General features: G+C 53.0%; 1 protein-coding gene and 1 long non-coding RNA gene across 5 annotated transcripts; one reads left to right on the top strand and one right to left on the bottom strand.

The window, feature by feature from the left end:
• Positions 1–3832: 3832 nt before the first annotated feature.
• Positions 3833–100640, top strand: FBLN1 (fibulin 1). Of its 4 annotated transcripts, XM_030815376.1 has the most exons (17): positions 3833–4058; positions 19653–19758; positions 27237–27372; positions 29487–29649; positions 32903–32962; positions 34642–34743; positions 35341–35478; positions 36776–36913; positions 42850–42993; positions 43779–43907; positions 45024–45149; positions 48692–48811; positions 50207–50338; positions 52063–52186; positions 74575–74717; positions 77019–77150; positions 99798–100640. In XM_030815376.1, exons 1-17 carry the CDS (start codon positions 3980–3982, stop codon positions 99935–99937), a joined length of 2112 nt encoding a protein of 703 aa, XP_030671236.1. In that variant the 5' UTR covers positions 3833–3979; the 3' UTR covers positions 99938–100640. The 4 variants fall into 4 exon arrangements, with proteins under 4 accessions (XP_030671236.1, XP_030671238.1, XP_030671237.1 ...); XM_030815378.1 differs by lacking the exons at positions 74575–74717; positions 77019–77150; positions 99798–100640 and adding an exon at positions 66389–67212; XM_030815377.1 differs by lacking the exons at positions 74575–74717; positions 77019–77150; positions 99798–100640 and adding an exon at positions 64417–64867.
• A 3280-nt stretch (positions 100641–103920) lies between these two features.
• Positions 103921–105160, bottom strand: LOC100607587. Its single transcript, XR_123250.2, has 2 exons — positions 104914–105160; positions 103921–104247 (listed from the first exon to the last, which is right to left on the bottom strand). It is a non-coding gene; the product is annotated as an uncharacterized LOC100607587 (long non-coding RNA).
• Between the last annotated feature and the right edge of the window lie 5905 nt (positions 105161–111065).

Here is a 111065-nt window from a genome sequence, read left to right as displayed (position 1 = left end):
AGGGCACATCACTGTCACCACCAGCACAGCAGCTGACAGTGATTAAATTACAGAGTTTTCTCTGTGGGGCTCATGTGATGAGAGTCAGCCTCTCCTTCAATTCTCACGAACGTGCAAAGTCCTAATCCTTGCCCCACGTGACAGATGAAGAAACAAGGTACCGAGAAGTGAAATGCTCAATGCCACAGAGCCAGAGAGTAGCGAGCTTGGATTGGAACCCAGGTGGTCTGGCCTCAGAGCCTGTCCCAGGCTGTCAGGACCTCTAGCTGGTCCTGGAGGATAGGGGTCCATGGTGGTGCCTACTTTCCTGACACCCAGTGCCTGACTTTCCACGTCACCAGCCACAGGGACAAGAGGATGTGGAGAGGCCGTGGAGGACAGGCCTGGGATGAGGACCAGAGTGAGTGCCTAGAAAGGGGGCGCCTTGGCTGGGCGCCATGGCTCACGCCTATAATTCTAGCACTTTGGGAGGCTGAGGCAGGCGGATCACAAGGTCAGCAGTTCGAGACCAGTTTGACCAACATAGTGAAACCCCGTCTCTACTAAAAATACAAAAAATTAGCTGGGTGTGATGGTGTGTGCCTGTAATCCCAGCTACTCCCGAGCCTGAGGCAGGACAATTGCGTGAACCCGGCAGGCAGAGGTTGCAGTGAGCCGAGATCGCGCCATTGCACTCCAACCTGGGTGACAGTGTGAGACTCGCCTCAAAAAAAAAAAAAAAAATGGTGGGGGGTGCGCCTTAGAACAGGAGTAAGCTCTTGAAGCTTCGGGAAAGGCTGGGAGAGGACAGGTTTCCATGTCCTCTCTCCTGGCTCCGGCCTCCCTCCCCAGCTGTTGCAGGCTTAGCTCAGCCCTCCTTCTCCCAGCAGTCCCTCTGCCTGCCTAGGGCAGTGTCAGTGCCTAGCTGAATGAAGGAGGGTCACCTCCTCCTACTGTCCCTGTTTCCTCATCCCCACCCCCTTCTCAGCCACCCACAACACAGCCACTCCCTCCCCATCCCCAGAAAGGGCCCCCGTCACATCACCAGCGGCCACCTGCTCCAACCCCATTGGGACTTCTCAGTCCTGGCTTCACTGAGCACTGGGCCACACTGGGCAGTCCCAGCCAGAATCACTTTTTTTTCTGTCACCCAGGCTGGAGTGCAGTGGTACAATCTTGGCTCACTGCAACCTCTGCCTTCAGGGTTCAAGCAACTCTCCTGCCTCAGTCTCCCAAGTAGCTGGGACTACAGGCATGCATCACCATGCCCAGCTAATTTTTGTATTTTTAGTGGAGATGGGGTGTCATCATATTGGCCAGACTGGTCTCGAACTCCTGACCTCAAGTGATCCACCCACCTCGTCCTCCCACAGTGTTGGGATTATAGGCATGAGCCACCACGACCTGCCCAGAATCACTTTTTGATTCCTTCTTGGATATTGCCTTCTCCTGGTTTCCTCCTACCTCTCTGCCTGTTTCTACCAGTCTTCTTTCTGGATCCCCCAGGTCCCCTGGTTCCCCCTTCCCCCTCCACCACCTTCTCTTAGTCATCTAGACTCCTCCAGGGCACCCCATTCTCCGATGGCTTAAACGAATTAAGTTAATACCAAAGTAGTAATGAGTTCCCAACCTGTTCCAACTCAGAAATGCCTCCCTCGGGCCATCTGCTGATGTGCTGTGTTTTCGCACCCCACCCCATCCAAAGTCAAAACGGACCAGGATCTCTGGTGCCTCCAAACCTTTGCAGAGACATCAGGAAAGCTGGCACCACCAAGGAAACCCTTCCCACCTCTGCTCACCTTTCACTGGCCAGTCGCATGTCACCTCTTCCTGGGGGACCTCCTTAACCTCAGAGGCGTGAGCATGCTGGTCCCCTTGGTAAGCTTTCCTGGGCTCTCTGCAAACTTCAAATTATAAGACACCCTGTGGGGAGATGAGTTCTTGTCCTTTTGTTTTTCATTTTAAAATTTAACATGTGGCCAGGCACAGTGACTCACGCCTGTAATCTCAGCACTTTGGGAGGACGAGATGGGTGGATCACCTGAGGTCGGGAGTTCAAGACCAGCCTGACCAACATGGAGAAACCCCGTCTCTACTAAAAATACAAAATTTGCCAGGCGTGGTGGCATACGCCTGTAGTCCCAGCTACTCGGGAGGCTGAGGCAGGAGAATCGCTTGAACCAGGGAGGTGGAGGTTGTGGTGGGCTGAGATTGCACCACTGCACTCCAGCCTGGGCAACAAAAGCAAAACACCATCTCAAAAAAAAAAAAAAGAAACAGCACGTGTTCAGAAAAGGGCACGTACCATAAATGAACAGCTCAATAAATTCTCACAAACTGAGCCCAACCTTGTAACCAATACCCAGAGTAAGAAAGCTGAACCCAACCATCCCCTGAAAGCCCAGCACGCTCCCACTCCAGGAACACCACTCTCCTGACCTCTGAACTGTTCTTGCCTTTTTTTTTTTTTTTTTTTTTGAGATGGAGTCTCACTCCGCCACCCAGGCTGGAGTGCAGTGGTGAGATCTTGGCTCACTGAAACCTCCGTCTCTTGGGTTCAAGCGATTCTCCTGCCTCAGCCTCCCGAGTAGCTGGACTACAGGTGTGCACCACCATGCCTGGCTAATTTTTTTTAATTTTTATTTTTAGTAGAGACAGGGTTTCACCATGTTGACCACGCTGGTTTCGAACTCCTGACCTCAGGCAATCCGCCCACTTCATCCTCCCAAAGTGCTGGGATTACAGGTGTGAGCCACCGCCACCGGCCTGTTCTTGCCTTTTATGTAAATGGAATCATGCAGCGAGTGTTCCTTTGTGGCTGACTCTATTACTCTGACTTATGTCTGTGAGATTTACCCGTTATGTGAGGTGCGGATTCATTCCTGTTCAGTTTGTCGTGCTCCTAAGCCCGAATACTCCACGATATTCATCTGCCTTGATGACGTTGGGCTTCCCAGTTGGAAGAATTATGAATGTGCGGCTACGGGCGTTCTCCTACATGTCTTTCTGTCTTTTGGGGCACATGTTGTATGCGTTTCTGCTGAGTGTAAGGCTGGGAGGGGCGTTGGTGGCTCAAGGGGTCCATCGTGAACTCACAGGAACACCGCTTTGAGCTGCTCAGTGGCGTTCCTATGCGTCTCATCCAGTTCCTCCGCATCTTCACCTGCCCCATTTTATTTTTCTTCTTTGGAAAATAAATCTACTGTGGTTCCAAAGACTGATTCATCCTCAGTGACCCCGGTAGCCATGAATTCCTATACAAGAAGAGGCTCCCGCAGGCCCAGCGCCAAAGCTGCCTCCCCTGCAGCCTCGGTGACTTCCCGGGTCTCTCCCTCGGGCCCTGGTGTCCCGGGTGAGCCCAGCACACGTTGGGATTTTGGTTGGTTGTTGGCCTGGCCCGACTGTCCCTGTCTCTGAGGGCAGAGTCGGGTCCCATCCCGGGACACGCCTGGGGTCAGCCACCGACCTGCAGCCTCTGGGCCGAGGGTGCGGGGTTGGCGGTAAGGCCTGCCCCCGTCCCCCCAGCAGCCGGGCCTCCGACTCCAGGCCCGGGTCCCCGCTCCTCCGCGCGGAGCCGGGCGGGGATAACTTTAGATCCTGAGCCCGCCCCTCGAGAGGGGGTGGGGGGAGGAGGGGATCTGGTTTCACTGAGAGTTGGGGGATAGGACTGGGGGCATCCGGCCCGAAGGCGCCCCCTCTGTGCCCCCTCCGGGGAAGTCTGGGGTCCAGGCCCTCGCCCCCCATCCGTGGGCGCGCGTCCCTCGCAGCCGGGGTGCGGGGAGGGAGGGTCCCGGAGGGCCGCGGCAGGGGGCGCCGGGGAGGGAAGACCAAGCGACCCGCGGCCCCGCCTCCGCCGCGCCCTCCTCCCGGGCGGGATAATTGAACGGCGCGGCCCTGGCCCAGCGTTGGCTGCCGAGGCTCGGCCGGAGCGTGGAGCCCGCGCCGCTGCCCCAGGACCGCGCCCGCGCCTTTGTCCGCCGCCGCCCGCCGCCCGACGCCCATGGAGCGCGCCGCGCCGTCGCGCCGGGTCCCGCTTCCGCTGCTGCTGCTCGGCGGCCTTGCGCTGCTGGCGGCCGGAGGTAGGGGCGTCCCGGGTCCGCCGCCCCCGCTTAGGGTCCCGACCCCCTCGGCCTCGCGCTCCCTGCGAGTTTCGGAACCATGGGCACTCGGAGTCCGTGCGCTGCCCTGCGCGGCGCCCCCGGACTGTCACCGCCGAGGCCCCGGCGACGCCCCCCCTCCCCCACGGCCAGCTCTGGTCCTCATCTCCTCCGCGGCCTGGGGACTTGTTTCAAAACAGGATTCCCCCACCTCTCAAACACACCCTCCTACCCCAGTCCTAGCAAATCCAGCCGGCTCCGGGGGCCCTACCCCGGGCCCTGGGGGTTCAGGGGCGCTGGCTGGGTTGGGGGACGCTGGCTGGGGGTTACCGAGCCCAGGGCGCCTTGCACTTGACGCTGGAAGCGCCCTCGGCTCTTTCCTCACCGCTTCCCGCCTCCACCCCCAGGTAGGGGCTGTTGTACCCAGCTTGCGGATGTGAAAATTGAGCCTGGAGGGTGGGAAGCAGTCATTTCCCCAGGAGACACTAGCGGTGCTGGGATAGGGGCTGGAGAGGGAGAAATGAGAAAGCCAGGGAGCAGCCTGGAGGTTTCTGGGGCCGTAGCTGGGAGGATGGAGGGGATTCAGACTTGGCCACCTCCTCCCTGCCTCCCTCCTGGGACAGAGGACCCAAGGCAGTGGTTCTGCCGGGCTCGGTGCTCAGCGGGGACTGGGGACTGGTCACTTCCACCAGTGGCAAGGGGGATGGAGTTTTCCAATAGCAGATCTGATCGATGGCCCAGACCTTAGGCCCCAACTCTGGGACTGACAGCTCCGGTACCCACCCAGCCTGCGCTTTTCTCCCCACTAACCCTCAAGGCCTGGTCCCTGGGGGGACCACCACGAGGTCCTCTGATCAGAGCAGCTGCTGGGCGGCAGAGCTATGACCTGTGACCTCTCTGCTGACCCATGGCTTCTCAGAGCCACTATCCAGGCCCGGCACTCCTGGCGTCTTTGTTTCTCCAGTGGCCCAGGTCCAGGGGAGTGCCCTAAGACCACCCTCGGAATCGAGTCTTAATCCTTGGTTTAGTTGAGTTCTTTTTAACCTCTGGTGACCGCCTTTGTTAGTCAAAAGGTCACTTGTCCCAACTAATGCTTACTGGGGGATTCCAGGAAGGGGGTTCGGGGGGCTGGAGGGGGAGGGGAGGCCGGGAGCTGAGCTCTACAGAGCGTTCGTGACTGGCTCCCTGCAGCAGGGCCCTGTGGAGCTCTGATTGTTCAGGCGGTGCTGGGCACGGCCTGGGCACCTCCTGGGGTTGGAGACGGTGTGGGGAGGCGCAGAGCTCAGTGTTGGCACCAGGAGCCTTCGCAGCCCCTGGGGGCTCCCTGGAGGCTCTTTAGAAGAGATGGAGCTTGATGTAAGGGGAGCGCGGGAAGAGGGCATTCCAGCAAGCAGCAGGCGGCTGGGTGACTGCCAGCTGGAGGGAAAACCCAGAGGGGCCCTGGGTGGTGGGTGGGTGAGACATCCGAGACTCCTATTAGAAAAGGAAGGAGGCTCAGAGACCCCAATTGTATAGATGAGGAAGCTGAGGGCCTGAGAGAAGGCGTGGTAGAACTCTCCCCGGCCCGGGAGTCTGCGTTCCCTCTCACTGTTCTTTTCTGTCTACGGTTTGCGAACAATTTCTCCCTGTGCGCGTGTGACTGAATGAACACCCCAGGACTTGCTGGCCCGGAGTGGCTCACTGCGCCGTTGACCCTTCTCCACAGAGAAGTTTGTAAGTGGAAGGGTTTAAAAAAGCCTCCTAATTGCACACTTCGATAAAAGCAGCTGGATGTCCTGTGGGCCTTTTGTTTGTTTTCGGGAGAAGTCTGTTTGAGTTTCAACAGGTTTAATTTGGTACGGTTTGGGAAGGGGCTTTTGAAGACTGCCTGGCCCCTATCTGCAGCTGTGAGGCCCCGAAGCCCTGTATGTAAGGCCACAAGTGGCACCGCCCCTGCTCCCGGAGAGCTGTGGGGCCGCAGATGGTGAGCCTGTTAGCTGATCTGCAGAAACTCCTTTGGCGACGGCCACTTAAATGGAGAAGGGCGCTGATCTTTCTTGCCAAAGGGCCGAGAGGAGCCGCCTGACTGTCCTGTGTCTGTCCGTCCCGTTGGGCTTTACTGAGAGCTGGGTGGGAGGGAGTGGAGAGGAGGAGGTGTTAGGAAAAGACGATTGTGTTTTCTCCAAGGCTTTCTTGGCCTCTGGCTGCAGCCGGGCAGTGTTTCCGACCGATTAAAAGAGAGTTGGGAGGGAGAACAAAGGCCAGGGAGGACTTGGCTTGAAAACATGTGGTCTGTGCCACCACTCCTGGAAGTTTCCCAGTCAGGAGGTGGGGGCCAGGGCACTGAATGCATGAAGATGAGACTCTGTGCCATGGGGGTCAGCGCTGGGGCCTCTCCTGTAGCACCCACAGCTCTGGCTCACGCCCCGCTCCTGGGCCCCCCAACTTAGGGCTGCATTTGCCACCCCTGTTCGGTGTGTGGGGCAGGAGTGGGGGCACGCAGCTGACTCATCTTTAGGTCCTGGGGGGCTCCACGGGCCTTGTGAGACCAGAAATCAGTTTCCATCAGAAAAAGCCATGAGATGGTTTGTTGGTTTTCTCATTTATAAAATGAAGGGAACAAAAACCTACTTAGGTTGTCTTGAGGATTAAGAGAGAGAACATAGGATAGTGTCTACCACGGCAGCTATATTATTATTATTATTATTTTATTTTATTTTTGAGACGGAGTTTCACTCTTGTCGCCCAGGCTGGAGTGCAATGGCATGATCTCGACTCACTGCAACCTCCGCCTCCCGAGTTCAAGCGATTCTCCTGCCTCAGCCTCCCCAGCAGCTGGGATTACAGGCGCCCACCACGCCCAGCTAATTTTTGTATTTTAGTAGAGATGGGGTTTCACCATCTTGGCCAGGCTGTTCTTGAACTCCTGACCTCAGGTGATCCACCTACTTCGGCCTCCCAAAGTGCTGGGATTACAGGTGTGAGCCACCACGCCGGCCGGCAGCTCTATTATTAGTATTAGCTATTATTTCTGTTGTCCCCTTCCCTAGGAAGTGTTGGCACCAGGAGCCTTCTCAGCCCTTGGGGGCTCCCTGGAGGCTCCTTGGAGGAGATGGGGCTTGATGTGAGGGGAGCACGGGAAGAGCGCGATTCTGCCAACACCCCAGAATCATTTTCCCCAAGATGCCTCTGAACGTTCTACTACTACTGAATTTCCCAGCCAGGCGCTGAGAGGAAGCCCCATGGGGCTATAGGACTGGTAGTCGTCAGTGCCAAACCCGTGTCAGGAAAGGTGGTATTCTTAGCCGTTCAGTCAGTCTTTCACTAAGGGACAGCTCAGTGCCAGACACTGCTCTATGTCTTGTGGACGTGGCAGGAAAGGAGAGAGACCTGGTTTTCCCCCCCCATGCAATTAGGACATCCAGAAAAATGAACTGAGCCCTACTGGCAGAGTCAGGGAAGACTTCCCGGAGGAAGCGGCATGCAAACTGGGAACCTAAGAAGGAAAAGGCAGTGGCTAAGTCTGTGGGTAGGGCTGGGAGGATGGGGGAAAGGGTGTTCCTGGCAGGGGAAATGGCAGGGCCAAATACCTGGAAGGAAGAGAAAACACGAGACTTCCAGGGAACCCCCTCCTCCTACCCCCTTCCAGTTCCTTCCAGTTCCACCAGTTCCTTCCATCTCCTTCCAGTTCCACCGCCTCCTCACCACTGGGGAAGACTGTGCTGTCTAGAGATTTCTCCAGCAGCTTCCCCAACCTGGTGAGACTTTAAGGCTGGGCGCTGAGCACTGGGCACCTGGGCAGGGCCGCCTTCCAGGTGAAGTTTATTAGAACAGTTCTAAGCGGGCATATAGTTATTTTGCCAGCATATTTTATACAATAAGATTTTCCTTTTGCAGAATAGCAAATCATAACAATTTGATGAATGAATCCTTTTGTAGGCCCCATATGGTTCCAGTTTCCTTGTAATGATCTCACATGTGGCCCCATAACTAAACAGGGTGGGAGGGGGGAACCACTGTGTCAACTTCCCTGGGATCGGAGACCCCCTCAGGCTGAAGGGGAGCTCAGGGCTGGCTAAGTCATCTTCCACAAGTCACCCAGCGAGGAGTGGGGCTGGGGCTGGGCATAGAGCTGGGCTGGGCCCCACCTCCTTTAACCCCACAGTGGTCCTAACTAGAGGCTGGGGTGGGAGGGAGCGGGGCGCCTGTCGCCCTAGCTGCCTACAGGTTATTCGCGGGTTACTACACTGGGCGGAGCCAACATTAGAAGGGGGTTAGGAAGCTGTGTGTTGGTCCCAATTCTGAAAGTGCCCAGAGAGATCTTGATGACACCCACAAACTCTCTGCCTCTGTTTCCTTCACTATAAGGTGTGAGGGTCCTCTGGGTAATTATTATAGGTGAAATGCTTTACATTTAGTAACGAATGTCATCTTCTCAGCAGCCCTACGAAATAGGTGATCCAGTGTTGTTTTGAACCTATTTTTATTTTTTTATTATTATTTTTGAGACGGGGTCTCACTCTGCCGGCCAGGCTGGAGGGCACTGGTGCGATCTCGGCTCACTGCAACCTCCACCTCCTGGATTCAAACCATTCTCCTGCCTCAGTCTCCTGAGTAGCTGGGACTACAGGCATGCGCCACCACACCCGGCTAATTTTTGTATTTTTAGTAGAGATGGAGTTTCACCATGTTGGCCAGACTGGTCTCGAACTCCTGACCTCAAGTGATCCACCCGTCTTGGCCTCCCAAAGTGTTGGGATTACAGGCATGAGCCACCGCACCTGGCCCTGTTTTTCCATTTGGATCCTGTTACCCACTGGAGTGAAAAGGTCCTGTGAGTTTTGCTACCTAGGTATGAAGCCTGGCTTCTTTTTTGGCCTACAGCTCCTCTGTGGACCTGCACGGTGCCATTTCTGAGAGTCACTGATGCGTGTGGTGGGTTGAGGATGGAAACCCAACGCCTGTGGACCCAGCGTGGTCTCCCCACAGCATGGGGACTCGAGTACTTTCCTGCCCCACCCCTGCCCCAGTTCACCTGTGTTACCTAGATATACCCTCACCCTAGCCCTGCAAAGGACATGCTGTCATTGTCCCCCTCAACAATGAGGGGACATGGAGGCCCAGAGAGTCCAGGTAGCAAGCCCGTGGGTGCGCAGCTGCTAAGTGGCAGCAGCAGGACTCGAGCTTGGGCAGCTTGGCCCTGACGTCATACCCCTCACCAGCACACTGGACAGCCTCATGTATCTTTTTTTTTTTCTGAGATGGAGTCTCGCACTGTCACGGGCGCGATCTTGGCCCACTGCAACCTCTGCCTCCCAGATTCAAGCAATCCTCCTGCCTCAGCCTCCCGAGTAGCTGGGATTACAGGCGCCCGCCACCACACCCGGCTAATTTTTTGTATTTTTAGTAGAGACGGGGTTTCACTATGCTGGCCAGGGTGGTCTCTAACTCCTGACCTCTTGATCTGCTCACCTTGGCCTCCCAAAGTGCTGGCATTACAGGCGTGAGCCACCGCGCCCAGCCAGCCTCACGTACCTTTAGAAGACTTGAATCTTTAAGTGTAGTTCAGCGGGGGAAGCCTGTTACCTTTGGAGTGTGATGGTCGGGTGTGTATGGGCTTTGGAGTCAGAGCTGGATCTGAAGCCTGCCTCTGCAGAGGCTGCATGGCCTCGGGCAACTTGGTGATTCTCTCTTTGCCCCCGTTTCATAGAAGAGCTAGGATCATGTGAGATCATTTGTGTGTTCATTCATTCACGGACATTTATTGAATGACTGCTCAGGGCAGGCATGGGGGCAGGAGGCAGAATGAGACAGTGTCTGGCTCAGCCTCGTGGCACTAAGTACAGAGTTAATTATTTGTGCTAAGTGCTGGGAAGCTCAGGGTACAAAGAGACCATGCAAGAAAGAAAACATATTTGTCCCATGTGCATGCGTGTGTATGTGCATATGTGTGTGCATTGGTGGTAGTTAGGGAGGACTTCCTGGAGGAAGGGACCTTTGAGCTGGTGTGGCATGAACAAGCTGGCCTAAGGAGAGCAAGCGTCCTGGGACCCTCCAGCCTGTGAAGCTCCAGGTTCCAAATGCCAGGTGCAGAGGATGCATGACAGGTGGCCAGAGGAGCGACAGGAACACGGGGAGATGCGTCCTGGAAGCCCAGGAGGCCCTTGGAGCAGGGAGGATGTTGCAGAAGGATGAGGATGCCCCTGTGTGCACTGGGCTGATGTAGGAAGTTGCTGCCTGGGCCAGAGCTGCCTGGAGGGAGCTGTGGGCAGAATGCTTCTCACCTTCCCAGAGAGGTGCCTTCTGCTCCTTCTCTCTTGCTGCCTCCTCCCGGCTGGTTCACCATCCAAGACCCCTGTCATCTCTGTGACAGATGCAGGGAACAGGCTCAGCAGTGGACGCAGGCGGGTCTTGTGTTGGGGATGGGGCCAGGAGCCCTAAGAGCAGGCTCAAGTTTGCCCTGCTTCCTCCTGTCCTCATCCTGGACCTGTAAGGGATGTAGGGACATAGGCCAATCTGGCTAGACCCCTGCTGGCTTCCCAGACAACATAGTGAAACTCCGTCTCTAAAAAATACAAAAAATACAAAAAATTAGCTGGGCGTGGTGGTGGGTGCCTGTAATCCCAGCTACTCGGGAGGGGCAGGGCACAGGTGGGGGTTGGGTGCAGTCGCCCAGTCCTGTTTGGTTGGAACTTTCCATCAGGGTCTCTGTGGTTGACATCTCGTTGCATTTTAGGCTTTTCGGTTCCTTGGTTCTGGACACCACGGAGGCCACTCCAACTCTTTGCTGTAGCTTTAGACAATGCTGTGGGGCAGGTGGGGCGGGGGTATGATCCTTTTGGGTGGTGAGTCCAGGAGGCACACGGGACAAAGCCTCAAGCTCCCATTCACTTTTCAGAACTCCTGACGCCCTCAGCGGCCTCTGAGTTTTTGAGCTTGAGCAAAGGAAATCAAGGAAATTGAGGCTGGCTTCTGATCACATGCCTTTACTTCATCCCCAGCTATTCACGGAGCTTTGCCAACTTAAAATATCCTTGTTTGCCCGATGAGGATATTAAAATAAAAAACAGACACTCAATCAACCACCATCTCATATGGTCACTACTTCACAGAGGTAGGGGACATTTTAATGCCCCAGATTTTGGAAGGACACGGCCTCACAATAAAAGACAGCATTGTAGATGGAATTGGGCTGCCTTTGTAGAGGTCCCTGGGTCCTGCTTTGCTTTCACCCTATTTTGTTGCAACCCAGTGGAAATTTTGCCAAAGCAATGTCCGTACACGGGGTGGGATTTGGAAAGCCTGCTCTTAACTGCAGGCCAAATCCTCCATTCAGTTTATAAATGAAAAAACTGAGGCCCAGACTTGCTCCAGGTGGGAAAACTCTCAACCATGAGATCAGAAGCAGACTCCAGGCCTCCGGGTTCCCAGCCCCCAGTCTCCCCTCTGTGACAGTCTCTGCTTGATCAGCAACCTGGGAATTAAGATCCTCGTGGCTCACAGGCTGCCGGGAATCAGGCATTGCCCAAAGCTTCTGTGATGTTTACAGTTAGCAGGCTGACATTCTGGAAGCTTCCACCCAAGGAGTGGTGTAGAATCTCTGCCCATCTGTAGTCTTAGAAAGAGCACGTGGCCATATCCTTCCCAGGTGTCCAGGGCATGGTCCCCGTAGGCCATGTGACCTGTGTTTCTCTGCATGCCTTGGAACACGGGGCATGCCGCTGATCTACACCATAATCTTTATGGAGGTTTAACTCACCTGGAAAAAATTTAGTTTTAGCAGCTGTCCCAGGCAACAAATGGTATCTGAGGCCTGTGAACTGAGCCAGCTCTATCCATCTGCACAGTTACTCTGGCAGGCATGTCTCTCTCCTGAAGAGAGGTGGTGGACGTGGTGGCGTGTTGGCCATCGGGCACCGTGTCAGCCTGGAGGAGTGTGTGGTTCCTTTGAAAAAGAATGTTCTCCCAATCCTGGTGTGATAACTTTTCCTTTTGTGTAATTTTGAAGCTTCTGTTTTTTCCTGTGGTCAGTGTGCTGATGTAAGCACTTTTCCTGGATTATCTCATCAATCTTCCCCCATGGTTTTTTTTTTTGAGATGGAGTTTCGCTCTTGTTGCCCAGGCTGGAGTGCAATGGCACGATCTCAGCTCACTGCAACCTCTGCCTCCCGGGTTCAAGTGATTCTCCTGCCTCAACCTCCCGAGTAGCTGGGATTACAGGCATATATCACACGCCTGGCTAATTTTGTATTTTTAGTACAGACAGGGTTTCTCCATGTTGGTCGGGCTGGTCTCAAACTCCCAACTTCAGGTGATCCACACACCTCGGCTTCTCAAAGTGCTGGGATTACAGGCATGAGCCACCATGCCTGGCTTTTTTTTTTTTTTTTTGAGACAGTCTCACTCTGTCAGCGAGGATGGAGTGCAGTGGCACAATCTTGGCTCACTGCAACCTCTGCCTCTCGGGTTCAAGTGATTCTCTCACCTCAGCCTCCTGAGTAGCTGGGATTTCAGGCACTCGCCACCATGCCCAGCTAATTTTTGTATTTTTAGCGGAGACTGGATTTCACCATGTGGCCAGGCTGGTCTCGAACTCCTGGCCTGAAGTGATGTCTGCTCACTTCAGCCTCCCAAAGTGCTGGGATTACACACGTGAGCCACAGCCTCTTCCCCCATTTTTACAGATGAAGGACGTGAGGCTCCCTGAGTAAGGGAGGGAGCCGGATTCAAGGCTGAGCAGTTTTAACCCGCAGTGTTGCCTTCCCTGGGAACATTCGAGTTGAAGGTTAACAAGATTTTGCGAGAGTTTGCTATTGGCTTATATCTAATATTATGCTTTGGATCTAACTCACATGGTCAGATGCAGGGGTCAGATTGAGACTGGTTGATTGAAACTCCTCCGAAACAACAGGAAATGGTCTGGGAGAGAAGATTCCAGGTCCCCTGAGGCCCTGCTTCTCTCTTGATCCCCCACAGCCCAGTGACGGGGTGTCGAGTTACCAGCGAGTGCCTGTTCTGCTTGGGTGGGTGTCCAGTGTGGGACTGGTCAGAGGTAATTTTTGGATCTCAGAGCCGCTCACAACTGTTGGTGGTCTGGGATGGAAGAAGCAGGCGTGGCTTCGGTTGGCCCGCGTTACCCTCCTGACTCATAGTGTTCCAGGGCTGCTCAGCTGCCCTAGGGCTTGTGTACAAATGGCCTTGATTTGACACCCTTCTGAAGCTGGGGGGTCTGACTGATCAGGCAGTTGGTTGGATGCTGTCGACCCCCGCAGAACTCTTGGTACCCGTGAGGCGTGGAGTTGGCATGGGGGATCTATTAGCCCCCGTCCCCTTTTTGCCCCCACCCCAGCCTGGCCGAGGTCCTGGGAAGGCACTGAGAAGTCACCACATGGGGTGGGACTTGATGAGCAGGTGGGTAGGAGAGTGAGGTGGGAGGTGCCTCTGTGGGCCTCAGATGGTCCCCAGCCTGTGTGATGGGCAGTGAAGCTCAGGACACCCGGTGTTTGGATATCCACAGGTGACCCGATCCCCAGGCAAATGAGCAACTGGAAGTGCCTGCAGGGATGCGGGAGGCACCGCCAGGGTGGGGCTGGACCCCAGGCCCTTCCCCACCCCCATCGCCCCACCTCACAGGACACACGGGGGAGCTGTGATCCTCAGGGTGTTCTTTTGTTTTTAGTTTTTTGTTTGTTTTGAGACAGGGTCTTCCCCTGTCCCCCAGGCTGGAGTGCAGTGGTGCAGTAATGGCCCACTGCAACCTTGAACTCCTGGGCTCAAGCGATCCTCCCACCTCTGCCTTCCAAAGTGCTGGGATCATAGGCTTGAGCCACCATGCCTGGCCTTTTTGTTGTTGTTCTTTTAAAGTTGTTAAGTCATCTTTATTTTGGTTGCAAAGTTGCAATCTATTTTTTACTGAACATTTTAAGTCTCATTTGAAGTTTCATAGCTTGCCATGTAAACCATTGCATACACTGTCAAACTGCTGTACAGAACATTCTGAAATACAATCTACTAAATTAATTCGCTTGACACTGTTCAGATTACTGCATGAAAACAACATTGATTGAAGAAGGCAAGTAAGTCAACGGGCAAAACATCAATTGCTTTCCTAATGCAGGATGTTATGACCAACAAACACTAAATTATTTTGCTTAAAAAATGTACTTTTTATTGTGGTAAAATATGCATCACATAGGATTTGCCATTTTAACCATTTCCTTTTTTTTTTTTTTTTTTTGAGATGTAGTCTCACTCTGTCGCCCAGGCTAGAATGCAGTGGTACAATCCCTGCTCACTGCAACCTTTACCTCTCAGGTTCTAGTGATTCTCCTGCCTCTCAGCCTCCTGAGTAGCTGGGATTGCAAGCTCACCCCACCAAACCCGGCTAATTGTAGCTGGGATTACAGGCGTGAGCCACCGCACCCGGCCCATTTTAACCATTTCTAAGTGTACGGTCCAATGGTATTAAATACAGTCACATTATTGTACAATCATCACCACCCTCCATCTCCAGAACTTTTCATATTCCCAAACTGTTAAATACTAACTCCCCGTCCCCTCTCCCCCAGCCTGTGGCACCCATCCTTTTACTTCCTGTCTCTGACAAATTCCCTACAAAGGTAACTCCTCTAGGGACCTCACAGGTCCTCTCGTCCTGGGCCACCGTACCTGCCTTACTGGCCTTTCTTGATTTTCGTAACCAGAATAAAGCTTGTTTATTTTATTTTGAGACGGAGTCTTGCTCTGTCGCCCAGGCTGGAGTGCAGTGGCATGATCTTGGCTCACTGCAACCTCTGCCTCACAGGTTCAAGCGATTCTTCTGCCTCAGCCTCCTAAGTAGCTGGGATTACAGGTGTGCGCCACCACGCCTGGCTAATTTTTGTATTTTTAGTAGAGTCGGGGTTTCACCATGTTGGTTAGGCTGGTCTCGAACTCCTGACCTCATGATCCGCCCGCCTCGACCTGCTGGGATTACAGGCGTGAGCCACCGCACCTGGCCGAGCTTGTTTATTTAAAAGGGCTGACAGAGACAACTTTTTTTCTTGTCTAATTAGAATGTGTCTTGGAAAGGATATGTCTGAGGGGTGGGAGCGGAGTTGGTTTTGTGCTTCAGGGAGCCTGTTCCTGCCCTGTCCCAAGGAGAGCTTGTAAAGAGGTCGGTGCCCTTGTTTTGGAACCCAAGTTAATGACACACCTTTTCTTGTGTGGGCTACACACATCTTTAACCTGCTGCAGATAGTACTTTTGTTGGCATCTGGAGCCATGATGCCAGGCCCCTCTTCTCCCTGAAGCTCAGTTTTCCTCTAATGGGTGGGAGGTGACCAGTGCTGAGTCCATCAGGGAAATCGAGGCACATCTCCAAGGCTAAGAAACTGGCAGTTCTGTAGCCTCAGCCACTCCCCCACCCCTAGCTCATCCCTGGCTCTTGCGGAAATTCTAACCAGCCCCGTATTTTGTGTGGGTGGGCTCCAGCCCCTCGGGATTTTCCTGGGGGTCACTGCCTTCACCTCCTGGGATGATGGAGGAAGAGGAGGCTTGTTTGTGGGGGCAGAGGATCTTGCCCCAGCAGCCTTTGCATGTCAAGAGTGGTCCTGCAGATCGGGCCCCTTGCCCTGGCTCTGTTTAACTGGTGCTTACTGAGCCGTGACGTTTGTGCTAGGCGTGGGCAGGTGCGACATGGACAGTGAGAGGAGGAAGACACCATCCCTGGCCCTGAAGGAGGTTTTAATTCAGGATGAGCAAGAAAGAACAGTGTTGGAGGCTGCCAGGACTGAGCCTGATGCCAGAACCCAGGGCCCAGGAGCCGTGGGTGAGAATAGTGGGCAGGAGGGCGTGGGGGCCTCCAGTGTCCACTGAGCCCTGTGAGGAGCTGGTCGCACACTAGTTTGCTGTGGGAGCAGCACAGCCTGGGTGGGAACAGGGACACCTTAACGTGTATGTTCATGTCACTGGTGACTTGATGCTTTTCACCTTCCTCTGTTCTTAATTCCATTTGGAGCCCAGGCAGGATGATAGCAGAATGAATGGAAGGGGTTGAGGGGTGAGAGCTGGTGTATGAGAGGGACCTTGTCTGCAGGCCCTTGTGGGTCAGGGCCTGGCAATTGATTGGTGAGTGTTACAGTGAGGATGATCGTCCCATTTCTTGGGTCCCCTTCCCATGCCTCTGCCTCGTCGCCATCCAGCCTGGCCGTGGTCCCTGCTCGGCTCTTCGTGGACTCCCTGATGGGGCTGTGCAGGAGCTCTCCCTTGGCTAATGATGGGGTGAGCTCAGCTCCCCTCGGGCACGGCCCCCAGACAGCCCTGCTTTGCAGAGTTCAGCTCTGGGGCTGCTCAGAACATGGGAGCTGCCTTCTGAGTTTCTGGAAGACCGAAGGACTTCACGTTTGTCCTGCTGAGAGTGAGGTTCACAGTACCCAGACTCCCCAGCAAGAAGCATTTCCAAACCGTTTCTGCAGCTCTGGGTGCAAAATTCCCAGGGCCATGGGAGCCTGCCCTGCCCTGTGTTTTCCTTTCTCAGAGTCCGAAGGAGGCTCTGGGGCCACAGCTCACCTGCGGGGGATTCCGCACACCAGCACCAGGCTGTCTCCCCTGTCTCCCCCATTTCTTCTTCCTTTGATGGTTTAATCCTCCTGCCACTGTTTACAGAGAACTTTCTGTGTGCTTGGGACTTTATAAAGTGCATCCCTCTTCTCAGCAACCCTGGGAAGATAGTGCAAGCCCCGTTTTCCCACTGGGGAAGCTGTGGTTCAGAGAGGCGACGCTGCCTGCCCAGGGTTAGAGAGCAAGAAAGTGCTGGAGCTGGGATTGGAACCAAAGGCTGTTTGGCTCCAAAGCTTACACTGTTTCTACTCAACTCTGTAGCTGCCACATACTGGCATGGATGCCGGGGGTATACAAGGACAGGAGACAGAGCCTGCCCTCAAGACATTTGTGGCTATGAGGGTAAGGCAGGCAGGCAGGGCTCTGGAGGATGGGGAGACATGCGCCAGGCACGGGGTGATATGGGAGCAGAGGGGCACCCGAGCCATGCAGGGTGGGCAGGCAGGCAGCCAGGAGAGGGTGACAGGGCACGGAAGGTGGGCTAGGATAGGAGACGGGCTGCGGAAGACACGAGGGTGAAACTGCAGGTAGGGGCTGAGTGGGCCTGGCCAGAGAAGGGGTGAAGGGAGTGTGGGGACAGACATGGGAACCGGGGTTGGCTGCAGAAGGGGTGAAGGGGGTCTGGGGACAGATGGGAACCGGGCTTGGCTGCACAGGGGAGAGCAGCCTCGCTGTCAGGCCACATGGCTGGATCACATTGTGTTCATCCAGGAGTGCACCACAGCCTGTCTCGTCTGTAACAGATAAGGTCCTTGGCTTAGTGAGTGCTTTTGCTTTTCTTAATGAATTAGAGCAAGAATGAATGAATGAATGAATGGGAACATTCAAGGTTATCCCCATGATAATGTGGCTGTCACTCCTGATGACTTTTCCTTTGGTGCTGGGAGGCCTGCAACTCCAGACAATTTGACGTTAGCTCTGGCTCCTGGTGAATCTCACGTTCACCGAACAGCATCGTTAGAGAGGGGACACCTGAGGTGGGAGAGGGGCTGAGTGGTCAGGCTGCTGGAAACTGTTGGGCTTTGCTGTGGGACGAACCTTCACCCTTACCCACGGCACTGCAGGACTCCTCCTGCCAGCCTGGGGGAGCCGGGTGAGAGTCAGAAGGGTGGGTCTACCTTGCACTGCAGAAAGCAGCTCTGAGTTTCCTGGAAGCCCTGGGGAAAAGGGAAAGCCCAGAAGTTCTCACTGGGGGACATGGTTCTAGGTGAGACCCCCTCCTCCTGGCCTTGTGGAATGGCCTGGCTGAGCCCTAGCTCATTTGTGCACTGACCTTATCCATTCTGGAATGTTTCTGGAAGTTTCTCCTCCTCCCCTGCTGAGAACGGGATGGAGCATCTGAAGGCCGCATAGTCTAGAAGTGCTTACGGTGGCTGATGACCGATAGGGGGATTTAGCAAGGCACTGCCTCACCCAGCAGACAGCAGCCTCCTTCTGGGCCACCCCGAGGGTCCAGCCTGGAATAAGAATGCATTCAGGCAGAGCATCCACAGTTGTGTGTGCGGAAACGCTGCCAAGCCCAGTGGGACTTACCGTCTAGGGGCTGGAAAGACATTAGGAAGGAAAAGTGATGCTTCTTAAAGCCCAGTTTTGTAGCATTCTGCCAAGAGGTGACCTTCTGCCCAGCAGCTGGGGCTGTCGTGCTAATGCTTTCTGGCATCTGAGTCCTTTAGAATGAGGGCCAAGTATGTGGGCACCTGGCACCCGGCCGCTCCTCCCTCGGGGCACAATGGGGTCGTCTCCCTTCCATGAGCTGAAGGGCTGGGAGGGTGCCCACTGGGGCTGTAGCCTGGGCTGCGGCATGGGGCACAAGGGCCTGTGTGCCCAGCTCATTTGGGCTGTGGCCTGGCTCTGAGGGCGTGGGCCGGCTGCTTGGAGCGTGACCCTTTCATCTGCCCTTTTTGCAAGTGGGAGATAAGATGGCCAGGCTGCTGTTACTCCTGAACCTGTGCTCTCTGCTTTGCCAGTCCTGTCCTCACCAGACTTCTCACAGGTCCCCGTTTCTGTAGAAGAGGTGGTCTTGTGGTAAGTCAAGGGCAGAAACCATCACCAGCCTCGGTTTCCTCATCTGTAGCTTGAGGCTTATGTCCCCCCTCCTACCCCTTTGCTCCCAAGATTAAAGGAGAAAACATGGATGTGGGTCACAGAAGCTGGTCTAGAAGTGGTGGTTTTTAGGCTGGGTGCGGTGGCTCATGCCTGTAATCCCAGCACTTTGGGCGGCCATGGCCAGCCGATCACACAAGGTCAGGAGTTCCAGACCAGCCTGACCAACATGGTGAAACCCCATCTCTACTAAAAATACAAAAAATTAGCCAGGCGTGGTGGTGAGCGCCTGTAATCCCAGCTACTCAGGAGGCTGAGGCAGGAGAATCACTTGAACCTGGGAGGTGGAGGTTGCAGTGATCTGAGATCACGCCACTGCACTCCAGCCTGGGCGACAGAGATTCTGTCTCAGAAAAAAAAAAAAGAAATATTTTTTTTTCCTTCTTACTTGACTCAGCTCGTTGCATTTTGAACCCCCTCCCTCTTTGCAGTCTCTCCTCTGGAAAGAGTCATGTCGGCTGTTCCCTGACCTGCTGGGCTGGGCTGGCCGGCAGCGTGGCCGTGCCTCTGTCATCAGGGGCTGTCTTTCTTGCCCACTGGACTGTGAAGGCAGGGACCGTGTCTGGACAGGGACCGTATCAGCATCTCCAGCGTGTGGCAGGAGCAGGGATCCATGTGTGCTTGGATCTCAGGCGCTGAGCCGCAGCCCTGTCCTAGTTGGATTCAGATGGGGGAGGATTCAGGTCTTTCTTCTAGGAAGGAGTGGGGTGTGGACTCCCAGCTGGGGCCTGGTGGGGTTTTCAGTACTGGTTTGCAGAGTGACTAAGGGATGTGCCCTCAGCCTGATGCTGTAGTCAAGATAGAAGGACATGCATGTCCTGGTGGTGCGTCTGGGAGGGCCCTCCACCCGTTGAGTGGTGAGCCACCTCTCAGCTTGTTCTCTTCCCTGCGCAGTGGACGCGGATGTCCTCCTGGAGGCCTGCTGTGCGGATGGACACCGGATGGCCACTCATCAGAAGGACTGCTCACTGCCATATGCTACGGAATCCAAAGAATGCAGGTACGTTTGCCAGTGGCCACTGTTTCACTGGAACAATGTTCCTTTAGAGAAAAGTGGGGGAGGAAGGGACAGTGTGTGCCAGACCTCTTGGGAGAGGCTGGACACCCAGGCCCGGATCCGTCCAGCCTGTGGGTGCTGCAGTGGGTGACTCCTGCCTCCTTCCTGGCACCTGCCTGACACCGGGCCTTGGCTCACCCTTCCTGTGCCACTCTGTGATTATTGGGGTATCTGTCTCTTTCACTTGGCTGGCAGCAAGAAGATCTGGGCTTGCAGCTGCTCTGCCACAGCTGGGCAGCTGTGGGCAAGTCAGTTTTCTCTTTTAAAAAAAGGGGGGACAGTTGTGGGGGAGCAGAGGAGATGATGTGACTAAAGAGCCTTGCGAACAGAAACACGGACCACCTACAGACCCCAAAAATGCCGATGAGCCGGTGTAGAGTGAAGCGTTTTACCAGCCGGTTTTTCACCTTCTGCAGTAGCCAACATCTGGATCGACTGTTTTTATTCTTCTCTCCCTACATTGACTCCAGCTCTCTGAAAATTCTGAGACTGTGTAAGCTTAGAATAAATGATGAGAAGCCGGGCGCGGTGGCTCACGCCTGTAATCCCAGCACTTTGGGAGGCTGAGGTGGGTGGATCACCTGAGATCAGGAGTCCGAGACCAGCCTGGCCAACACGGTGAAACCCCGTCTCTACTAAAAATACAAAAAAAATTAGTCGGGCATGGTGGCACGTGCCTGTAATCCCTGCTACTTGGGAGGCTGAGGCCAGAGAATTGCTTGAACCTGGGAGGCGGAGGTTGCAGTGAGCTGAGATCGCTCCACTGCACTTCAGTCTGGGCAAGAAGAACCAAACTCTAACTCAAAAAAAAAAAAAAAAAAAAAGAATAAATGATGAGATTACATCATGGTGATCATCATCATAAAAATAATAGTGAAGACCCCAGAATGCCCGTGTGGAGCGCCTACTTTATGTGGAGCCTTTGATGTGCATTATCTCATTGAACCTTGTTATGAACCCATTTGATAGAGCAGGAGACCAGGTTTTCCCCAGGTGCCCAGCTGGTAAGCAATGACATGAGGATCTGAACTCGGTACGTGTCTGGGAGGCGAGGATGTGGAAGCAGCCAGCATTTGCCATCCGTTTGTTCTCTCTGCCTCAAGTCCGAGTCTAAGCGGCCATGACGCTTGGAGCCAGGGGTGCGGGGTGGAGAGCTGTCATGGAAAGAATGTACAGGGATGGCTCACCCGCTGCATCCCAGAGATTTGTGGTTGTGCTGGGGTGTGCATGGGCTGCTGCCTTCCAGCAGTGATGAAGAACATAGATCCCGATGGAGGAAATTCTTGAAAAGTCAAAAGCATTATAGACCAAACAAAGGAAAACAGGAGACTCTCATGGTTTGTATTGACTGGGAGAGCATGCAGTCAGGATTTATGGGGCATCTGATGAGTGGGAGCCGTGATCCTGGCTTGCAGAGGGTGCAGGAAGTGCTGGAAGTGTCAGAGGGGCCACTGGCCTTTCTGCAATGAGGCTGGGTGATCAGTGCCAAGCATTCTGTGTACCGTCTGCATGAACAGCAGCCAGCCTGGCCCCAGGAAGGACAAGGACTGGGGAGGTGGACCAACCTGGTTGGGTTTCTGGCTGGGTGGCCTGAGCCAGCTCAAAGGCACCATGATACCTCCTTTTCGGGGTTGTTATAATGATCAGAGATCACCCGGGCACGCTGGCTCACCCCTGTAATCCCAGCACTTTGGGAGACCAAGGCGGGTGGATCACTTGATGTCAGGAGTTCCAGACCAGCCTGACCAACATGGTGAAACCCCGTCTCTACTAAAAATATAAAAATTAGCTGGTTGAGGTGGCGGGAGTCTGTGATCCCAGCTACTCGGGAGGCTGAGACAGGAGAATCGCTTGAACCTGGGAAGCGGAGGTTGCAGTGAGCTGAGACCGTTCATTGTACTCCAGCCTAGGCGACAGAGTGAGACTCCATGCCCCCACTGTCAAAAGAAAAAAATCAGAGATCACCTATGAAACCAGCACTACCAAGCCAGACCGTGGCAACGTATTGGTTTTCTAGGACTGCCAGAGCAGAGTATAAGGGGCAGGGCGGCTCAACCCCCGGCTCCTCATAGTTCCGGAGGCCAGAAGTCTGAGACCGAGGTGTCGGCAGGGTGGGCTCCTTCTGAGGCCCCTCTCCTGGGCCTGTAGATGCCCTCTTCTCCCTGTGTCCTCACACGGCCTTCCCTCTGTGTGTGTCTGTGTCCTGCTCACCGCTTCCTTGAAGGACACCAGTCCTATTGGATTAGAGCCTGCCCTATTGACCTGATTTAACCGTATCACTTTTTAAAGTGATTTAAAGTTGCTGTCTCCAAATAGAGTCACATTTTGAGATACTGGGGGTTAGGACTTCACCAGATGGATTTTGGGAAGACACAATTTAGCCCATAATAGGGAGCCACTACTATTAATACTTACTGAAATAAAAGAAAGTGAGGCATCAGCCCATGTAACTCCTCACCGTGCAGGCAGAGGAACTGAGGCCGCAGATTCAGCAGCTCTCTGGGCCTTGCTTGTGAATGGGGATTTTAGTCACTATCAAATGTATTACTGACTTCTACTCACTAATGTCTTTGATAAATTTTGGAGTTACCTTTTTTCTTTATTTTTTGAAACAGAGTCTTGCTCTGTTGCCCAGGCTGGAGTGCAGTATGTTGATCTTGGCTCTCTGCAACCTCCGCCTCCTAGATTCAAGCGATTCTCCTGCCTCAGCCTCTCGAGTACAGGCACGCACTACCACACCAGGCTAATTTTTGTATTTTTAGTAGAGACAGAGTTTCACCGTGTTGGCCAGGCTGGTCTCAAACTCCTGACCTCAGGTGATCCTCCTGCCTCGGCTTCCTAAAGTGCTGGGATTATGGGCATGAGCCACTGCGCCTGGCCAATTTTGGGGTTATCCTAATCTCCATTGAGTCCCAGAGGACAAACACATTGCCCTCTTAGAAATTTCAGACATACATTAGATTTCCTGAAATGTAAGAAATACCATCAGAATGGCTGAGAGGGCATTCCTTCTCTCTTTAAGTGCGGGTGCAAGTCCAGACTCCTGGGTATCGTGAGTTTCCATAAGACAGTGTCCCTGAAACATGTGGCTCAATGCCCAGGACACCACTCCAGGGTCACCAGATGCAAGCGACTGGCCCATTGTGTCACTTAGGCCCCAGGAGGCCCATTGACTCATCCCAGTGGACACACAGGCCAGGGGCCACATACCTGTCCCAGGCTGCCTCTCAAGTGAGCTACTGAGCTGTCCGGCTCTGCCTGCGTCACTGCCCTGTGGCCCCAGGTGCTGTCCGCTGCCCTCCAGCCCTTCCTGCGTGCTTCCCCTTTACCCTGTTCTCATTGGGGTCCAAACCCCACGCAGCCTGTGCCAATCAGAGGCTAAGCGTGGGCTCCAGCTCACAGTGAGACGGAGCCCACATAAGGGTTCGGGAGGCAGGCACTGGTGCGGCTGTGGGGATCCTCGGGTGAGCAGGACCCCGCCCCAGCCTCCCCAACCTGGGGAGGTCAGAGCTCCTGTCTGGGTGAGGCAAGGGCTGTGGGTGTGGGGCGTGGCCAGCAGTTCAGTGATGCTAATGAAGGGATTTTCTAATGAGTTTTATACAGATTTTCATTTTTAATGGAGGCAGGGAAGGGATACGGCAGATCAGAAATCAAATCTGATTTACAAGAATCCTGTTAATTTAAAAGATACAAGAACCAGGGATCACTGACCACCTGGTTTGTCTGTTGTGTTAGCCAGTTCTTTTTTTTTTCTTTTTTTTTTTGAGACAGAGTCTCTTTCTGTCGCCCAGGCTGGAGTGCAATGGCGCAATCTCGGCTTGCTGCAACCTCCGCTTCCTGGGTTCAAGTGATTCTCCTGCCTCAGCTTCCTGAGTAGCTACGATTACAGGTGCCTGCCACCATGCCTGGCTAATTTTGGTATTTTTAGTAGAAATGGGGGTTTCACCATGTTGGCCAGGCTGGTCTTGAACTCCTGGCCTCAAGTAATCCGACGCCTCAGCCTCCCAACATGCTGAGATTACAGGCATGAGCCACTGCGCCCAGCCAAATTCTCTTCTTTTGAAGTGGCTTTCTGTGAGGCTCACCAGCTGAAGTAAAATCAGTTTTTGTTCATTCAACAAATCTTTATTGGTTCTTGATGCTCAGGAAGAGACAGGATGAAAGCCATGGGCAGGCAGGCAAGCCCAGGCCAGCCCTCCTGGCAGGAGTGGAGGGTGTGAGGCCCTGAGGGTCCACAGGGCCCAAAGGAGGGGATGTCAGCTCCCTGAGTGGGTGAGAGGCTCAGAGAGGACTGCAGGGAGAGGCCAACCTCTCCGTAACCAGGGGCTCTAGCCAAGCAGGGGTTAAGCAGCCTGCAGCTTCAACAAGGACATGTTTGGGGTGGTCAGAAGATGGCAGCTTTGATGTTTTCCCATCATGTATCATGTTGACTCTAGGTCTCCACCAAGGCCCGACATTCTTTGGGATCCAGATCTAAATCCACCTAAAACCTTGGATTAGATTAAACCCACATGTCCTTCAGCGTCTTTTGGAGGAATTTGGACACATCCAGTGAAACCTAAAGCAGGTCCCAAGCTGACATTTTCCAGCCCAGCATTTCTCTAACCCCGTCTTTATTTTGCAAATCTCACTGAGGGCCTGCTAGGTGCCAGGCTCCCTTCTGGTGAGTGGGGATAAATCGGTGAACGAAATATGCAAAGTCCCCTGGCCTCGTGGAGGTGGCATTCCACAGGGGATGCAGAATGCAAAGGAAGTAATAAGTCCGTCTGATGGTTTGTAGGAAGGCAGGATGTGCCGTGGGGGAAAGAGGGAGGCATAGGGGCTTCTGCTCATGGCGGGTTGATAATTTTAGAGCTGTGGGGTTGGCCTCACTGTGCCAGGACCTGAATGAGGCGTGGGCAGTGTGGAAAGTGGGAAGAGCATCCCAGGCCGAGGGAACAGCCAGCACAAGAGCCCAGAGGAGGGGGTGTGTACAGCAAGGCGGCCAGGGTGGCTGGAGTGGAGCCAGTCCCAGGGAGGAAGCATCAGATACAAGGGTAACCAGGTGGCTGAGGGGGCCGTGAGATAGAGGCTGGGGTGTTGGGGGTGAGCCTGAGGCAGCTGGACACCCTGAGGTGCCTGGGACACTTGATTGCTTCCACCTTTTGGGTATTGTAAATAATATTGCTGTGAGGCCGGGCGCAGTGGCTCACGCCTATAATCCCACCACTTTGGGAGGCTGAGGAGGGCAGATCACTTGAGGTCAGACGTTTGAGACCATCCTGGCCAACATGGCAAGATCTCATCTCTACTAAAAATATAAAAAATTAGCTGGGCATGGTGGGGGATGCCTGTAATCCCAGCTACTCATGAGGCTGAGGCAGGAGAATCACTTGAACCCAGGAAGCGGAGGTTGCAGTGAGCCCAGATCGCAACATTGCACTCCAGCCTGGGCGACAGAGCAAGACTCCATCTCAAAAACAAAACAAAACAAAATGAAAAACAACAACAAACTGCTGTGAACATGGGTGTGCAAGTATCTGTTTGAAACCCTGCTTCAGCTCTTTGGATATATACCCAGAAGTGGAATTGCTGGGTCCCATGATTATTCTGTTTTTAATTTTGTGAGGAACTGTGCTCCACGGCAGCTGCACCCTTTTCCATTCCCACCAGCAATGCACACGGGTTCCAACGTCTCTACATCCTCACCAACACTTGTGATTTTCTGGCCAGCCAATAGTTTTTGAATGGATGCACGCATGTCTGGTGGCTCGCTCTGGCAGTTTAGTGAAACGCCTGTTATTTGCAAATCCACTGAAAGCATGAGTGAAATGTGTGCTAGCTCAGCTCAGTAATTCCATCCCAGAGCCTGAAGGCAGTTTTGGAGACACATGGGCAGCCGGGTTCAGACTTCCAGTCCCCCAGGGAAGGTTGGGGGAAGGTGCACTGGCGGCTGCCATTTTTGTGCAGAGGTGGCCTGGCTGGCAGTGCAGGGAAGCTGGGGAGGCCCCCCCCCCTCTCCTGGAGGCACAGGTTGGGTGGCCCTTCCTGCCTTTGCTGGCTTTGGCCGGAGCTGGGGTTATTTTGGGTCTGGTCAGGGGCCACCCGTGACACACTCCTCTTCTGCTCATTGCCTTTGGAGCCCGCCCACGCCAGCCTCTAGCTGTCACAGCCTCATGGTTGTGTTGGAGGAGCTGATTTTGGCAGGTCGAGGACCTCTCCCCAGAGCCGGCAGGGCTGGGAGGCGTCGGCTGTGCAGCTAGGTGCCATTGCAGCCACCATCCCTCCCTCTGGGGCTTTGGGTAGGCTACCCAACAGGACTCTCAGAAGCTGTTTGCTCTGAGCCTGGAAGATGGACCAAGCACTGAGAAGAGCTCGACCTGTTAAAGGGGTGGAAGGTTGGGCCCAGAGTCAGCCCCCTGCCGCTTTTTGGTTTTCAAATCAGCAGGAACATTCTGTGGGTGAAGCCTAGTGCTCAGAGGAGTGACGCGACCACTCTGGTGACAAAACTGGGCCTCCTGACTCTGACTCCAGACACCATGCTGCATTCTGTCTTTCTTTTTTTAAAAAAAGAGACCAGGCGCGGTGGCTCACGCCTGTAATCCCAACACTTTGGGAGGCTGAGGCGGGGGGGATCACCTGAGGTCAGGAGTTCCAGACCAGCCTGGCCAACACAGTGAAACCCCATCTCTACAAAAATACAAAAATTAGCCAGGTGTGGTGGCACATGCCTGTAGTCCCAGCTACTGGGGAGGCTAAGGCAGGAGAATCGCTTGAACCCGAGAGGTAGAGGCTTCAGTGAGCTGAGATCACACTACTGCACTCCAGCCTGACTTCATCTCAAAGAAAGAAAGAAAGAGAGAGAGAGAAAAAGAGAGAGAGAAAGGGAGAAAGAGAGAGAGAAAGGGAGAGAGAGAGAAAGAGAGACAGGGAGAGAGAAAGAAAAAGAGAAAGAGAGAAAGGGAGAAAGAGAGAGAGAGAGAAAGAGAGACAGAGAGAGAGAAAAAGAAAGAGGGAGAAAGAGAGAGGGAGAGAGAAAGAAAGACAGAGAGAAAGAAAAAGAGAAAGAGAAAAAGGGAGAAAGAGAAAGAAAGAAAAGAAAGAAAGAAGAAAGAAAGAAAAGAAAAGAAAAGAGAAAGAAAGAGGGTCTTACCATGTTGCCCAGACTGGTCTCGAACTCTTGGGCTCAATTGGTCTTCCCACCTCGTCCTCTCAATGTGCTGGCATTACAGGTGTGAACCACTGTGCCCGGCCAAGCCTTTCTAACTAAATGCTAATTGAGCTCCTTCTGTATGCCACTGGGGCGCTGTGTGTTTCTCTCTCTGTGTCTGTGGGAGCAGGGAAGGGGAGGCTGAAAGGTGAGAGCACCCCTACCCCCAGGGATCTTGTGCCCCGGGCCCCCTGCCCACAGAGCCTTGACCCAGCCCACCCCTTGCCCACAGGATGGTGCAGGAGCAGTGCTGCCACAGCCAGCTGGAGGAGCTGCACTGTGCCACGGGCATCAGCCTGGCCAACGAGCAGGACCACTGTGCCACTCCCCATGGTGACAACGCCAGCTTGGAGGCCACATTTGTGAAGGTGAGAGCCAAAGACCGTGTGGGCCACTGCCTGTCCCCGCTAGTCGGCAGACCCAGGCCCTCCCAGCCAAGTGGCACTGTCTGTCAGCGCTCCCTGCCTCAGGCCACCTTTCTTTGTGAGCAGCTGGAGGTTCCTGGGCCAGGAGGGAGGTGGAAAACCCCAGTGTTTCTCCCCCTCCTTTGTAGCAGTAAACCCCGGAGGACACCTGGGGCCAAGTCTCCCATGAGGCCAGGGGGTGAAGTGAGCTGGCCTTGCCCTGAGAACCGCCTGTCTCCAGGCTTTGGGCAGATGCAGAAGTCAAAGCAGGGCTCCTCCTGGGCTTCCAGAATCTTCTTCTCAGTTCAGGGTCGGCACCCTCACCCTACCCAGGAGGCTTTCAGGCTTCTCTACCCACAGACTAGTCAGGGTCCAGAGGTAAAAATGGGCGCTCACTAAGACCTCTGATAAGATCTGACCTCTATAACCACCCTAGAAGAGGAAACTGAGGTTCAGAGAGGCCCACCCTCCAAAATGGCCTCTCTGCCGTCCTGTCAGGGACCCAGATGGGATCCTGCCCTGAAGGTAAGCTGTGAATAAATGGCATAGTCCTCTTCCCTGAGTGCTCCTAGGACCCTACGTGCTAGCAGGTCACTCAGGACCGCTATGGCCGTGGAAGGGCTGTGTCTTTGCAAGACATGGAAAGGTGCCTGACGGCATTGCCTACGGGCAGTAAACCCAAGGTGTCCAGGCCATCCCTCCCTTACCACCCAGCCAGCAAGGAAAACAAGCCCGGCCAGGAGGAACTTGGGCCTGGAGGAGCTCGGGTTTGGAAGCTGGGCTTCTGTTGGAGGTGCCAGATGACGAAAATGCATTCCCTGGAAGAAGCTTCCCTTTCCTAGTTAGGAAGGTGATGGAATAATTTTAAGAAGCAAGAATCTGAATGAAGTCTGGATACCAGGAGAGGGTGGGGGAGCTCCTTTGTGGGGATTCTCCGCATAGGTTGGGCTGTGGAGGGACTCCGTGTGGAGGAGTTGGGGGTCCCGATCCCCCTGCCCACCTTGGCCTATGTGGGCTTTCACAGGGCAGGGCTCTGGCCCAGGAGAGAGCTGGGTGGGATGAGGGTGGGGGTGCCTGGGAACCAGGACTTTGGGCGTTTCATGACTGTCCCCGTGCCCAACACCTAACACCCAATGCAGGGCTGGGCCTTGCAGATGCCGTCGGTCCGGCACACAGCTGTGCCCATGTCCCCAGACTTGAGAGGTGTGGAAAAAGCACAGAACATTCTAGCGGGAGTGGGAACAGATCGCTTTGGCAGATGAGTGACTTGTGTTTCTGGGAAGGATTACTCACACCCCAAAAGATGGACAAGGTGACTGATGCTCCCTATGCTTCCTGGCAGCGGAGGGCGTAGAATAAGCAGCCTGGAAGACCCATCAGCGCCACATAACTGAGGCAAAGCCACACCTCCCGGCTCCTGCTGGGGACTGTTTAGAAAGTTCTGTGCTCCTCTTAGGATAACCACTTAATAAAGACTGAAGCAGGGCTTTTCATGTGTCAGGGCAAATGTTGCTTCTGGGACTCAGGTGTGAGGCCACAGGGACTTGGAAGTAACTATTGGGACCTGGGTCCAGGTGGCAGACAGCCACCCTGTCCTTTGACCTTGCTTGATGACTCATCTTGAAGTTCCTGTGCTTTCAAATGCACGGTGCAATTCCTGCTGCCTGAACCCCTCTAACTCAAAAACGGAGAGGCAAGATGCATGCGTGTCATTTTTCCGGGCATGGTAGAGAAATCTCAGACCATGGTGCTATAAGAAGCTCCCTCTTCCTGGAGGTGTGTGAGCAGAGTAGGGTGGTCGCTGGGCAGGGCAGGGATGTTGAGGGGTGCAATCGCATGTCGGGGTGGGGAGGGGAAGTGGAGGCCAGGCCCTTTAAGGTTCCTTTCAAAACTGGGACCTAGATGATTTGGGGTAGGGGGATGGCCTTGCTTTGCTATTTATTGCTGACATTTAGAAGTGTATCTAAGCCAGGTTATGTGGACAAGGGGCTCAGAGAGGCATCCCCTGAGGCCTCTCGTGGACCCCGCTGGGCTGTCTGCCCCACTCCTCCATCTGGGATCTCCACCTGTGTTTGCAGAGGTGCTGCCATTGCTGTCTGCTGGGGAGGGCGGCCCAGGCCCAGGGCCAGAGTTGCGAGTACAGCCTCATGGTCGGCTACCAGTGTGGACAGGTCTTCCGGGCGTGCTGTGTCAAGAGCCAGGAGACCGGAGATTTGGATGTCGGGGGCCTCCAAGAAACGGGTAATTTTCCCCCTTCCTTCCCTAATGGGCAGTGTATTAAGGTTCTCCAGGATGTGTATATAGAGCGAGAGTGGAGAGAGATTTTAAGGACTTGGCTCACGTGATCGTGGGGGCTGGCAAGTCCAAAATCTGCAGGGCAGGCCGTCAGGCTGGAGCCCCAGGGAAGGAGGGGCATTGCAGCTGGAGTTCAAAGGCAGTGTGCTGGCAGAATGCTGCCTTCCCCGGGAAGGCCAGTCTTTTTTCTCTGAAGGCCTTCTGCTGATGAAAATGATCTGCTTTTCTCAGCATCAACAGACTTACATATTAATCTCTCTTTTTTTTTTTTTTTTTTTTTTTTTTGGAGACAGAGTCTCGCTCTGTCACCCAGGCTGGAGTGCAGTGCAGTGGTGTGATCTCGGCTCACGGCAACCTCTGCCTCCCAGGTTCAAGTGATTCTTGTGCCTCAGCCTCCCGAGTAGCTGGGATTATAGGTGTGCACCACCACACCTGGCTAATTTTTGTATTTTTAGTAGGGGTGGGGTTTCACCATGTTGGCCAGGCTAATCTGGAACTCCTGACCTCAGGTGATCCACCTGCCTCGGCCTCCCAAAGTGCTAGGATTACAGGTGTGAGCCATTGTGCCTGGCCAATATTAATCTGTAAAATATAGCTTCACAGCAACATCCAGGCTAGTGTTTGACTAAATATTTGAGTACCATACCCCAGCCAAATTGACACTTAAAAGGAACCATTACAGGTAACATGTGCATCCGTGTCACCATTGCCTTAACTCAGCATGGACTGACTCCGGTTGTCGGAGCCATTTATATTTGTGACCTTATCTGAAAGCCGCTGTCCTGGAGTGACGCTGAGTGCTTGGAGTCTGGGATCGGACAAATCCGTGCTCCCATCCGGGTCCTAATGTGTACCTAGGTCCCTCATCTGGGAAGTGGGGATAGTTGCAGTCCTACTTCATCAGGTGCTGGGAGGATGGAGTGTGAGATTGGGTGTCAAGGGTTGGGTACAGCACCTGGCCCCGTAAGTGTCTGCCCTCACCATCTCCCCTTGTCCCTTCAGCTGCCCGGGGCAGCATGGGTGGCTGGCCTTGCTCTCACTTCTTGGGTGAGGGTCTGATGCTCAAGATTGCACGGCCGACACGTGGAGGAGGGAGACCCTGGCCTTCCACCTCCTGGCCAGAGTGCCCTCTCCATCTGGAGCTGATGATGTATGGGCGAGCAGCTAGGGGCCATCGCTGGCTAATAGCTGGCTATGCTCTGTCAAATCATAGACACTTACTCAGCAAAGGGGCATGTGACCCCAAGAGCAGCTTCAAGAGCACTCTCAGCTGTGTGCCCCCCAGTTCTGTGTCCTTGCCCTGCATTTCTGTGTGGTTCAGTTACAGGGTTCAGGAGACTTCGTGGCTGTCCAGTAGTCTCTTACACTTAGGCCATGGTTTCTTGTGCTGTAACAGAATTAATCTGGAAGAAGGCAGGACTCCGCCTGGGCCAAGCTTGCTGTGTGGTTTTTGGCCTGTTCCCTCCTCTCTCTGAGCTTTGTTCCCACTCTCTTAAAAAATAAAGGGACGTGAGCCAGGAATGGTGGCTCACGCCTGTAATCCCAGCACTTTGGGAGGCTGAGGCAGGCGGATCACCTGGGGTCAGGAGTTCGAGACTAGCCTGGCCAACATGGGGAAACCCTGTCTCTACTAAAAATACAAACATTAGCTGGGCGTGGTGGCAGGCGCTTGTAATCCTAGCTACTTGGGAGGCTTAGGCAGGGAGAATCACTTGAACCCAGGAGGCAGAGGTTTAGCAGTGAGCCGAGATGGCGCCATTGCATTCCAGCCTGGGTGACAGAACGAGACTCAGTCTCAAAAAAAAATAATAATAAAATAAATAAAGAGGTGGGGAGGTGCCGGAAGGGGCCGAAGGGAAGAACCCTCAGACCTGTAGTCTGTAAGTCAAGCTGATGGCTGTAGGGTCCCGGGTGACACAGGGAACCTTTCACTTCTTGTTCTTAGTTTTTCAAGTCCAGGCTGTAGGGTCCCGGGTCACAGCGGACCCGGGTCACCCGGGACTCATCTTTCACTTCTTGTTCTTAGTTTTTCAAGTCCAGGGTCCCATGGATGCCACTGAGATGATTTCAGATGTCTCAGTCATCAAGAGGGATTGGGGCCACATTCTGCCTCATTCCTTGGCTTTTGAAATCAGAGATGACATTTTCACTTTAAACAAACCTAAACTATTCGTGCTGGTGGAGGATTTCTCCTGCGTCTCGGGGGTGGATTTTCACTGATTTATGTCTGCAGCGTGAGCAGTCTCTGGGCTTTTCTGCAGCTCCAGCTGCTAGATGTTTTATCTCTCTGTCTTTTATCTGCTTCAGTCCTTGCCCCAGACTTTCCTCGCATGCTCCCTCCTCTGGGAGGGCTTCTTGTCTTCACAGCCGCATCTTCCTCCCACTGCTACCTGTGCCATGGACCCACTGTGTGCCTCCTGGGGGCCATGCAGAAGGTCCCCAGACCAGTGCTGGCCTGCGACAAATAAGTACAGAAATGGAGAGTAACCCTTTTCAAACATGTAATAGCATTTAATAGAATCAATCAGGAGACTCAAGTTTTTACTGCGTGTATTGCTTTAGACTTGGAGGGCGTGTGTTGGTTGTTAGCAAGGCTGTGACTGCATTTGCTGAGATGGTCAAGTAATTTGGACTATGGGAATATCACCCAGCATGAAGTCAATGATTACAGGCCTTTGTGTCTGTGGTCTTTCTGTTATAATTGATCCTTTTTTTGACACGGAGTCTCGCTGTTGTTGCCCAGGCTGGAGTGCGATGGTGTGATCTTGACTCACTGCAGCCTCCGACTCCTGAGTTCAAGCGATTCTTCTGCCTCAACCTCCTGAGTACCTGAGATTACAGACGCATGCCACCACACCCAGCTAATTTTTGTATTTTTAGTAGAGACAGCATTTCACCGTATTGGCCAGGATGGTCTTGAACTCCTGACCTCAGGTGATCCACCCGCCTCGGCCTCCCAAAGTGCTGGGATTACAGGTGCCCGCCACCACGCCTGGTCTATAATTGATCAGAGATCAATTATACATTTACAAGTGTAATTCTATCTTAAAGAGGATAAAGTTAATACTTAGCTGTTTATATAAGATGTTCAAATGGGCATTACTGCCTGATAGTGACAAGAAGAGAGAATGCTGGGAGTTTCTTTTAAGATAAGATGGGTGTTCGGATAAATGTCTGACTTGGTCTTTTTCCCCCTTAGATAAGATCATTGAGGTTGAGGAGGAACAAGAGGACCCATATCTGAATGACCGCTGCCGAGGTGAGACTTGGGCGTCTCCCATGGGTTGGTATTTAAACCGCAAGGGGCCAGCAAGGTGGCTCAGGCCTGTAATCCTAGTACTTTGGGAAGCCAAGGCAGGAGGATTCCTTGAGCCCAGGAGGTTGAGGCTGCAGTGAGCTATGACCGCGCCCCTTTGCTCTCTAGCCTGGGCGACAGAGCTGGACCCTGTCTCAAAAAAAAAAAAAAAAAACCAAAACAAAACCAAGGAGTCTCAGTGCTGATCTCATTGGAAGTTGGAATCCAGGTTTTGCTTTGGTTTACCCTGCAAAGTACCCTTTGGCTGGGAGCCAGTCATGAGCCACTTCCGCCCTGAGAAGTCCTGGACTCCCAGCTCCTCCTTCTCTTCCCCCTTCCAGATCTAGGGCTGGCTGGGGGAGGGGAAGGGGGGGCTTACCAAGGAGGGGCCCTGGTGAGGGCTGGTGTGGAAAGCCTGCACATTACCGAGCCCCCAGGCCTTGTGAAGGTGACAGAGGCCTCCCTCAGGCTCTCAGGGGAGAGGACAGGGCTAAGTGTTCCTTGCCTTTGTGCCCCTGGACCCCCAGCCACGGTTCTATATATTCATTTGCCTCACAAGGAGATGTTTGCACATTTAAGTAAAGGCCTCGCAGGTTTGTTTTTCATATGATAAAACTGTTTTTCTTTCATGGAACACTCTGGCATGTCTAGACCTGCAGATCTGCCTCACAAGCTCTTTCAGTGGTTCGCCCTGTGGTTAGGGTGTTAATTAGGGGCCAGTTTAATCCCCAAATGATGCAGTCAGTGTACAGTGACAGTTGGTCCAGGGGTGCGGTCCAGGGGCCTGGTGGAGGGAGGAAGGGAGTGACCCCAGCAAGCCTCAGGACTATGGGGGGAGCTTTCTGGGGGGAGGGGAGCTGGTCTGCAAGGAGGAGGCAGGACTAGCTGGGAAAATAACCCTGAAATGGTCCTCAGGGAGACCTGAAGCCATGTAAAGGGCACAGACCCACTGTAGCGGGGTATTGGGAGGCAGTGGGCCGGGGAAGGAGGTGGGGTTAGAGGGCCAGAGGGAGGGGACCGAGAAACAGGCAGGCTGGCAGCAGTTAGAAGTGTATCTTGTAGAATCTTTCCCTGGTCGAGGCTTATCCTGATGAGATTTGCACTCTGAGCATCACTCTGGCTGCCCCGTAGGAAGAACAGGTTGTGGGGTGCTGCTGGGCTATGCAGAAAGACCAGGTAGGAGGCTGTGGCCACAGCCAGGTGGGCAGCTGCAGGAGCTGAGGCCATGGTAGTGGGCTTGGAGCAGCGGGACAGCTCGAGAGTTTCGTGAGGAGCAGGTACATGAGGCCTAGTTGGAGCCTGGCCTTCCACGTGGAGCCCACACCCCCATGTCCGTGACAGGCGGTGAGCTCTTCTCTGCCTCGCCCCTTCCAGGTACACCCCAGCCTACAAAGGGCACCCTGCACACCACCTGATTTTCCAGACGGGGAGGTTGGGACCTGAAGCAGCAGCCCCTGGGGGGTGTCCAGAGCCAGAGCTTGGGGGTCTCCCAGGAGGGCAGCAGGTGGGCTCCAGCCAGGTCAGCCTGCCTTCCTGGGTTCATCTGCCCAGAGGGCGTTTTCTATGACCCAGCCTGAACAGAGCTAGAAACCACGCGGTGCCTGGGTGCGTCCAGCCCTGGCTCACGCACGCTGTGCTTCCAGGAGGCGGGCCCTGCAAGCAGCAGTGCCGAGACACGGGTGACGAGGTGGTCTGCTCCTGCTTCGTGGGCTACCAGCTGCTGTCTGATGGTGTCTCCTGTGAAGGTAATGTCTCTGTCCCAGGTGCCAGCAGGACTGGCAGGTCACTGTGCTTGGGAGCTCTGTGCTGGAGGACTGAGCAGGGCCTGCCTTGTACAACCCAGACCCCATTCAGGGGTGGAGAGCAGCCCGGGACTCGCTTTCTTGTGCTCCCTGGAGTTTGCAGCACAGAGGCCCCTGCCAAGACTTCCCTCCAAGACAATATAAGCACTGGGGCTGGGAAAGAGGATGGATTTGGGGTCTAACCAGGTTCCGGATCCAGGATCTGCTGAGTGGCCTTGGGCACAATCCTTCAGCCTCTCCTGGCCCCCGCGTCTGTGAGATGGGGGAGATGGAGAAGATGCTGCCCCCCGATGGGGTTCTTGAGGACCACATAACTCCAGTCTCAGAAAAAGCAGTAGATACGAACGTTAGCAGGGGAGAGAAATCACTGCTTTCGACTCCATGCAGTCCACAGCCTGGAGGTGCACATGGTGGGCCTCAGCTCAGTTTGCGAGGGTGCAGGGAACCACTTCCACCGTGGCTTTGGCACATTCCTTCTGAGGATGTATTAGGATGGGTCGTTCTTGCTGGTCACCCCCGCACTGCCTCGGTCTCTCCTAGATGTCAATGAATGCATCACGGGCAGCCACAGCTGCCGGCTTGGAGAATCCTGCATCAACACAGTGGGCTCGTTCCGCTGCCAGCGGGACAGCAGCTGCGGGACTGGCTATGAGCTCACAGAGGACAATAGCTGCAAAGGTACAGCATGCGCTCTGAGTCTGCAAACCTGGTCTCCCAGCGTAGATACGGCGCGGTGGGAAGGGCAGCTCTGGGGTCTGGGCTCCCGCAGTCCTGCGCCCTCTGTGGCTGCCTGGGTGACTGCCTGCTCATCCGCAGGAGGGAGGTGGTTATACCCACCAGGGTGTCTGGACAGGTGGGATGGAAAATGAAAGTGCTTGCCAATAATGTTCAGAACGTTGAAAAAGTTGACAGTAGTGCACCGGTACCAGCTAGTTCTGCTGTTAGGAAAGATTTACGTTCTTACGGTGCAGAGTAAATGATGGCAGATTTGGGTTTCTAAAAAGGCTCAGTGCATGATTATTTAAAATCAAGACCAGGGATGAATTTCAGGTTCTCACATGTACTTTCTCCAAAAAAAAAAAAAAGCAAAAAACAAAAACAAAAAAAAAACCCCACAATTGTTTTTGCAAAACAGCTGCCTTCCATCCAAATCCAGGCTTCCTTGAAGTTCAAAGCATATCCCCTTCCACTGCATAAACACATGGCATTTCTGGCTGCCAGCCTTTCCCCGCCAAGCCTTAGGTGTTATTTGGCAGATGGGGAGGCTCTGATGAGGATCGTTTAGAACACAGTTTTGCAGAGCGTTTCAAGCCTTTCAGAAGGACAAATCCACTTGTGTAAAAATGTCACTCACTGTATCATTAGAGTGACTTCAAAGCATGGCACACCCCTTCTGACATCTGAGGGCCACAGAGCAAATTCTGTCCTCCCCACCCCCGCACACCAGCTGGGTGGTTTGGACCTCAAGAGTCCAGTGGCCAAGCCAGCTGAGTATACACATTTGACCATTTGACAGCCATGAACTTCAAGGGAAGGGCAGCCCGTCACATCCTATCATGACTGTAACCCTTGTTAATATTTGGATTATCGTGAAGGCTTCAGAATGAATATGTTTATAGAGACTGTGTTTGTTGCCACTAAGATAATTGCTTTATGATCTAAACTAAACATACACTTAGCCTGAATGAATACTAATATATATATACCTGCCAGGAAAATGCCAGGGTGATTTATTATAACAGACAGTTTGCCTCATAAGAGCCTTGGGAAAAAAGTCAGCTTTATAAGTCTTTAGCAACTGGAGCACGATTTGGCTCAGTGAAGTCCTTTTTGTGTATGATTTCTCTATTAGAATGTTTTGGGTTATAGTCTGAGTAATGCGCATTAGAAAAAAGCTTTCTTGTGATTTTAAAGTGTTGTAAGATGCTTCTGGCAGGACTCTTGCTAACAATTTCCTTTTTTTATGATGTACCAGATATTGACGAGTGTGAGAGTGGTATTCATAACTGCCTCCCCGATTTTATCTGTCAGAATACTCTGGGATCCTTCCGCTGCCGACCCAAGCTACAGTGCAAGAGTGGCTTTATACAAGATGCTCTAGGCAACTGTATTGGTAAGACGTGTGCTGCCAGGATTAGTGGGTTATTCCAGGAGGGGCCAGCGATCTGGCCTTGGGGCAGGCCTCTGGAATCTGCGGGGCCGCGTGGTGTACAGAACAGGGGTTGGCAAACTTTTTGTGTAAAGGGCTGGACAGCAAATAGAGCAAATACTTTAGCCGTTGTGGGCCATATGGTCTCTGTCGTAATAGTCAACTCTGCTGTTACAGTCTAAAGCGGCCAAGGGTCATCTGTAAACAAATGGGTGCGGCTGTGTTCCAATAAAACTTTATTTACAAAAATAGGCAGCAGGCTGGATTTGGCCCAAGGGCCACACTTTGCTGATCTGGGTTTAGATTAAAGAGCTTGGGTTTTGGAGTTAGAGTGACCCAAGAAAATTACTTCTTCTGAGCTTTAATTTTTTTCCTCTATAAAATGGGAGTAATCATAATACCTGGCTTATAGACTTGAGGCCAGGATTAGGCGAGTCCTTGCGAAGTACTGGTACACAGGAAGCACTCGGTGAGTGGCGATTCCCTGCCACAGGCATTTAGCCGATTAAAAAATTATTTAAAAAATACTTGGCTGGGCACAGTGGGTCACGCCTGTAATCCTAGCACTTTGGGAGGCCAAGGCAGGAGGATTGCTTGAGCCCAGGTGTTTGAGGCCAGCCTGGGGAATATAGTGAGACCCCATCACTACAAAAAATTAGCTGCGTGTGGTGGCGCATGCCTACAGTCCCAGCTACTTGGGAGGCTGAGGTGGGAGAATCCCTTGAACAGCGAGGTAGAGGCTGCAGTGAGCTGTGATCGTGCTACTGCACTCCAGTCTGGGCAACAGGGCAAGACCTTGTCTCAAAAATAAAATAAAATATAAAAATAAAAAATAGTCTGTGTTAGTATTTGAATTCATAGAGACAGAAAGTAGAATGGAAGGTGCCAGGGGCTGGGCAGAGCGGGGGATGGGGAGTGAGTGTTTCCTGGGTGCAGAGTTTCAGTTTGATAAGATGAAAAAGTTCTGGAGATGGATGGGGGTGATGGTGGCACAACAGTGTGAATGCACTAATGCCCCTGAACCATCTACTTAAAATGGTTACGATGGCAGATTTTATGTTACATAAAATTTGTAGTTCACATGTAGTTCATGTGGCGAACATGTAGTTTACCACAATAAGAAAAGAAACTCTGGCCAGGCATGGTGGCTCACACTTGTAATCTCAGCACTTTGGGAGGCCGAGGAGGGTGGATCACCTGAGGTCAGGAGTTTGAGACCAGCCTGACCAACATAGTGAAACCCCGTCGTTACTAAAAATACAAACATTAGCTGGGCGTAGTGATGGGTGCCTGTAATCCCAGCTGCTTAGGAGGCTGAGGCAGCAGAATCGCTTGAACCTGGGAGGCGGAGGTTGCAGTGAGCTGAGATCACGCCCCTGCACTCCAGCCTGGGTGACAGAGCGAGACTCCATCTCAAAAAAAAAAAAAAAAAAAAAGAAAAGAAAAAAAAAAGAAACTCTGCTGATATCAGAGAAATACTAATATGAAAAGAGAGAATCCCATGTGAACTTCATATGAATTTAGGAGGCCTGGATAAGACTGCTCACGCTAGAGGAGCTGTGTGCTGATCAGCCTGGGTTACTGGTTCTGGAAAGACAGGAGGTGAGTCCTGCTTTCCCCTGCCGTTGTCAGGTTGACTGCCTGGCTAGGCCACTGCAGTCAGCGCTTAAGTCCTGATCCACTGGCTCTCCCTCGGCCTCTGCTTGGCAGACGCTCCTGGGTCCTGCCTTTGAGATCAGAGAGACTTTTTAGGAGAAGAGGTGAGGAATCCCAGCTACAGATCACACTAGTCAGAACCTCCCCACTTGGGTGGCCACATCACCTCTCCCCTACCATGAGCAAGGGAGTATAAATTTCCATCTTGCTTCTATTTCAACTTTTCCTTAGCGAAATCTGTATTGATCATTTATTTGAAATAGTGGTTTGGAGAGAGAGCTCTTCCCCCACTGCATTTTTTTTAACCACCGAGATATTTAAAGACAAATGGATATGGCCTGGCACAGCGACTCACGCCTGTAATTCTGATACTTTGGGAGGCCAATGCGGGTGGATTACTTGAGGTCAGGAGTTCGAGAACAGCCTGACCAATATGGTGAAACCCCGTCTCTACGAAAAATACAAAAATTAGCCAGGTGTGGTGGTGAGCACCTTGTAATCCCAGCTACTCAGGATGCTGAGGCAGGAGAATCGCTTGAACCCAGGAGGCGGAGGTTGTAGTGAGCCAAGATCGTGCCACTGCACTCCAGCCTGGGCAACGGAGCAAGACTCTGTCTCAAAAGAAAAAAGAAAAAAAGACAAGTAAAACAGTGAGCCCTTAGGACAGGGGCCTCGTCTGAAACCTGCCCCAGCCTTCCTCTGTTACAGCTTCCCTGTCATCCCCTGGGGGAGACTTCTGAGCTGGGGGGGCTGTGGCTCGTCTGCCAGTTGGCCCCTCGCCAGTCCCTTGCCAGCAGGGAGGGGTGGTTGTCACTCAGCGCAGGGGGTGGTGAGCAGGGAAGCCACGGGCTCTCCGGGGCCAGCAGGGAGGATAGTCCTGCTCAGACTTGCAGCCTGCTCAAAGGGGGATCCGGAGGAGGCTGGCGTCAACTGAGGATGGAAACCCTGACTCATGGCAAAATCAGCCCCGATTTCCACAAAGAGGCAGCGTTTGCAAGTCTCAGCCTAGCCCTGACTTTCCTCTCTACAGGGTGCAGCACTGCATATGGGCTGAGGGAGCCGTCCCCTCACTGTCCTTCCAGGACTGGCAAGCAGGCTGTGGGCTGAAGGCCAGCCTGGCGGCACTGAGCTGTTCCGTGCCATCTCCCTGGGTCCTCAGTGACAGAATCGGAAGCCAAATGTTCAGCTCCCTCAGGGTATCCTGATCTTGGGATGCCAGGATGAGGATGGGGTTCCCCTTTTCATGTGCTCTCAATGCTTGCACTCAAGCTCAGGAATCATTGTTTTAAAAGATCTCTATTTATTTCAAAAATTATGTACGTCTTGATTTACAAATCAGCAAACAAAACCCAAGTGTAGGAAGTAAACGCTCCTCCCCTGGCCGATCCTGCCTGCCTCTTGGCAGGGTCTGTGAGCCCTTCTGGGCTCTGCTTCCCTGAGACTTTTTGTTTTTTTATGAAAATGGGACCGGACTGTTCTGCGACTTGCGTTTTTTCCCCACTTGACAGGGTATTTAGAAATCATTTCATGTCAGCACCTTTATCTTATCTTTTTAAAAACGACTGCATCAGCAGAAATACTTCTTTCTAAGGAGAAGATACATCAAGATAGAAGGCAGTTTCAGGCCGTCTGGGAGAGGGCTGAAAAGCTTCTGTGTCAGGTCCTGGTCCCCCAGCACGCACCCTGGGTCCTCTGCTCCCACACCTCTGCCCGTGGTACCCGCTCCCTCACCCAGGAAGAACATGGTCCATGGTGGGAAGCACCGATTCCCTTATGTAGCCAGAATCCATCTTCCCGGAGCTCCTAGAACCATCCTGGGGCCCCAAGAGCCCATCCGAGCCTCCTGCCTGTAGCAGAAGAGCTCTTCCTGCAGAGCTAGCACAAGGGATGGATCAGGGTCCCAGAAATTGGAGGTCTCTGCCCCATCATGCATGGAGAATTTTCTAGGACCTTAAGGTTGGGTCACCGAGGGCTTTGAGACCAGCATGGCTTTGTCTGGTTTTCTTTGCTCTTTTTCTTTGAATTCCCTCCTCCCGCTCCACCTCCTCCTCCCCCTCCCCCTCCTCCCCCCCTCCCCCTCTCCTCCCCCTCCCCCCTCCCCTCCCCCTCCCCTCCCCCTCCCCCTCTTCCCCCTCCCCCTCCTTCCCTTCCCCCATCTCCCCCTCCCCCTTCCCCCCTCCCCTCCTTCTTCTTTTTCTTTTTTTTTTTTTCTCTGAGACAGTCTTGCGCAGTCTTGCTCTGTCACCCAGGCTGGAGTGCAGTGGCACAATCTTGGCTCACTGCAACCGCCACCTTGCTGGTTCAAGCAGTTCTCCTGCCTCAGCCTCCCAAGTAGCTGGGATTACAGGCACCCACAACCATGCCTGGCTAATTTTTGTATTTTTAGTAGAGATGGGGTTTTGCCGTGTTGGCCAGGTTGGTCTTGAGCTCTTGACCTCAGGTGACCCATCCCTCGGCCTCCCAAAGTGCTGGGATTGCAGGCGTGAGCCACCACGCCCGGCCTCTTCCTTTCTTCTTGAGTGGGGAGGAGGGAATGGGCCAGGGCTTCCCACGTGCCCTGACTGACTTTGCCTGGGGATGTCGGCAGGTCCTGGGGCAGGAAGGGGTTCCACTGAATCTAGGAAGCACTGGGTGAAGCCAAGTGAATGGGGACCTTGGCAGCTTGGGCTTTTCCTATGTGAATCCCTGAGAGGGAGAGATCGGGCGCCATGTTCCCAAACTCACCCGACGCTTTACATTGATTTGCTCTCTGTTTATTCATTCCCATTCATTCATTCATTGATAGCCAGGTCTTTCCCCTGTGGAGCACACGCTGTTCTGAGGGACACTGTTGTTCTGAGGGACACTTGTTCTGTGGAACAGAGTTTGGGGAATGCAGTCTGAGTGAGGAGCTTGCAGCGCCTTGGGGAAGGCAGCCACCACTCTGCTAAACGCTGCATTTAGTCGTGTGACAGGGCAGGGGCCACCCAGCTGTTTCTCTAAAGGGCTAGATGGTAAATAACAACTTCAGTCTCTGTGGCAACCACTCAACTCTGCCTTTTGCAGTGTAAAAGCACCCCTAAGCAATGCGTAACAGAGTGGGCCTGGCTGCACACTAATAAAACTTTATTTACAAAAGCAGGTGTAAGCCAGATTTGAACCAAGGGCCATCATTTGCTGGCCACTGATCTAAGGGAGCTGGAAAGCAGGAGACCCTGGTTCTAGACCTAGGCCCTGGTTGGCCCCTGACTTCAGCCATGAGCCCAGAGTCATTCAGTCTCTGGACCTCGGTTTCCTGTTTGTAAAGTGCAGGCAGTAATGATAGTGATACCTGCCTCACCTCACTTGCAGGCTGGCTGTGGTGCTCGAGAGCGGTCATGGATGTAAAAGCTTTTGTAAACTGTAAATTGCTGCATGGTCAGCGCGAAGGGCTGACTCATTTGACTGAGGAGGGTAAACTTGGCTGGCAGGGAGAGGGGTACAGCTGTCCTCCTTTCTGACTTATGCTCAGGGGTCTTCCACCATCACTCCCTCTCTTTGTCCCCCCACCCCAGATGCTTTGTAAGTGAGCAAGGTTCTCCAAGGTGATGGTTAGACGCTTGGGTCCTTTTCCACTCCCTCTATCAGGAAGTGCAATCTGTGTATTCTTCCTCCGAATTTGAGCAGAAGGAGGGAATCCATGTGTAGCATGGCCCTCCTGGACCATTCATGGGTTCACACTTGCTCATTGTGTGTCATCAAAGGTAAATGCCCCACCGTCCCCATGTCAGAGGTGTGTCCGCTCAAGGAAGGAGACTGCCGTGCAGTGAGCTCAGGGAGCCATGGCACCTCCCGGGTGGGCCTGGCTCAGCATAGGCCCTGTGAAGCTCGGTCATCGGAGGGGCCTAGAGCCTTGCTGGGAGCCAGAGTTGCTGGCACCACGTGGACGGTCACCTGTCTCCTTAACACCGTGCCCAGTGTGTGGAGTAGATGAATGCAGGAAAAGCCAGGCAGGCAGGTCCCGATGTGGCACAGTGAACGGTGGAGGTGCTGGAGATTTAGGGATAGGAAGAAGAGCCAGAGAGGTGGTGTTTGAGGCGGTATGCAGCGGTAAAATTTGGGAGCCAGCTGGGAGGCGGCTGTGTGGTCCAGGGTGAGGGGGTTGAGCCCCTCCATTTGTGGTTTTGCAAAGAGGTGGGAAGGGGGGTTTCTTTGGAGATCCAGTTTTTGAGTTCTGGGACACACTCCAGGTTTAACCACGTGGTCTCTGTCTTTTCCCGCTGCAGATATCAATGAGTGTTTGAGTATCAGTGCCCCGTGCCCTGTCGGGCATACATGCATCAATACGGAGGGCTCCTACACGTGCCAGAAGAACGTGCCCAACTGTGGCCGTGGCTACCATCTCAACGAGGAGGGAACGCGCTGTGTTGGTTGGTATTAAGAAAACAAATCTGAAATCCACTTTCCTGTCTGCTTCCAGCACGCACCCTGCCTTCTCTGGAAGCAGAAAGTTGATCCCCAAAGCAAAGCCATTTCTATCAGCCCATCCATCCCATTGTCAATTCCCAAGCATGGGGCTTCATTGTCTTGCCTGGACTGGTGCAGTAGAGCACCAGCCCGTCTACTGCCTCAGCCTTGTCCGGCTTGTCCTGAGCCCAAAGCTCTCGCACCCCACCCTGTTTACAGCTCCATCCCCTCCCCATTGGTGACAAAGGATGGATGCCTCTGCTTACAGTCCAGTGCCCCAGAGCTGGCCCAACTCCACAAACCTTGTAATTCAGGCAATGTGGGTCTTGCCACTCCCCACACAAGCACTGTCCTTTCCTCTCTGTGTGGGTGTTTGCTCTTATGTCATTCCCTCTGCCCACCTGCTCCTACGTTCCTTTGGATCCAGGGCACCCAGCCTGCTTAGATCCCGCCAGGGAAGGAGACTTCCTTGCATAACCCCCAGGACACTTCTTCAGTGTCTCCCTGGGTTCCTGGGCACTTCCTACCTTAATGGGAGTCATTGCTGTCCTGCCAACCAGGTAGGGCTGCCTCTGGGTCAGCTGTCTTCCCAGTCCAGGGCCCGGCACACAGTAGGTGCTCTGTGAAGTCGTGTTGAAATGGAATGCCCGTTTCCATGTGTTCCTTTCTTGCTTTCCTTTCTGATCATCTTGGGGGGAAAAAACCCAAACTAAAGGTTTTCATCATGGCTTTCTTTCTCCTTTGCAAGATGTGGACGAGTGCGCGCCACCTGCTGAGCCCTGTGGGAAGGGACATCGCTGTGTGAACTCTCCCGGCAGTTTCCGCTGCGAATGCAAGACGGGTTACTATTTCGACGGCATCAGCAGGATGTGTGTGGGTGCGTGGGGGGCCCCACAGGCCTCGGGGGAACCCGGCCGCGTGGCACCAGGGACACATTCTGTGGCACCTCGAGTGATGTGGTCTGATCCTCATCTCAGATAATCCCAAGTGCAGGCAGACCCCGAGAGAGAAGACCCTGAGTCAGGAGACCCCATTCTAGCCCCAGCTTTGCTGCTGCCCAGCCAGGCGGCCACTGGCACAGCCCCCCGTGTGTGAGCCTGCTCCCTGCCTGTAGAAAGGGGTTCTGCTCGACCCAGGACGTCCAAGTGTTGATGAGCCAGGTCTACACATGTGGGCAGCATCAGTGATTTCCTGGAGATTCACCGCTGAGCTGTAGAGCCACAGGAGCTAGAGAGATGTGCCTTTAGCCCAGGGCAGCGAGGGGAAAACTTGACCAGGAGCGGGGTCAGGTCTTGTCCAGCCAGTGCCTGCTGTCACCAAACCGGTGCTCAGGGAAGCCTGGCAGCTGCCACTCCACTCCCCCACAGTGGGCACTTTGCTAGATCCTGCCAGACCCTCCTTGTGGGCCCTGGGGAGGAGGACTGGCAGGAGGGCACAAGTTCAGATGTGCTGCTGCAGAAGGAGCACGAGACTTGCCCAACGGGCAGGCACACTGCGGCAGTCCCAGCTCTCCCACTGACTCCCCACATGCTCGGGACAAGTCACTTTGCATTCCTTATCTGAGAAGTGAGGCTGGAGGCCAGGCGCGGTGGCTCACGCCTGTAATCCCAGCACTTTGGGAGGCTAAGGCAGGCAGATCACTTGAGGTCAGGAGTTTGAGACCAGCCTGGCCAACATGACGAAACCCCATCTCTACAAAAAATACAAAAATTAGCCAGGCGTGGTGGCACATGCCTGTAATCCCAGTTACTTGGGAGGCTGAGGCAGGAGAATCACTTGAACTGGGAGGCGGAGGTTGCAGTGAGCTGAGATCGTGCCACCGCACTCCAGCCTAGGAGACAGAGCGAGACTCTGTCTGAAAGATGAAGAAAAAAAAAGAAATGAGGCTAGAGGAGGTGGAGGACAACGGACATGAGCTGGCCTTACTAGGAGGGTGGAGTGTGGTGCCACTGTGTTGGACATTGCCCTGAGTCGGCCCGCCCCTCACTTTCAGATGTCAATGAGTGCCAGCGCTACCCTGGGCGCCTGTGTGGCCACAAGTGCGAGAACACTCTGGGCTCCTACCTCTGCAGCTGTTCCGTGGGCTTCCGGCTCTCTGTGGACGGCAGGTCGTGTGAAGGTGAGGCTGGGGCCCCGTCCAATCACTTCCCCCAGGTCACCTTCCTCCTGGGGAAGCCACCCTTCTGCAGACTCATTTGGAGCAGATCTGCGTTGGTTTCCCTGTTAAATGACGTGTTAGCAGGAGAAGTGCCTATAAACTATTGTTCATCAGAGAGGACTGCCCGCCTGCCCACCCGATTTCTCCTGATGACATCCGCCCTCTGAGGCGGTGTCGGGGTTCGTAGGCCGTGGCAGAGGCCATGTGGGATGTGGCTAGGATTATGGGGCTTGGAGCATGAGACCCACGAGTCACAGGGCCTTGGTTATGCCCGACCTCTCCCTGCCTCCGTGTCCTCCCCAGGGAGAGGGATTGATGTGTGAAACAACAGCGAAAACTGGACACTTGTTTTGCACAAAGACGGTGTGTGGGTTTTAATCAGATGCTGCCTGGGGGAGACAGGCCTCTGTGTCCACTGATCTCAAGTCACCCAAACAAAAGGAGGGAGGCTTTGTAAATGACGAGCTGTGAGAGGAAGTACTGAGGCCCTTAGGGCGTGGGTCACTGTTCACCTGCCTCTAACTTTTTTTTTGATATGGTGTCTTGCCCTTGTCACCCAGGTTGGAGTGCAATGCCACGATCTCGGCTCACTGCAACCTCCGCCTCCCGGGTTCAAGCGATTCTCCTGCCTCAGCTTCCCGAATAGCTGGGTGCACATCACCACGCCCGGCTAATTTTTGTATTTTTCGTAGAGACAAGGTTTCACCATGTTGGCCAGGATGGTCTTGAACTCCTGACCTCAGATGATCTGCCCACCTCGGCCTCCCAAAGTGCTGGGATTACAGGCGTGAGCCACTGCGCCCGGCCTGCCTCTAACTTCTTATTGGAGTTAGGCTTTTCCCTCCCACAGAGTCAGGGAGAAGCACCCTGGCCTTCCCGATGACGACATTCCCCAGGCATGTCCCCAGCCCTTGAGAAAGACACTCCTTGGTTGCACATCTCAAAGGGACAGAGAAACCATTTACATTTGCAAGTTTTTCTAAAGTAGATGCTTCTCAGGAAAATGGAGGTCAGCGCCTGTAGTCAGGTTTGGGCTGGAACCAAGAGAAAATTCTTTTGGCAGCGTTGATCTTCCTCAGGCAGGCATGCCAAGGGGACTGGGTCTGCATTCCTGGGTACGTGGTCTTGGGCCAATGGCAGCCACGCTGAAGTTGGGTCAGTTCTCTTGGTATGTGGGGGTTGGACAGGGTCTTGTGGTTCTCAGATAACACCAACCTCCTGGGCTGATGGGAAGGTCACATGAACAGCATGTCAGCCCAGGGCCTGGCACATACTAGGCGCTTGGCAGATGTCGTGTCTTATATACGGATTAGGTTCTGAGCTGAGCAGACACTGAGAGCTTTGGATGGCCCTCCACAATCGTCCACACTGCCCATGACACCCTGTTTGGTGCACTGCACTGGCTCGGAGGACGGCTTCTGCAGCCTGACTCAAAACATGGCAGGTCCTAAAGTTCTGCCATGAGAATTTTCCTTCCTGATGAGATGGTCACAGGGGTTAGATATGCCAGGGTGAGCTGTTGTGTGCATAGTTCTCAAATCGGAGGATGGACGGTGTGAGGGGCTCCTGGGATTAGTTCACAAGAACGCGTATGGACAAGGAACAAGATTCACGAGTTGAGTCTCTCAGGCTTGTGTTCAAACCTGACTTCTGCCATTTCCATGGCCTTGAAGAAGTAACTCAGTCTTTCTTGCACCATGGTGTCCTCATCTGTAAAATGGGCATAGTAGGACCAACCCCATAGGGAGTTGTGAGGATGAAACGAGATTAAGCATGTGAAGAGCTTATCACAGGGCTGAGCACAGGATGAAGAGCTGGCAGTGTGGAGGCTGCTGGCTTTGTTATTATTTAGTAGAAGTAGTGGGATTCCTGGCTTGTGCTTCCTCCAGTCACTTGTAAATTACTGAAAAGTCGGCATTCATATCCACATTAGTGGACAATATTGTGGACATAGAACCAGAGCCTGGCCAGCCTTGCCATATGACCTTACTAACCACTTGTTAAGCACCTGCCCCGGGCGTGTAGCAAGAACTCGGTCCTGCACTGGGGAGTGTCTCTAGCGGGGGATGAGAGACCACCCTGGACAGGTGGAGGCCAGGCCTGGTGTGTGGGGGCCACAGAGATGAAACATGGGGTGGAAGGCTGTTGGACGTTCTGTGACAGCCACACAGTATAGATTTAAGGCTTTTCCAGCCACAATCTCTGTTGCAACTGCTCAACTCTGCTGTGGTAGCAGAGAAGTGGCCAGAGGACCATGGTAAATGTGGCAGGGCACAGTGGCTCACACCTGTAATCCCAGCACTTTGGGAGGCTGAGGCAGGCGGATCACTCGAGGTCAGGAGTTCGAGACCAGTATGGCAAACATCGTGAAAGCCCGTATCTACTAAAAATACAAAAATTAGCTGGGCATGGTGGCGCACACCTGTAATCCCCCAGCTACTCAGGAGGCTGAGGCAGGAGAACTGCTTGAATTCATATCCACATTTAGTGGACAATAGCCTCCCGGAGGTGGAGATTGCAGTGAGCTGAGATTGAGCTACTGCACTCCAGCCTGGGCGACAGACAGAGACTTTGTCTCAAAAAAAAAAAAAAAAAAAAAAAAAAAAGAAAAAGAATGTGGCTGTATTCTTTATTTTATTGTTATTATTATTTTGAGACAGAGTCTCGCTCTGTCGCCCAGGCTGGAGTGCAGTGGTGTGATCTTGGCTCACTGCAACCTCTGCCTCCTTGTTCAAGCAATTCTCCTGCTTCAGCCTCCCGAGAAGTTGTGACTACAGGTGTGTGCCACCATGCCCGGCTAATTCTTGTATTTTTAGTAGAGATGGGGTTTCATCATGCCGGCCAGGCTGGTCTCAAACCCCTGACCTCGTGATCCACCCACGTTGGCCTCCCAAACTGCTGGGATTACAGGCATGAGCCACCATGCCTTGCCTGGCTGTGTTCTAATAAAACTTTATTTATAAAAACAAGTGTTGGGACGAATTTGGCCCATGGACTGTGATTCACTGACCTCTGCTTTAGGTAAAGGGGACAGTTGAGCAGTAGTTCAGAGTTGCTGAGTGGCCCAGTGAGTTCTGTGCATTGGAGTATGAGGAGTACTGGCATATGGGCTGGGTGGCCGAGGCCTTCCTTGTGTGCCGTCATCTCTGTAGGATGCCATCTTGGAGGTGAAGGGGGGAGCACAGGATCAGATTTCCATTTGAGAACTAGAGTGGACTCTGGCAGCCAGGTCGGGGCTGGCTTCCAGGGGCCGAGGCTGGAGGCTATCGCTGCCGTCCTGGCAGGAGAAGGTGTGGTCGAAGCAGGCAGGGGCAGGGATGGAGGGTCCGGAGGCACCAGCGATGATGCCTCTCCCTCGGCCACGCCCCCCGGGACCTCCACCTCTCTGAGTGCGTTAACCTGAGGGAGGTGGAGAGGAGGTTTTCTGTTCACTGACCCTGAGGGCTGCTGTGGAGGCAGGGACGTGTGATGCTCTGAGCAGTGACCCTCGCTTTGTATTTCAGACATCAATGAGTGCAGCAGCAGCCCTTGTAGCCAGGAGTGTGCCAACGTCTACGGCTCCTACCAGTGTTACTGCCGGCGAGGCTACCAGCTCAGCGATGTGGACGGAGTCACCTGTGAAGGTGCGGACGCCCCTGCTTGCTGAGGGGGAAAGCACCCCCTGGCCTTGCCATGACACAGCAGCATGGCCTCTGACTTTCAAAATCCACAGGGAAGAGCCTGCTGGGATTTCTTCACCTGGCAAACCTTCCATGTCCACCCTTGGAGGCTAGCAAGTGGTTTGCTGTTTTCCCACCAACTGAATTTTTTTTTTTTTTTGAGATAGGGTCTCGCTCTGTTGCCCAGGCTGGAGTGATATGGTGCAATCACTGCTCACTGCAGCCTCAGCTTCCCAGGCTCAAGTGATCCTCCCACCTCAGCCTCCCAAGTAGTTGGGACCATAGGCGTATACCACCATGCCTGGCTAATTTTTTATTTTTAAAAAATTAGAGATGGGGTCTTGCTATGTTGCCCAGGCTGGTCTCGAACTCCTTGGCTCAAGTGATCTTCTTGCTTCAGCCTCCCAAATTGCTGGGATTATAGGCATGAGCCACCGTGCCCAGCCCCCAACTGAAATTCTAATATACTTTTCCCATCCTTAAGCGTGAGGGTGGGAAGGCAGCAAACCACTCCTGACTTGTTCTTTAATAAATGTGCACGGTGGTGATTACAACGTGCACTGGGACCTTGGGCCGCATATCTTAGGGCTTGGTGGTGGTGCATGGTGGAGAGGTAAGGAGGGGGCTCAGGGACCTCCTATATTCCTGACTCAGAGCTCCAACTCTTTATCTGTAACATGATGATTAACTTCAGCCTCACCAGATCATTGGAGGATTAAACCAGATGACAGCAATTACAGGCAATTAAGGGCAATTATGATGATTACTGTTTTCATGTAAGGTGTGTGTGTATTTTGTTTGCTTGTTTGTTTTTGAGACAGAGACAGCTCTGTCCTCCAGGTTGGAGGGCAGTGGTACAAACACGGCTCACTGCAGCCTCCATCTCCTGGGATCAAGCAATTCTCCCACCTCTACCTCCTTGAGTAGCTGGGCCCACAGGCATGCACCAGTATGCCTGGATAACTTTTTTGATTTTTTGTAGAGACAGGGTCTCACTTTGTTGCCGAGGCTGGTCTTGAACTCCTGGGCTCAAGTAATCCTCCTGCCTCAGCCTCCCATGCCTGGGATTCCAGGCATGAGCCAGTATACCCAGCTGAGGTGTGTTTCTTATTATTGAACTGTGGTCCATATTTCCCCCTGCCCGCCACATGCATACTTCACACCATGAACTTGCTGTGTGACCCTAGGCTAGTCCCATCGCCTCTCTGAGCATGATGGTCTCTGAGGCTTCCTGTGTTCAGCTTGCCCTGTGCTGCTGCCCTCCCGTGCCCCAGTGCAGCCCCCAGGGTGATGTGGCGTGGCCAGCAGCCATGGCCAGATGCCAGGACACTGAGGCTGAGGTAGGCTTTGCCGTTGCAGACATCGACGAGTGCGCCCTGCCCACCGGGGGCCACATCTGCTCCTACCGCTGCATCAACATCCCTGGAAGCTTCCAGTGCAGCTGCCCCTCATCTGGCTACAGACTGGCCCCCAACGGCCGCAACTGCCAAGGTGAGTGGGCGGGATGCCCTGGGGTCCCTCACACTCTGCTTGGGGCCCTGCAATGTTGTGGGGCTGAGGCCGGGCTCGGGAGCTGTGCTTCCCCAACCCGAGGGCCACAGCACAGATGGAATGCATTCAGGAAAAGGAGGCCTCCCCCCCATCCAAGGGGTGTCCTGGGGTCCGCAGCACCCTGGTCTCCCACACCCAGGCCCCAGCACACTTGTCCTCTGGACTGTCTGAGCCCATGGCGGCTGCATCCGGCAGGAACACTTGAGCCCTCCTCCCCTCCCCTCAGCAGCCCCGAAAAGGCTGGAACAGAGGCCTTTAGGAAGATGCCCGCCAGGGAGGAAGCAGTCCAGGCCAGGGGATGGCGTGGCCTGGTGTGGGATGGCCCAGGGATACTCATGGCTATGGGTCAGCTCCAGCATGGGCTAAGTAATGGGCGCCAATGGCATTGGTTCTGCATTCAGCCCCCATTTCTATGAACGCTCTAGGGGGCAGCGTGTGTCCCCCAGAGCCATCCGGTAACCATTCATTCAATCACTGACAGCGGGTGCTGAGTAGATGTTTGTGAGCGCGTGATCCTCAGTGTACACACTGGGCCCAGAAGCTGAGTCATGGAGGTAGGGCTGTCCAGCCAGTTCCTCGGGAGCCCCACATAGGGCTGTGGATCCTGGGGCCCCGGAAGCCCCCTGGGTCCCACAGATGTAGCTTCCGGTCATGAGGAAGGTGACTTTGATGAAAGGCAGGCAGGAGCTGCGGTGTTTCCTGGGAGGCCCCCTCCACTTGCCCCGGGCTCTGGATGGAAGGCCGGTTGTGTCTGCATTTCTTTCGGAGCAAATGACTTTTCTCCTGGCCAGGCTCCCTCACCGCAGCCTGGGGTCCCGCCCAGACTCAGCGTAAACACATTCCTGAGCCGGCCTTTGAGGCTGGGGAGTGTTGTTTTTGCCACCGATGCTCAGGCATTTGGCACCTCTTAATGGATGTCTCCCAGGATTGATGACAGCCCCTGAACCCCACTGTTTGGCTGCTCCAGAGTCTGTGGGAATTGGGCTGCTCCCCCATCTCCAGAGGCCTCTCAGTGGGGTGCCCCAGGCCCCATCTCAGGAGTCCCAGGCCTGGTGGTTCCAGTCCACCCTGAACAGCCACCAACCCCAACACACAGGGCAAGACATATGATCCCTCGAAGGCTGTTTTTCTCATTGTTATGTGGAGCTAGCAGCTCCTGCCCTTTTCTCCTAAGAGGTTGAGTCACACCTAGGGTAAGGGTGCTGTGCCTTGGGAGCCGCAGAGAGGCTCTGGTTAGTTAGTGCGTGGACTCTGGCACCAGCCTGCCAGGGTTCAAAGCTCAGCTCTGACATTTATAAAATGTGTGACCTCAAGCAGATCTCTTAAGCTCTGTGAGCGCCTCATAAAATGAGGATTGTAACAGTATCTGCCTCATTGAGTTCTTAGGAGGATTCCCAGGACCCATCATGTAGTGTTTATTTTTACCATCGTCACGCTCCCTCCAGGGATTGCGAATGATAAGTTAACACTCTATAAATGTAAATATCCTATAAATGTAAGAACTGGCACAGGATGCTGCTCTGAAGATCAGCAAGTGGAGGGCAGGGATGGCCTGATCGCCACCCCTAACCCTAGTTGATGGGAGGCCTGGGCTCCTCCATCTCCAGATGGGGATGGCTCCTGCTACCTCTGCCTTCACTGTGCTGCTGTGGGGTCTCTTGCAGACATTGATGAGTGTGTGACTGGCATCCACAACTGCTCCATCAACGAGACCTGCTTCAACATCCAGGGCGGCTTCCGCTGCCTGGCCTTCGAGTGCCCTGAGAACTACCGCCGCTCCGCAGCCACGTAAGTCCCTTGGACCATGCCATCGTCTGTCTGTGTTGGTCTTCCTGGTGACCCAGCTCCCGGGTGGGTGAGTTATCAGGCTGTGACCTCAGTGTCCTCCCATGAGGGACTCAGGGCACTCAAAGATCACCTGATCCCTGGCCCTCAAGCCCATAAATGCTAGTGACACTGGTCTCAGAAAGTCAAGGGAGTAACTGCAAATGAGTCTGGGGTCTATAGTCATGTTTTCAGGCCAAGGCTGTGCACAGAACCAGGCAGAAACCACAGCCCTCTTTTTTCCTAGGGTGGAAGCCTTGGGCAAGCTCTCTGGGCCTCAGTTTCCTCATCTGTAACATGCAGATGTCAGAACGTGCTCTGACTTAGATGCGTAGGTAACAATGTCTCCGTGTCAGCCCAAAGCCAGGGAGCCGAGGTGACTTGTTGGACGTTGTTGTTAGGTGCCCACCTGAAAGCCAGAATTCGTCCAGCCTAGTGACTGTGTGGGAACAGTATCAAAGATTCCAGATCCTAAACGTGGGGCTGTATGCCCCTATGTCTTTGTAGGCTCACTCACTCCTAGGCCATCACAGCGCCCACTTGAGACCACGGTTCCCACTTCTTATCCCCCTTGCCCCTAATTGTATTCAGAAAGTCTCATTTAGTGCCACTGTCAGTTGCTTCAGGAAAAGCTCCATGCTGGCTGAGACTGATCTCAGGACTGTGGACTTGTGACCTCCCCCCAGCACTCTGAGTGCACAATGCAGGCAGCCAGCTGTTTCCCAGGCCTTGGCCCCTTGACCTTCAGCCTGCCTTGGGCTCTTGGCCAGCTGCCCCTGCCACCTGAGGATCAGTGGTAGTGTCCACCGCTTGACCCTAGGGGCAGCTGCCCTGGCTTGTGGCATAGCAAGGCTTCTGGGTCCCCGAGCAGCCCCGTTGTCCCTGGCAGCCCTCCATATTCTTCCTGGCTTTGGGGTTCTGGTTGGCTGGCCCGGCCGTTTCCCTGATCTGCTGTTTCCCGGCACGGATTTCTGTCTGCTCGAAAACCCAACATCTTGTTTCCTTCCTGAGCTTGGGTTAGGAAAAAGCTGCCCCAAAACTGGGTTTGCAAATCTGTAGCATCCCGAAGAGCTCATGGTTATGCAACAGCCTGGCAGGCAGTGACAGTGCTTCTCTGAGACATTAAGAAAGTTCCATGGCCTCGGTTGGAGGCTGTGCAGCCGTCTGTCATTGTAAGTTCACTCTCTCCCCAGCCTTTGTCAGCGCCTGGGCTTGAAGATTCCAGGAGGCTGGCTGTGGTTGTGACCTCGATTTCTAACTTGCACACAGTCGTGAAACCACCTTTCGAAGAGGGGGAGGCTGCCCTGCACAGGGGCCGTGGCGCCTCCTAAGCCTGAGGGTGGGCAGGTTGGCCATGTGTGCTGAGGTCATGGCTGAAATCAGCAGAACCCAGCTCCACCCCTCATGTTGGCTGTGGAAGCCTCTGCCACCCCTCAGTGCTGGAGAAAGTCATTTCTTCCTGGACCTACTGCGTGTAGGCACCTGGGTAGACAGCCCACAAAGGCCTTTGTCCCCGCGCTGGCTCCGCCTTTGGAGCGTGTGCTAAGAGGGAGGAGGGGCCCCCACCTGGCTGGGCCGTGAGGGTGGGCAGGGGGCTGTCTGGAGTGGGCCATGCCTGCATGAAGGTGGAAGAGGGAGCAAATTAGGCAGAAGCGGTGGGAATATGGACACATGTGCGGTGAAATGGGGAGTTCAGCCTGAAACCTGGGCCCTGTGTGCTGTGCAGTAAGGGATTGACCTGCTGGGCGCCTGGCTTGTTGCAGCCCTTGGACTCCCGGGACTGATAGTGAGGAGGGGCCGCCCCCTCTCAGCACTACTAACCCCTCAGACTGGAGTTTTGTATTTTACAGCCCCTTTTCCTGCTCATCAAAAATCCAAGCTGCTTAAAACGTTTTTTCATCTAAGCTTCAGAAAGCAATTTTTAAAATCGAAAAGAGCCATATTTAGGAGGGACCTGTGGCCAGAGCTTCTGTGGTTAACAACTCAGCAAGAGCGCCTCACTCGGGAGCCTTGACAGACAGGACTGCAGAGTCCGCTGCTGTGGCTTTCTCTCTCCAGTCACACGGCTCCCATCTGGGGAACATCCCAGCGGCCGAGGGCTGGTAACTGGAGCATGACCCAGGAAGCTGAGCCGCAAACCACAGGGCTCAGCCTTGTGGACAGGACCAGGCTGTTACAGTCCTGCCCACACAATTCCCTTCTGCCCGCAGGAGGAAGTGTGCAAAGCTGTCCCACAGCCTTTGATGGGGCCGGACACATCCTCTTTATCCCCTCAGTGGGGCCGGCACCTGATGACCTGTGGTCTAGAAAGCTGGAGCAAAGCCGGGTGGCCTTGGTTGCCGCTTCCCGGGGATGGGACACGAGTGAACAGCTATGGGCCTGAGGGTGTAACATGGTGGGCGGTGGCAGAGATAGAGCCGTCGATGGCCCCCCTGCCTTGGCCAGTTCCTGGGGCTTGTCTCCCAGACGACGAGCATGTGAAAGTCAGGAAAATGCCGGCAGGGATATCCACAAGCACCTGGGGTGGCCAGAACTGCTGTGCCTCCCAGGAGAAGGAGGGGGGCCTAGAGGGCCTTTTTTCTCTGGTGTGTGGTGGCTGAGGATCATTTCCATAGAGCTTGGGGTGTTACGGTCAAATGTGTTGAACTGGCAAGTTGGAGCACATTGTCCTCTAACGCATGACATGGCCCAGGATGCGTGGCCTGCTGAGGGGACATATCTGGAAACCAGGGCCTGCATGGCAGGCGGGGACGGGGCGGGCTCGCCTATGCCCTGCTCTGTAATAGATTCAGTGATGACAACCCGTCCCTGACCTAGACACACTGGCTAAAAGGGATTTTTGGGCCGTTCCCAGTCTGACAGGCAGTTTGCCAGACAGTTATGTTTCTGGTGTTTTAATAAGTTTGAGTAGAGCGAAGTAGGATCATTGAAGCCAGGACTTACCAGGAAAATCAAGGACATGTTTATTTTTGTGCATTAGTCATTTGCAAAGCACATAGCGGGTGCCCCAGGCCCTGTTCTTTGTCCAGAAGGAGCCAGCCCAGAAACTCCTAGTATAGAGAAGGTTTTGGGGTGCTCTGAGGAATGACTGTGGGGTCGGAGGGGGAGCCTCCAAGGGAGGAGTGACCAGCTCGCTGTGAGTGATGACGGCGGGAGCTGCACCAGAACACCACGCACACCTCCCATTGCTTTCCTCCAGTGTGCTGGGTGAATGCTTCCCTCTGGCAAAACAAATTCCACCCCTGGTTAGTACCGGCCATGCTGAGAGAAGCGGGGAAGCCGAAATCCCACCGGGCGACTCTAGCGCCACCTGCTGACCAGCCCCATCCAGGCTGGTCCTGAAGTTGCTGGTGTGTGTGCGCGTGCGCGTGCGTGTGTGTGTGTGTGTGTGTGTGTGTGTGTGCATACATTGTGTGTGTAAAAGCTTTGAAGTAAGACAGGCTGACTTTGAAAGCCAAGTCTGCCCCTTACTACACACCATGGAGCCATCAGCAAGTTCTGCGTCCTCACTGGGCATCTGTCTTCCAGCCAGTAGAGCGGGAGGACGATGGGAGACAGTGGTGGGAGCGAGTGGAAGGAAAGCCTGCTGCTTGCAGCCTGCTCCCTGCACCCGGAAGCGCAGTTCACCTGCACCCGGAAGCTCAGCTTATGGGTCCCATGCTCCTCCCCCAGTTCACGGACGCTTCCGTCGCAGCTCCTCAGAGGCCCCCGCTGGGGGAGAGCTCTCAGATCGCCTGGAGCACTCCCGTTTGGCCTGGACCTGGGCATCTCTGGGGCAGGCCACCACCAGCAGCACCCGTGCCCACCTTCTTTCCTGCCTCTGTTTTGGGCCCCTCCCAGGCAGGACTCCCCACTTCGGTGCCCCTGACTCCCAGGCCAGTCCTTTCTAAGAGCTTGGAATGGTCACTAGCCAAGTAAATGCAAGGCCTCCTGTCAGTCCCGACAAACCGGGAAAGAGGAGGTAAAAGGAGACCCCAGTCTCAATAAATGCCTCAAGCAAGTCCAAGTAACCCAGCACGAGACATGGAAACTTAAAAAGCCAAAAGGGAGATGTGATAGAAGGCCAGGACGAGAGGATGCTCCTGACCGCAGAATCCAGACACAGCCCAGATGGCAGGGCTTCCTGGAGCGCCTGGGCCAGGTCCTCTGGGGCTCCGCACCTGGGCCCTGCTTCCTAAGGCAGCCACCTTCAGCATATGATGGGCCAGGAGTTCAGGACACAGGAGATGACCCCTGTCCCATCTTGTGACAAGAAATTAGAACTTGTTACTATCCTGTAGCAGGAAGATAATACCTATCTCCATTCTGTCACAGGAAGTTAGAATCTGTAACCGGAAGTTGGAATCTGTGCTCATCCTATACAGGAAGTTAGGACCCGTCCCCATCTCCACCACAGGAAGTTAGGACCTGTCCCCGTCTGCACCGCAGGAAGTTAGGACCCGTCCCCGTCTCCACCGCAGGAAGTTAGGACCCGTCCCCGTCTCCACCACAAGAAGTTCGGACCTGTATTAGGGTTCTCCAGAGGAACAGAACTAATGGAAAATATATATATATACACATACATACATATATATTCCATTATATATATAAAGGGGAGTTTATTAAGTATTAACTCACATGATCACAAGGCCCCACAATAGGCCATCTCCAGGCTGAGGAGCAAGGAGTGCAGTCTGAGTCCCAAAAATGAAGAAAAATGAGTCCGATGTTTAAGGGCAGGAAGCATCCAGCATGGGAGAAAGATGTAGGCTGGGAGGCCAGGTCAGTCTCTCTTTTCACGTTTTACTGCCTGCTTATGCTGTAGCCATGCTGGCAGCTGATTAGATGGTGCCCACCCAGATTATGGGTGGATCTGCCTTTCCCAGCCCATAGACTCAAATGTGAATCTTTTTTGGTGACACCCTCACAGATACACCCAGGATCAATACTTTGTATCCTTCAATCCAATCAAGTTGACACTCAGTATTAACCATCACAAGCCCACCCCTTGTCAACTTGAACCCATGCACATCTCCTGAGATCATACATAATCTTCAAATAAAGACAATAATACGGTCATAATTATGCCTAACATAACACAACTATCCTTCATACAACCAGAAACTCACCAATCCCCAACGCAAATACTATTATATAAAGTTAGCGATACTTAAATGCTGATGTGAATTCAAGAAATCTTATGTCACTTGATAAAAGAGAAAGGAAATAAAATGAAGACATTTTTGTTAGTACAAGTGTATACATGCAAAAACATTTTTGATTTTTGTTTGTTTGTTTGTTTTTTAAGACACAGTCTCCCTCTGTTGCCTAGGCTGAAGTGTGGTGGTGTGATTTTGTCTCACTGCAACCTCCACATCCCGAGTTCAAGTGATTCTCCTGCCTCAGCCTCCTGAGTAGCTGAGATTACGGGTGTGCGCCACCACACCCACCTAATTTTTCTATTTTAAGTAGAGATGGGGTTTCACCATGTTGGTCAGGCTGGTCTTGAGCTCCTGACCTCAAGTGATCTGCCCGCCTCGGCCTCCAAAAGTGCTGGGATTACAGGCGTGAGCCACAGCACCTGGCCATGTTTTTAAAAGAAGGAGGAAATACTCATGACAATTACAGCCCTCGTTTCTGCAACTGGTCACATGGCTCGTAGCTGGTATTGATGACTGCCTTCTTCTACCACTTACTCTGTATTCCCTTTGCCTTCAGCAAACACCTTGGCAGATCTTGTTTTTTTTTCCTGGTGGAGTGACCCAAACCTTCATTCCTGAAGGGTCTGGGTCATTTGTAGTCCTGCCTGGATTGGGCTGTTGTAGTTTCCCATTGACCTTAATCACAGGGCATGGTAATACTAAGAGATGCCCTAATGGATCTCCTGTATTCCATGCATACTCTAACTTCATTATGGAGTAGTAGACTGATTTCATCTTGATAGTCAGAGTCAGTCACCCCAGCCAACACTGTAACTCCCTTCTTAGCCTGTTGACTTAAAGGTAGGAGGAGCCCCAAGTGTCCAGGTGGCAATCTTAACTTCCAGTTTAATGGAATCGTTGTTGTGTCTCCTGGTGGTAGCATTCCTCCCTCTGGAACTAAGACCTCTAGGCCAACAGAACGTAATGTTGCAGGAACAGGAAGCAAAAATTTTGCTAGTGGATCACTATGGGTGATGGTGAGTGGTGCCACTTCCATTTCCACGCTTGGATTCCTGGACCCGTAAGTCCTGGCTATGGGAGAAACAGTGTCGTAATATTGGACCCTGATTCAGAGCATACATGGCCTTCTGTAGAACTTTGTCCCAGCCCTGCAAAGTACTGTCACCTAGTTGGCATTGTAATTGTGACTTCAAAAGGCCATTCCACCATCCTATCAATCTACCTGCTTCAAGACAATGGGGAACATGGTAAAACCAGTGAATTCCATGAGCAAGAGCCCACTGCTGCACCTCTTTAGCCGTAAAGTGAGTGCTTTGGTCAGAGGCAATGCTGTGTGGAATACCATGACGGTGGATAAGACATTCCGTGAACCCACGGATGGTAGTCTTGGCAGAAGCATTATGTGCAGGATAGGCAAACCCATATCCAGAGTAAGTGTCTATTCCAGTGAGAACAAACCTCTGCCCTTTCCATGATGAGAAGATGTCCAATATAATCAACCTGCCACCAAGTAGCTGGCTGATCACCCCGAGGAATGGTGCCATATCGAGGGCTCAATGTTGGTCTCTGCTACTGGCAGATTGGGTACTCAGCAGTGGCCATATCCAGGACAGCCTTAGTGAATGGAAGTCCATGTTGCTGAGCCCATGTGTAACCTCCATCCCTGCCACCATGGCCACTTTGTTCATGGGCCCATTGGGCAATGACAGGGGTGGCTGGGGAAAGAGGCTGAGTGGTGTCCACAGAACAAATTATCCTATCCACTTGATTATTAAAATCCTCCTCTGCTGAGCACTCTCATGTGATACAAATATCTTCACAGTTTTTGACCACTCAGAGAAGTCTATCCACATACCTCTTCCCCAAATTTCATTGTCACCAATTTTCCAATCATGCTTCTTCCAAGTCCCTGACCATGCAGCCAAACCATTGGCCACAGCCCATGAATCAGTATATAATCGCACATCTGGTCATTTCTCCTTCCATGCAAAGTGCACAACCAGGTGCGTTGCTTGAAGTTCTGCCCACTGGGAAGATTTCCCTTTGCCACTGTCCTTCGGGGATGTCCTAGAAAGGAGCAGTAGTGCTGCAGTTGTCCACTTTTGGGTGGTGCCTGCATATCGTGCAGAACGATCTGTGAACCAGGCCCTAGTCTTCTCTTCCTCTGTCAGCTGATCGTAGGGAACTCTGCATGAGGCCATCGGTGCAGGCTGGGGAGGAGAAGGCAAGTTGGCAGGAGTGGAGACCATGGGCATTTGAGCCACTTCCTCATGTAACTTAACTTGTGCCTTCAGGACCTGCTCAAGCCCGATCATGTATATACCACTTTCATTTGATGATGGGATGCTGCTGTGCATGACCAACTTTATGGCTAGATGGGTCAGAAAGCACCCAGTTCACGATAGGCCGTTCAGGTCATATGGTGACTTGATGACCCAGAGTCAAACATTCAGTTTCCACCAAAGCCCAGTAACAGGCCAAGAGCTGTCTCTCAAAAGGAAAGTAGTTATCTGCAGAAGATGGCAGGGCATTGCTCCGAAAGCCTAGAGACCTCCACTGTGATTCACCTATGGGGGCCTGCCAAAGGCTGCAGACAGCATCCTTATCTGCCACTGACACCTCAAGCAACATTGGATCTGCTGGGTCATATGGCCCAAGTGGCAGAGCAGCTTGCCCAACAGCCTGGACCTGTTGCAGAGCTTTCTCCTGTTCTGGACCCCACCCAAAACTGGCAGCCTTTCAGGTCACTCGATAAATGTGCTGGAGTAACACACTCAAATGAGGAATGTGTTGCCTCCAAAGTCCAATAGGCCCACTAGGCGTTGTGTCTCTTTCTTGGTTGTAGGTGGGGCCAAATGCAGCAACTTATCCTTCACCTTAGAAGGAATATCTCGACAGGCCCCAAACCACTGGACCCCTAGAAATTTTACTGAGGTAGAAGGTCCCTGAATTTTATTATCGGATTTATTTTCCACCCTCTGGCATGCACATGTCTCACCAATAAATCCAGTGTGTTTGCTACTTCTCACTCACTGGATCCAATCAGCATAATGTCACCAATTTAATGGACCAGCGTGATATCTTGCAGACGCGAAATGTGATCAAGTTCTCTCTGAATAAGATTATGACACAAAGCCGGAGAGTTGATACACCCCTGAGGTATGACAATGAAGGTATATTGCTGGCCTTGCCAGCTGAAGACAAATTGCTTCTGGTGGGCCTTGGAACAGGAATGGAGAAAAAGGCATTTGCCAAGTCAGTGGCTGCATACCAGGTACCAAGAGATACGGTAATTTGCTCAAACAGTGAAACCACGTCTGGTAAAGCAGCTGCAAATTGGAGTCACCAATTGGTTAAATTTACAATAATCCACTGCCATTCACCAAGATCCATCTGTCTTCTGCAGAGGCCAAATGGGAAAGTTGAATGGGGATGTGGTGGGAATCACCACCCCTGAGTCTTTCAAGTTTTTGATGGGGACACTAATCTCCACAATCCCTCCAGGGATGTGATACTGTTTTTGATTTACTGTTTTTCTAGGTAGAGGCAGCTCTTATGGCTTCCATTTGGCCTTTCCCACCATGAAAGCCCTCACCCTACTGGTCAGGGAGCCAGTGTGGGGGTTCTGCCAGCTGCTAAGTATGTCTGTGCCAATTCTGCATTCTGGCACTGGGAAAATGACCACAGGATGAGTCCACTGGACCCACTGTAAGTCAGACCTGAGCTAAAACTCCATTAATTACCTGACCTCCTTAAGCCCCTATTTAACTGGAGGGCCACCATGACGTTTTGGATTCCCTGGAATCAACCTCAGCTCAGAACCAGTGTCCAGTAGTCCCCCAAATGTCTGATCATTTCCCTTTCCCCAATGCAGTTAGTCTGGTAAAAGGCCAGAGGTCTCTTTGGGAAAGGATGGGAGAAAGATTCACTGCATAAATTGTCGGTAATGTAGTGGGGTCCTTCCTCAAGAGGACCCAGCTTCCCCTTCATTCAAGGGGTTCTGGGGCTGTGATTCTCTGTTTTTGTAATTCAAATTAGTCTTTTGTCCACTTGACCTAGAAGTTTTCTGCTTAAACAAATCAAGTAGGAATGCAGTAGGCTTCCTATCAGTTTCACTTATAGGAACACTATGATTAATTAGCCAATGCCAGAGCCCTACACGAGACAGACTATTCCGATTGCCGCTTTGCCTCTGCTGTCCATTACAGAAGCTACACCCACCTTGCCTTTGACAGTTGAGTGCTATCACTTGGCCACTGCCACCTCAGGATCCAATTATTTCCATTGTATTTAAATTTTGTAGTTGAGTGACTGCAGTTCCCACTGTTAGATCTGACATACCAAGACGAGCAATTACAGGGCTCTTCAAAGATGCAGGTGCTGCCCTCACAAATCTGTTTCGAAAGGCATTGGTCAAGGGTATATCTTCTGGACCCTCCCAGCTTGGTTGAGTAGGTCTAAAGTCACTAATCCACTCCACCATCCCAATCTCCCTAAGTCTTTGGATTCCTTCCTCCACATTAAACCAAGGAAGACCAGGCATTTCCAGCTCGCTCACAGTGGGCCATCTCTTCATCCGTATTTCAGCTAAACCGCAAATAAACTATTAGAACCTTTTTTAACTCCCCAAGTTGCAACATTAAATGCAGAGTCCCTGCTTAGTGGGCCTAAATCCATAAATTCAGCCTGATCCAATGCTATGTTCCTTCCACCATTCTCCGACACCCTTAATATCCATTCTCTTGCCCGTTCTCCAGATTTCTGTTTCTATAAATTAGAAAACTCAAGCAGTTCTTTTCGAGCATAGCTCACTTCCTCATGGGTCACACTCTCAACCTCATCTCTAGGGGCCCTCCAGGACTTTAGTTACAGGTCTAGAGGCAAACAGGGGTGTTGGGGGTGGCTCCTGAGCAGAATCAACATTATCTTGCCTGGCAACTGCCTCACAGGAGGCCATCACTGTTGCCTCAGGCAGCGTGGGGTTTATCTCCTTAGCCAAAGGTGCAAAGGCTGATGGGTCGGGGATGGGATGTTGCCACTACTGGGGATGGGGAAGCTGTTAAGCTGTTAAGCTGTTTCTTCTGGCAAAAAAGGTTCATCAGAGTTTACAAACTCAGTGTCCCCGGCTTCATCAGGCTCCTCCCACATGTCCCCATTCCAAGTTGCAGGGTCCCATTCTTTTTCGATCAGTGCCCTCACTTTAACAGCAGACACCTGGCGAGGCTGTGCTTGCATCTTTCATTGCAGGTCAGCCACTCGCATGATAAGAGCTTGTGTCTGTTTTTCCACAATTTCAGCTCTTCCTCTGCAGGAGAGAAGACTCTCACTCAGGGCAGTCTTAGCAGATTTGAAGCTCAGTATCTGCTTCTGAGGCCGGGAGATGGAATCCCTGAGTTCATCATTTTCTTTCATCACTTTGTCCACTAAACTTAGGAGCAACCAACCAGCTTCATTATGTGCCTTGGTTCTCCACATATGATCAAAGATATTATGTATAGTCACTAAACTTGCCTCACGAGCGATGAATCAGGAGTTTCAAATGCATTTATTTTGCATAACTCTAAACAGTTCACGCCAAGGACTATCAGTGTTCTCTATACTATTAGAAGTAGAGTCCTTAGCATTTTTGGGTCTAATCATTAACCAGCCAACTCCAGAAACCCCAAAACCAATGAAAGAACTCCATCTTTGATATTCTGTTCCTCTGGAACCACTCCTGGTACCAAAATCTGTAGTAGTTTGGTTTCTCTAGAGGGACAGAACTAATGGAATACATATATATATAAAGGGGAGTTTATTAAGCATTAACTCACATGATCACAAGGTCCTCACAATAGGCCATCTGAAGGCTGAGGAGCAAGGATAGCCAGTCCGAGTCCCAAAACTGAAGAACCTGGAGTCCGATGTTCGAGGGCAGGAAGCATCCAGCACAGGAGAAAGATGTAGGCTGGGAGGCTAGACCAGTCTCTCTGATCACATTTTTCTGCCTGCTTATACTCTAGCCGTGCTGGCAGCTGATTAGTTGGTGCCCACCCAGATTAAGGGTGGGTCTGTCTTTCCCAGCCCACTGACTCGAATGTGACTCTTTTGGCAACACCCTCACAGACACACCCAGGATCAGTACTTTGTGTCCTTCAATCCAATCAAGTTGACACTATTAACCATCACAGGACCCGTCCCTGTCTTCACCACAGGCAGTTAGGACCCGTCTCCGTCTCCACTGCAGGAAGTTAGGACCCGTCCCCGTCTCCACTGCAGGAAGTTAGGACCCATCCCTGTCTCCACCCAGGAAGTTAGGACTTGTCTCTGTTTCTATCACAGGAAGTTGGGATCTGTCCCCATTTCCATTCCAAGCCCTGAACTGGCCCTGTGGACCCAGATGGGGTACTGGGCCTGGAACACAAGGGCTTAGTGACAGGGAACTGGGAACTGACCTTACTGGCTGAGCATAGATATGGCTCCCTCACTCACTCTATGACCTTGGGAAGTGGGAAGGCCACATTCTCTCTGAGCCTCAGTGTCCTCATGTGAAAAATGGCACCAAAGCCACTGTCAGTGGGTGGTGGCAGTGATCACACTAGAGAGTGCGTGGTGAGGGATGGCTGAGCACTTGGTAAACGGCAGCAGCTCTGATTGCTAATGGCAGAGATAGTCATTTCACGGGTCACCTCCGAGACACACCCGAGAGCCCTGTGTAGCCCTGGCCACTGTCTGGGCAAGGGCCTGGGAAGGGCGGGGTGTGCCTGTGGAGTGCCCCTGGGGTGGGGCTCTGCCAGTGAGCAGAGGACGCACCTCACTTCGGGCACAGCCCTTGGCCCCCAGCCACCCAGTGCCCCAGATGGTGTTGGAAGAGGCTAGTGCCTGAATCAGCAGCCTGGAGGTCCACGGCGCCTCCCGCAGGTGAGTGGGGGGCGCCCTTCGTGTTGGCTGAATCGGCCAGAGGGGCGGCGGGAGGCCCTGCCTGCCAGCCCCGCATCCCCACGCTCTGCCGTTTCTCCGCTTGCTGGACCGGCCCTAACCCTCTTCTTATCTCTCTGCCCACTTTTCTTGCAGCCGCTGTGAGCGCTTGCCTTGCCATGAGAATCGGGAGTGCTCCAAGCTGCCTCTGAGAATAACCTACTACCACCTCTCTTTCCCCACCAACATCCAAGCACCCGCAGTGGTTTTCCGCATGGGCCCCTCCAGTGCTGTCCCCGGGGACAGCATGCAGCTGGCCATCACCGGCGGCAATGAGGAGGGCTTTTTCACCACCCGGAAGGTGAGCCCCCACAGTGGGGTGGTGGCCCTCACCAAGCCTGTCCCCGAGCCCAGGGACTTGCTCCTGACCGTCAAGATGGATCTCTATCGCCACGGCACCGTCAGCTCCTTTGTGGCCAAGCTTTTCATCTTTGTGTCTGCAGAGCTCTGAGCACTCGCTTTGCGTCGCGGGGTCTCCCTCCTGTTGCTTTCCTAACCCTGCCCTCCGGGGCATTAATAAAGTCTTAGCAAGCGTCCCACACAGTGAGCCTCGCGTGCCTTGGTTTTATTTGGCATGGTTGGGAGTCTGTGCCGCTTGTTACCTGGGGGTGAGCCGGGCACTGGCCGCTGCCTGGTACCCCTGAGGGCTGACTGAGGAGCGCTCCCCACCAGAGGGTGTGTGCTCGGGGGTCCCTGTTCACAGAGCCCACTGTCTGTGCTGACAGGGAGGCCGGGCCGGGCACATCATTTCACATGTGTTAACTCGTCTTCATTTGTGTTGAACCCAAAGAATAAAGGTGGTGGTGGAGAAGGGCCCTCAGATTGCTGAGCACAGTCCCCTCTCATTTTACAGATGTGGAAACTGAGGCCCAGAGAGAAGGGGAAGGGTTGGCCAGGGTCGCTTGGCCTGCTGTGGCCACGCCAGGTCAAGGAAGCGGGTCTGCTGGCCCCTGCCTGGTTCTTTGCTATATCCCCGGAGGTGAGCATTTCACTGAGACAAGAAAGCTTTCTCCTGAGATTCAAGCCTCCTGTTCTGTTTGTCTTGATCAGAAGCCCAAATCTGTGGTGCAGAAACATGGAATGTGGTTGCGGCTCCTAGGATGCAGCTCTTGCCTCAGTGAAGTCGTTTTGCCCCCACTGAGGATCCTGGCCCTGTGCCAGGGGGAGGCAAAGGACCACACAATACATGTGGTGCTCACGGGACCCTTCGCAGGCCTTACACCAGTCCTGCCAGGCAGGTGGTCATCCTCATGGAGACTCAGAGAGGGCAAGTGATTTGCCCAAGATCACACAGCTGGTATCTGAGCCCTGGTTTACTGACTCCGCAGCTCTGGCTGTTGCATTCTGCCACAATACCTCCACTGAGGGCGTTAACCCCCTGCCTCCCTCCATCTCCTCCACCATGGTCCAGCCAAGCCAGTCACCTCTCCCCCTCTGCTGCTCCCAGCGTCCATTCACCTCCCCTACAGCTCATTCTTTGCTTGGCAGCTGGAATGATCTTTTAGCCTCTGCCTAAAACCGTTCCTGGTTTCCTTACCATTTGGGTTAAGGCCTCCAGATCCTCAAGATGTCTGAAGGCCATGCCTAATTTAGTCTTTGTGTGCAATCTCCAGCCTGGCCTCAATTTGTTCTGTCCTTGCCCACTTCCCTTGAGCCATGCTGCAAGCTCTGCTGCCTCGGGCCCCTGGCACGTGCTTTGCACCCTTGGCCTGAATGTTGCTTAAACTCCAGCTCGTGTGTCTTCCTCAGAGGGGCCTTCCCTGCCACCCCTGGCTTCTGTTTTCTCTGTCCATCGTTCTCATGACCCCTTTCCTTCGTGGTGCTTGTAACAGGCTGCGGTTCCTGTTGACTCGCGTTTCACGTTTGTCTTCCCCACCTTCCAGAAGGCTCTGTGAAGGCAGGGACCAGGTCTGTCTCATTCAGTGCGGTGTTCCCAGCTCCTTGCAAGACATCTCGCGTGCAGAAGGTGCACTGTCAATGTCTGTTAAGGGAACAGATGACTCTGCCAGCCCTGGCTTATGTCACTAGCATTTCTGTGGCTGTGACACTGTGCTGATACCGTCTCCAGGCAGAAATCCAAGCGGGGAAGGCAGAACATCCCAGCGGGGTCAAGTAAAGAGGACTGCAGGGTTCTTCCATGGAAGCAGGGGTTGAGGGATGCCCACCTTGATGCCTAGTGAGAAAGATGGACCTGGATAGAGTCAGCCCCACACCTCGCGCTGAGGCAGCTGTGATTGCGCTGCGGGAGCACGAGCCCTTTTCCCTGCAGCCCTCGCCACTTTGTCTCCTGGTCCTCTCTCTGATCATGCCTGGTCTGCACCAGCCTCAAGTCTCCCATATTCTAGTACATTCTCCAAGATGCAGCCCAAGAGCCTCTCTGAAGGACCAGTCTGGTTACGATGGTCTGAGCTTCCTCAGAACCTTCCATGGTTGTCTTTTCCCAGCAGATGAAGCATAGCCCCCTTGGAATGGCATTGCAGGCCTGGCCTGATCTGGCCTCTGCCCACCCTTTGAGCTGCACCTGCCCCACTGCAGCTCATCCATGTGCTTGTGCCCTGGCCCCACGGGGAGGCTTGCCCTTCCCTGAATCTGCCTTCTTGTGGCTTTAGCATGTGCCATGCTGTCCCCCTGCAGACTGCCATTCTCCTTGCAGACTTGGCTCAGAAGTCACCTCCTCAGTGCAGTTAGCCTGAGCTCCCCTGGCCCCAGGCTCCTCCATCAGAGCATTTACCCCATTGTGTTGGGGCTGTTTCTTAACGTCCCCCCTAGCCAGGCTCTTTGAAGGCAGGGATTGTGTCTGGTTAGTTTCTGTATTCTCTGCAACTTTGCAATGTTTGGCTTGAAGAAGGAGCTCAGTAAACATCTGAATAAACATGCGGGTTGATGGATGGATGGACAGAGACCAATGGATGGGTGGATGGATGGATGGATGGATGGATGGATAGCATTTTTAAGGCTTAGTTCAAATATCATCTCCTCGGTCAGGTGCAGTGGCTCACGCCTGTAATCCCAGCACTTTGGGAGGCCGAGACGGGCAGATCACCTGAGGTCAGGAGTTTGAGACCAGCCTGGCCAATATGGAGAAACCCCATCTCTACTAAAAATACAAAAATTAGCTGGGTATGGTGGCAGGCGCCTGTAATCCCAGCTACTCAGGAGGCTGAGGCAGGAGAATTGCTTGAACCCAGGAGGCAGAGATTGCAGTGAGCTGAGATCGGACTCTTGCACACCAGCCTGGGCAACAAAAGTGAGACTCTGTCTCAAAAAAATAAATAAAAATTGTCTCCTCTGTTTAGCCAGCAAGCCACAGCAGGGGTTCTTGTCCTATTCAGGCATCCATTCATCAGGGGCCGGATTACTCAGGCTGGAAGGAACACCTTTGCCTTCATGTGCACAGGAATGTGAAGAGGTGGGGGAAACCTCTCAGGGGCTTTGGAGCCTACCCAGTGACCTTCCGCAGCTTGCCAGAAGCTCCTCTGCAACATTCCCACCAAGGGACTCCCCTTTGCTTATGGAACTCCCTGCCTCCTGAGGGGTCCCGTTGCATTTGGGATCCCACCGAGGTTTGCGTGTGTGCCTGAGTGCACCGTGGGAGTGACAGCTGAGTGGCCTGAGTGCTCACCTCTGTCCCACAGCTCCTTGGGGCTCCCTAGCCATGTTCCCAGCTCATCCTGCTGAGAGAGGGCACCACGCAGGAAAAGCAAAATAAGAGCAGGAGGTTGAATTTCCTTCTTGCCATTTACTAGTTTCTGTGACCCTGGAGACGTCATCAGCTTTTCAGAGCCTCAAGGCCCACCTCATGGCTGATTTTGAAGATGGCTTGAAATAGTCCAGCAGGCAGCGCCTGATACAGAGTAGGCATTCCATAAGTGTGAGTGCGAGTTTCTTCATTCATTGGAAGGTAACTGGGTGTTCGTGTGGCTCTTCATTGACACGGGGATGAAGATTCAGAGTTTGGAGGGATCCAAGGTCATATGTGGAGCTGACATCACTTTTGATTCCTAGAACCTGTGCTTTCCTGGCTGTGTCACTAGTAAATCAAGCTCCCAAGGAGAAAAGACAGTAATAAGGGTGATTTTTATTGTAATGATAATAACAACAACACCAACAGCTAACACATACAGTGCTGCCCATGAGACAGGTGCTGTTCCAAGCATGTAATTCTTTTACTCCTCACGGCAGCCTAAGGAAGCAAGCAGTGTTAATATCCCCATTCCACAGTGAGGACAGGGAGGCACAGAAAGGTGAAGGAAGTTGCCCAAAGTTCCACAGCTGGTTTCCAGTGGCACTGGGATTCAAACGCAGGCAGCCTGGGCTGGGATCTGTGCTCTGAACCCCTGTCCTACACTGCAGCAAATACTGGAGAGAGGCAGCATCCCTGGGATGAATGAAACTGTTGCTCCAGCCCCATCTCACAGAGCCGCTCTGCCATTCCCAAACCCAGAACAGGGTATCTTATTAGCTAGAGGAGGAGGCAGTGTGGTAAGGAGGAAAGGACTGTGAGGCTGGAATGAAATAAGATGCAAAATGGACCAGGCGTGGCAGCTCATGCCTGTAATCCCAGCACTTTGGGAGGCCAAGGCAGGCAGAGTTCAAGGTCAGGAGTTCAAGACCAGCCTGGCCACTGAAGGTCAGGAGTTCAAGACCAGCCTGGCCAACATGATGAAACCCCATCTTTACCAAAAATACAAAACTTAGCCGGTCGTGGTGGTGCACACCTGTAAGTAATCTCAGCTACTCAGGAGGCTGAGGCAGGAAAATCGCTTGAACCCGGGATACAGAGATTCCAGTGAGCCAAGATTGTGCCGCCACACTCCAGCCTGGGCGATAGAGCGAGACTTTGTCTCAGAAAAAAAAAAAGATATGCAAAACGTGTAGCATAGACTCCGGAAAGATGCAGATGCATTATTTCTGAAGGTCTCTGGATCCCAACCAAAAAACACCCAGACAACTAGATAGGAAAATAAAACTCCATGGAAAACATTTACAACTAAACAAGGTATGGTTGTCTGCAGTTCAGGCCCACCTGCATGACTTTGGCATCTGTGCAGGAAAAAACAGTGGCAGGACCCCAAAATAATCAACAGGTATCCCCAGAAAGTGTACTAGGTGCTTTGGGGGAAGCAGCAGCTGAAACTGGGAGGCGTTTTGCTCACTCCAGGGGCCAGAGTGTGCACAGCGTCAGTGGGAGGGAGGAAGGGGCTGGCGCAGGCTTGCTCTTGGGAGCTTTTGAAACTTAGCCACCACAGCTCCCCCTAAGGTCAGGGTCTCACACGAGGGAGAGACTGCTGGAAATGGAACAGAAATTGTGTAGGAAAGAAACCATAGAGACTGTGGGAAGAGAAGGTCCGGGTAAATGTGGAAGAATGTCAGGACGTGAGCTCTGCAAAGTCAGGAAGATAACTGTGAATGATACTCTTTCTCAGACTCCAGGAAAACTAATTTCCTCTAAGGATGATCAACCCAAAAGCATCAAGGTCAAATTCCATGGATGAGTTTCTATAACAAAGTACCATAGACTGGGTGGCTTAAAATAATAGAAGTGTATCATTTCATGGTTCTGGAGGCCAGAAGTCCAAAATCAAGGTGTCAGCAGGGCTGCACTTCCTCTGAAACCTCTAGGGGAATGCCTCTTCTGTAGGGGAGTGCTCCTTCTGTAGAGTGTGCTCCTTCTGTAGGGGAGTGCTCCTGTAGAGGAATGCTCCTTCTGTAGGGCGTGCTCCTTCTGTAGGGGAGTGCTCCTTCTGTAGGGGAGTGCTCCTTCTGTAGAGCATGCTCCTTCTGTAGGGGAGTACTCCTTCTATAGGGGAATGCCTCTTCTGTAGGGGAGTGCTCCTTCTGTAGGGGAGTGCCTCTTCTGTAGGGGAGTGCTCCTTCTGTAGAGCGTGCTCTTTCTGTAGGGGAGTGCTCCTTCTATAGGGGAATGCCTCTTCTGTAGGGGAGTGCTCCTTCTGTAGGGGAGTGCCTCTTCTGTAGGGGAGTGCTCCTTCTGTAGAGCGTGCTCTTTCTGTAGGGGAGTGCTCCTTCTGTAGGGCGTGCTCCTTCTGTAGGGGGGTGCTCCTTCTGTAGGGGAGTGCTCCTTCTGTAGAGCGTGCTCCTTCTGTAGGGGAGTGCTCCTTCTATAGCGGAATGCCTCTTCTGTAGGGGAGTGCTCCTTCTGTAGTGCGTGCTCCTTCTGTAGGGGAGTGCTCCTTCTGTAGAGCGTGCTCCTTCTGTAGGGGAGTACTCCTTCTATAGGGGAATGCCTCTTCTGTAGGGGACTGCTCCTTCTGTAGGGGAGTGCCTCTTCTGTAGGGGAATGCCTCTTCTGTAGAGCGTGCTCTTTCTGTAGGGGAGTGCTCCTTCTGTAGGGCGTGCTCCTTCTGTAGGGGAGTACCCCTTCTGTAGGGGAGTACCCCTTCTGTAGGGAAGTGCTCCTTCTGTAGGGGAGTGCCCCTTCTGTAGGGGAGTGCCCCTTCTGTAGGGGAGTGCTCCTTCTGTAGGGGAGTGCTCCTTCTGTAGCAGAATGCTCCCTCTGTAGGGGAGTGCTCCTTCTGTAGCGGAGTACCCCTTCTGTAGGGGAATGCCTCTTCTGTAGAGTGTGCTCCTTCTGTAGGGGAGTGCTCCTTCTGTAAGGGAATGCCTCTTCTGTGGGAGAATGCTCCTTCTGTAGGAGCATGACTTGTCCCAGCTCCTGGCGGTTTGTTGGTGATCATTGGTGTTCCTTGGCTTGCAGCTACATCACTGCAATCTCTGCCTTTGTCATCACATGATCTTGTGTGTCTTTGTTGTCACATAGCCCTCTTCTTATAAGGATATCGGTCATCTTGGATCAGGGGCCCACCCTACTCCATTGTGACCTCATCTTAACTAATTATATCTGCAATGATCGTAGTTCCCAATAAAGTCACATTCTGAGGTACTGGGGATGGAACTTTGCCATCTTTCTTGGAAGGACATAATGCAAACCATGACACCCATACAAAGTGTTAGGGGCTGAATTGTGTCCCCCCCCCAAATTCATATGTTGAATTCCTAATCCCCAATACCTCTAAAGTCCCTATCTCCAAATGCGGTCACGTTCAACGAGGTAATTAAGGTAAAAGTAAGATCATATGAATGGGCCCTAATCCAATACAACAGAAGTTCTTATAAGAAGAGATTAGGGACCAGGTGTGGCGGCTCACGCCTGTAATCTCAGCATTTTGGGAGGCCGAGGTGGGTGGATCACAAGGTCAAGAGTTCAAGACCAGCCTGGCCCACATGGTGAAACTGCATGTCTACTAAGAATACAAAAATTAGCCGGGCATGGTGGCAGGTGCCTGTAATCCCAGCTACTTGGGAAGCTGAGGCAGGAGAGTTGCTTGAACCTGGGAGGTAGGGGCTGCAGTGAGCCGAGATCATGCCACTGCACTCCAGCCTGGGTGACAGGGCAAGACTCTGTCTCAAAAAAAAAAAAAAGAAGAAGAAGAAGAAGAGATTAGGACACAGACATGCACAGAGGGAAGACCATGTGAGGAGGACACAGCGAGAAGTCAGACTTCTACAAGCCAAGGAGAGAGGCCTCAGAAGGAACCAAACCTGCCAACACCTTGATCTTGGACTTTCAGCCTCCAGAACCATGAGACAACCCATTTCTGTTGGTTAAGCCACCCAGTCTGTTGTATAGCAAACAAATGCACAGCTATTATAAGCAAAACAGGAGTTCGAGACCACCCTGGCCAACATGGTGAAACCTGTCTCTACTAAAAATACAAAAATTAGCTGGGCGTGGTGGTGCCCGCCTGTAATCCCAGCTACTTAGGAGGCTGAGGCAGGAGAATCACTTGAACCCAGGAGGTGGAGGTTGCAGTGAGCCAATATCGCACCACAGCACTCCAGCCTGGGTGACAGAGCAAGACTCATCTCAAAAAATATATAAAAATAAAAATAAATGAAAAACAAAAACAGAAATACAAATCCAGGGCTTCTTGGAGAAATGGTTGATTCCAGGTCTTGGGCAGTAAAAGTGTAAAATAAGGCTGGATCATCTTGTCACATCGGATAGCAAGAAAGCTGTGAAAGATGACAAGGACTGGGCCAAAAGGACCCAGGAGCCAACTTCATTTTCCCTCTGGCGAGAGATGGGAAAATTTGAGTTTCAACAAAGGATAAAAATTGCAGAGGATCAAACCTCATTGGATTGGCTTCAATCATGGGTTCATACTGATTTATTTTTTCCCCAAAAAATCCTTTGGAGAATGATAGAGCACTAGTTACCTTATTATCCTGAAAATTAGAAAATTCAAGGAAAGAACCAAGTATTGATCTGCTATTTCCTGGTAATTAAATCACAATAGCACATGAAGGGAAGCATCTCTTTATAGGAGTAGTCCAGCTAATAAATGGAAATGAAATGGTAGAACCAGACGATCGGCATTTTGCAATCCTTGATGAATCAGTGGGCGTAGGCCTTGAGCATCAGTCGATGCTGTCCTCACAGAGAGACAGCCAGTCACTGTGTGGCTCTCACTGAAGACAGACGACCACCTACCATCTTGCCAAAGGGACCGGGCCCGCATGGGATCAGGCCTTTGGAACCGGCTGCCAATGTCCAGAAAATCCGGTGGACAGAGGACCACGCTGAGCTGCACCATGAGGACGCAATCAGCAAAGTCCAGCCTGTAGGAAACACAGCAGCTCAAATTCTTCAGGTTCTTTAATAGATAAGTTGTATGGAAAATAAAGGAGGCTGGCCGTGGTGGCTCACACCTGTAATCCCAACACTTTGGGAGGCCGAGGTGGGTGGGTCGCCTGAGGTCAGGAGTTCAAGACCAGCCTGACCAACATGGTGAAGCCCCATCTCTACTAAATACAAAAAATTAGCCAGGCATGATGGTGCATGCCTGTAATCCCAGCTACTTGGGGAGGCTGAGGCAGGAGAATTGCTTGAACCCGGGAGGCGGAGGTTGCAGTGAGCCGAGATTGCGCCATTGTACTCCAGCCTGGGCGACAAGAGCAAAACTCCGTCTCAAATGAATGAATAGAAAAGAAAAGAAAAGAACGGAGAAGAAACCTGTAGCTTAAAATGGAGTTAAAAGGCAGAGCAAAAACTTGTTGATGGACAAGTCTGAATGATTGTATCTAGAGATACACACTGATGTGAGAAAACTATAAAGAAACCCAAGTAGGCCGGGCGCGGTGGCTCAGGCCTATAATCCTAGCACTTTGGGAGGCCGAGGGGGGCGGATCACAAGGTCAGGAGTTCAAGACCAGCCTGACCAACATGGTAAAACCCTGTCTCTACTAAAAAAAAAATACAAAAAATTAGCCGGGTGTGGTGGCACGCGCCTGTAATCCTGCTACTCAGGAAGCTGAGGCAGGAGAATCGCTTGAACCTGGGAGGTGGAGGTTGCAGTGAGCTCAGATCGTGCCACTGCACTCCAGCCTGGGCGACAGGGCAAGACTCTGTCTCAAAAAAAAAAAAAAAAAAAGAAAAAAAAACCCAAGTAGGGGACTGCCGTGGGACTCAGGCTAGGGGTCACTTTTGGGTTGCAGGAGGGGTTGAGCTCTGTCTGGCAGTTGCGGGGCCTTCGGTGGCTGGCCAATTCTCTTTCTTGACCCGGGTGGTGATTATAAAGGCGTTTGCCTTAAATAATAACTCGTTAAACTATACTTTCATTTTGTGTAATTTTGTATCTGTGTTTTATTTTATGATCAAGAGGTTGTAAAAATCTGTCTAGCACAGTAGCTGGAACCCAGACCTCTGAGAGACTGTAGCCTCTTCTCCTGCCTCCGCGTCGCCTGGTGATGTGGAATTGACTTCCCTGTGCTGGGCACCGAGCTTGGCGCTTTCTATCTACCCTGCTGCCCAGCCTCACTGTGGGCTCTGAGAAGGCGGGACCATGTGTCCCTTGTTCGCTTTGCTGTCCCTAGCACCTGGTGCCTGGCACTCAAAACATACTTGTTGGGCAAGTGAACCTGTGACTCTATTTTGCCGTTGTAGCTATTGATGCTCAGTTCATGCACAAATTCCAAGCTGTGCCTATTCTCCAGGGCACATGGAAGCTGGAGGGTGTTTCTGGCATTTCGGTCCCGGTCCAGTTTGCAGGAAGGGCCATGAAGCCTCCCCACAGAGCAGCCAGGCTGCAGAGACCACTGTCGTTCTCTGATGGAGCTGTCTCTGGGACAGACGCCCCTGCCCTGGCCACCTGCTCCTCCTCCCTGGACCTCAGCCCCTGTGGGAGCTGCTGTCCCAACTTCCCCGTCAGCCTCGTGTGCTGTGGTTCCCCTCAGGCTCCAACAGGAGAAGACAGACACGGTCCGCTGCATCAAGTCCTGCCGCCCCAACGATGTCACGTGTGTGTTCGACCCCGTGCACACCATCTCCCACACCGTCATCTCGCTGCCCACCTTCCGCGAGTTCACCCGCCCTGAAGGTGAGTGGAATGGGCGTGGGGGTCCCAGGGCCCCCTAGGGCCTCCCTCGGCTTCAGCTGAGGGCTTGGCCTACAGGAGTCATTCCTTGTACGATGTGGCCCAGGCTTTGAAATGCAGAACTTTCTTTTTTTTTTTTTTTTTTTCTTTTGAGACGGAGTCTCGCTCTGTCGCCCGGGCTGGAGTGCAGTGGTGCGATCTCGGATCACTGCAAGCTCCGCCTCCCGGGTTCGCGCCGTTCTCCTGCCTCAGCCTTCCGAGTAGCTGGGACTACAGGCGCCCGCCACCACGCCCGGCTAATCTTTTTGTATTTTTAATAGAGACGGGGTTTCACCGTGTTAGCCAGGATGGTCTCAATCTCCTGACCTCATGATCCGCCCGCCTCGGCCTCCCAAAGTGCTAGGATTACAGGTGTGAGCCACCGCTCCTGGCAACTTGAAATGCAGGACTTTCTTTGCGTCTATGTCCCCCCCACACCCACCTGGCACAGCAGCATTTGGCCCATTCTCAGCTCCGTTCAGGTGGTCTTTTCTTATGGGTAACGGTTGTTCTGCAGAGAGCCACTAAGCGCTGATTCTGTGACCAGCACTGGAGAATCAGGGAGGGCCTCCGGGAGGAAGTGACGGCCAGGCTGGGTCCTGAGTGGTGAGGTATTTGAGTGAAAGGGGGAGAAGGGGAGAGGAGGGTGCCCAGTGGAGCAGGACATGGCCTGACGGGTCTGGAGGTTTGGGGGGGCAGTGTGGGCATTTGAGGAACTGAGCCAAGGTTTTCTGCTGGAGCGGTAGAGCCTTGGTAAGAGCGGGGCTGGAAGGATAAACAGGAGGCTTAAATTGGAGTTGGGCCTTCAACCCCCGGGCTTTGGGGGAACCATCGGAAGGTTGCAGTGGACGAGGTTTGCGTATAGAAACATCATCCTGTTGATCCAGGGCCAGGTGAACTGGAGGGGCCAGACGGGAAGCAGGAAACTCAGGTGTAACCCAGTCAGTGCTCCCACACCCCGGCCTGGCTCTCTAGGAAGCTCCTGGCATGCAGTGTAGACATGTTGTGTAGCCTGCCATCACTGCAGCATTTCTCTGGAGCAGGGCCCGGGCTGCGTGCTCCCAAGCCTGGCAGAGGGCTATGGATGGAGCACTGTCCTGTTCACCTCGCTTTCTGGCTGTGCTGCCCATGTGCCCGGTCCCCAGCCACCCCTGCCCTCTAGGGAGTCCCTATCCCTGGCCTGCGGAGAAGCATGCCATGATGAGTTCATTCAGCAGCCACGGACAGAGCCCCTCTGCGTCAGGCTCTAGGGACATGGCGATAAGAAGGGGTCCTCCCACCCTCTCAGGGGAGGCATACAATGGAGCCAGCCGGGAGGACACCAGTGTTGTTTACACCATGACACAACCATGCAGGGGGGGTGGGGGGAGGAGAGGCTTCCCCAGCACGCGGTTGCCCAAGGAGCCGTCCCCAGCCCCAGCCCCCCTAGGCTTGCTCCTCCCGAAAAGGAACAGCGCTGAATCGTCACAGGGTGGCACAGACTTGGGTCAGAGAAAATAACTAACTGGTATTTGCCTTTTGCAAAATGATGGGGTTTCACCAAACCACATACAAATCCTTCCCAAGTCCCCAGTGGCTGGTTTTGTGGCCTCTCCGGCCAGCCCCGATCTGAGTGTTGGTTATCGCAGGGAGCCGAGTGCCATTGGGACACCTGTTAGCATCTTGGGCCCAGGAAATCCAGACCCTGACCTTAAGTGCTGAAAGCACCTTTAGTGGGTCTCCTCCGGCTTCCTTCCTCACCTTACAGGTGAGGAAACTGAGGCCCACAGAGAGGACTCCTCCAAGACAGCCCAGAGCTGGGGCTGCCCTGCTTCACTGTCTGATCTGGGAGATGGACACACCCCCCAGAGAACCCAGGCCACCCTGAGCGGTGGCCCCCCTGACCCGAGGCACTATAGATGGGAGAGGAGCCCACTCCTCTGGCCTTTCTGCTCTCTCCCTCTGTCCCCTCACTCGCTTCCCTCCTCTGGTCCCCACCTTCATGAATATGCACAGTGACTGATGACTTCTCACCAGCCCTTCCTCTGATTAGCTGTGTCCCCGAGGAAGATCCAAAATCTCTCCTGACTTCAGTTTCCCCCCCTATAAAACAGGGATGGGCTATGATATAGGAAGGTCCAGACCCCTCCACCCTCGCCACACAGGGGATCTCTGGCTTCATTGATGTTGTCTCGTGAAAGGGCCCTGGGTTAGGTCTTCATTCCCCAAGGGTGAGTTCCTGGGGCCAGGCTGTGCTGAGCCCTTCTCCATGCTGTGCCTCTGCAGAGATCATCTTCCTCCGGGCCATCACGCCACCGCATCCTGCCAGCCAGGCTAACATCATCTTCGACATAACGGAAGGGAACCTGCGGGACTCTTTTGACATCATCAAGCGTTACATGGACGGCATGACCGTGGGTGAGTGGCTGGGAATATCAGCTGTATCCAGGCACCCCTCCCCCTCCACCCCCAGACCCTCTCTGGCCCAGCTCAACTCCCATCTGAGTCCCCTCCCCAAATCCAAGCCCACCCAACCTTCAGGGCCCAGCGCCGAGGCCACCACAGCTCCCAATCAGTCTCGGCCTGAGGAACAGCCAGAGTGGGGGATCCTGTCTGGGATCCAACCTAGCTGTGCCGCCTAGGTGATTTCACTCTCTGGGTGACCTCTCTGGGTCTCGGTCACCCTGCCTATAAAATGGGTGGGTTCCAGAGAGCTCTGCATCTCACAACCATGAATTTCAAATCATACCACCCAAGTAAAGCGCTTGTCCTGGGGGCTGGCACAGTCCCTCGGTCAGTGGGAGCTAAGAGGATTGTTATTCTTGGGGTACAATGGGAGGGATAGCAAAGTAGGAATCAGAGGGCCTGAGCTCTGGTCTCTCAGCCTTGGAGCTGGTTGGATTCTCCATGTGGCCTTGAGCAGTAGTCATCCCCTCCCCATGCATGAGTTGGCAAGAGGACCAAGGCCACTCTGTGTGCACAGCCCATCTGAATGGGGAGCTCACTGCTCTTTCTCCCTGGAGATCCGGTGTTTGGGGAGTGTGAAGGGAGGCTGGGGCATGAGGGGACCGTGAAAGTCCTGTCCTGTTGGTGGTGCAGGCTGGGGAAGTTGTTTACAGGCATGGGGCAGGGCCCTCCCTGGCTAGGAACGGGCTTTAATGACAACCTACTCGTGTGAAAAAATATCCAGGCCCACTCCATTCCGCACACTTGTTTCTGTCATTCACAGCCCCTCTCCTGAACTGTCACATTTTAAAAGATTTACAGTCATGGGAAATGAAAACGGTGGCATCTGCCATTTTGGACTTGGATTTATACTCTGAACACTTTCAAAGCAGCTGAGCAACGGACGGACAGTCCCTGCCCTCCCCTGGGCCTCAGTTTCCCCATTGTGAACTGGGAGGAGTGGGCTTCATAGTCCCTTAGGCGCTGGATTGCGGGAGGTCCTAACCAGAACCAGCGACCGTGCAGTGCGCACAGTGCAGAGCGTTTTGGAGCGCGGCCTCCAGGTGGCGCTGTTGGACCTTGGAAGCTCAGCCTTTGCCCCCCCAAACCCGACGGTTGTTAAAACTGGCAGCTGGAGAAAGGGAATCGTTATTCCCCTCTTGCCAAAGAGCCATTTATAGCCCCTTTACAAGCTTTTAAATGGGTTTGCATGTTGTAAACATGACTGAGTCACTGGGGGGCTCCCCACCCCAGCCTCCTCCTGCACTAGCTGGCAGCAGGAATAATTAGTTAATTACAATTAATGGTGCATTAGCCCTCGTGTGATTCCAAGGGGAAGGCACATGGTTTGGTTGTCGGCAGTTGTGAAACTTGCTGCTTGCCCTTGAGTCACTCCCCACTCTGGGCCTCAGTTTCCCCCACTGTGAAATAAGAGTTTAGATGAAGACAGCCTTGAGGGCCCTTCAGGCCCCTGTGCAGGAGGGCAGGCAGGGAGGGGGTTGGGTCAGGGGTTTGTCCTGCCCTACTTGGTGGGTGGGGTATGCACCCTGACACTAGCCCACAGCTGCCCCCGCCCCAAAGGAGCCAGCCCTGTGCTTGATGCTGGGCCTGCAGGTGTGGCTGGGACATGGCCCTCAGGTGATTTCTAGATCTTGGAACATGGGAGTTTGGAATCCTAGGACCTTCTAGTTCACTCACTCATTCTTTCCGTTTCTGAATTCTTGAGCCCCAACCTGTGCCTGACCCTGGGCTGAGCCTTGCAGATACAGAGATGGATAAATGCCATGTAGCCCCTGAGGACTTCGCATCTCAGCAGCAGGGAGAAGCCACCCCGTATCAGATCATCAAAATATGATGCCGAAATAGGCATGCACAGAGAGACAGGCCTTGATGGCCTGTGGAGACTCTCTCAGGGGAAGTCTCCTGGCAGGTTTTGCGTCTTTAGTTCCCACCTACATCCTTCCTGGGGTGAGCCAAGCCAAGAGGTTGGGCAGCTGCTGGGCCTGGAAACAGCACCCACCAGCGCCTTTCTCTGGCTGCATCTGCTCCAGACAGAACCAACCTGGGAGTGTCTGTTTCTCAGCTTCCCATCCACTGGGGCAGAAAATCGTGGCATGTCAGAGCCTGGAGGCTCCTAGAGACCATCTCTTCCAACTCCTTCTTCTGTAGGAGGGGAAACTGAGTCCTGGAAGGGCGAGGGGGCTTGTCAGTCTTCTCACAGTGAATCAGGGACACAGTGGGCAATGGAACGGAGTCCCAGGGTATGGGAGATGATCACAGGTGCCGTCCCAGCAGCGGGCTTCTGGGAACGGAATGTGGATGAGGCCACAGGGACCCAGTGGCTTCCCCCAGAACAGTTGGTCACGGGTGCCCTGATCTTTGGAATTCCGGGCTGGGGCTGCGTGGGGGAGGGCCCCAGCCTGGCCCTTGGAATTGTCGTGCCTGTAGCCCTGTGTGCTGGGGAGGCCCCTGCCTCTTCCACGCCTCGGTCTGTGTGCAGGATGCCCCACCTGGCTGGGCTCCTGGAGTTGACCTGGTGCCCATGTCATCTCAGGTGGAGGACTGAGACCAGGGAGGCAAGCCCTGCGTTTTGGGACCTAGGCTGCATTGCTGGCTGGCTCCTGTCTCTGTCCCCACTGCGCTGATCTTATTTCTCTGTCTGAGATCTCTTCCTTGGGCTTCCATATCCCTACTTCCTTCTCCCTCCTCTTCTGCCCAGAATAACTTCCATACGTCCTGGGAGCTTCCTGGTCCCTAGGGGCAGCCATCCCGGCACACGGCTCCTGGCCTGTCCACCTGGCAATAGATGGTTCCGCCGTTGGACTCGAGCCCAGCCTGAAGCAGCCCTGGAAATGTGGGGTTGAACCCTCGCCGGCTCCTTACCGTTGCTGGGCACCTTCACCCCCGCATTCCCCAGTCCTCACAGACACTGCCAGCGACGGGCGGTGATTGTCTCCCTTGGGCAAAGGAGGGAGCTGAGTTAAATGACCGCCTGAGACTGTGCAACTGAAAAACCGCAGGGCCTGGGATGTTTTCAGACTTGTTTTTAGCAGTGCAGTTCTGATTTCAAGCAGTGACTTAGACAGAAACCCTTGATGGTGGTGGAGAGGAAGAAAGCGGCTTCCAGGGCTGCTGCTCCTGGAGGGGAGCGTGGGAGGCTCTTGAGCCTCCTGGGAAGCCCCGTGCAGCTCTGTGCTGCCTGCAGCACATGGCAGGGAATGCCGCCTACTCACAGTGCTTGCTGAACACCTGTCTGCTCTAGGCCATGCCCTGTGTGGACACTGGGCACCGGATCAGGAGGGCTTCCTGGAGGAGGTGAGGACTGAGTTGAGTGTCCTTGCATGTGAGGGAATGACACTTAGCAAGCACCTGTGATGACCAGGAGCCAGGGTTTCATCATCGCCAGGACCCTGTGACACGGTGGGATTATCTCCTCTAACAAAGGAGAGAGCGAGAGCCAGAGAGGGCAAGAGACTTGCCCGAGGCCACTCAGAGCTGGGGCCAGAGCGGGGCTGGAGCCCAGTCTTCCCCAAACACCACCCCCACCCAGAGCGGGAGCCCAGGGTTGACTGGTGCTGTGGTGGGCAAAGTTGCCGTGAGTTTGGATGTCCCAGAAAAACAATCAGCGCACAGGCCCCGAGGCTCGCTGTGTTCAGTCCTCCCAGAGTAACAGAAGAAGAGAGAGAAATGCCCCGAGTCCACTAAGAACCTGCAAGGGCTGGGTCTTCCTCTAATGTAGCCTTGAAAGACCCGTTCTTAGCGGGGATCGAGGAGCCCGCAGCAGGGCCCGCGCCGTTGTCTTTGTACAGCCCCCTTGCATTCCTCTTTAACCGGCTGTCAAAGAAAAATGAAGAATGCGTTTTCGCCCTGTGCAAAAATGCTCCATTAATGCCCGAGGGATTCTCAGGCCACTACAAAGCTTTCCTTATCTGGCTCTGGATTCATTCTCAGCTCTGCAGGCTGTAATCCGGGGTGCTCTGGGAAGAGATCTTTCAGGTAATATCTCCTGAGTGATGAGTAATGGGGGAGCCCTGGCTGCAGCAGGGGCGGGCTGTGTATCATCAGCGTGCGGATGAGAGAGACAGAAAGGCAACTCGAGGCCACCCGGGCTCCCCGGGCCTCTGGGCTGTGGCTGCTGTCTGAGCCTCAGACCTCCCCTCCAGCCTCCAGTTCACCACTTCCTTTTAACTCTCAGGCCAGCCACGTCTACGTCTGTCTGGCTCACTCCACTCAGCCTCAAGACCCAGCATGTGTGTGACCACCTCCAAGAAGCCTCCCCTGACTGCTCCAGGGTCATGTCTGTGTGATAGGAGGGCCTGGCCTGCAAAAATGCCCTCCCTATGTCTCCAGGGAGGGAAATCTGTGTGCTATGAGGCTTGGTTGTGGCCACATTTCTGTTAAAACCCTGCCAATGCCATGAGGAGCTGGAAAGCCCGCAGGTGAAGCAATTCTTTGGCCTACGGACGAATTTTGCATGTGGACCTCCTGACCCTTGGGCCTCCAGGGTTGCAGGGAGCCACGGATTTGTCTTTGTAGTTTTTTTGCAGGCCAGCCCCTCCTGTTGCACGGACATGACCATGGGGCAGTCAGGGGAGGCTTCTTGGAAGAGGTCACACACGTTCTGGGTCTTGAGGCTGAGGGGTGAGCCAGAGAAGTGGGACACCCAAACTTACAGCCACGTCTGTGGCTGGCCCATGAGCAGCGCGACGAGAGGCAGGGAGCCGGGAAGAGAGGGCACAGCATGCGGTTTGGGGCTACTGGAGCATCCAGGGTGCAGGGAGGGTCGAGGGGAGGCTGAAAGGGGCTGCAGGGCCAGGCCTTGGTGGATGCTGTCCTGGGGACCACGGGAGCCACGGGAGGTCTGTGCTGCCCATGGAGCTTCCAGATCCTGCTGCTTTATTTAATCCACTGGGCCTCCTGCAGCTTGAGGTTGCGGTTGAGGTTGTACCCACTCAGCAGGTAAGAAGACTGAGGCCGGAGGAGCCAAGTCCCCAGGATCTCCCTGCCAGGAAGTGTTCGAGGATAGGGCTTAGACCTGAACTGCCCAGGTCCAGGACTCCCCATCCCCATGGCCTATTTTAAGCCCTGATTATTTTTTCTGGTCTATACCAGCTGGTATCTACACTGGCAGGCATCTGTCAGCAGTAGTTGAGTCTGAGTCCCAGCCATAGAGGAGAAGTAGTGAAGCACCTCCTTGTACACAGTTACAGTGCTCTCGGCCATGGGATCTTGGGTCCTGGGCCAGCCCTTGATGAGGAAGGACCTCGCTGTATGTCCAGGCAGTCAAAAGATGAGGTTCAGATGTCACCATGCTGCGGAATGGCGAGGTTCTGGAGGGCCTCTCTCCAGCTCTTTATCTGCCGAGGGCACACTCATCCTTGGTCGCACAGGCAACCCATCATGCTGCTCCCTGGGACCCCCAGACCTGCCTCCTTTCCAGGACCCCTCCCAGCCTCAATGATTCCCCAGTGACAGCAACAGCCACACCCGTTGCAGATAGATGCTGGGGTTGGCTGCAATTTAGGGAGGATCTTTCTAGGCTGGGGCAGGAGCTTCGCGGCTGGGAATGGGCTTTAATGACAACCTACGCATCTTAGAAGACATTCAGACCTACTCCACTCTGCACACTTGTTTCTGGGCAAGCCCTCTGGTGTGATTTAGTGCATGTGTGGCTGGGTGTGGAGTGTGTGTGTGTGGGTGGGTGCGTGTGAGTGGTGAGTGCGTATGCACAGGGTTTGATCTCTGAGATGTTTTATACTCTCTGGCTTGGGGAAGGGACAGTCCTGTAATATCAAGACCAGACCTCGTGTCCCCAGCCCAAGGCTGCCCTGGGCCCAGGGACAGTATTTGGAGACTTTGCTGGCAGTTTTGCATTGGAATCACCCGGTGCCTCCCTGTACGTCCACCCATCCTGTGCCCAGAGCCCCTTCACAAGCACCATATGCTGTTAGATCCTTGAGCAGCCTTGTGGGACGGCCACCCTGGGGCTGGTATCACCATTTATGTAAGAAAAAAAAGAAAGTGCTGGCCCAGGGTCCCACAGCCAGCAAGTTGGAGCTGCACTTCCCAAGCAGGTCCTTAAGTCAGCTCTCTGTTGTCCCCCAAGCCCCTCAGCCCCCCAGGCAGCTCTAAGGGCTCAGCTGCTGCAGGGTTCCTCAGAGAAGCTGAAGGGTTTGGGTCCTCAGCTCCTGGCAGGGGCAAGGCCGGCCAAGCAGCATGGCAGCAATGAAGTCCACATGATCGAAGGGTGGATGACCAGCGGCTCACCTTAGACATGGTCACCTATATTACATTTAGGAAGGAAACGCCCTGATTGGAGACTGCATCTCGTTAATGGAATCAGATGAAACGATGTATGTGAAAGCTCCCAGCGGTGCCTGGCACACAGTGGGTGCACAGGATGTAAATACTGAGGGAAACCTAAATGTTCTGTAAATATCAGTTCTTCCTAATCTGGCCTTGCCGTCTCTCTTGAGAGTGGCTGTACCTTCTAGCCCTGATCGGGAAGGAAGCTGGGTTTTGGTGTGCCAGTCAGGTGAGACACACAGAAGGCAGCGCAATCAACACAGGAAGTAACAGAAGCAGCTTGTTACAGGTCCTAGAGAGGTGGGGGGCACCCCTTGCAGGGCCAATGGGAAGGAGAAGCGCCTGCAGCATGAGAGAGCGAGAATGAGGGAGAGAGACGGAGACCTGTGGGACCAAAGCCTTTACTGGGGTCCAGGGTGTTATCCAGGCAGGTTTCCTGTGAGGAATTCGAACTGGGGGGCTTGGAGCAGCAGTTCCCTGAGGTCATGCGGTGACAGATGGGAGTCACTGCTGCATAGACCTGCACTGTCGATGTAGGTGTGAGGGTCTTTGGGTTGAATCCAGCTGTCCCATAAGGCAGGGGCCCCCAGGAGGTGGTGGTATAAGGCAGTCATCTGGGTCAACCGCCCTGAGGAACTGGGAGGAGGTGGAGAACTGGAACCCGCAGCAAGGGTGACTGAGCCCTGCTCTGGTGTGAGAGTTCAACGCATATTCAGAATGCGTGCTGAGGCAACATGGGATGAGAAGCCGGCACAACACCCAGGCTTTTCCATGAAAGTGAACTTGACAGCCGCTTTCCCACATTGTCTGTGTTGAGTCGTGGGAGCCTCCGAGTTTGGCCAGTGTGTCAACACGCTCCTGCAGCACTCGCACCCCCCCTTAAAGGGAACTACCACCGTTTATGTTCTGAAATCGCATTTTCACTTACATCTGTGGGTGTATAAGGATTATTACCCAATTTCAAGTTTACCGTTTGAAAAATAGCAATGGCTTGGGTGGCCCCTTTTAGGCAAAGCGTGATTGGGTCTGTGTGGCCGTGACAAACTGCCCTGGGCTTGCGGCTTCGTTCTCTGTTTCCAGCTGTGTGACTTTAGGCAAGTTTCATAACCTGTCTGAGCCTCAGCTTTCTTCTCAGTAAAATTGCCATAATAATATTTGCCCTGCAGGGTAATAGGGACTGAGGTTTGTGCCTATTTTAACGTAAGAGTGGTCTAGTCTGGAGGATAAATGAGCCGCTGGGAGGAAGAAGTTTGGAAATGGAGGGCTGGTGGGAGCCCGGAGCCTCGTTAGGGGACAACAGGCCAGAGCAAGGATGATGGGACAAGGCCAGGACCATCCAGCCCAAAGTGGCTCCAACTGCCCGGGACCTACTTAACAGGCAGATCTCGCGGCCTGGGCTGATGAGGCTGGCCTGGCCGGAAGCAAGCCAGCAAGCAGGCCTCCCAAGGAGGCCTTGAATTATCTTATCATCCTTGATATTATCGTATTCATCCTTGAATTATCTTATTCATTCAACAAGAACATCCTGGGGTACTGTTCTATGCCAGGCCCTGCGCTGGGTACTGGAGAACAGATCTACATCCAAGCTACGCATCCTGCTTTTAAGAAGCTCCCCACCGGCATCCATAGCATCCTGCCAGAGTTCCCACAGCTGAAAGTGCTTGTGGTTTAGGGGTTGGTGTCATCCCAGTTCATGTCTGAGAGGGAGAGAGAAGTGGCGTGTGGCAGGGCTGCTATGTACAGTTGAATGTGTTGTGCACTGCAAAATCTAGGGAGCACCATTCACTGGTGAGTCTATTTGCAGTGCACAACCTGCTCAACTGTATGCAGCAGCCCCGGTACAAGGGCTTGTGAATGGAGATATCTACCTAGCTGTACCTCTCCCCCTGGCCAGGCAAGGCCTCAGTCAAGGCTTGAGACCATCCAGTGTCCCAGCCAGCAGGGCCCAGATTACCTCGTTAAAATTATTACCTCTTAAGGGGTTAAATGTGCACCGCTGACCGCGTCCTGCGGCCCATGTGGAGAGTTTGGCCGGGGATCAGTACACATTACAAATGAGATTCAGAAATTCCACCTAAAAACAACAGCGCAGCCGTCCCTGCCCGATGATGAGTGATTGCCCTGTCCTGGCTTTCACGGCAAATCCCAGGGATTAGGCGCTTTCTCTCTTCTGGGAGGCACAGCCCTGTCACCCCGGGGGCCACACCCTGGCCGGCAGCCAAGTTCTTTCCCGGGGTGCGGGGCCCGGCCTCCTCCGGGCTGGGATCAGCTGCGGCCTGACTCCATCTTGAGCTGGGGTGTCACCGAGCGTTCCAGGAGGTGGAGGGTATGGGGAGGAGGGTCTCTCAGAGACTGGGAGATGGAAGGAGAACACACACCTTTTCTGCTCCCTATGTCGTGACCCCATGGGGCAGAGATGGGCTCTGAGGCATCAGGCCCTATGCCCTGCGTGATGGCGCGTAGCCCCCCTGAAACAGCCGCTGTTATCCCTCCTTGAGGTTATCAGCTCCCAATTCCCCAGATACCAAAACTCTCGGAAGTCACCCCCGTCACAAAGCTGGTGACCCTCCCTGCAGCAGCTCCTGGGCTCAGGCCAGACTCCTCAGAGGGCTTGGTAGCATTTAATGGGATACAGTCTCTGCTTTTGAGCCTACTTCAGTGAGACACACAGGGGGCCCCAGGGACCAGTCCCGGAAACCTCCCTGCTCAGTGGGTGGCTCCTGGACGGCCTGGGCTGGACCTGCAGTAACGTGGACAGCATTCATTCAGAGCTCAAGGCCTCAGCCCCAGGAGACGCACTGTCCACGTGAGTGCCGCACTCTACACCCGAGATCGGTTTTCCAGCCCAGGACCTGGCTAGGAAGGGTCAGCGGGTTACAGCCTGCTCAGCACCCCCTGCCGTGGCCGCCTCTGCAGGAGGAGACAGCGTGGTGGGGAGAGGGGACTGTCTTGCCCTGCTGAACCCCCGGGATTGGATACAGCCCTCTCTACAGGCCTTTTTGGTGTAGCTCAGGTGAGACGATGCAGCCAAAGAGGTTGGGAGATTCCACAGCTCCACATCTGCGGTGTCACCGTGGACGGGACCATCGTGGTCCCAGTGGGAGGGTGGGAGGAAGCCAAACCTGAGACGTCTGCCTTGCACAAAGGCAGTGGTGCTCATCAAGGTTTGGGCTGGAAGACTTAGCACCTGGCAGGCATCTGAAAATATCCATCTCCCGTGCCTGCTTGGTCCCCACGGACACATGCCTGAGCCATCAGGGACTGCGAATCACAGGGGTGGGAAGACAGGGACACACACTGAGCGGGTGAAAGGTGGTGGGGGTAAGCAGGTGTTTCGGAAGGAGTAGAGGAGGGCCTGGAATGGGGCCACGTGGGAAAGGGTCGCATCCATTCACCGTGGAGTCAGCCCGAGGGCCCAGGCAGGATGGGGTCCTAGTGATGCCTGTTGGTGGGTGACATCAGGCCATCCACAGCACCGGGAGCCAGCAGGAAAGGCTGGGCCAGGCCGTGTGGACAGGGTCTACAGACGGTACAGGGGACAGAGGTCCCTATTCTAGGACCTTGACATGCTGCCGTTCTCGTGAGCTTCTGGGGGACTCCTGCGAGGCACGTGGGCTGCTTCTCAGACCTGCGGGTACCCGCCTCCCAGATGTTGTCACTGGGATGTGAGGTTCACGAGCACGTCACGGAGCCTGGCTAGACTATCTCCCTTCTCATAATCCGCATGCGTGTCACGGCAAAATGTGCCTGGACACTGGTTCCTGATGCTGGAAGGCACGGACCCACTCCCCACACCCACAGCCTGTGTTGCTGTGACTGCTGTGTTCTAAGCCCCACTTTTCACATCCATCCCTGCTGCCTGGCCAGAAAGATGTCCCCAGCCCAGAGCTTCCTATCTCCCTCGCCTGCTCCTACCCTCCAGAATAAAATGTGTACGAGGTAGGGAGTTTGTGCTCGTCTGCCAGTTGTGGTTACTGCTGCATCTCTTAGAGTAGGGCTTACCCCTGGGGGCCCAGCACTCAGGGATGCCTGGGCTCCAGGCTGGAGAGAAGCACCCAGATCCACCAACTGGCCTTCCGTCTCTGTAGAGCTGCTTGCATCTTACTCCTTCCTCTTCCCTCTACTCTGCTTCAGCCACTCCAGCCCATGCCTCAGACCCCAAATATTCCATGGCCTCTCTCCTCTCCTGGACTGTAGCTGTGACATTCACTTCCTTCTCCCTTGGTGAACTCCTCTTCATCCCTCAAAGCCCATGTCAGCTGTCACCTCCTCTTGGATGCCCTCTACACGCTCCACAAGCAGAGTGTGCAGCTCCTTTTGTGCTCCTGAGGCCCTGGATGAGCCCCTTTTGCAAATCTCCTCATACTCATTCTCCCCAACAAGTAACGTGTGTATCCCTGGGGGCAGGTCCTGCTTTGAGGAATGCAGCAGTGACTAAGGCAGACATGAATGCCTATCTCATACACTTTTTATCCCAGAGGGTAGGAGCAGACGAGAAACAAGCATAATATGTACATGGTCAGATGGTAGTGAGGGCTGTGCAGAGCGGGGGAAGGGGCTGGGGAGGCTGGGTGCAGCATGGTGGTACAGCTTTAAATCTGGTGGTCAGTGACATTTGTCAAAGACTCAGGAGCTGAGGAAGTGACCCATACAGAGATCTGGAGGAAGAGGGCTCCAGGCAGAGGGAATGGCAGAGCGCCAGAGTGGCCATGCCTGGGGAACTCCTTCTGGAAAGTCTGTCGTGAACCAGAGCAGAGAAATGCTTGTGCCGGGGGAGGGGTGTCGTGAAGAGGGAAACACCAGCAGTTGTGGCATTGGGAGTTTCTTCGCTTGACTTTCAATTCCACCAAACAGTTCCTAGACAGAAGAGCCTCCAGGCGTTTATTTGTGCAAGGCTATCCTCTGTCACCCTGTTTGTCCGTGTTTCTTATACACACACACAGAACAGATGCACCCACTGGGGTCACCCCAACCCAGCCCCCGGCAGGTGCCCATAACTGGCCGCAAGATCCCACACACCTGCTGACTTCCAGAGTCACCAAGGGGTTAAAAGGGGCTGGGAACAGCCTCTTAGTCTCCACAGCCTCCCGCAGGAATGATTTGTGACCCTCTTAGGCTGCTGGTCTGCACCTTCTGAAAAGCCTTTAATATCACCGGGCACATTCATAAATTATTCTTTTTTAAAAATGAAATGTTTTAGCCAAACAGCAGTACAGGCATGTTGTGCAAAATTAGCAAAAAAAAAAAAAAAAAAAAAAGAATGATGGTGATATGAATCTTTTAGCTGCCTCTCCTGACCGTCTTTAAATCTGTGAAAGGAGCTCAGTGCCTGCCATTCCCCGGCCAGCACCGGGAGGATGTCAGGTGCTTCCAGGTGGACTCTGCTAGGAACATTCCATCTGTGGCCAAGGCTAGAAGCCCAGCTATCACAGTCCTCAAATTAACAGCAAACCCTGTGTGGTCCTTGTGGTGTGCCAGGCACTCTTCTGGGCATATATATAAATATAAATATAAATAAATATATATATATATAAAACTTGCTCCTCATAGCAACCCTGTAGATCATTATTCCCATTTTCCAGATGAGGAAACTGAGGCAGGAGCTCAGGAGCTTCCAGGCTCAGGTGACATGAATTAAGAATGCACACATCATGCTGGGACTCTGTGGGGTTCCTGCTGTCATGACTTTCCCCAGAGACCTTCCAGAGGGCAGAGTTCTGCTCTTTGAGGCCTGACCCAGTCCTGAAATCTCAGTTGTCACTTCTGCATCCTGACAACATGGAGCGTGGTCCATAGCATAGGTGTATTGTAAATGTTCAGTCCATGGCAGCGCAGACAGTCATCTGCAGATTCGCGAGCCTCTGGGACAACAGCCTGGAAAAGGGACATTGAGGACGTGGCCTTGCTCCAGCCTGGGGGGGGCTCTGTGCCGTGGCCCTGCAGCAGGGGGCCCCTTTTTGCCCTGAATTGGCTCATTCATGGCGCTTCTCAGGAGAAAAGGAGAAGAAAGTGATGGTTCTCCACCAACCTCACCTGTCCCCTCCTGCTGAACTCCAGCAGCGGCTCCCATGGCTCCAGGAGAGAGAAGGGGCATGACTGGCCTGCCCCTCTCATCAGCCCCTTCCCTCGCCCTCCCTCCTTTACTCTCATCTGCTCAGGAAAACTGAGAGCACCAAGCTGGCTCATGTCTCTCCACCCTCCCCGCAGAGCACCCTCCCTGCAGAGCACCCTCCCACCGCCTTTTTCTTGCTGGGCACCTCATTCTTCAAAGTCAGTTCAAGGTTAACCCCTTGGGGAAGCTTCCATGACACCAGTTCCCGGTTTGGGGTGTGTATTTCTCCGAAGCTCTCCCAAAGGAGCTTTGCTTACCTTTATCAGCCTCTGCTGCCCCAATCCCCTGTGCCTGCTCTCCCAGCGGCTGAGAGCCCCATGAAGAGCCAGACCAGGGCCAGGCGACGTTGGTAACCCCAGCACCCAGCACCGCAGCCACCCACAACAAGTGCTCCGTGCTTGTCAGATAGGGAAGGGAGGGCTCTGCTCTGACCCGCAGGCCTAGGGCTCAGGACCCTCTCTCTGCACTCAAGGTCTGCCCACCGGGCCAGCCTCTCTTCCCCTCCATCCCTCCAGACCTTTATTGCATCTGTAGAAGGAGGCAGAGTAGCCTTCACTCCTGGAAGCCAGAGGGCAGGACTTGGCCCCTCTGGTGTGCCCAGGTCTTTGAGTCAAGTTGGCAAGACTTGAACTCGTCCTGCCCTTCATGGCCCCCTCACCTTGGGGGATCGCAGGGGCTTCGGTGTGGCTGGGGCAGTGTGCGGAGAGCTGGGGTGGATGGGGCCATGGGCCTCGGCAAGATGCGTCTCACCTGCTGTGAGCCCGGGTGGGGGTAGGGTGGGAAGAGCCCCCTGCAGAGCCACAGTGGCCCCCACGGTTGGATTTACCTCCCGGCTCTGAGCACAGTGGGAAGGGGCATGGGAGGGGTGAAAAGGAAGGTGGTACACGTGTTCAGGTAGATGCGATGAGGCCGGAACTGAGGCTGGGTGGGGTTGTGGGGAGAGAAGGGAGGAGTGTCTGGAGACCTTTGAGAATAGAATCCATTGGCCTCAGTGATGGTTTAACCTGAGGGATGGGGGTAAGGGGCCTGTCGAGGGCGACTCCAAGTTCCTGGCTTGGGGGTACCTGCCTGGAGAGTGAGGAGTAGGGGAGGAAGGGAAGTGAGTTTAGGGGAGGAGGGTGGGTCAGTGTTTGGCATGCTTGGATTTGAATTGTCCATCTGGGAGGGGCGTCTGGAGAGATTGGAGCGGACTCCGAGTTTGGGTCTGGGGCCCAGGAGGACCCCACCCAGCATGTAGGTGGGTGGAGGCTGAGGTCGGCTCAGGAGACACACAGAGGGAGGGGACGTGATTTCTTATCCCTCTAGTCTCAGTTGCATGTTCATTTCTTCTAAAAGGAGGTGCCTCACACAGCAGATCCTTCCAGAACTCTCCCAGACCTTGTCTTCCTTTGGCAAGGCCACAGAGCTTGGTGGAAGGGGCAGTGGCCCAGGGTCTGGGTTCCAGTTCTGGTTTACCGCTTGCTAGCCGTGTGATTGTCAGCAACTCACGTAACCACACAGAGCCAAATTTTCTCTCCAGTGAGCCCCCGCCGCCTGCGTTTGCGATGAGAGGAGAGACAGTCGATGTGAGTGAGCTCTGTGATGACGAAGCACTGCAGAAATGTTAGTTCCCACGTCACAGGTGAAGGCTGAAGGGCTTTAGTCCAAAGCTGACGTTTCCCTTCATATTTTTCCCCAAGGGGAAAGGTGCACCCCGGGAGCTGTCTCTTTCGTTCAGCTACCTGCAGCTGTCCCCTCCAAACTGTCTGATTTAGCTCACGGGAGACCTGCGGAAGGAGCACATTTATAACAATCAAGAAATACGGATGATGAGTTTTGCTGAGACATGTTGACTGACACTCGGTATTTTAAATATGCAGCCCAGACACCTGTCCCCCTTGCTTCCCGGCTTTTACGGCGTTTCTCAGGCAAGCAGAGAAGACCAGGTTTCGGGAGCTCAGTCCCTTCGACTGCACCACCAGCTCCTGATGCGATTCTCTCTAATTGCTTTCTGCTGTTTTTGTCGTATGTTTATGACTCAGCTGAGGGCAGTACAGTCGGGAAGTGTCCTGCACGTCATTTTGCAGACAGGAGGAAGGAGATGCAGTGGGATGGGAAGATCTGGGCTCTGAGGTCAGTCCCAGCTGGACGGAAACCTGCGGCCCTGTTAGCTCCGTGATCTGGAAGGTGCTACTAGTAAAGCCTCATTTTTCTCCCCAGGAAAAGGAGGCAACCGTGTCTCATCCCTAACTGCGATGGGGGCTGAATGCGGCTGTGGGCACATAGGGTCTCTCTGTCTCCACCCGTGTCTCCTGCTGTGTGGCCTCTTTCCAGCCCATCCACACTCTAGCTGGTGGCTTTGTGACTGCTGATAGTACTTCCATTGTGCTTTTTTGTTTTTTCTTTTTTGTTTTGTTTTGTTTTTTCAGTCACCCAGGCTGGAGTGCAGTGGCACGATCTCGGCTCACTGCAACCTCTGCCTCCCGTGTTCAGGTGATTCTCCTGCCTCAGCCTCCCGAGTAGCTGGGATTATAGGCGCCCGCCACCACACCCAGCTAATTTTTGTAATTTTAGTAGAGACGGGGTTTCAACATGTTGGCCAGGATGGTCTCGAACTCCTGACCTCAGATGATCCACCCACCTTGGTCTCCCAAAGTGCTGGGATGACAGGTGTGAGTCACCACACCCGGCCCCACATGTTCTCAACGTTTCCTCTTTGCCATTGGTCTGTGCTGCTCGTCCTCACCTGCAGGAACTGTGGAGCCTCTTGGGGTGAATTTACTGAGGCCCGATGATTGCTTCTTCCCAGTTGCCTGCGGTGCTTGTGATGGGCAAAGCCTGCTTGGGTCTCCTCTGAGCTCCCGGCCTCTCTGTTCCAGCACCTTGTCCACACAGCCCTACACTTCCCTTCCTTTCTGCTCATGGCTGACCCCACGTGGTGGCCACAGTTAATTTCCACTGGTATGATATATTGCGCAGTGTCTTGATTCATCATCTTGTTTGCTAAAATGCCCTTTGACAGCCCTGTACACTCCATTACACTTTGCCAGCTAGAATTACAAGCCTCAACGTTGGAGGCTGCACTTTAGAAGGGAAGATGACGAGCCCAAGGTCACACAGCTGGGCGATGCAGAGCCACCTAGGAACTCGAGGCTGTAACTCTAGGTCTCTTTATAAACCAGTGTCTAGACTCAGAGACATGAGACTCAGGCAGAGAGACCCCCCAACCTCCTGCCACTGACTTTCATCATTTCAAACAATGGAGAGACAATCAAGTGCAATGTCAAATAGCAGGAGCTGAAAGATGGCTTCGAGATGGGGCCGAGAATGTGGACCACAGAGCCCAAGAGGCAGCGTAGGTTCTCCCCACTGGACCCGAGCACTTCGTGCTCAGGATCCTGGATCCCCAGCACATCAGCCGCAACTTAGAAAGCAGAGCCAAGACATGAAAGTGAAGCGCCCGAGGGGACCTACATTTTTCAACAGGGAGAAAAAAAGTGCTTAATTATATCTTTAAGAGGCACAGACACGCCAAGGGATACCAGCAGCGTCTAAGACCTGAAGCAGAAATGCCAGGGATGAGGATTTGGAAGATTAACACAATTGAACTCAGCACTGTGGACTTTTTTTCTTTCTGGGGCTTCGGAAAGGTGGGAGGCAAACACCCCGGCAGGTAAGACAGACAAGCCAGGCGTGATGGAAACGCACCTCTTTGTCCTGCCATTTACTGCTGGGGTGGTCCCTCCAAATGAAACTGCTCTCGCCCGGAGCCTTCAGTGGCTCCCCTTTCCTTCGGGATAAAGTGTTGTCTTCGTTCCTAGATTGTGAGGCTTCAGGGACTGATTTTCCTTCTTACTTCTCTCCTTCCTTCACTCTCTTTTCTTCTTCTTCTGCCTTCATCTTACGACGTGATCATGGCAGAAGGCCTTCCATGGGCCTGCCAGGGCCTGGGTTGGGGACGATGGGGCAGAAATGAGCTGACGCTGTCCCTGAACAGGGAGGCCAACTGTGAGCGTCCCCTGCAATAAGCAGGTGCAGTGTTGCAGTGGAAAGAGACCAGGTGCCAGGTGACACAGAGGGTCCAGGGAAGACTTCTGTGAAGACTTCTATGAAGCAGTCCAGCTGGTCCCAGTGTCTGGCACATGAGACATGGCAAAGCAGAGTCTGTAGGATCAAATGGACGGATGGAACTGGGCCCCTGGTGGCAGCTCTCTCACATTTGCGATGCTGCATGTGGGCAGTGAGTGTTCCTTGCTACTTCTTCCTCCTTCCCTTGCCTCCCTGTGATAGGGAAGTTGGTGGTGGTTCTGAAAGAACAGTGGTGTAGAATTGGTGATGGGGAGGCAGCCAGGAGATAACCCAGCTTCTTGGTTCTCTGAGACTGACAAAGTGAGGTCTGGGGGCAGTCCCCACTAGATGAAGCACATGGCTCAGCCTCATCTGCCTGCCTCTCCCCAAGATTGACACTGTTTCCAGAACCGGCCTGAACCTTCATATTTTTGGGCTTTGCACTTGTCCTTCCTGCTTCCTTGGCTCCTATTTATTCCTCAAAACCTGATTTAAAGCTTCCTGTTTAAAGCTCCTCTGTGCAGAGTAGCCTCTAATGGATGGGTGGATGGATTTATGGGTGGGTGAGTGGGTGGATGGACAGATGGGTTGAGGAGTGGGTGAATGGATGGATGGTTGGATCCATGGGTAGGTGAGTGGATGGATTGGTGGGTAGATGGATGGATGGATGGATGGATGGATGGATGGATGAGTGGATGGTTGGGTGGATGGATGGATGGATGGATGGATGAGTGGATGGTTGGGTTGATGGGTGAGTGGATGGATTGGTGAGTGGGTGGGTGGATGGATGGATGGATGGATGGATGGATGGATAGATGAATTGGTGAGTGGATGGATGGGTTCATGGGTGGTTAGGAAGCTACGAAGAAAAGTGGTATCATAATCTTGATTCTGCAGGCATTTATTTGGCATCTATTATGTGCCAGGCACTGAGGACCAGCTGAACTGTTTAGGTCCTCTTTCATGAAGTCCTCCCTGGCCACTGGCCCGGGTTCAGTCGAGGTGAGGGCAAGGAGGTGGAAGTCATGCTTGAACTAGCCTGGAGATGGAGGAAACCTGTTTCCCAAACCAGAGCCCAGGAAAATGTGGCTAGGCTGACAGGGCATGGCCTGGGAAAGGGGGTCCTGGGTTGAGTGGGGTTGTGCACAGACCGGGAGATGCAATGTGGACTTCAGGTCAGAGGGGAGGGATAGAGAAGCGGATTTGGGAAGGGCAGGAAGGGGTGCACATTCCTTGAGCGCCTGCTGTGTGCAGCCATACAGTCTGTTGTTCGACCCTCGCAGCATCCCTACTTATTCTACTTTAATAACTTTTCTTGTTAAATGCAAAGAACCTGAGAAAATGCAGGCCCCGAATCTGACCATCAGTGATTCAGCCTAGCACCTCCCTTCCCCTTCACAGCACCCTTTTCCCTAGTGCAGTCTTTTACTTCCTTTCGAGTTGCTCGTCTCACCACGCAGCTGTTTACAATCAGCTTGGAGCTCCGGTCTTCAGCCATTGTAGAGACCAAACCTCGTGAAGTCCTCTGGTGCGAGGTGTTTAGGGGCAAACATTTTCTATATGTTCAGGGCTTTCCTGTCTCATAAATCAGTCCAAGAGAAATACTTAACACCTGCTGTATGTTTCTAAGCATTCAGCCACGCTTTGACTGGGAGTCAGATCACTTTAAATATTGGAATTCTTTTTGATAGCCAGTGGTCATTTCTCAGTGGAGAGAAAAAGGATGACATCGAGTTTGATTTGTTTGTGATTTTGAAGGTTGCTGGGTTTTTTGTTTTGTTTTGTTTTTGTTTTTGTTTTTGTTTTTGTTTTTTGAGACGGAGTCTTGCTCTGTCGCCCAGGCTGGAGTGCAATGGCGCGATCTCGGCTCACTGCAACCTCCACCTCCTGGATTCAAGTGATTCTCCTGCCTCAGCCTCCCGAGTAGCTGGGACTGCAGGTGTGTCCCACCACGCCCAGCTAATTTTTTGTATTTTTAGTAGAGACAGGGTTTCACCGTGTTAGCCAGGATGGTCTTGATCTCCTGACCTTGTGATCTGCCCGCCTCGGCCTCCCAAAGTGCCGGGATTACAGGCATGAGCCACTACGCCCAGCCAAAGGTTGCTGTTTTTAATCCCTGTTCATAGAAGAGGAAATTGAGACTCAGGAAGGTCAAATAACCCATCTGGGGTCCTACCACGGAGCCAGGTCAGTTCGTATCCTGCAGGTCTCAAAGGGCCTACTTAGAACATCTGTGGCAGGTCCCTGTCCCACATGGAGCTCACTGCATGAGCACTTTCTTCTCTCTTTCTCTGTCCCCAGACTGACCCCTGAGGAGAGACCCTCGGTTTCTCTACATTCTTATTTAGCCAGTGCCAGGTACACGTAGCATGTGCAGACCCTCTGTGCATCGGAACTGTTGATAGTATTAATGGTCCCACATGCAGCCAGGAGTGTGTATTTAAATATAGACATTTAAGATAAATATATACATATATCAACATAATAATATGATTATTATATATTTTATCATGTTTATATTTTATATATAAATTTTAGAGTAAATGTAAACATATTTTATATGAATATAGATATATATAATTATATTTACACAAGTGTATTTATATGTAAATTTAATTATATATAAATATATAAATTAATATGTAAATTTATAAAGTACACTTTATCTAAACTTTAAAATACATTTATATAAATTTGACATACTTTATAAGATATATTTTAAATAATATATTGTTTTATAATATATATTTTATATGTATAATAGTTATATATCATATATGAAACTATATAATATATAGAAATATAATAATAACAGAAATAGATCTCTCTTTTTTTGAGACAGGATATTGCTCTGTCACCCAGGCTAGAATGCAGTGGCACGATCTTGGCTCATTGCAACCTTGACCTTCCCGAGCTCAAACAATCCTGCCACCTCAGCCTCCTGAGTAGCTGGGACTACAAGCACACGCCACCATGCCTGGCTAATTTTTGTATTTTTTGTAGACACGGGGTTTTGCCACGTTGCCCAGGCTGGTCTCGAACTCATGGGCTCGTGATCCGCCCGCCTAAGCCTCCCAAAGTGCTGGGATTACAAGCGTGAGCCACCACACCCAGCTGAAACAAAGACGTATCTGACTGTAGCTTGTGGAGGTGCCTGCCATTCCTCCCTACAGTGATTCACAGGCTCACCCAGCCTCTCCTCCTCCTTCAAGCCCCAAACCTCTGAATGCCAGGAAGGGTGGTAAGAAGCATCTCTGTGCCTAGTACCAGTAAAGTTGGCATGTCACTGTGGCCAGCGGGGGCACCATTGTTGGCCTCAGGCCTGGGGAGAGAAAAATATGACATACAGGGGACCCACGGGGGTGTGTTTGGGTTCAGCCCTGTGAGCCCACACTGACCCTGGTGGGCAGACCGCGCCCAGGGAGGGGCGGGCAGGAGTGACCCGGTCACCAGGGCCTGCTGGCAAGCCCAGGGTGGTGATAAGCCCACGTCTTTTGCCGGGAGCTGAAGATGTTCATGTGCTTTCAAGCAGGACAAAGCTTGAATGTCATCACCGGGTAGCAGGCAGAGCAAGGGTGCTGACAGCCTGCAGAAGCCTGCGCTTATCTCTCCATCAGAGCTAAAGCCCATGTTTGCTTAGGCAACAGCCTGAAATTCCACCCCAGCTGCTGGGCCTTTCACGTTTGAAACATAAACCCAGAGAGTGAAAGGGGGGACGTTGTGCCCAGATTCTCGTTCTGAGCATGAACTTGATGTTCCCGACCAGGAACCAGCCACTCGTACCGAAGGCCTTCCTGACCCCTCAGTTCTCCCCTGAGCCTTTGCTGTGTCCTGGGCACCAAGAGCTGGAGATAGGCTGTCCCCGTGCACGTTTCCTAAGCCTGCAGAGGAACTGTTCACAGAATCCAGCCTGGAATCAGCCGTTTGTGGCAAAGAGTTGGTAGCTGTTTCTCAACGAGTGGTTGTGAAGCTGCAGGCTCTATATTTGCTCCTCACAGAGCATCCAAGCAGGTGTCTCAGAGCCAGCTCACACCGGTTCACACCTCTCACACCAGCTCTGAGAGCTGCTTGTACACATCTCTCCACAAGTCCACTTTCAGTGATGCCACATGGTACCCGAAATTGGCCATAGAAATTGGCCGATGGTACGACCAGACAGCCACCTGTTGGACATCTTGGATCATGTGCTCATTCAAAAGCCAATTGGCCCACCCTCAACACCACTTTAGACAAATCCTACTGTCAGAACATGTGGACCTTGGCGGTTCATTCATAAATGTCAGCACCCATAGGTCTGTGCCTGTTTGGCCACAGACACTGGGGAGCAGCCTGCAGCCTTGGCTTGTGCAGCTTCCTCTGCAGGAGGGGTGCAGAGGAACACCTGCACCCCTTGGAGGAGTCCAAGAAACCTGTCCTGACTCCCCAGCCCTCCCCACCTCCATTCTCACCCCCGCTGGACAATGCACACCCTTCATCAGAGCATGGCGCATACCTTTCATCCTAGATCTCCCCCAGCTTTGAAACCAGCATCTGTTCGTGATGTCTGGAACCCTGGGAACCGTCCCAGTGCCTGTTGAGCACATGTGTGCATGTGAAGGGGATCTGCTGAGCGCTCTGCTCTGGCGGGAAGGCCGCTCTGCACAGCTGGAGCTGATGCCTTGGCGGATGCTGGGCATCTGGATCGTGCAGTGCAGGAGCACAGGGGCATGGCACCGTTTGTTGCTGGGGAACCTAGGCCTCGAAAGGGCCTCAGCTTCTCCACAGTGCAGCGAGGACTGTCCCATACCCTCACCCCGTACAGAGTATGGGAGAGTCTCTGTGAGCCTTTGGGTACCCTGCAGAGGGAAGGCAGTGCCAGCCGGGCCTGGTCGGGGGCCATGGAGATGGCGGGCCCAGGCTGGGGAGCAGTTGTGACACCCACTCTCTTACCCCCCAACCCTGATCCCCTGGAATCTGCAGAATGCCTGGGGTTGCTCCTCTTCCACCCTGCCGTGGCTGAGCTTTGTCTGTGCCCTGTCCTCTGGCCACGGTCTTTGCCTGGTCCCTACCCTGGTACAGGCAGAGTTCCCTGCGACTCCCAGCTGTTTCCCCAGAACTGATACCAGTCTCCCTCCACCACCCATCCTCCTTTTGACTGCCCTGGGGACGCCACTGCTGCTCTCATCCTCTGTCAGTCCAGCCACCTCTTGCTTCCCTGTTATCACAAACACTGAACTGTGAGCTCAGGTGTCACCCTCCATGGAGGCATGCACAGCAAGGGGTCCAGAGGCATGCCCCATGGGGAACTGGGGGTGCTCTGCTTGCAGAAGGATCCAGGGCCCACTGCAATCCTCAGATGTCCTGGGGGAGAGGATACGCCTGCTTCATTTCTTCTCAGGGGTCAGAAATGGGCACAGGGGCTTGGAAGGAGGGAGAAAGATGTCTATGAGGTGCCCACTCCATGCCAGGCCCTTTTCTAGGCTCCCTTAAAACCTGTCAGGTAGGCCAGGCACGGTGGCTCATGCCTGCAATCCCAGCACTTTGGGAGGCTGAAGCGGGTGGATCACCTGAGGTCAGGAGTTTGAGACTAGCCTGACCAACATGGAGAAACCCCGTCTCTACTAAAAATACAAAATTAGCCAGGCATGGTGGCACATGCCTGTAATCCCAGCTACTCAGGAGGCTGAGGCAGGAGAATGGCTTGAATCCGGGAGGTGGAGGTTGTGGTGAGCCGAGATCACGCCATTGCACTCCAGCCTGGGCAACAAGAGTGAAACTCCGTCGCAAAAACAAAAAACAAACAAAAAAAGCACCTGTCAGGTAAATGGTGGTAGAGCAGAAAACCAGGGCTCAGAAGCTGGCATTGATCCCAGAGCCATTCAGTTTCGAAGCCCACACCCACAGCTTTCCTCCAGGTTGGGCAGTGCTTGATGGAAAGGCTGTCTCAGCAAGTAGTGAGTTCACTTTCACCAGTCCCTGGAGGCAGGAGCAGAGCCTGAGGTGACCACTTGGAAGCCGATGTTATTGAGGGGACTCGAGCACCTGGCATAGGATGGGACTCCATGAGGTCTATGCCTCCTTCTAGCTCTGAAACTCTTTGAGGGAAACCATTTCCCAGATCTCTACGTTGCTGCAGTCCCTTCTGACTTCCAGCACACCTTCTGCTCTCTCCGCAGGTGTCGTGCGCCAGGTGCGGCCCATCGTGGGCCCATTTCATGCCGTCCTGAAGCTGGAGATGAACTACGTGGTTGGGGGCGTGGTTTCCCACCGAAATGTTGTCAACGTCCACATCTTCGTCTCTGAGTACTGGTTCTGAGGGCTGGTCTGCAGCACAGCCACGGGTGCACCTCCAGGCCAAATCATTGCTGCCAGTGACTGTGGCCTGTACTTGTTTGTACCCTCAGACTTTTTTAATGTTAGGTATTTGTTTGTAGCATTAGGCCAACATGTATTAAGCTGAGCCAGATGAATAAGTCCATCTGATGTATTTTTGGTGTTTAAAAAATGAGTCCAATTGCTCAACTGTTTGGTTGAAGACCTTGCTCATTTTTTAATGCAAAGGTTAAGTGTCACCCCCTGTCTCTGCCTCTGGGCTGGGCCTTGCTAAGGGCCAAGGAAAGAAAGACATTTTTTAGGGGGCAGCCAGTCCAAATGCCAAAAGAAGACCAGTTCTTGCCCTGATTGTATGAAATTTGACATTTTGGTATTTTTTTTTTTTTTTTTTTTTTTTTGGCCAATCAGATTTTCTATGTTCTAAGGACATGGCTGCTGTAGAATAGCACAGAAGTGGACGATAAATTATCCCCAGAAGCAGCATGACAGAATGCCTCGGGGAGCACTTGGAAGGGAAATTGCAGTTCTGTTGAAATAGAGGAAAATCCCTTGGTAAAGACACAGTCTGTTAGGCTCGCGTGGGGCTCCAGTATGTTCACCAGGGGAATGGCTGGGATTTCTCGGCACTCTGCATCATCCATCTTTTCTTATAGGTGGGAAAATAAACAACTTTGTGATCCTCCTGATGGCCTGTGCATCAGAGTCTTCCAAGAAGAGGGCTCTCTGCCAGCACAGGAGTCTTCCGCCAGCTAAGGGACTGGAAGTCTCCCCCCGCCGCCCCCCGCCTCACCCCGCCCAAGGTTGTCTCAATGCTCCTCCTGCCCCTCAAGGTTCTGGGGCGGGGCCCAGCTTGCGTATTGGAAAAGCTTCCTACACACATCGTTTTCAGTGCCATGCCCACCCTCTGAGAAGTGCGGCTCGGGTTCGTTCCCTGCCCCATGTCCGGTGCTGCTAGGCAAGCCCAGGGCTCTGGCTTCTGTGTGACTTGCTTCCAATAGCATCCCTCATGGCATCCTGATCCTCTCTAGAAATCCCTGGGGGGAGGTAGTGACCCTTCCACAGCCATGAGTCCCTGCCAGACACAGGCCTGGGCCAGGCATTTTGACATGAGGTGCTTCGCTCATTCCTCCTGATGGCCCAGTGAGGTGAGTATGATCACACACAATCTTAAGGTGGACAAACTGGGCTCAGAGAGAGGAACTCGGCTGCCAGAATTCACATGTTTGAGAGACAAAGAGGGAATTCAAATTCCATTTATCTGAATTTAAGCCCTCTCTAAACCCTGTGTCAGCAATAGATATGGACAGACTGAATTTGTCGGGGGACTGACACCCCAATTGGCATCAGTGGCGGGGCCAGGGGCTCCCTGTGCCCCAGGGCTCACTCCGGCCTCCAGGGACTCAGCATCCAGGCTCTGTTTCCACACACGCCTCTTCTCCAAATCCTTCCCTAGGTTGATCCCATCCTCTTAGGTATGGACCCCGTCTGTGGCTCAGAACCTCTCTCATCCTATGCCTCGTTTCGCAGCTGGACCCTAGCACTGGGTGAGATCTCAGCCCCACACTCAAGCCAACACCACTCCAACTCTCAAGAACATGGTCTCCGCCACTTTTGGGAAGACCTTTCCAAGGTCACTTATTTGGGTCACTGGTCCATCAAAGCCAAGCCTGGGCCACCCAGGTACAAGGCCTGCTAGAGCCTTGGCTGCTGCAGCTGGTGGGAAATAAGAGGCCGGGTGTGGGGCTGGACGGTCCAAGGAGCCACATCAGGGGACAAGACAAGTGCAGGGAACATCCACGCAGCTCTTCATGCCAGGGAGTTAGGGAATTGGGGTCCTGGCAGGGAAGCAGGGCTGGGAGCTGGCTGCAGGAATGGAAGGAAGCCTCAGGGCGAGGGGCAGGAAACAGGGACATGTGGGGGAGTGCTGCCGCCCACTTGCAGCCTTGGGGGCAAATCTGCCAGAGCCAGGCCGTTCTGGGCTCAGCAAAGTTGGTTTCTGGGAGCCTTCTTCAGTAGGGTGGGGTGGGAAGACCGAGGTGCAGGCTGCTTTGGGAAAAGAGTTTCCCATACTCCTAACAGGAGTTAGGGCAGGCCAGGCGCGGTGCCTCACACCTGTAATCCCAGCACTTTGGCAGGCCAAGGCGGGTAGATCACTTGGGGTCAGGAGTTCCAGACCAGCCTGGCCAACACGGTGAAACCCCGTTTCTATTAAAAATACAAAAATTAGCTGGGCATGGTGGCGGGCGCCTGTAGTCCCAGCTATTCAAGAGGCTGAGGCAGGAGAATCACATGAACCCAGGAGGTGGAGGTTGCATTGAGCTGAGATCCACTCCAGCCTGGGCACAGGAATGAGACTCGGTCTCAAAAAAAAAAAAAAAAAAAAAAGGGCAGCTGCCATGGGAGGGTGAATGCAGAGCCAAGCCCCTCCTGCTGCTAATTGGCTTTTGAATGAGCACATGATCCAAGCTGTCCAATCAGAGTCCTGCCTCAGAGGGCGTGTCCGTCTGGAGCAGAAGAGGGCAGGAGGGGCCCGCAAGTGGGCGGTGAGGGCGCCAGGTTGAGGATCCCAGGGGAAGAGAGGAAGTCCTGACCCTATCTGATTCAGAATCAGGGAGGCAAAGGCAGATCTCTCTCGGCAGGGCTAGCAGGGCGAGTCACTGCCCTCGCCCGAGCTTCAGTTTCCACATCTGCAAAGTGGAGATTCCCAGATGGCAGTGAGGAGCGCTGGAGAACATGAGTGCAAGAGGGCTTCGTGCATTGCAAAGTGCTGCATTCGTGTGTGACGGCTTATTGTCACTTAACCGTTAAAAGCAGCGATGACGGTGATGACGATAATGGTTGTCACTGTCAATCGAGCCACGTGAATGTGCTCTGGAAGCTTGGCATCTTTTCAGTCCGGCATTTCCTTTTCTTAATCATCCAGGGGAGACTTGGTACACAGTTGTGTAAATTACCCACTAGCCTAACTCTTCATATTTCATATCATGCTGTGGGTTGGGCACCTGATGGACCCATAAGTATCTCATTATACTTGCAAAGTAATTACTGCCAGAACCTAGCATCAGCGGCATTAAGGGACCAGCTAATGGGAGCTGGAGGTGCCTCTGAGTTCCTCCACAACAGTGATTCCTTCTTAATTGTAGCCTTAGTACAAGATAACAGGGGAATTACTAAAGGCAAAGCAGTTTATAAGCAGCACGAGAAAGCAAAACACACAGAGACACCAAGTTGAATCCTTCTTTTTGATCTGGTAGAAGAAACTTGGAGGGAAGGTTCCAGAAGGTCTCATAGAGTGGTATTCGACCAGAAAGCTGCCTGTTTTTTTTTATTCCTAAAGGACATCTATTCTACTCTACAGAGGAAGTCTGTGGCATGTGTCAGAAGTGCCTGGGCCGCCCAGGGTCCTAGCAGGACCCGTTTTAACATGCAGGTGGGCGTTGAGTGGAGGGTGCCAGGGCCCACCCGGCCAACCCAGCCAACCCAGCTAACTAGAATTCGAGGAGGTAAGCCAGCCTTTCCAAAGTTCTGAAGTTTGTCCAGGTGAAAAAACACCTGGAAATCAAGGTTTTTTCCTAAAATTGTAATATGAAAATTTTCAAATATACAGCCGAGTTGAAAGAATTTCACAGTGAATACCAGGGCACCTTCCACCTAGATTCTGCCACTGACATTTTATGAGATTGAGTTGCATTTTGAAGAAATGACAATATGATGAGATAATAAATACAAATAAGAAACTTATAGTTTCTTGTAGGCTTGCGTTCAAATCCAGCCACTTACTAGCTGTGTGGCCTTGGGCACATTGCTTAATGTCTCAGAGCCTTGGTTTTCTCTACAACGAAATGAAAATAAGGACACATACTTCACAGGAGTGATTGTTAGGATGAAAGGGAATGATTACATAAAACAGTGCAAGAACTGCTACACAGGAGGTCCTCCATAAATAGTACTGTCATGACACACACACCCAAAAGGATAGTCTTCATTCAGTTAGATGCCACATTTTATTAAAGTCTTGTGTGGACAAGCAGTGAAACCTCAGAGGAATTTATAAAGAATAATTGGAGGCGCTTCCGTGTGACTTGGCTTCATCCGGACCGGATGACTTCTGGGTGCCAGCAACAGTTCCCCATTTCCATTCACGTTTCCCCACATCATTCATGCCAAAGAGATGGGTTCCAAGAGGCCATCCATCTTCATCCTGGACATAGAATGAGATGGGAACTCACTCTTGATGGAGTTTTGAAGCCTCAGAGAAGAAACGGAGCCACCGTAGACCTTTTGAAATACGGCCTGTGAGAAGCATGGTGACAGTCACCATTACTCCCAATAATCACATTACTCTTTGTGGGAAAAAAGACCTACTGTGTGCCAGGAAGGCTTCGGTAATCATCTCCAACACACACACATTCTTTCACACATGCTCACATGTGTGCACGCGTGCACACACACACACACCGCACACACACACACACACACCACACACACACACACGCTTCCTCCTCAGCCCCTCTGCCATGCCCAGCCCAGGGCCATCTTCTCCCACAAGGATGCCGGTCTCATCTCCTGAAATGAGGTTGCAGTGAACCGAGATTGAGACACTGCACCCCAGCCTGGGTGACAGAGCGAGACTCCATATAACCTCTGCCTCCTGGGTTCAAGCGCTTCTTGTGCCTCAGCCTCGCGAGTAGCTGGGATTACAAGTGCGTACCACCACACCCAGCTAATATTTTTTGTATTTTTTAGTAGAGATGGGGTTTCGTCCTGTTGGCCAGGCTGGTCTCGAACTCCCAACCTCAGGTGATCTGCCCGCCTTGGCCTCCCAAAGTGCTGGGATTACAGGCCTGAGCCACTGCACCCGGCCTGATCTCAGTCTTTAAGAGAGCAGCAGATCATCTGTGGCCACTTCTTCCTGGGGACTTGCCAGAAGGGAGGTGCAGGGCACAGGGAAATAACCACCTCTATCTGACAGCTTCAATGGTATCGAACGTCCTCAGTGGCAGCACGCAGCACAGAAGCTGAGGTGTGGCTGCATTCCATTTGGAGAATTCCACTGTGATTCATGGTGTCAGCTGCAAGTTCAAGGTGTCACGATTTAATTATTAAACATCATGAGGCATTAGGAGGCTTGGGCACGCACTGATAAGTGATCCATTTCTAACACAGCTGGTTTATTACTGTTTGTGGCAGCTCCTGCACGAATTGGTGTCCATTAACTAAGCAATGGTATTATAATTACGCATTTAAATTATGTATGGGAAGGGTGTCAGTGGTAGGAGTCAGACTGCAGTGATTACTTTGAGTCATCAGACCTCCTGGATGTAGTCTCTCTGCAGATGCTGTAACTCCAGCTTGTTTTCTGCTCATTTTCTGCAGACATGTAGAATCCACTGCTAGGGTCCACTGAGCTGTCTTCTGGGTGGTTTTTGGTGCTGCAGGAGATAAACACATGTGTCTTCCTGGTTGGACCCAGTTGATGCACTAACCTAATTCTGTCCTTTGCTTGCCCTGATCTCCATAGCCTGCTTCTTCCTGGAAATTTGCTTCTTCTTCTTCTTCTTTTTTTTTGAGATGGGATCTTGCTCTGTCGCCCAGGCTGGAGTGCAGTGGTATGATCTCAGCTCACTACAGTCTCTGCCTCCCGGGGGTTCAAACGATTCTCTCTGCCTCAGCCTCCCTTGTAGTGTGGATTATAGGCACCCCCCACCATGCCTGGCTAATTTTTGTATTTTTAGTAGAGATGGGTTTTCACCATGTTGGCCAGGCTGGTCTCGAACTCCTGACCTCAGGTGATCCACCCGCCTCGGCCTCCCAAAGTGCTGGGGCTACAGGCGTGAGCCACCGTGCCCGGCCGGAAATGTGCTTCTTTAGAGGAAAGCACTGTTAATCCTACCTCCTTGATCTGGTCTCTAAGACCTTATATAAACTGGGCCCGTTAGTCTTTGCTCCCTGATACAATCTGATGCCATCTGGTCTCATTCCTTCCGTCCCATCTTGTTCATTCATTGGTTCACTCATTCATTCACTCACTTCACACCCTCCCTCTGGTGAATCAGTTCCCCTCTGTCCTCCCCACTCTGTCCAGTCCTCCCCTAGGCTGCCAGGTTACTTTTCCAAAACTCCGATCTGATGGAGGCCCTCTTGGTCCCAGATCCTGCAAGGGCTGCCTTCAAGGGCTCCTGCACCAACCTCGTGGTGTGGCTATGTGACATAACAAGAAACATTTACTTCTGTTTGGTCTCTTTCCGGGTTCCTGACACAAAGCTCCTAATCCCTTGTCTTTGGTCTAATGAGGTGACTCTCAGTGGCTCCTGGGTGGGGTTGGGGTCTGAGCACCAGAAAGACCCAGATTCGACTAGGAGCCTGGAGCTTTCAGCTCCACCCCCACCCTCCAGGAAAGGGAGAGGGGCTGGAGATTGAGCTAATAATCCATCATGCATATGTGATGAAGCCTCCATAAAAATCCCTGAACTACAGGATCCAGAGAGCTTCCGGGCTGGTGGACACATCCGCGTGCTGGGAGGGTGGCTCCCCCCAACTCCATGGGGACAGAAGCTCCTGTGCTCGGGCCCTACTAGAGCTCACCCTGTGTGCCTCTTCATCTGCCTGTTCATCTGTGTCATCAATAATGTCCTTTACAATAAACCTATACATGTAACCAAAGTGTTTCTCTGAGTTCTGTGAGCCATTTTAGCCAATTACCAAACCTGAGGAGGGGGTTCTGGGGACCCCTGATGTGTAGCCAAGTCAGACGGAAGTGTGGGTAACCTGAGCACCCAATCCTTGCAACTGACATCTGAAGTAGGGACAGTCCTGCAGGACGGAGCCCGTATCCTCTGGGGCCTGTGCTAACTCTGGGTGGCCAGCGTCAGAATTGAACTGAAGTGTATAGGACGCCCAGACGGTGTCTGCAGAGAACTGGCCGGGCATGGTGGCTCATGCCTGTAATCCCAGCACTTTGGGAAACCGAGATGGGTGGATCACCTGAGGTCAGGAGTTGGAGACCAACCTGGCCAACATGGTGAAACCCCGTCTCTACTAAAAAAATACAAAAATTAGCCAGGCGAGATGGTGGGTGCCTGTAATCCCAGCTACTCAGGAGGCTGAGGCAGGAGAATCGCTTGAACCTGAGAGGTGGAGTTTGCAATGAGCCAAGATCGCTCCATTGCACTCCAGCCTGGGCAACAGAACGAGACTCTGTCTCAAAAAAAAAAAAAAAAAAAAAAAAGGAGACAGACAGGGGTGGGAGGTGAGGGGCTCTGGGAGGGGGAAGAGGTGGGTGCTCCTTGTGGAGCTAAGAATGGGGGAGTGGCAGGGGGCACAAGGTCACAGAACTAGGCTGAGGAAGAAGGGGTTGCCTGGAGGGTGGGACCCAGAAGCTATTGAAATGTTGCAGCAGAAATAGCCATTGAACACCCCTGCTAAAGTCATCGGTGGGTAACAGTCAAGTCCTAACATCCTACATGGGAAATCTACATAGTTAGCAGAGCCAAATATGACAGCAACATGAGCCAGCCACTTTGAACCTGACACTTTATTGTCACGTGAGACTGTAGCTCTCTGAGTCCCACGCCCTGGCCACCTTGTCCTGGTTCCTGCACCTGTGAGGGTGAGTTATTCAAGTCAGCCTGTGGAGTACCCAGTGCTCCTGATCATTCCTAAAAGGCAACACCCTTTTCTGCATTTCTTGCAGGCAAAGTCAGATGGATCTGGGAAGAAATCTTCAGATTCCCCAGAAAGCACTCTCTTGAACATCCTTTCCTGTGCGTACACAGCAGGTGCTTAATTCTTGCTCTAGGGAGCAGAGCCTGCCCTGGTGTGAAGAGTGGTTTTGCACACAAGAAACTATTTCTCCATTGTTTTCCTAGATTAGAGAGGTCCCCAGTTGAAACTGCTTCCCCTGAGCGTTCGGTATTAGAAACTGGTAAAACCCTTCCAGAAGCATCGCCCTGGAAACTTGAGCACCTCAACCCCCAAACCCAGATCCCAGCAGAGAAAGCCTTTGGCATCCCAGGACCGAATGCTAATGGCATTGAGGTCAGGGTGAATCCACTCTGGCCTGTGGTGATGGTGACTTACTGTTGAGAACCTTAGCGTTTTGGGTGAACAAGAAGAAATCTAGTCCAGCATGATTATTCCAATTGGGATTGAGGAGCACTGGGCATTCTCCACATTCCAGTCTTCTTCAGTTCCGTGGGGTTAAGAGGGGGCTTATTTTTTTCTTTCTGTGCCACAAAAACTTGGCAGCAATGACTAACCTAGGGTAAAACGAGAACGCTTACTAGGTCGGTCTGTGGCTTTCCTGCTAGCTTTCCTGTTTGTCATACGACAGTGAGACCAATGCCAGCTCATCATGGCACAGAGAGCTTTGGATGATCTTTGCAGCTGGATGTGAGGCCCAGCTTGGTGGGCTAACACCCTGGAGAATGGGCACCTTGGGTGTTCAGTGAGAGGCATGGTAGGAGTGGGGTAGGGGTGACAGGAGAGAGGCACGCGGAGCTCAGAGGTAGAAGCACAGCCTGTTTCTAATAGACATTAAAAAGAAAGGACACTTCTGGCCGGGTGCTGTGGCTCACTCCTGTAATCCCAGCACTTTGGGAGGCCGAGGCAGGCGGATCACCTGAGGTCAGGAGTTCAAGACCAGCCTGGCCAACATGGTGAAACCTCGTCTCTACTAAAAATACAAGAATTAGCCAGGCGTGGTGGCCCATGCCGGTAGTCCCAGCTACTCAGGAGGCTGAGGCAAGAGAATCACTTGAACCCGAGAGGCAGAGGTTGTAGTTAGCCGAGATCACGCTACTGCACTTCAGCCTGAGTGACAGAGCGAGACCCCATCTCAAAAAAAAAAAAAAAAAAAAGAAAGAAAAAGAAAGGACATTTCCAACTGGATGAGGATGACCTTCGTTAGAGAAACAGCAGCAACCTGGCCTTCACCAGCCCCGAACAACACTGCCGGGTCGAGACCATTACCACCGTTTTGCAGAGGACAAATGTGAGCATCGGAAACGAAGAAACTCCCCCAGAGCAGGACACGGCCAAGCTGTTTCTTACCCTCCGGCCTCCTATGCTCTTTCCATGACAAGCAGAAAGAAGAGGCTACCTTTGGTTTAAGGTCTCGATAAACTTTGACACTGTGGAACCAATCCTTCCTCCTTGCGAACAATATTCAGTTCAACTTAGTGAATCTCTGTTGAACATTTATAAGGTGCAAATCCCTGTATGCATGAAATAAAATTAAAAAATAAAATATGCATGAATTTAAAACAACACAAAACAATAACCAAGCCACCAGGCATGGACACAAGGCCTAGGAAGGGCTTGTCATGAACACACTAAATCAACTTAGCCGAGGAGGCCATTCCCAATATTCCCGAGGGGGCGAGTCTGATATTATCCCCCCTGGGGCAAAGAGCCCTTTCCTCGCCTACTCCTGGTAGGACCAAAACCAATATCTAGCACTTTTTGCCAACTCTTTCAAGATCCTCCCAAAGATTTTTTTCATCTGTATCAGTTTTCTCATCTGAAAAGTGAGCCTAATAATTACTACCTTGCAGGAGTCTGGGGAGTATGAAGCAAGATGGTGACAAAAAACGTGGGCACAATGCCTGGTCCTGAAGAGGAGCTCAGAAAATATCCGTTCCAGTTCTTCTTTTCCTTTCCCAGGCACGTGCCTTTGTGAGTTCTCAGTAAATGTCACCTCACTCTCCTTTTTTAAAAAAATAAAAATTTTTTGGCATGTCTCCTATAACCCAGGTACAGGGCTAGGCCCAGAGACACAGTGATGAATGACACACAGTGGTGGTTACGGGACTTACCAGCAGGATAACGTGAAGGCTGGCACGGGCTCTTTCAGGCCCAGTAAAAGAAAGTTTCTTTCATTGTTTGTTGCAAATTTACTGAACTACATTTTGTTTTCATCATTTGTATTTTCGTAGTTTTCTCCCAATGCACCAAACTGTTTAAGACAAAGCTCATTTCAATTTCATAAGAGAAATGAATTCTAGAAGCAGGGTCTGATGAAGTTGGCCGTAATTTAACTTGACTAACTTTAATAAAAGCAACCTATGCTTTCAGTATACAAATAATTTTGTAAAAGGCAAAGAGAGTATCATAATAGAAATCACCTAACACAATAGCCAAAAGGTGGAAGCAGCCCAAATGTTCATCAATGGACAAACAGATAAACAAAATGTGATCTATGGCCAGGTGCAGTGGCTCATGTCTGCAATCCCGGCATTCTGGGAGGCAAAGGATGGCAGAATTTTTGAGCCCAGGGGTTTGAGCCCAGCCTGGGCAACATGGCAAAATCCTGTATCAACCAAAAAAGAAAAAAAAAATTAGCTGGATGTGGTGGTGCACATCTGTAGTCCCAGCTACTCGGGAGACTGAGATGGGAGGACCACTTGAGCCTGGGGGATGGGAGGTTGCAGTGAGCCAAGATCACGCCACTGCACTCCAGCCTGGGCAACAGAGCAAGACCCTGTTTCAAAAAAACACAAAACCAGGCCTGGCATGGTGGCTCTTACCTGCAATCCCAGCACTTTAGGAGGCCGAGGCGGGTGGATCACTTGAGGTCAGGAGTTCAAGACCAGCCTGGGCAACATGGTGAAACCCCATCTCTACTAAAAATATAAAAATTAGCCAGGCATGATGGTATGCACCTGTAATTCCAGCTCCTTGGGAGGCTGAGGCAGAAGAATCACTTGAACCCCGGGAGGCAGAAGCTGCAGTGAGCCGAGATCGCGCCATTGCACTCCAGCCTGGGTGACAGAGTGAGACTCCGTCTCAAAAAAAGAAAAATAAACAAACAAACAAACCCAAAATGTGGTCTGTTCATACAATGGAATATCATTCAGCCCTAAAAAGGAAGGAAATTCGGACACAGACCACAAGATGGATAAACCTTGAGGACACTGTGCTCAGTGAAATAAGAGTCTCAGTCACAAAAGGACGAATACTATATGATTCCACTCAGATGAGGAATCTAGAGGAGTCAAATTCATAGAGACAGGAAGCATTCATAGAATGGTGGGTGCCAGAGCCTGGGGCGACGGGGATGGAGAGCTGGTATTTAATGGGGACTTAGGGAAAATGAGAAAAGTTCCGGAGGT

Source organism: Nomascus leucogenys, chromosome 7b, assembly GCF_006542625.1.
Source record: "Nomascus leucogenys isolate Asia chromosome 7b, Asia_NLE_v1, whole genome shotgun sequence".
Taxonomy (NCBI): domain Eukaryota; kingdom Metazoa; phylum Chordata; class Mammalia; order Primates; family Hylobatidae; genus Nomascus; species Nomascus leucogenys.
Note: the sequence above shows the minus strand (reverse complement) of the source record. Positions and strands in the feature narration are given on the sequence as shown.

What these genes read in the sequence shown, in the direction of transcription:
- FBLN1 (XM_030815376.1), top strand. Translation starts at nt 3,980, where the DNA reads ATGGAGCGCGCCGCGCCGTCGCGCCGGGTCCCGCTTCCGCTGCTGCTG. An exon ending in AGAGGACAATAGCTGCAAAG is followed by an intron (nt 35,479 to 36,775) that starts GTACAGCATGCG and finishes ATGATGTACCAG; the next exon opens with ATATTGACGAGTGTGAGAGT. An exon ending in CAACGGCCGCAACTGCCAAG is followed by an intron (nt 50,339 to 52,062) that starts GTGAGTGGGCGG and finishes GGTCTCTTGCAG; the next exon opens with ACATTGATGAGTGTGTGACT.